This window comes from Callospermophilus lateralis, chromosome 3, assembly GCF_048772815.1.
Source record: "Callospermophilus lateralis isolate mCalLat2 chromosome 3, mCalLat2.hap1, whole genome shotgun sequence".
Classification (NCBI taxonomy): domain Eukaryota; kingdom Metazoa; phylum Chordata; class Mammalia; order Rodentia; family Sciuridae; genus Callospermophilus; species Callospermophilus lateralis.
In genome coordinates, this window is record NC_135307.1 from 97,129,661 (window position 1) to 97,273,839 (window position 144,179).

Consider the following 144,179-nt stretch of genomic DNA (forward strand, 5'->3'; position numbering starts at 1 on the left):
TACCTTGGAAGTTAGTGCTATGTTACAAACTGGGACTTTTCCCCCTCTAGATTGCTGGCTGGTAAACAGTCATCAGCACACCACCAGGTGAAATAGATATGAGTTTTATACATACTCTTGGTTACCTTGTTGCCAAAAGGAAAAATATTTCCCTTACCTATCTTTCCTCCTATCTCTGAATTGGTTACAGATCTCTTTAAGTGTTGAGATCCTAACATGCCTCAAATAAGCCTTTTTCCTCTCTTTCTTGCCTTCACCCCTAAGAAATCTTGGACCCTGTGGAATGTTCCCTGCAGCCCCACAGTATGGACCATGGGCTAAAGCAGTTGTTGACAAATCCCAGCAAAAGCAAGAAAAAAAGTCAGAATTGGATCATGGCTATTTCTTTTGTATAAACAGTTGTTGATAGTATTACAGTAAGCTATTAGGACATTATCAAAACCATAGCACTCTTTTTTAACTTATAAACAGTTGGGTGACATCATAGAGTCTATGAGATAAAATATTTATTACTAATAATAGTGTCTTATTGTTTTCCTGTATTATAAGAATAGCTTTAAAGTTGACATTTCCACAAACATTTACATATTGAAGATAGCTATTAGAAGATAAACATACATTTTGGGGAAACTTTCAAATCATTTAATTAGCCTAAGACTTCATCTTCCATCTGCCCAAAGTGTGTAAGTGGAAGCTCTTTCATGATAGTGGACACAATTAATACCTTACTATCCATCACGATGGGACATAGTGTATATAAAATATTTTTATATGTATGTGTTTTGCTAGATATTATGTTGAGATATTTGGTAATACCTGGACAACTGATTGTAGGGAGATTATGTGTCCCCATGCCCACCTCCATTCCCCTTTTATAGTTGTGTAGTTTCATGTAAGTGTAAAATCACTCCCCTAGACTTGTGGGTTCATATCACTGAGACACCTCTCACAGCATATGTAGAAGATGACTTTTAGACATAAACTTTTGGAGTTTAGAAATCATGTGATTAGTCCAGCACTACATCTCCTGATCTGCCTGAAGTGTACAATGCAAACTCTTTCATCCTCATCAGCATGATTGAATCCCTTGCTTATGTCTATGGAGGGCATAATATAAATATGTGTATGTGTGTGTGTGTGCGCGCGTGTGTATCGTCAGATATCTAACTGGGTATTTGGCTACATCTGGACAACTGATTGAAGGGAGATGCTGTCTCCCCAGCTCCACTTCCCTTGCCCTTTGTAGAGTTGTTGCAGGCCCAGGTTAAGTGTGAAATTACTTCGTGAAGCTTGTAGTTTATGTCACCAACCACCACATTTCACAACTGTGTGGAGGATGACTCTTAGGAAATAAATATTAGAAGCCTAAAATCATTTCATTGTTCCAACACCAAATCTTGCCATCTGCCCAAAATGTATAGCATTTCATCCTCGTCAACGTGATCAAGCCCCTTCCTTCCATCTTTGTAGGGCACGTTGTATGTAGATGTTTTGTACATAACCATCACCAAATACTGTATTGAGGTATTTAGTTTCATCTGATTGAAGGGAGACACTATCTCCCAGCCTTGTTTCCCTTCCCCTTCTCAGGGTTGTATACCCTGAGCCTAGAGGGGCATGTACAGCTCACCCATCTTGTGGCACACAGTTCATCTTCCCACAAAAGCCCATCTCCATTTAAAAACTCAGAAATCATCCCAATGCCTGTACTCCTCAAATCAGTTTTCCTGAAGGAAGACGGGCACACCAGACCAATAGAACAGCTACTTCTTTTCCACGTGGAAACCCTGGTAGGACACCAGCATTGGGGAAACCACTGTCCTCTAAATAACTGCCATGAGAACATTTTTGATGCTCAAAACTTGAAACCAGTGTGAAGCATCAGCATGCTTTCAAATTAAGATAGTCCTTTGGAATTTATAAAAGCATTTGCAGGTATTTCCTTTTTCATGGATATGATGTGCTCAGCCTTCTCCTAGATACTGTAAAGGAGACAGAGGAAACAAGAATCCTGAACTGAGTGAGCCAGGTATGGTGGCACACACCTGTAATTCTAGCAATTCGAGAGGCTAAGGCAGAAGGATCACAAGTTTGAGACTAGTCTCGCAACTTACCTCAAAATTATAAATAAATAAAAAGGGCTGGGAATGTAGCTCAGTGGTTGTGTGCTCCTGGGTTTAGTGGAACCCAGTACCCAGGGCAGAGGTGGAGGGAGAATTCTGGATTGACATAATTTTATATGTGTTTTATGGTTTGTAGAGTAGACAGGAGTGCTTTTTTGCAAAGTAGAAACCATCTTTAGTTCAAGTCTTAGCAGCACCAGAAATAGGGGAGGCAACAGGAAGTAGTGAATTCTGGCTTCTATAGTATATTAACCGGACAGAGAAGAATTGTTTCTGGAGTCAGGTTTTAAGTCATGATCCTGAAACTTCCTTCTGCCTTTCATTTAATGAAGTAATCACCTTTTCCATTTTAATGCACAGATAATTAAGGAAATCTAGTAGAAATCTATACTGCCCCTCATTTCCCTATACTGCTCCTCATTTCAAATATCCCTGCTCTTCACTCCATCCTTAAAGCTAAAAGAAAAAGCAAAGGGGTTAGAGCACTTGGAAGCATCAACTGAGCTCACTGCATGCAAATCACATGATTATCCTTTTGGAACTAGACAGAGAAAAGTACCCAGAATCTCCAAGATATATTCACTGTTTTCTTGCTCCCCAATTCTAGATCTGATTGATTTTACCTTGTGGTTCAGGAGTTTAGAAAAGTGGAGGTGCTGGCTAAGGGGGGAAACAGGATGGGAGTTAAAGATTTAAATCTGTTTAATGGCTACACAGAGCTCTGCCCAGCTTACCTCTTTCCCATCTGCCTGTAACAGCAATAATGGAAAAATCAGCAGATGCATAGATGAGCAGTTGGAAGTTTTAAATGTGTAATATGATTCTGGGTACTGTGCTAATAACAGTATGTGTATCAAAGTTTTATGCTTATGCCAGTTTGGGATACGTTGCTGACTTGGGAGACAGTAAAGGAGAAGGCTGAAGACTTAGGTAGAAAATATTAATCAGCTATCCAGATTTTTCTCTGATATCTTCCATGGTAGTTATTCTGAGCACATTGGCTCAGCTGGTTGGTATGGTGAAAGGGCATCATATTAACAGATTTCAAGACTGAATCCTAATCCTATCACCAACACTTAGCAGGTATATGATCATGGGCAATTCATTTAATTGCCTGCCAATTATAGACTATATAGGGGGAAGAGCACTGGATTTGGAGTCAAGAAACCTAGTCACTTGGCTCCATGCTTTCTTAGCTGGGAGACTTTGGGCAAGCCACTTTGTTTCTTAAGCCTAAGTCTCATTAGCTATAAAATGGGAATAATATCTTCACTAACTACCTCACAGAATTGTGGTGAGAATATAATCAGATAATTGGATGAAAACACTATAGAACTGGAAAGTGCTATACAGAAGGGGGAGATCATTTTTATTATCAAATCATTAATGTCCACTGCTTCTTGAATCTGTTCTATTCTGACCAACATCTTCTACATCTTTTGGAGTAGAGGGAATTGAAGCATGGGTGTGATGGAGGGGACTAGAACTATTTTACTTTGAACACAGAGATGAGAAAGATGGTCGGTAGTGGTGGTGGGTGTTATATATGAATAATGTATGTGATAAGGCAATTTCCTAGGTCACTTTGACACTGCCTTGGAAAATGGTCACAATCCTTGCAGAGAGCCCAAGGCTGGACACAAGGGGGAAGAAAACAATGACTAGGAAGTGAGGGAAGGGCCTTGGGCACTCCTACCTTCCTGTCACTACTGGGAGCAGGAGAGGCTAAAACTTAAAAAGTGTCACTAGTGGCCTAGGAGAGAAAATTGTCCTTAGGGCTCCAAGAATTTTCATGCCTAGCAGTTGTGTAACAGGCACTAACTCTGATCATGAAGGGGAGAAAATGCCACCTGTTATGAGATCAGCTCTATGGGGCAGCAGTTACCTATCACCAGCAACCTTAGCCCTGGTCAGTATTATTTTTGCTAAGAAAGTGATTAAAGCATGGCCTCACAGGGCTTTCATGAGCACTTGGAGGCAGGGACTGTATTTCATCAATCTTTGTGTCTTTAGTACCATCTGGTAAGGTGCCTTGTACACAGTAGGTGCTTAATAAATGTTGCTTGTAATTGTCCTCCAGTCCCACAAGAGTCATGCTACATTTGCAACCATGTGATATTTTTTTTGAAAACAGATTTGCATGTCAGCTGTGACTTTGGGCAAGACTCTCCATCTATCTTGTCTTCATTCCATCTGTAAAATGAAGTGAGTGAACTAGATGCTCTCGAGGGTCCCTTCCAGCTCGAAAACTTTACAACCCCATTTTTCTAAATCACTTCCTTTGAGTCTGCATGTGGGTGGATAGTGCCTCCACTGCAGCTCTGTTTCTCTCCAGAAGACTTTGTGCAGAGGAACAGATGTGAACATTATGCAGACAATTATTTGTTCCTCTTATGCTATTGTCTTAAGAATGGTTCTAGATGTATAGTCTTTTCAGAAAGAATGTTTTAGGGCCGGGGATATAGCTGGTGGTAGACCACTTGCTTAGCCCATGCAGGTTCAATCCCCAGTACTGAAAAAGAAAAAAAAAAATTTTCAAAGGCAAGAAAAACCAGAAAGGAAATTTTAAAATAACGTTTTCCTCCTCAGAATCAGTGGGAAAGTAGAGGAGGAAATGTAAAGAAGAAAACAGAGTAAACACTGCATGTTTTTTGTAGGCTTTGATTTAAAATTTGTGTTTGTTTTTCTGAGTGCACACTGGGTAACAGAGAGAAGCCAATCAAATATGCACTGTGCATTGAGAGAAACTGGCCCAGGATTTAAAACTTCTATGAATAATCTAAATGTGGATAGATAGGAATTGGCCATATGGTCAAATGGATAGAAAAATGCGTTTGATTTTTGAGGTAATTTTATTTTATTACCAAATGTTGCCAGTGACAATCTTTAGTTAAGAAATTATTCTGACTTAAAATTCTTATCTCTGTCACTTTCTTTTTAAGGAAAAAAGCCTCTATAACATGGAAAATAATATTTATATTTTAATTAATCCTTTGTCTTATTTCATTTTTCCCAGAAAATGAATAAACTGCATTTTTCATTGCATTTAAAAATGTAAAATATTTGCATGCCACTGATCTGTAATATCTTACCCGATCAGATGCCTGTATATTGTGTGACCTTAAGTGTATTGTTATATGTATTGTTTTGAAGAGTACAAAGGAACTAATACTTTTGTAAAGTGTTTAAATTTATATTGGCAACAACTATTTGGCTAAGCAATTATTGAAAAATCCACATGGTTTCATTTTTCTTTTGAAACTTTACCATCAAAGCTAGACAATTGGTTATGTTCATTAAGGAAATAAAAGACTAATTTGCATTTTAAATGTGAAGTTGAATATCATGTGGAAAGAAAATGTGAAATAAAGCAAAATGTATGAAGTGTAAAATACTTTTGTCCTGATAATTAGGACCCAGTTGGTCCAATAGGTGCAATTTTTGGCCCTTTGGAATTACCAGCCAGACTAATGCTAAGGTAAATGTAAACTGTTTTAATTAACCAACATCTTTCTGCTTTTGAAGATGTAATGTATTCATTTGTGTCTGGAATGATGGTTCTAAATGCAAATGTAAAGAACACTGAGAAATAATAAACTTAATTTTAAAAGTGAAAGTAAAGAGTGGTTTTACCGGGCAGATTTTTAGACAGCGTCTTTTAAAAATAAGTGATTGGCATTGTGCTCTTACATTAGATGAGCACATTTACAAAAAGAACTGTAAAGTGCCTTAATATGAAGAAGATGAAAAGTAGACAGCCACCAGCAGCTAGAAGGAGAAATGGGAATGTGTTATCAAAACAAAAATGCGTGTATTTCCAGTTAAAATTTGTTAGAACAAATAGGAACAGGAATACAGAGACGTGTGTGTGTGTGTGTGTGTGTGTGTGTGTGTGTGTGTGTGTGTTTTGAACCTCTCCTGGGAATTTCTAACACTGAACACTAAAATAATAAAGTTATATAGTAAAGGCTTGACCTGGAAAAACAGGAAACACTGCACTTCCTGCCTCTCTCCTGAACTCTGTCCTGACTTTCAGAAACACTAGGCAATGCTTTACCACTGAGTTACACCCCTGTGTTCCCATTTTTTGATCTCTAAATTTCACCATTTGGGCTAATGATGGGGTCTAAGACATAGAGGACTTAATTCTAATTTCTATATTTGCTGTTTTACACCTTCTCTTGGACAAGGAAATATATTTCTATATTATAAATGATTCTCCTTTTCTGTCTATGACATTGTAATGAATAGAGATTACAAGTATGCACTAGGGGGTCACACTTGCCTGGTTCCAATCTCACTTCCATTAGTTATTTTGAATTTATACAAATTACCTAGCCTCAGTCTGTGAAATAGAAACAATTATAGTACTACATCACTGCAGTACTGTTGTGAGGAGGATTCATGCGTAAAACACACTGAATGGTGCCTAGAATGTAGGAAGCACTTAGGTATTACTTTCCCAAATTCTAGCCCAAATAAACAACAACGACAACCCAATTCTCCATTTTATGCTGACAATGTCAAGAATTTAAATAGGATCAAATGAATCTTATTCATTCTTTTATTTCCACTGCCCATCCCTTTCTGGCAAATAGGACCTCCCTCATCACATTAAATTAAATACAAAGAAGATAGAGCTGACTCAGGAGTTGCTCCTGACCCACCCTTTCATTTAATTCAGCTCCTCCTTACCTCCCTGATGCTTGAACTTGTTTGTGCTTGCTCTGTTCTCTGGGTACCCTCTTTTGGATTTGGCAGTCTGCCCTCTGAAGTAACTCTTTTACTTTCAGATTCTACTGAATGTAAAAGACTCTACTGCAATGGCTGGCTCTCTCACTTTGATAGCTCAGCTTTTTTCTATGGCTATAAGAAGTGGTGCCCCTCCTTGTCCACCCTGGCTACCAATCCACTGTCCAGTCCTACCAGTCTGGGAACAGGATCAATCAGATGCCCACATCTTTTAGCAAACATCCCAGTGTTACAGAGCTGGAGCCTTCCGAGAAACTGAGGAGGTCCAAAGGCACCACCCACACACACTCCAAACCCTAATTCTTGCAACCAAGTCAGAAAGATTTCAGACATGTCAAAATTTCAAAATAGTGTATTAACCACTTTAGTAATTTGTAAGTATATGGGAGTGAAGCAGTGATCTCTAACAGCTAGCATGAGTTTATTGACGGGATAGGAAAAGGGAAAGGACATGCTCTCAAGGAGTGAGTGGATCTTCTCAGGAGAGTGACAGCATGCCTCTCCTGTACTCCAGTTTTATTGGGGATACCAGAGAATCTTCCAGAGAGTCCTGCGTAGGTCCATCTCTTGACTTTTGACTGACAACAGGGTAACATCAGACTTTCAACTACCCACTGCCATGGCAATTCTAGGTCACCATGGCCCATACTGACCAGTTCTAATTGGATTCTTTTTGGTACCAGCAATTGAACTCAGGGGCACTTCACTACTGAGCCACATCCCCAGCCCTTTTTTATAGTTTATTTAGAGACAGAGTCTCACTGAGTTGCTTAAGGCCTTGCTAAGTTGCTGAGGCTGGCCTCTAACTTAAGATCCTCCTCAGCCTCCCAAGCCACTGGGATTATAGGTGTGAGCCACTGTGCCTGGCTTTGGTTGGATTTTTTAAAAATATTTTTTAATTGTCAATAGATCTTTATTTTATTTATTTATATGCAGTGCTGAGAATCAACCCAGCGCCTCACACATGCTAGGCAAGTGCGCTACCATTGAGCCACAATCCCAGCCCCTCTAATTGGATTCTTAACCGTACATTCTTACAGATTTTATGGTTAGGAGGATCTATCCTTATCTCCCAGAGTTTCAGGATCTGGTCACAAAAGTCTTTTGGGTTCCTCCCACCGACATTATCTGGGGCCTAGATTTCTCCTGCACCTACCAGATAGATTACTGAGGAATGTGACATATCCCATCCACTTAGGCCAGGCAGGGCTGCAGGTGAATTGCTTCTTGAAAAAGAAAGTGTGTGAGGGTTAGCACAATGGGCCCATTTTACAGAATTATTCTCTCTCTTTTTTTTTTTTAAAGAGAGAGAGAATTTTAATTTTTTTTTAGTTTTCGGCAGACACAACATCTTTGTTTGTATGTGGTGCTGGGGATTGAACCCGGGCCGCACTCATGACAGGCGAGCGTGCTACCTCTTGAGCCACATCCCCAGCCCCCAGAATTATTCTCTTAACCTTGTGTTCTCACCATTTTCATTTGTCTGTTCCCTAACACCAGGACTTCAGAAGGATCCAGATATATGTGTGATTAAATGAGACTGAACTAGGCAATGGATGATGTCAGAAAATCACACAGGTATATGACACAAAAGGGGTGGAAGTGGGGAGGGGTCTCTACAGATTATAGACTACTAGATTTATTAATTCTGAGGAAAATTTCAAAACAGTAACCACTTTAGTATTTTGTAAGTATATGGGAGTGAAGCAGTGATCTCTAACAGCTAGCATAAGTTCATTTAAAATAAATGACAGGAAATCTTGAGAGTAAGATAAAAAGAACACACTATTTTGGGATTTCAACAAAAAACATTTGGCAGTCTCAGCATCCTTGAGGAATAATGGCTGCATGAGAATGTACCTCAGTTGTTAGATGACTAAACAATCTTTTTTTTTTAAACTCTTTTTAAAAAAATTTTTTTTAGTTGTAGATGGACACAGTATCTTTATTTTATTTATTTATTTTTTGAATGTGGTACTAAGGATCAAACCCAGTGCCTCACGCATGCGAGGCAAGTGCTCAACCACTGAGCCACATCCACAGCCCTTTTTTTTTTTTTAACTCTTTATTGCAAGTAAATGATGATAAAATGTGAAAATTTCAACTAGAAGGACTTAGTAGCCACCACTGAACTCTTATCTGGACATGTCTTGATTAGCAGTGTATCAGCTATTTGTATGTGATGCTGACACTGAGATGAACAAGAAATACTTTGATAGGTTCCAAAATATTTGGACAAACTAAAGTGTAAGAAGTCATAGTGGGGCTGGGGATGTGGCTCAAGCGGTAGCACGCGCGCCTGGCATGCGCGGGGCGCTGGGTTTGATCCTCAGCACCACATAAAAATAAAATAAAGATATTGTGTCCACTGAAAACTAAAAAATAAATATTAAAAAGTTCTCTCTCTCTAAAAAAAAAGAAGAAGTCATAGTACCTTGATATTATAATACACTCTACTGTCATGTTTATATAAAAAGAAAAAAATAAAGAAAAGGTCATAAACCCATCTTCTAGTTGTGTATGTGTGTGTGTGTGTGTGTGTGTGTGTGTGTTTCTTTTTTCAGTCCTGGGATTGAACCCAGGGCTTCAACCAAGTTAGGCAAACATTCTACCACTGAGCTATAACCCAGTCCCATCATTTTCTACTTTTAAACCAAAAAAATTCCTATAATCCCAGTGACTTGGGAGGCTGAGGCAGGAGGAGCCTTTGAAACCAGCCTCAGCAATTTAGCAAGGCCTTAAGCAATTTCGTGATATGTCGTCTTCAAAATAAGAAAGAAAAAGAGCTCGATGGTAAAGCATCCCTGGTTCAATCCACAGTACCAAAAAAGAAAGGATCCTGAAAATACCCTTCTCCCCAAAATACTCCCAAACTATAATATTAATATCCCTTAATTCCATATGAGTGAATAAAGACTTTGGTATTTTAGCTGACTAAAAACTTAATGTAAATAAGTAGAATGTGTTTGTCTAAAAGCTATTTCTCTTTTTTTTTAATTTCCAGTGATAGGGATTGAACCCAGGGATGCCCTACTACTGAGATACATCCCCAGCCCTTTTTCCATTTTACTATGAGACAGGGTCTTACTAAATTGCTGAGGCTGCTCTTGAACTTGTGATCTGCCTCCTCAGCCTCCCAGGTTGCTGGGATTACAGGCATGCACTACCACACCTAGCAGTCTCTATCTTAAGTAACATTAGACAGAGTCTTGGTATTTGGCAAAAAATCTGCTACTAGTATGCACAAGGCCCTGAAATTGATCCCTAACCAACACCAGAAGGAAAAAAGAAATTTCTTCATTAGGTAAGTAAATAGGGAAATAAATTCATCATCACTACAAACATAAAGAGGGGCTATATTAACTAGCTAACTCAGGAAGAGTAGCGTATCCTTTTGAACCAATCAATGTTTATAAAAATGTAAGTCATACAAGGAAGGAGAAGAGGTCACATCATAGTATAACACTGGTCTTTCTGGAAATATCTGGTTTATCTAGTATTTACTATTTTAAAACCTAAACTTAATTCTTATTTCATTCCATTTAGAACATGAGTCATGTTCATGTATTCTCCTTGGCTGAAATTAGGCTCTTTATGGTGACTCCAGGAGAGTCTAACAGCAGGTGGTTCTAGGAAATTATTGTTTCTATACAAAGTGTTAATTTTTTAGCAATAATATTTTAATGATATTAAAATAAAAATTAATATTTTTGCAAAACAACATTTTAGGGGGTTTTTTGTGTGTGTGGTCTGGGGATTGAATCCATGGCCTTAGTACATGCAAGTCAAACACTCTACCAACTGAGTTATATACCCAGCCCAACATTTTAGATTTATTTGTGTCTCCTAGAAGTTCATTCTTTGGTAGTGATATTTGTCATCAGTGTTAGCTTCAGCTGGAGTGCTTTTGATTCTCAACCTTTTGGCATTTGGCTGAAGAGTGAATTAAGTTCATCTCTAGAAGAGGCATACTGGGGTATAAAATATGCAAAAAGGCAAAATTAATTCCAGCTGATGGCTTAGGGAAATTTGAAGAAGAAATAAACATTTGAGTTGAACATGAAACACAAGGAGGCATTTAACAGGCAGAGATGGGGTGTCGGAGAAGGACATTTCAGGTCACAAAAATTGCTTGAATTCTTTCTATAAAATTGTTTACCCAGACATGGTGTCTTAGCCAACATTTCTCTTCAACTCCAAGTCCCCATAATAAAACCTTTACGATTTAGTTTCAAGTTTAGTTTCAAGTCTACAGCTTGAGTGTTCTCAACTGTCCTATAAAATACATGTTTTTACAAATAACAACAAAAAAGAAACATAGTATAACAAGGACACTATTTCCTGAAGGAGCCATTTGATAACAAGAAAATTGCCACTGGCATTAATTTGGGTATGATGATTCAGTGTGATACATGCTTTATGAGTTACACTGGCTGGCAGCTTTGAGATAACACTAATTAGGGCTTGAAATACATTAGGTAGAATTAAGTGTCATTTTATCTATCAGTCACTTTCACTTAAGGAAACCCTGTAAACCATGCTATGATTTGGATATGGAATGTCCCCAAAGGCTCATATGTTGAAGGTTTAGGCCCCAATGCAGCAATGGTCAGAGCTGGGGCTTTTAGGAGGTGACGACTCCTGTGGACACTGACCTCATCAAAGGATTATCCATCCAGGCAGAATGGACTATGGAGAGGTAGTGGAAACTATAGGAGGTGGGACCTAATTGAAGGAATTGTATCTTTTGGTGTCTTGTCCTCAGGCTCCTCTTCTCCCCTTTTCTGTCTCTCTGTCTCTGTCTGCTCCCTCCACACACACACACACACACACACACACACACACACACACACACACTTCTTGGCTGCCATGAAGTAAGCAGTTTTCCTCCATGATATTCTGCCTCTTCTTAGGCCCAAAGCAAAGGAGCCAGCTGACCATGATCTGAAACCTCTGAATTGTGAGCCAAAGTAAATCTTTTCTCCTTTAAGTTGTTTTGCTCAGGTATTTTAGTCACCTTAACAAAAAGTTGTTTAATACAACTAAGAACCATGCTCTGTTCTTATTCAAATATTTTACCTAAAGGTTTCAGATATTCTCTTTTGTACATTGAAAACTGTTTTCCATTACTTGATGTGAGAAGTGCAGAAGTGGATACCGTACCACTTGTATTTCAGAATATCATCATTCTTTGATCAGGCACTGCAGAAGTAAAGTAGGTAACAAACAAACCTAATTTCCAATGGCTTTTTCTTACATTATAAGGTCAACTCCAGTATTTGGTTGAAGCTTGACTCACATGCTTTCTTATTCTAGGACTCGGGCAGAAGGTCCAGCCTCTGCTGAGAACATGTTTTGTTTCTTAGTGTAGGGAAAGAATAGGTACCCTAGTGAGAAACAGCAATTACTTTAAAAAATTTTTTTTAGAAACTGGTGTTTATTTTCCATACCCTTATTTCCATTTTGCTTAAGTCTGAAGAAGAACAGCTCAAGTCCACTTGGTGGTGGTTCTTACCCACTTCATGTCCCAAACAGTAGGAGCTGTGGACTAGCTTGGTGCTCAGGTCTTCAGCAGAGAACTGCTGAATAGGCACAAAGGGCACCTTGCATGCCTCCAGACCAGTCTGTGACCTCAGGTTGGGCATCAGTGAACTCAGGAGCCGAAGTTGTCCGTGTACCATGTAATTCCTCCTTTTTCAGCAGTGGCCTACTCGTCCTTTTCAATCTCTTCAGGATTTCTGTACAAGTACAGATGACCTCCCATGGGTGTTCATTGAGGATGTTGTCACATGTGAGCAGAACTTCTTGGGCCAGCATCCACCACATCAGACCACAGAGTCAGCACCCTTGTTATTGTGCAGAATGGCAATGTCCACAAAATATGGAGGAGAATCTGTCCATTCAGAGCAATGGTAGGCAGGTTGACATAAGATGTTCTGTGAGAAGCTGGTGGTAGGCCCTGGAATCAGTAACTATCAGAATATGTGGATTCCACAAGGCTGTCTGGATCTGATTAGTGCAGTTCCAGGAGTGAAGCACCAATAGGAGTTGCAGTGGCAAACTCAGCACAGCCAGCGGGCCATTATTCCTGGAGGATATGACACTGATGTCAGCAGGTTTTCAATGGCAACAATGGCATTAGCTGCCAGTAAAAGCTTCTCCCAGGTCTTCTTCAGACTTATGAAGTATATGCCATTGATTTTCTTTTTTAGAATATATACTCTTCCATCTGGAAATGCAAGGAATTTGAGGATATCCTCCTCTTTCATTTGCAGGATGTCAAGGGCTCCAGATATTGTGACAGTGTCCCTTTAAGTTATAATGGGAATCAAGAGCAATGCCACCAGAGGGACCTCTTCCTGGGTAGCACAAAAAAACCAGCAATCATTCTTAAAGCTCTACTCAGAATGATCCTACTGTCACCTCCACTTACATTTCAGTGGCTAAAGCAAGGTTTTGAGATTATAATAAGACATTTGTTTAAAAGAGGGAAGGAAAAACCTATCATTAGGTCAGCCAAGTCTGAAAATGCCAAAAAGGGCAGTGCTGCAAGCCACATAGCAGTGGGTAGAGATGCCAGTTCCTCGAGAAAGCAAATATTTGGGAACCGTTTTTTAATGTATCAATGGCATTTAGTAGTCTTACCACTTATTTGTGTAAATAAAAATTCACGTTTTTCCTTTTCTTCTTCAAGAGTTGTATTTTCTAACTATAGTTAACAGTGGGCAAGAATGTTTTCTCTGATATAAGGAGGTTGACTCATAGTGGGGTAGGGTGGGAGAGCATGGGAGGAATAGATGAATTCTAGATAGGGAAGAGGGGTGGGAGGGAAAGGGAGGAGGCAGGGGATTAGCAAGGACAGTGGAATTTGATGAACATCATTATACAAAGTACATGTATGAAGACTTAAATTGGGTGTCAACATACTTTATATACAAACAGAGATACGAAAAATTGTGGTATATATGTGTATTAAGAATTGTAATGCTGGGCTGGGGATGTGGCTCAAGTGGTAGCGGGCTCACCTGGCATGTGTACAGCCCGGGTTCGATCCTCAGCACCACATACAAACAAAGATGTTGTATCTGCCAAAAACTAAAAAAAAATAAATAAATATTAAAACTCTCTCTCTCTCTCTCTTTAAAAAAAATCTTCTTCAGTTTCTTTCTTTAAAAAAAAGAATTGTAATGCAAAAAAAACAATAAAGTACATGTATAAAGACATAAATTGGTGTGAACATACTTTATATACAGAGATATGAAAAATTGTGCCCTATATGTGTAATAAGAATTGTAATGCTTTCCATGGCTGTCATGTATTAAAAAAAAAAAAAAAAAAACAGTGGGCAACATAGTACAATCCCCAGTACCCCCCACCAAAAAAAAAAAAAAAAAAAATCCTCCTCTGATCAAAGAGCGAAGCAAAAGAAATCATATTGTAGAGGGAAGTTCTTCTTAGAATAAACCATATCAGGATGCCAAGGGCCTCTGCTTTGCTGCTTCTTTGTGTGTGTGTGTGTGTGTATGTGTGTGTGTGTCTGTATTTGAGGGAGGATACTGGGGATTGAATCCAGGGGTGCTCTACCACTAAGCTATATCCCCAGTCCTTTTTATTTTTTTTTTAAGTTGCTTAGGACCTCACAAAATTGCTGAGGCTGGCCTTGAGCTTGCAATCCTCCTGCATCAACCTCCCAAATTGCTAGGATTACAGGTGTGTACCACCATGACCAGCTGCTTTGCTTCTTACAACTCTTCCTTTTGTCAGTTTCCCCAGGAGTGGTGTCCCAAACCTATAGTAGGAATTTACAGCAGACTTGCTGGTAAACCAGAATAAATTTGAATCAAACCTAGAACTATCAAGGGAATTCAAACATTCATCACATCCATTCAGAGTACCATTTTCCCCGAAATGTATTAGAGAATTTTTTTTCATGTTTCTTGAACATGGTCACATATTATCTTACTTAAAACAATTTGGTGAGATTTAGGAGACACATCAGTCTAACCAGCAGTACAAGGCATGCTAGAATTTAAGTCAGAATACCTGTGCTTCATTTCTGGATCTACAGTTAATTATTGGCTATGTGATTTTTTTTAGAAATTATTTAACTTTTTTGAGTTAGTTTTCCCATTTGTAGAAATGGAGGATACTAATTTATTCTTTGTAGGACAGTTTTGAGGATTCAATGAGATTCTGTAGATACTGGTACCCTGCTTGGTATCTGTTAAATATTCAATAAATATTAGGTGAACCTGAAATCTGTAGGAAATTACTTTCAGAAATCTATTATCTCCAGGAATGTTTAAAAAACTGATTCATATTAAGATGTTATAGAAAATAAGATCTATGGCTACAAAACTGAACGTCAAGTCTTCTATGAGTATTTACTACAAGGGTTTTTTCTTAAAAACCCAAATCATCAGGGATCTTCATTGTTGGAATTAGTGGATGCCAACTGCATGAAATTCCAAAGTGTTTACTTAACCCAGGGTAAACCCTGCTCTGAGGAGAAGTAGATGCCAGGAAGAGATTTAACCATTAGGCAACTCCCATACACTGGGTGTACCTGAAATGTACCTGCAGCAGGCACTTCAGTCCTCATCTTCGTTGACTGCATTCTTGAAAGGTGTATGGAAACTGAGCATTACTCTTGGGGATTGTCTACTCCTGAAGTAGGTGTAATCCGCCCCAATCCTCCACTATGAACTGTTGCTTCAGCCCAACTCCACTGCCTAGTGTAGAATTTGAAGCTGGAATGGGAGGATGGGATGGGGCAGAAACTGCCTAGGAAGATAGTGGTCACAGCTGCGACATTATTTGCATGTCTAAGGACATTATTTGCATGTCTAAGGGTGACCACGCCCTTGAGATGACCAGACTTATGACCCTTTGGGGCCTCAACTTCTATTTGTTTTGTTTACTTTTCTATCAGTCTTTCATGACAAGTTTAAAGAACTGATGTCAAGTCCTTGCATTAGTAACCAAGGGTACAACAGAAGCCCTGCCATGAGTGCCTCCTTATGAAAGGTCAAAGTGAAAAGGGAATCTATTGCCAAAAAAGCCTCTAGGTGCGGTTTCTAGCTTCCAGAGGGTCGAGAGTTGGTACTTCCACGAATGGAAAGCATTGTCTCACACTGGGCTACGCCTTGGTATCCACAGCGGTTTCCAGCGCTCTGATCCATTGTAAAGACCAGGGTCTAAGCAGAGCCTCGCCCTTCTCGCTTGAACTACAATTCCCAGGATGCTCCGCGAACCAGGAGTGCGCACGCGTGTCGCTGGCGGAGGGGAACCAGCCGCACCGACAGCGCGGTCGAGTTGGGGGAGCAGTGGGCGGGTGGGTCCGGCAACTCCCTCGGAGTCAAGCGCAGGCCGACTGGCGGCTGCAGGGAATCCAATAGCGGCGTGCGGAGGCAGTTCCCGCGGGTCCGTGAAGGAGGTTGACAGCTCCAGCGGACGCCTGTCAGGTAAGCCTAGCCCGGTGCTTTCCAGGAAGTCCGTCTGCGGGCGCGGCAGGGAGTCTCACCGGCCATGGTGGCTGAAGAGGGAAAGGTTGTGTTTTCCAGTCACCGGTCTCCAGTTTCCTTCCCTGCGTACCCCTTTCGGGGAGCAGAGGGACGCTGGGGGCTGCTTCGAACCAACTGACCTCTGTAGGGTCGTGGGGTACGCTGGGCGTCGCCCGCGGGTTGAGGCGCGCGAAGCCCGAGTAGCTGATGAATCACTCCGGGCTCGGCCTCCTCCGGTTGGGGACCTGCCCCTTCTCCCGCGGATTCGTCGCTGGCCACTCGGTGACGCTCTTGAGCCCCACGGTGCTTCCCCCCCACCCCTCTCCATCCGGGCGAGACTTGGGGACTAGAAATTTAAAGGGTTTTCTCTCCGAGACTCCTTCAAAGACTTCTACATGTTGAAAGTAGGAGGAAAAACAAAAATCAGACAGACTTGGGACACACCCTTTTGTGATTGAAATCTGGCTCGTCTTGCATTCATAGTTTTGATCTGTTCTGTCTTAGAATAAATTCTTGGCTCTCGTGCAGCACAGCTGGGTCCGGCTGTGAAGTTCGTGTGCTGGTTTGTTTTGAGGACGTGACTGAAACGTTATATTTTTGCTTACAGAAGTTGGTGTATTTCTTCCGCAAGCCTGCATTCTGATTACAAACAGAAATGGGAAACAGCCGCAATGTCTTTTTTCCTCCTAATTTCTTTCCCTTTTTTTTTTTTTTTTTTAATGTTTAGTTAAAAATAGCGTTTCCAACTTGCCCTTGTCTTTTCTTAAAATCAAAAGTCATACAGTAAAACTTATCCCATGAAGTCACATTTAAACAGGAAATAAACCTGTGGAGATTTAAATTACTTATGTGCAGTCTCCTTTGGATTGTAACGTTTTTGTGCAGCTCATGTTTCTTATTCTGAGAACCCTTCAAATTAATTTTTTGGCAGATTAAATTGATTAATCTATCAAAAATTTATATTAGGCTTGGAAAAAGTTTTGCCTGGGATCACTTTTGTTAGTTTCTTCTTTCTAATCCTACTAACCTCCCTGCCAATACACGCATACTGGAGATTGAATCCAGGGGCACTCTACTACTAAGTCACATACCCAGCCTTTTTTTAGTTTTTCTATTTTGAGACTGGGTCTCACCAAATTGCCCAGGTTGATTTTGAACTTGATATCCTCCAGCCTCAGCCTTCCCAGTCTCTTATGGGCTTGTGCCACCTAGTTGGGAGCCTAAGCACCTTTTACTCTGTCACTTCTTTAAGAGCCCACGGTTATTAAAATAATTAGAATCCCCTAACAGTTCTTTCAGAGGAACAAAAAGGGAATTAAAATGTGAGTTCCTGTACATTCTAGCTTTTTGTTGTTGTTGTTAATATTTATTTTTTAGTTGTAGTTGTACACAATACTTTTATTTATTTATTTTTATGTGGTGCTGAGTATGGAACCCAGGGCCTGGGTGCTAGGTAAGTGCTCTACTGGTGAGCCACAACCCCAAGCCCTTCTTGTAGCTTTCTTGCTTTAGCACTCCTCAGGATTTCTAGCTTGTTCTTCTTTATTGATTTATTTATTTTTTTGGTACTAGGGTTTGAACCCAGGGTGCTCAACCACTGAGCTAACATCCCCACTCCACCCCCTTTTTTAAAAAAAAAAAAAAATTATTTTGACAAAGGGTCTGGCCAAATTGTTTAGGGTTTTACTAAATTTCAGAGGCTGATTTTGGACTTATGATCCTCCCACCTCAGCCTCCCAGTCTGCTGGGATTACAGGCCTGCCCCACCACACCCAGCTTGTTCATCTTTAAAATGAGTTTGATGGTCCATATGACCCCACAATTATCCCCAGGTTTTTGTTTTTGTTTTATTATCATTTTTTAACCAAGAATTTAACCCACGAGTGCTTTTCAATTGAGCTACATTCCCAGCCCTTTTTGTTTTTTACCTTGAGACAGGTCCTCACTAAGTTACTTAGGGCCTCACCAAATATTAGAGGATGACTTAAAACTTGCCATCATCCGGTCTTAGCCTCCTGAGCTGCTGAGGTTACAAGTCCAGCCTATCCTAGCCTTTTTAGATTTTTTAAAAAATCATTTATTTTATTAATTCAGGAAACATTGGCCACATATATCATTCCAAGCCCTGTACTAGGCATGACAGAACAAAATTGAGTTCTTGAGGATGCTATTAACCTACTGTTCATTTTCTTTAATCTTTGTGGTAGACCAATAGGCCCATTACTCTGTAATTGATAACTTCACCTGAAGTTAAATACATATAGGTCAAACTCCATTACAATTATTGTTTCGCTCTAAGCAAAGGTTTTTGGAGGGGCTGAGGATGTAACTCAATTATACAACACTTGTCTAGCATACATTAGGCTTTGGGTTTGATCCCAGAAATGCTAAAAAAAAAAAAAAAAAAAAAAGAGTCTTTCCACCTCTCATCTTTTGGCCCACTTAAATAAAACACAGATTGATTAAGAGAAAGGATCTTAATGGTATAGGGAGGTGTTTTCAAACTTGAGAATGCATACATCATCCAGGATCATGTACTATTAAAGTGGGACCCTAGAATCTGTATATTTGATAGGTGATGCTGCTAAAGACCACACTTTGAATAATCAGAATGTTGAGATAATTTTAAAGATATTTTAAGGTGTTTATAATGATAATTTAAAGACTGGTGCTGATAATTATGATATTAGAAACATCCATGACTTTTCCAACTCAGTTTTTAAAAATTATTCACTCTGATATAGACAGTTGCCAGTGTAAAGTTTTGTTCTTCATTCTTTGTCCTTTTTCCTCCTCTTGCCCCATTTGCCTTCTTTCTGTATCCTCAGCTTTTTCCCCCTCTCCTTGTCTTGCACCCTCAGTTGTTTTCATTCATATTAACTCAGTACTTCACCAGTTCAACAACTGTGTTTTACCCCAATCTGTCAGACACTGTCTTTAGGTCCTTGGTGAATGTGTGTGTGTGTAATATGAATACATATATATTTATATTATATCACATATATAATATGATTCCTGTCTGGGAGCTTATTTTCTTTGGGGTTAGGCATGTGTGCTTGTTCATAGTCCAAAGCACTTGTAGGAGTTATTCCTAGGAAGTACAAAAATATGGTAGGTGTTCATTCAGGAGAGATCTTTTCCAGTTGTGTGGGTGGGGAACAAATGAAGTCAGTCTTTTCCATTTAGTAATTGTCTCTCTATTCCTTCAGGCTACCTTCTCTATATACTGTTAGTGTACATGACATATCTACACAGAGTACAGTATAATTTTGTATATTTAATTTGGAACATGAAATGAGCTGGATACATTAAAATCAATTAGATCTGAGCAAATTATAGGGAAGGTGAGAGGAAGCTGGGATAAAAATATATCTGGCAGAAACCAGTAAAGGAAGGGGACAGCTTCAATAAGCCAGGAGAGAAAAGGATTTTTAATAGGTTTCCCATGTCAGTTTGATGTACATGGCTATTGTTATTTAGGCTGTGTTATCATTATCTTTTAAAAATTAAATTAGCTGGCAAGTATTCTTTGTGGTTCAGTGGCTCTTAAAGTATAATATGCATGTATTGTCTTGATTAGATTAGTTGAGGGCATTATTCTCTAGGCTGTGATAATGGCTAAAGCACTGTCACTGTTATTGACCTTCCATGCTGACATTTGATTTATGTGTCTTTTCAGTTTTCTGTCAGATCTTTTAAAATTACAAGTAAAAAAATCATATTGCGAGGAAAATGATACAGAAAACAGAAAATTCCACTGAACTTATAACGGTCCATTAGGTACATGTTAAAATTATAAAGAATCAAGTCCAATTTGCTATTTATGAAAAATTAAATGTATAAATATACACTCTTTTTAAAAATTTTTTTAGTTGTTGATATTTATTTTATTTATTTATATGTGGTGCTGAGAATCAAACCCAGTGTCTCACACATGCCAGGAAAGTGCGCTACCCCTGAGCCTCAGTCTGAGCCCTAAACATCTGCCTCTGTACTCTATTAATAGTTTTTATAGGAATGAAGGAATAGAGTTGTGAATAATTCAAAGTGGCAAATAATTGAAAGTGCCTGTGTGGTATTCTAGAATTTCATTTGAAACAAAATTTTAACCTATATCTTAAAGTGGAGTACTACTCTGTATTTTTAGCTTTTTCAAATTTATATATATTTTTTTCTTTCATGTGCCAAGCCTCAAACCCAGAGCCAGTTAAGTGCCTTATCATTGTGCCATATCTCAGTCCATACTTTGTAGTAGTTATTGAGGTATAATTAACACAGTTTATGTAGAAAGCAGTTTGGAGATGCCTCAGAAAACTTGGGAGTGGATCCACCATTTGACTCAGCTATCCCACTCCTTGGTTTATACCCAAAGGACTTAAAAGCAGCTTACTATAGTGATGCAGCCACATCAATGTTTACAGCAAACTCAATTCACAATAGCTAAACTATGGAAACAACCTAGGTGCTCTTCAACAGATGAATGAATAAAGAAAATGTGATACATATTCACAATGGAATATTAGCCTTAAAGAAGAATGAAATTATGGCATTTACAGGTAAATGGATAGAACTAGAGAATATCATGCTAAGTGAAATAAGCCAACCCCCCCAAAACAAAAGCCGAATATTTTCTCTGATAATTGGATGCTGATCCGTAGTGGGGCGGGAGTGGCAGGGATAGGGAAGAATAAAGGAACTTTGGTTTGAGTAGAAGAGAATAAGGGGTGAGGTTGTGGGGATGAGAAGGATGCTAGAATGAGATAGACATTATTACCCTATATACAGGTATATGCTACCACACCCATCTTGACCCTCCCTTCTCTAAAGCAACTACTTTCTGACTATGAATTTCAGACACCGTAGATTTGTTTTGTCTAGTCACAGACTTCACATAAGTGGAATCATACAGTATGTGTTCTTTTTTAATAAACATTATTTTTTTTTATCACTTTGTTTTAATTTTTTTTTAATGTGGTACTGAGGATCAAACCCAGTGCCTCATACATGCTAGGCAAGCACTCTACCACTGAGCCAGTATGTGCTTTTAATGATGGTTTCTTGTAACATTTGTTTTGAGATTTTTCTGTGTTGTTGTGTGATTTGTCCTTTTTAATTGCTGAATAGTTTTCCACTGTAGGATTATGCCCCAATTATATATTGCCTCCTCTTCCTCTTCTCCTTCCTCTTCCTCCTCCTATCTTTTTTTGTGGTGGTATGGAGATTGAATCCAGGGATACTTTATCATTGAGTTATATCCCCACCCCTTTTTTAATTTTTGTTTTAAGACAGGTTCTTGTTAAATTGTGTAGGCTGGCCTTGAACTTACAATTTTCCTGCCTCAACCCTCAGAGTCTCTGGAATTACAGGTTACAGCCTCTGTTCCTGACTTATATTTTCTTCTTGATCATTATTTGGTTATTTCCAGGTTTGGGCTATAACAGATAAGACTTTTATAAGTCTTTTGTGGACATATATTTTCATTTCTGTAGAAAAATACCTAGGAGTGAAATTACTGAGTTACTGGGTATATGTCTGTTTAACTTTAGTTCAAAAAAAAAAAAAAATGTTGGGGCAGGGAATATAGCTCAGTGATAGAGCATTTGCTTAGCATTCTTGAGACCCTGATAAGAGGTCCATTTTGAGGGTAGCCAGCAGTTTCATTTTTTTAAATACAAACCATTTTTTCATTCAATTTTTTTCTTTTTTCTTTCTTTCTTTCTTTCTTTTTTTTTTGAGACTGGGTCTTGCTTTGTCACCCAGGCTGACCTCCCAACTCCTAGACTCAAGTGATCTCAGCCTCCTGAGTATCCATGGCTACCAGTGCATGCCAGCCTTTTCATTCAGTGAAGTTAGTGGATGTAGAGTTGTACATCATTGTGGTTTTAATTTACATTTTCCTGATAATTAATGATGTATTTTATATTTTAGCTTTGCTTATGTTGTCAATTTTCTTCTTATTTTTTAATGATGAAGATGGACACAATGCCATTATTTATTTTATCATTATTACTTTTTAATGTGGTGCTGAGGATCAAACCCAGTGCCTCATACATTGCCAGGCAAGCACCCTACCACTGAGCTACAACCCCAGCCCCTTGTTCCCAATTTCTTAAGAAAAAGCCTTGGATTCTAAAAATACTTTTTTTTTTTTTTTTGGTACTGAGGATTGAACTCAGGAGCACTCAACCACTGAGCCATATCCCCGGCCTATTTTGTATTTTATTTAGAGACAGGATCTTACTGAGTTGCTTAGCACCTTGCAGTTTCTAAGATTGGCTTTGCATTTGCAATCCTCCTGCCTCAGCCTCCTAAGCTGCTGGGATTACAGGCATGTACCACTGCACCTGGCTCCTAAAAATACTTTTGTGTACCTCTCCCTGATTACGACTAAACTGAGATAAAATCAGGACTAGTTGCCATATATTTTCTGCTGTAAGAATGCTAGTGTGTGTTTTGTTGTATTGTATTTTATATTATTGTGCCTTTGTGTGCGCGTGTGCGTGTGCGTGTGTGTGCGTGTGCGTGTGTGTGTGTGTGTGTGTGTTACTCATACATGTTAGGGAAGTGCTCTGCCACTAAGCTATACTCCATCTCTTAAATTTTTTGAGATAAATTTCTAAGGCTAGACTCAAAACTTGCCATCCTCTTGTCTCAGCTTCCTGAGGACTGGGACTACAGACATGAGCCATTGTTACTGGCTTTCACTGCATCTTTTTTTTTTTTTTTTTTACCTTTACAGTTCAATTTACTATATAGAAATCATTTGGATTTTATTTTTCAGTTAAATTTTGAACTGAGATTACAATATTATATAAAAAGATTTTACATTAATTCAGTTGTTAGCATACCAAATTGAAATATATAGGTTCAAATCCACTACATTTTATTTTATTTTTATGGTACTGGGGATTGAGCCCAGGGTCTTGTGAATGCTAGGCAAGTGCTCTATCACTGAACTATATCCCCAGCTGTTTTTATTTTTTATTTTGAGATAGGGTCTCACTAAGTTATTGAGGCTGCCTTCCAACTTGTTGTCTTCCTGCCTCAGCTGGATCCCAAGCATGTTCCACTGTGCCCAGCTTAAATAGTGCATTTTATTTTTTTAAATTAATTTTTTAATATATGACAGCAGAATGCATTATAATACATATAGAACACAATTTTTTATATCTCTGGTATATCACTGAGCCAAACACTGAGCCCATGCAATTTTTTTTAAATGTGTAAATAATATGAAACGGCAGTTAACATACAAAGAAATACACATCAAAAAACTGCTGAGCCGGGCACAGTGGCACAGGCCTGTAATCCCGGGGGGGGGGAAAAAAAAAGAATGCTAGTGTGAATTTTAATTTTAAATGGCTTGACTGTGGGTTGAGTTAATGGAGACCTTCTCATTTATCAGCTTTTGTACCTTGCCTTACAGGCAGATTTGGGGGAGGAAGAAAGATTCAAGCCCAGAGAAACATCACTTAGAACTCTAAATAGAGCATACTATAAAGAGCCCAATATTTTTTATTTATTGCCTTGGTTGGAATAGAGGTAAATATATATAACCCATGTGTTCTAGTTCTCTTTATTACACCATAAAGAAACCCTTTCTTTCAATGAAGGGAAGGGAATAGGAAAGACAGTAGAATGAGTCAGACATAACTTTTCTATGTTCACATGTGAATATACCCAGTGAAACTCCACATCATGTACAACCACAAGAATGGGATCCTAATTAGAATATGTATGCATAATATGTCAAAATACACTCTACTGTCATGTATATCTAAAAATAACAAATAAAAAATATGGAAAGAAGAAACCCCAACCAATAATATGCTGTCTATGAATTTGCCTAAACTGGACAGTTCGTTTAAAATGGAATCATGTTTTCTTTTGTGACTGGCTGCTTTCACTCTTGAATTCTAAATATATATGGTATTATTGAAATACTGTCAAGATTCCTACACAGATGTGGACCCTCTTTGACTTTAAAGATATACACTCCCGGACTGGGGATGTGGCTCAAGCAGTAGCGCACTCGCCTGGCATGTATGCCGCCTGGGTTCGATCCTCAGCACCACATACAAACAAAGATGTTGTGTCCGCCGAGAACTAAAAAAAAAAAAAAAAAAAAAAAAAAAAATATTAAAATTCTCTCTCTCTCTCTCTCTCTCTCTTTAAAAAAAAAAAAAAAGATATACACTCCCGTAAGTATGTATTGTCAAATACCTATACCCACTCACTAAGAAAGGAACACACACTAAATCAAACTTACAAACTAGGGTAAATGATATACAGTGGTAACCCTTTACAAATAGTTTCATATCTGAGCTTAGCATACCGAAGCTCTAATGTCACTATAAGTATATTCAAGGGTATACAATTCCTGAAATATGCATGAGAAAATAGGTGAAAATACAGTAAAGGGAGATAATGAAGGCTGAGTAGACAAGAATGATCAAAGTGTGATGCAAGTTTAATTTATTTAAAGTATATTCTGATCTTTAAAAACTCTTCTGAGTGCTCTTAGTATTTTTTAACTAGTAGCAGTTGTCATCAAGATAAATATATATTATTTGATATGTATATAGACTTATAGGTAAGCTTTTTGTAGTTTCTTAACCTATTTTATAGCAAATTCCTTTGAGCAGAAATTATTACTAATAATCACACCCTGGGGATTTCCTTACGGAAAATTATAACTAACAAAATATTTTGGTTTCCTGGGTGTGGTGCTATAAATTTAATGAATAATTGTTAAGGAACATTGCCTCTATATGTATAGTAGCCCCTCAAATGTGTGTATCATGTCAGGCTTATATTCAGAATGGCAAGATTTGATGAGACACCCGGATTTATTTTCAACAGTGGTGGGCTCTTATTAATTCACACTAGTTTTTGGTTTTGGGTTTTTGTTTTGTTCTTTGTTTATTTTGGTGTGTGTATTTTCTGTATGCAAAAAACAACCAAGAGCCTCAGTCATGTTAGGCAAGCACTTTACCACTGAAATATACTCCCAGCCCCCAAAGTGGTATTCTTTTTTTTTTAATATTTATTTTTTAGTTGTAGGTGGACACACAGTATCTTTATTTCATTTTTATGTGGTGCTGAGGATCGAACCCAGTGCCTCAGGTGTGCTAGGCAAGCACTCTACCACTGAGCCACAACTCCAGCCCCAAATTGGTATTCTTTTTTTTTTTTTTTTTGAGAGAGAGGAGAGAAAGAATTTTAATATTTATTTTTTAGTTTTCGGCGGACACAACATCTTTGTATGTGGTGTGTGCCAGGCGAGCGAGATACCGCTTGAGCCACATCCCCAGCCCCAAAATTGGTATTCTTAACTGGTCTCCCAGTCTCCCTACCTGCCTTGTTTTGTTTTCCTCTTTTTTTTTGTATACCAGGGATTGAACTCGGGCACTTGACCAGCTGAGCCACTCTCCAGCCCTATTTTGTATTTTATTTAGAGACAGGGTCTCACTGAGTTGCTTAGTGCCTCGATTTTGCTGAGCCTGGCCTTGAACTCACTTAACCTCCCAAGCCACTGGGATTACAAGTGCTTGCCAAAGTCACCCCCTTCCCCCAGTTTTTGTTTTTATTGTTTTCCTGTGATTATTGGAGAAAATCCCAGAACCGTTCATGGAAATGACTGAGACAGAGCTGTGTGGTTTCACCTTTGTAAGGCCTTTTGTGCAACTCCTCCTCAAGGATCTTACCTCTGAAGACATGGGTGGACATCCTAAGTGAGTTTGTGAATGTATTTGTGCTCTTCTCCAGAGACTAGCTCTTGCCACTGCACTCCATCCCTTAGCTTTCCCTCCTGCCTCAGAGGAAACCACTACCCCCAGCTTCTTCCTCTTAATCCCTCTCCCCCTTCCTCCTTCTCCTCCTCTTCCAACCTTAGTTCTAGTTTGCTCCTTTGAGTAAGAGACCAGGGAAGCCTCTTCAAAGAAATGTTATTTGAACTGGTCCATGACAAATATAAAAAGATTAGAATATGAGAAAGGAGGCAAAAGGATATTTCAAGTGTAATGAACAGTGTGGTCTAAGGATTGGAGACAATAAAGTATGGGGGTGTACTGATTTTTGGCTCTAAAATAGGGTGTATGAAGATCACTCCTTTTCCTTTACTTCTTCTTCCCCTGGCTCCCCTTCCAACACCCGCCCACTTTTGCCTGTGCTTTGATCTCTTTGCTTAGTGTGTATTTCTTCCCCATCCCACCCCCATATAGCTAAATCTTTCTTTCTCTGACCACCCACAGTGATCTCTGATCTCTGAACTTATGTTGCTCTAATTGCCAGTCCCTTTGGCAGCTAATTATATATTGCCTTGATTTAAAAAAAAAAAAAAAAATAACTGTATATGCATGTCTCGTTTTTCCCAAGTAGAGTGTATTAGTCAAGGAACACAAACCCACTTCAGCTAGCTTGCTCTAGTGTTAGAGTTGGGAGTTGTGGTGGATTATGTGTGTTAAGGCCACTGAGCTCTCTGAAATGAACTTCAGCTGAAACACAGAATAGGCACTTGGAAAACCTCATCCTCCCACTGTCTGTGATCTGCATAGATTCTTTTTTTTTTTTTTTTTTAAGAGAGAGAATTTTAATATTTATTTTTAGTTTTCGGCGGACACAACATCTTTGTTTGTATGTGGTGCTGAGGATCAAATCCGGGCCGCACGCATGCTAGGCGAGCACGCTACCGCTTGAGCCACATCCCCAGCCCATGCATGCATAGATTCTTTTTGACTCCTTTCTGTGCCTCTACTCCATTCCAGGATGTTAATTTTGATTTTTAAAAATAGTGTACATTACAGGCTTGGGATTGTGGCTCAGCAGTAGCACACTTGCCTGGCATGTGTGAGGCTCTGAGTTCAGTTCTCAGCACCACATATAAATAAATGAAATAAATGTCTATCAACAACTAAAAAATTTTAAAAATCTATCTTTAAAAAAATAGTGTACATTACAGTATAATTTGTTTTGATTACTGTGTTTTTTGGAGCCCTTTTAAAATCTTGTGTCCAAGGCTAGTGCCTATACTATCTCCCTCTTTCCCTCCTACCCAGTCCAGCCCCTTTCTCTTAACTGCAGACTGACATTTTCTACATTCTCATGGCTTACACTTCCCTCTCTGGCTTCAGTGTAAATGTGACTTTGGCTTGTTATTGTGCTACCTTCAGATTTTTTAAAAATTATTTTAATATATATTTTTAGTTGTTGATGGACCTTTATTTTATTCATTTATTATATGTAGTGCTGAGACTCTGAGACTCAAACCCAGTGCCTCACATGTTAGGCAAATGCTTTTCCACTGAGCCACAACCCCATTTCCTGCCTTCACATTTGATGATACATGATCTCTCAACTTAGATCTTGTCTCCTAGCTTTCCAGATTCGTAGATTAGATTTGATCTGTCCTGCTTGGATTTGGGATGACTGCTGTACCAAACATCTATGAGAGATGGGGTGTTGTTAAAGGCTTGCTGAGGCTGTATACTTTACAAGGGCTAGGGTAAGTTTGGATTTAATTATCCCAAAACTTGTTTACTCTGATACAAAGGTGAGAAGGAAGTGACCAGATGGCTTTTTTGTATCTGTCCCGTACCTACGAGATTGATAAATAAAAACTAGATGTGTCTCACTGGGTGCAGTGGCACCAACCTATAATTCCTGAAACTCAGGAGGACAAGGCAGGAGGATTGGAGGTTTGAGGCCAGCCTCAACAAAAATAGCAAGACTCTGACTGACTTAGCAAGACTGTTTCCAAATAAAAAAATAAAGCATGGCTGTAATCCCAGTGACTCTGGAGGCTGAGGCAGGAGGATTATGAGTTCAAAGCCAGCCTCAGCAATTTATTGAGGCCCTAAGCAACTCAGCAAGACCCTGTCTCTAAATAAAAATATTTTTTAAAAAGGGCTGGAGATGTGGCTCAGTGGTTAAGTGCCCCTGGTTCAATCCTCAGTACAATAAAAATAAAAAGGGCTAGTGATGTAGCTCAATGGCAAAGCACCCCTGGGTTCAATCCCTAGTACCAAAAAAAAAAAGGTGTCTCATATATTGCTAAAACTGCCTGACATTTAACCATTAGGATTAACTTTTAGGCATAGCAGGTTATTTAAGTTGAATTTAATTTTTTTTTTTAAAGAGAGAGAGAGAGAATTTTTTAATATTTATTTTTTAGTTTTCGGCGGACACAACATCTTTGTTTTTATGTGGTGCTGAGGATTGAACCCGGGCCACACGCATGCCAGGCAAGCGCGCTACCACTTGAGCCACATCCCCAGCCCAAGTTGAATTTAATTAAAAACAAATTACTAAAATTTGTTTTATTATTTGGATTTTTTTTTTAAGTTTATAGCAAATTATAGAAGCAAACTTTTTTTTTTTTCCCCGTTCCAGTGAACCTAGGGGCACTTTGCCAGTGAGCTATTATACATTACCCTTTTAAAAAATGTTTTATTTTAGGGTCTGGGGATATAGCTCAGTTGGTAGAGTCCTTGCCTTGCATGTACAAGGACCTGGGTTCAAACTCCAGCACCACACACACACACAAAAAAAAAAAAAAAAAAAAAAAAATTTTTTTTGATGTCTTGCTAAGTTGCCCAGACTTGCCTTGAACTTGGAATCCTTTTATCTTGGCCTACTGATTAGCTGGGGAGTAGCTATGATTACAGGTATGTGCCATGGTGCCTGGCACAAATTAACTATTTTTATTTATTTGGGGAGTAGAATTGAACTCAGGCACTTTACCATTGCTACATGCCCTATCTCCTGCCTTTTTCCCCCAGAGCCTCACACATGTTAGGTAAGGGCCCTATCACTGAACTATATCCCCAGTCCTCCAGCCCTTTTTAAAATTTTTTATTTTTTTATTTTAAGACAAGTTCTCGCTGAATTGCTAAGGGTCTTGCTAAATTGTGGAGGCTGGCCTCTAACTTGTGGTTCTCCTGCCTTAGTCGCTTGAATCAGTGGATTTACAGGCATACTCTACCATGCCTGGCTCAAATTAACTTTTTTCAACATTTGTTTTTGAAATTGCCCAGTTCTGGAACAATAGAGAGGTAGAACATTGATAAATAAAGGGGTAATAATACTTTTTTACTGATTCTAACCTCAGCCCAATTAAAATACAGTAAAACCAGACATATTCCTGTCATTGACCGTAAAGCATACTGAGCCCTCTCTTATTATTGTATATTAATGTTTAGCACGTTACAGGCACCAAAAACAAAACAAAAAAAATACATATACAACACAAAAATCAAACTATATACAACTACTGAAATTTGAGATCATACAGGTAGGGGGGATAGTTTCTGGAAAAGGAGAAGTGGGAGGGAGTGGAGGTGGAAAAAAAATGAATATTTAAAACTGATGATAGCTGAAGAAAGCAGAATTGATGACAAAGTCTCAGAAATCACTGCTATTGGCCAAGAAGCTTGGTTAATTGTCCCCAGAGTATAAGGTCTCCTTTGGCATAGGTTCTTTAAAAAGAAGCTAAAGGACATTTTTCCCTTAATAGCAAATGAAGGAAATCAACAAAGCCACATAATGCAGGGAAGGAGAGGAGATTGCAGAGGGCTAATTGTAAGATCCCAAAAGAGCAGTCAGACTATTTCTAAAATTAACATTTATGACACCAATTGCAAATTATTTTTAATGACAGAATAAAACTGGCTACATCTTAATTACCTTAGGAAAACATTTCTTTCATTTACTTGAATCTTTCAGATTTAAAAAGTGACCATGTACCTACCAGGGTACCAGGACTTGGACACGCTAGGCAAGTACTCTACCCCTGAACCACACCCCAGCCTAAAAAATGTCTGCCCACCCCCGCCAGTACTAGGGATTAAACCCAGGGCACTCTACCACTGAGCTACATCCTCAACCTTTTTTATTATGAGACAGGGTCTCACTGAGTTGCCCAGACTGGCCTCAAACTTGTGATCTTCCTGCTTCAGTCTCCTGAGTAGCTAGGATTATGGGCATGTTCCATTGCACCTGGCATTAAAATTGTTTAACTGATACATAAAAATTATACATATTCATGGGGTGCCAATAATGGTTCAATACATAATGTTTAAATCAGGTTAAGCATTTATTTCTTTGTTTATTATGTTTTTTTAAAATATTTTGTTTTAGTTATAGTTGGACACAATACCCCCCTTTTTTTTATGTGCTGTGGAGGATCAAACCCAGCGCCCCGCACACGCTAGGCAAGCGAGCGCTCTACCTCTGAGCCACAACCCCAGCCCCATGTTTATTATGTTTTTATGGTGAAAACTTTCAAAGTTGTTCTAGCTTTTTGCAATGTACAGTATCTTGTTATCTGTAGTTACCCTACATGCCACAGCACAACAAAACTTCTTGTTCCTAATTGTAACTTAGTACCCTTTAATCAATCTTTCCCCATTCCCCCATATGTGCATTTTCAAAGGCTTTATTTCAGGGCTTTTTTATCATTTATAATGAACTCCCCTATGTTAATATAATGAGAAATTTTCACTTTTATGCCAGAGGTTTTGTGCCTTCTGTCTTGAAACTTCTAATAAAAACTCCACGTTGTAAACCGTTAATGTGTCTTCACATGCAAATATTCCAGCTTAAGTCACTGAATTGTTTTTTTATAAAAACAGTTTTATCAAGGCACAAATTATATCCCATAAAATTCATCCATGTCTTAGTACATGGATGTACAATTGAATGATACCAAATTACCTTTCTTAGCAAAAACTCTTCAATGCTGTCTTTGGTCTAAGAGAGGACTGTTATCTTGGTCTTTTTCCTTTTTTGTTCCCAAGATCACTTATGGTAAGTTGTGTGGGTGTTGCTCCTCCTTGCCATGTGGTTACTTTCTAGTGCTCCCTGTCTGTCGATTTTTGTTTTAGCTATTCATTGTGGATAGAATATTATAGTACCTTTCCAAGCATGAAATTCTCTACAGTTGGGAACCAAGGGTCAAGGTGGTAGGGAATGCCATTTCTTGAAGAATTGTCTTCTTTTTTGTTCTACTGTTGACAGGGTGCTCATTTATTTTCTCTTCTTAGATAGTGCATACTTTTATCCCACCTGATAAAGAATTGTACTATAATTCCAGTCTTTGGGTGGTACTGTATTCCCTAACCTCCTCCATGAGGCATCAAGACACATTATACGGGCTGGGGATGTGGCTCAAGCGGTAGCATGCTCGCCTGGCATGTGTGCGGCCCGGGTTCCATCCTCAGCACCACGTACAAACAAAGATGTTGAGTCTGCTGAAAACTAAAGAAAATAAATGTTTTTTAAAAATTCTCTCTCAAAAAAAAAAAGACACATTATGCAAATTATAGGCTTGTCCCTCTTCAAATACCTGTTATATTATAACTGCTTCTCCCTGTTAATCTGAAAATAATTTGTGATAACAAAGCTTGGTATGTCCTCAGATTTCTGGAATTGGTTAGAGTAGTACCATTATTATCTCTAAAAATGTCATGAGTACGCCGTGTCTCTGAAGATGTATATAAAATGCCTTCACCATGTAGGAGTGAAGCATTGTCTGTCAGGGAGAGTACATTCATACCAGCTGGTATACCAGATGCATGAATCAGTGCAAAGTAATGAGGCCAACTAGTACACCCTGAGCATCCTTGATTTTCAAAGAAAAGATATGGTGGGGTGGGAAAAGTTAGGAGAGACCGTGAATAGAACAGACTTGAGCTATCTTTAAATTGTGCTGTCTATCTAAAGGGTTTGGATAGAATGGAGAAATGACATTTGGGGTAGGTAGAGAGGATTGTTGAAGAGAAGTGTACACCACTTCTTATGAGAATAAGTGAGGCAGCCAGTGACGGTTAACTGAGGAAGTCGGCCTGAGGAGAGCAGAGGATTCCTGGTGATTCTTAGTAACAATGGGGAGTTTTTATCAAATTCACCCAAAAACCCTAACAAGAAAATTTTCTAAGGAATGAAATGTTTAAAGAGGTGACTATAAGCAAGATGTACTAGAGTAAGAAAACAGGAGTGCAGAGTCATACAAGCAAGGAATTTTGTTTGGAACCTGAGAAAGAGAGGGCTTGATAAAACAGTGTTTCTATTTCCTGTTTTTATGAGGTTCCAGAAATTTCTCTAGTCCTGGAAGCTTTCCTGGGAAGGGGTAGGGGATAGAGACACAGGGCTTTTGAAGTCCTGCTGTTTCTCTTGACATTTACTTAGGGAACAGGTCTTGAGGAAAACAAGCAAGAACAGAAACATACCCTGAAACTGTTTCAGAGTTTCAGTTAAGTAGAGCCTTTGGTCAAAAGCTGTGGAATCTGGGAGAATATATAATTTGGTATCTCGAAATGATTTTTTGATATTGATTTCATAGATTGTTAGTTTTTTAACATATTAATGTCCTACTTTTTGTTTTTTTACATGTTTTTCTCTAGTGCTAAGTATTGAAACCAGGACCTCATGCATGTTAAGCACACATTCTAACACTGAGCTACATCCCAGCCCCAGAAATTCTTTAATTGGATTGTTTGATGGTTAATGGCTCTTGTGTGTTCTTTCCATCAAAGCACTTTTTGCCCCTACCAGGTTGCGGTATGCATAATTCAAAAGTCAGAACCAGTATTTGTTCTTGTTTTTTGATAGTCATCATCAAAATGCAACAGATTATTGAATTATCCTTTGGTGAAAAAATAATAAATGAAAATGGTACAAAATTCATAAGGTACCACTGGAAATGTAGCACTCTAAGTTCTCAGATATCCTGTTTCTAATCTTGTAGGTCCTTCCAGAGTTAAGACCCTTATTTTTTAAACTTGAGTGTTTAAAAAGACCTTACAGGTCTTTTGTTAACCATTAGAGTTTTATACCTACAGAAAAGTAGGCTAAATTTGAGGAATTAATATGAATGAATAATGGAGTGGGGATTTCTCCAAAACTCCTTAAAATGTCACCTGAAATTAAAAGTCTTTATGAGACTTATTCCCAAAGGTCCCTTTTCCTGAATTCCAAATCCATTTTCTTAATCTATTTTTCTTCTTCTGAAGTCTTTTTTTTTCTCCTACTATCTTTAGTACTATCCTCTTGAAAGGATTGGTTATAAAATGTAGTCAAAATACAGACAGTAGTTAGATACTTTTAAATTTACTTTAATAAGAGAAAATGAAATAGCCAGACATGATGGCACATACCTGTAATCCCAACAATTTGGGAGGCTAAGGCAGGAGGATCATAAGTTCAAGCCCAGCCTCAACAACTTGGCAAAACTCTGTCTCAAAATGAAAAATTAAGAGAGCTCAGGATGTAGCTCAGTGGTAAAGTGTCCCTGGGTTTAATCTCCAGTGCCAAAAGAGAGAGAGAGAGAGAAGAAATGAATAAGCACCAAGGCAGAAATGAATGTGCTAACTCTAGTATTTATTGCTAACTTTAGTATTATCACTGTATTAATAAAATTTATACTCAATTTTGTGATCAAACTCCTTTTTACATTTATTTCTATGTTTTACTTGTTTATTTTTCATTCCTACAGTGTATTATGTGCTGAGAATTTGTTTTCCTAGAAACACTTTATTATGGGATTAATGAGAAAATAGGAAACAAGCTATAGAAATTTGCTTTCTGTGGTCAGTTTTCTGTATTACACTGACTTTTTTCTTTTTTCCTCTACTATTTAATGGCATTGGCCCATTTTCACTTCTTTTTTTTTTTTTTTTTTTTTAAGTTGGAGATGAGAATCAAACCCAGTACCTCACGCATATTAGGCAAGTGCTCAGCCACTGAGCTACAACCCCAGCCCCTCTTTCTTTTTTTTAATCTGTGTAGTTCTGGGTGTTTTTCAATTCACTTTACTGAATTTTTTTTTTCTTTTTGAGTATCTAGCATGATTCAGCTTTCATATATTTTTTTCTATTTATATGTTATTCATGTTGGCAATGATGAGAGTAAGTCAGTTGTTTTTTGTTAAATGGTGTTTCCTTTAGAGCTAGAAGATATCTGAGTCTGTGGAGCCCAGGGACAGAGTGAATTGATTTCATCCCTTTGCCAATTTTCATCTATTGGTAGTAGCTGCGTTAAGGATTGAGACAGAACCTGTGCTCAGTGGTGAAAAGGCTGTTTGATTTGCAGCGTTTGTTGTGGGCATAGAACATTTGGTTCTTAAAACCAGTTCCACATTTTTCTGTTCTTTATCTAGCTCAGGAAACTGAGAGCAGTGAACCTGCTTAAAGTCACAGAGCACTTTTAAGTACATAGATCTGCTGACCCCTAGCTCCATGCTAGAAACTAAGTGGTAGGCTTTCTCTCCCAAAGAATTTTGCTTTTCCCTGTTTTTTTTTTTTTTTTAAACTCTTTTGATGGTAATTAAATTCTGTTAGGTACTTAGGCTTGTTATAGATTTTAGAGAAGGGCTCTGGAGTATTCAGCAAGCAGTCAAAAAGATAGAGGGTTTTTCTTATAGCAAAGATAGGAACTTTGAGTTTACATAGTGTAGTTAAAATTGAAAAAATTTTAAAAAATCTCTTTTTAAGACTGAAGATTTTCCCATTAAAATTTTAAATGTATTGTCTTATCCCCATTAGGATCCATCTAGACCCACCCTTCCCTCCAAAAAGGAAAAAATAGGATTTTATTAGAAGAGAAATGATTGGTTCAAAAACCAAATCTGGTCTGGAAAGATGAAACACTAGTAGAATCACATAAAATAAGTGATACTTTAAGAACTTTTTAGTTTAGATTTTTTAATATTTATTTTTTTTATTAGACACAATACCTTTATTTATTTATTTATTTATGTATTTTTAATTTTTTTTTTTTTTTCCGTTCTTGGCGGACACAACATCTTTGTTTGTATGTGGTGCTGAGGATCAAACCCGGGCCACACGAATGCCAGCGCTACTGCTTGAGCCACATCCCCAGCCCCTCATTTATTTATTTATTTTTATGTGGTGTTGAGGATTGAACCCAGGGCCTTGCGCATGCTAGGTGAGCGCTCTACCACAACCCCAGCCCAAGATTTTTACTACTGTACAGTGTTGACATTTTGGCCAAGTTCATCCATTATTTTATGGTTAACATAAATAACAATAGTAGCTATGTACTGTGTGTTCACTGTATTTATTGTATAATCATTTTGGGAAATCTTTTTATAAAAACAACCTCTCTGATACTTTCCATATCATATGGGTTTATTTTGGAAGTTTAGATTAGTTTGAGTAATCCCATAAAACACTTTCTCCCCATGGTTTTATGAAGACTTTACCTTATTAAAATGTCCAGAATGCTGGAACAGCTTTCATTCAAAATATTTTTTCTGAAGCCTTTTAAACTGTTGTTTTTGTTTTTTGCTTTTTTGTGGGATGGTACTTGCAGTTGAACTCAGGGGTGCTTTACCACTGAGCCACATCCTCAGCTCTTTTGATTTTTTATTTTGAGACACAGTCTTGCTAAATTGCTTAGGGTCTCATTAAGTTGCTGAGGCCTTGAACTCAGAATCCTCCTGCTTTAGCCTCCTGCGACTCTGGGATTACAGGTATCCTCCACTGCACCCAGCACCTTTTTAACTCTTCATCATTGAGTCTACTGGTATCACTAGCAACCTAACAACACTTATGTACATGTTTATCTAGACACATTTCATTGAATGTGTTCTCCCAGCACAGTTTTTTTCATTTGGGGGAATATATTTATGTAAACACATTTTTGGTTGAAGAATGATTGTGACACAATTGTTGTCATATGGCATTACTAGAAAACAGGATCTGCATACCTATTTTTGGATATAAAAATGGAGTAGAGAGAGAGAAGAAGCATCCCTGTAATGGCTACTTTTCAGCCCACCTCTCAGGCTGTGTTCTTAAGATGGAGAATGGCAGGAGAAGGCCCAGAGGAGAAGCAGGTTTATTTTTGCTGTTTGCCCAGTTTTGTTGGTAACCATTGTTGTAAATTCAGAGACAACAGCAGAATATGAAAAGAAAATGTAAAAATGTTAAGTTTGTACTTACATTGAACTTATATCTACAATTGAATGTTACAGTCTCTGTACCATGTTTGTGCCATATCTTTTATAATCTCTTAAATTCTAGTTCCAGAAACATCTGTAAAGGGATGAGAGAAAACGATTTGTTTTATTCAATTTTCTTCAATTTTTCTTTCATTCCTATGGTTTCTTTCCCCATGTCTTACCAGTCCTATACCCACCTCCAAGACAGTACATTAAATGAGATAGGCACTAAAAAAATACATAAAAGTAGAGATTGATTTAAAGATGGAAAAAAATCAGTGAAGTACAAAAAGGAAAGTTTAAGAATTCTGAGAATCCATACCAAAATGAAACAAAAAATCAGATTTGAAGCCCAAGAAATTCAGAAGGGATAAAACTAAGGAAAGATAATTACTTTTTGTTCACTGCATAAGATTCATCTGGCTTTCAGTACGATTTCTTTTAGACCCAGCCTTTGTTTATTTTAGGATTTTGTGTATAGTTCAGTGCTCACTAACTTGGTGGATTAAGAAAATTCTTGCCAGAGGAAGAATGAGTCATAGCAATACTTCCCTTTGGGAGAGAGAAAGAAAACCCTAAGATTAATCTCTCCTTTATACATATGGAATGGATTCTGTCTTTTGATTGATGGCTGAGCACTGATAAGTTTTCCTGCAAGCTACCTCCTCCCTCCCTCTCTTTTTTTCTTCTTTTTGGTCCACCAGTCATGCTGACCAGCTGAGATAAAGAGCTCTGTAACTTCATTAATCTGAAGACTTGTTCATATGATGTCATTTCTTTTTTAAGATATTTTGAGTTCACAGCAAACTTTTAAAGAAGCTTCATCATTTCCTGGTCTATTAAAGAAACAAACCAAAAAAAAAAAAAAAGGCTGAAAATATTTGGTGTTGAGAAACTGGGTATGCTCAGGGTGTGACTGTTTTGGCATTCATCTTTGGTATGCACCACAGGGTGGCTTCCTCTCTCTGACCTTGGCTTTATCTCTGATGCTACAACTCTACCAAGAAAAAAAGAGAGGAGGTGGGATAGGAGTCAGAGCTGGCTTGAGCTTTGAGCCAGAAAAGAAAGTGGGTTACTCGCATGGGAACCAAAGACTCTGTCAGTAGGGTCTCACTGAAAGATAGTTTCTGAAGTGGCGTGAGCAACCTGTTAAATATTTTCTTGTAATAGTCACAGAAATTATTTGACTGCTTTCTTCCTAAAGATTGCCATCCCTATCCTGCTCTAATTAAATTCCTTTTTGTTCTGGCCTTAACAAGTTTTTCTGCTTTTAGACTTCAGACTTAATTTTCTTTCCTTTGGCTTTTGGGATCTACAGATCTCATTTAAAAAAAACTGAAGATGGCAGTCAGATGCAGTGATGTATGCCTGCAATCCCAGTGACATGGGAGGCTGCATCAGAAGGATCATATCTTCCAGGCCAGTCTCAGCAATTTACAAGATCTTTAGCAACTTAGAAATATTCTGTCTCAAAAAATCAAAAGTAAATAAATAAGATGAGCATGGTAGCGCACATCTGTTATCCCAGTGCCTCTGGAGGCTGAGGCAGGAGGATCACAAGGTCAAAGCCAGTCTCAGCAACTTAGTGAGGCCATAAGCAACTTAGAGAGACCCCGTCTTGAAATTAAAAAAAAAAAAAAAAAAAAAAACCGGGGATGTGGCTCAGTTCAGTTCCCATACCAAAAATAAACAAACAAAATAAAAATTCAAGATGGCGTCAGTAACAAAGGCAAGGCTACTCTTGAGTTGGTTAGTTTCTGTATAGCTTTTATGCATAATAATCAGCCACCATTTTTAAAAGCTTCTGTGTGCAAAGCAACTATATCAGATGTGCCTACATCTGGGTGTACCATTGCATCTCAAAAACACCATGAAAGACATTTAAAGCACTGTCTTTTAGGTTTTATTGTACATAAATTGTTAGATATAGCATCTAGTTTATTTTTTATGTATTTATATAAAAAATTTTACCTACTATAAAAGTAATATAATACAAACAGCTAAAATAAAATGAGTTTCCTTTTTTAGAAGGTAAATACTGTATGCACAGTGACACTGAATGTGGAATGAATGTTTGTCTCTTCCCCCAAATTCATTGTTGAAAACATAATCACCAATGTGATGGTATTAAGGAAGTGGGGCCTATAGAAGGTGATTTGGAAATAAGGGCAGAGCCCTTATGAATGGAATTAGGGCCCTTATAAAAGAGGTTCCAGAGCACTGCCTTGCCTCTGCTGCCTCACAAGGACACAGCTGGAAACGACCCTCTATGAATCAGAAAATGGACCCTCACCAGACTCTGAATCTCCTGGCTTTTGATCTTGGACTTCCCCAGCTTCAGAACTGTAAGAACTATTGTTTATAAACTACCCAGTTTATAAAATTTGGCTATAGCAGCCCTAAGAAGACACTGAATAAACTTTTTGGTTATAATCAGTGTTTAGAATCATAAACTGGTAAAGAGGAAATAACCTATGAGACTTTTTCTTTTCTTTGACTGCATTTTTCCTTCCACCTGTACAGCTTGCTTCAGTACCAATACCTATGGGCACAGAGGCGAAGCATTCATTTAGAGTCAAGGTTTGCTGTGGTACCAGACACTGTGAGATGCCCAGGGAGATCTTATGAGACTCTGAATACTCCTTTTCAATTGAGGAATTCACCACACTATGCTGACAGATACTTTTATTCAACCTATGGTGTAGCAATCCCAGGAATAAATGGAAGTCTTTTCTTTACTTAAGCTTTTTCATCAATGTGAATGTTCCTCAGAACTGCAAAGATGAAACTCAAGCCTAACGTTAAATAAGAGAACATTTAGACATTTTAAATGTTAAAATCCCAGGCAGAGATAATTTATTTTAACAAAAAAGGAAAAGGAATATTTATTTGGAAAAAAAATTTTAAATGTTTTTTTTTAGTTTTAGATGGACAACTATAACTTTATTTTATTGATTTTTATGTGGTGCTGAGGACCAAACCCAGTGTCTCACACATGGTAGGCAAGCATTCCAGGCTCTGAGCTACAACCCTAGCCCCCTATTTGCAAAATATTTACCAAAATAAATTGAAGCATATTAATGAAATTATTGAATAGTGAACCAAATTCAGTTCCAAAAAATTACATGCATATTGTCCAGAGGGAATATTTTGATCTTAACCACTATTTAGTATCTGTCAACAGTGAAGCCCTTCTTCCAGACTTGATGATATACCCCTGTAATACCAGCAATTTGAGAGGCTGAGACGAGGACGATCACAAATTTGAGGGTACCCTGGGCAACTTAGACCCTGTCTCAAAAGAAAAAAAGGGCTGGGTATGTAGCTCAGTGGTAGAGCACCCCTGGGTTCCATCCCACAAACAACAAAATGAAACACTTTTATTTAAAAACAAACAAATGTAATCACTAAAAGTTTTCTTTAGCATGAAAAGTTGATGAGACCCCCCAGTCAATATCTGAAACAAAAAAGCAAAGCTAAATTTAGTGTTTACCCTTAAGGGAAAACTGTTCTGACCAGGCATAGTTTTTCTGAGCAGAAGAGACCATTTGTTTGTTTGGTTGTTTTTTTTTTTTTTTTTAAGTAGGATTTGAGGGAAAGTTCAGAGGCCATCATGGGATGACGTCTGAAAAAGCATGATCATGATTGATTAGCTGGAACTCAAGGAGTGTTTACTGGAGTTACTCTATTCCTGACTGACTTTCAGAAGTGAGCCATTAACAGTGACTGATGATCTTATAAAGGCAAATTGTTGATCTTTTTTTTTTTTTTTTGATGACTACTTACTATCATGGCTGCAGAAAAAGCAGTTTTTTCCAAGTTTGTGGAAACTTAATTTTTAACATAAAATATATGTAATCATATAAAACAAACATGTATTTTAAGTATTTTGACATATAATTTAAAAAGAGAAAGTCTTAAATGTACAGTTTAATGAATTTTCTGTATCTGTATGTACCTATATAACTGCTTCCCAATTCAAGAATATAACATAGTTTCATCATCCCAGAATGTTCTCTGATGACCCTACCTAATCAATATCCCCTATTATGATTTTCATCCCTATGGATTAGTTATGCCTATTCTTGAATTTCATAGAATGAAAGTATGTAGTATGTATTAATTTCTAATTTTTTAAAAATTTCTCTCAATACATATGAGATTTCATTCTTTTTGTATATATCATTACTTGCCTTTTATAGTCCATTACATAAATTGATTTGTGTTAACTGTTGATGGACATTTGGTTATTTCCAGTTTAGTCATATTATGAATAAAGCTTCTCTAAAGATTTTTGTACATAATTTTTATGAACATGAGTAGCCATTTCTCTTGGGTATCCAACTAGGAATGAAATTTCTGTGTCATTATAGTATGTTTTTGTTTAGTTTTTGCAGATACTGCTAAAATAGTTTTTAATAGTTGATTCAGTTTGTTCTCCACTGGCAACTTAATGAGAGTTCCAGTTGCTCCATGTCTTTGCCAGTACTTAGAATTGTCATTCTTTTGAGTTTTGAACTAGGGTTAGAGAGGAAGGGCAACATGAAGTATCTCTAATGTGTGGAAACTTCTGACATGAACCTACGCAGATGATACAATTAAATGAAGTGTGCCTTCATTATCAACCTGCCTTAGCCTCACAAATTACTGGGGTTATAGTTAAGTGCCATTATGTCTGACTAGGTAAGTTTTTTTTTTAATATTTTTTTAGATGTTGATGGACCTTTATTTTATTCATTTATTATGTGGTGCTGAGGATTGAACCCAGTGCCTCATACATTCTAGGCAAGTGCTCTATCATGGAGCCACAACCCCAGCCCTAGGTAAGTTATTTTTAAGTGTGGAGGAGAAGGGTCCAAATTGGAGATATCAATTTGAGAGTTGTCACCATATGAAATCACAAGGAGTGAGTCTAGAAAGAGAACCAAGAAACTAAGTCCTGAAGGCTTTCTAACATTTAAAAATGAGGAGGGTGAAGAGGAACTAGCAGAACAGAATGAAATGGAGCAGTCAGGGAAATAATGGAGGACCAAAAATACTGTACCCAAAAACAAATGAGGAAATTGTTTTATTATCAAGTGTGGCTTCTGATAGCTCTCATGAGATGAGGACTAAGAATTGACAGTTGGATTTAGCACAATGCAGGTCATTGCTGATGAGGTCAGTTTGAATGGAGTGAGGGGTGGGAATGAAAGCTAGATTGGAAAAGATTTGTAAGAATAAGGACTTGAAGTACTAAATATAGTGATTCTTGAAAGGAGTTTTGCTCTAAAGGGGCGGGGGCAAGACACAGAGCAGTGTTTGGAAAGGAATATGAAGTTGAGGGAAAACTTGTTTTTAATTTGGGTGATACATTCTAGTCTCTATGCTAATGGGTATGATCCAGTAGAGACAGAGCACAATAGAGTAATCTTGTATAAATGAACAAGGATGGGTTCTGATCACAAGAAGGCATGGTTGGCCTTAGAGAAGAGTCTGGCAATTTATCCATAAAAGCAAGAGAGGAAGTAGAGTGTATCAGAAAATTATCTAAAATTATCTAATTATCAGTTATCTAAAATCTATCAAGTAACTGTTGCTGTTATATATATATTTTTTTAGTTTAAGATGGGCATTACCTTTATTTTACTTATATGTGGTGCTAAGAATTGAACCCAGTGCCTCACACATGCTAGGTAAATTCTCTACCACTGAGCCACAACCCCAGGTCCCAAATAGCTGTTTTAACATATTTATTCCCTCCTGTTTTTTCCCAGTTGATTATTTTACCAACAAAAGACAAATGGTTATTGCTAAGAGTAGCATGTGATACATGATTAAATAATATAAGACACACGGAAATAGCATTTTACTTGTCATAATAATAGATGTAAACAGGTGAGATGACATAATATTTAAAATGTTTTTGTTTCTTCTCTCCATAGCTTTAAGGAAAAGTAGAAATCACTTCTGACTATACTGAGTAGCAAGTGAGTTCCTATACTGCAGATCATGGCACTACCATTCCGCAAAGACTTAGAAAAATACAAGGACCTGGATGAAGATGAGCTTCTTGAAAATCTGTCAGAAATAGAACTGAAACAACTAGAAACTGTTTTGGATGATCTTGACCCTGAGGTAGGTTTTAGCAGAGGAAAAGAAATGAAATAACTCTTCAACCCCTTTGAAACAAAGTAGCTGTCTTTAGCAGTTTGCTTTCTCATGCCTTTCTCTTGGAGCTTTCTTCTTCTTCTTTATCCAGATGAACTTGCTTTTTGCTTCCTCTCCAGTTCTTCCGCTTTGGCCTCTACATCTTTATGACATGACTATTCTAAACTATCATCTCTAACATTGTTGTGTTTGAACATCTCCTGAATTTGTTTCTCCTCTAACAAATCTTTTCTTTCTATGCAGGGAAGAATATTTTTGGTTAAGTATAGCAAATGATTAGCTGTTTTATATACTGATCTCTTCTGTCTCTTCAGAGACATAGTATGGCTCCAGTGTACAATGCCTCTAGAAAGTTCTTCATGACCTTAAACCTAATTGTTACCTTGCTGAGAGATGCTGACCAAAGAGTGTTTCTAATCATTGGTAGAATAGATCTGAGGAGCCTCTCAAAAGCAGTACAACAGTTGACTGTGGAGCAGATCTAAACCTGAGTGCTATTTGACTTTATAGCATTGCATCCGTACAAACCCATCTTAAATTGTAAATAGTATGTCAAAATGCCTTTAATACACCTAACTTCTTAAACATCTTAACTTTGCTTAGCCTACCTTAAAAATTCTCAGAACACTTCAGTTAGTCTATAGTTGAACAAAATTATATAATACAGAGCCTGTTTTTAAAAACGTTGACTGTCTCATATAATTTATTGAATACTATACTGAAAGTGAAAACTTGAATGATTGTATTGGGTTCACTTTCTGCACCATCTTACAATTGAACCATTTTCAAAGTAAATGTTATTTGTTTTACAAATTGCACAAGGCAAAGTAGAGACTCTTAATCCTTGAATTGTTCATTTTTGGAAGGACAGGCAACAGGAGAGAACCTAAAAATATTGGTTATTTGCTAGAATTTACCACTTTGTTTATGCCCAGGCATTGATTTTTTAAGTGCCCTTTAAGAATTGAGGTAAGCCAGGTACTATGGCATATGCCTGAACCCCAGCAATTTGGGAGGCTGAGAGAGAAGGATTACAAGTTCAAAGCCAGCCTCAACAATTTAGCAAGGCTCTAAGCAATTTAGCAAGACCTTATCTCTCTCAAAATAAAAAATAAAAAGGTCTGGGGATATAGTTCAGTGGTTTTATCCCTGGGTTTAAACCCTGGTACCAAAACAAAACAAATTGAGTAGAGTTTTGGTTTTGTTTTATTTCGGGGGGATGGGGCTTGAACTTAGGACCCAGAGTATGCTAAGCATGCACTGTACCATTGAACCACACTTCCAAAGATCAAATTCTCTTGACCAAAATCAGTGTTTAAGGAAAAATTATCAGTATTCCTAAATCTGAGGGATTATTCAGAAAAATAGTGCTGTTTCTATCATGTCTCAGCACTACATTCTATAGGCAGTTCACCCTGTTAACCCTCTTTAAATCAAATGATTTTAGAACTGGGATGAACACACAAGTTTATGTAGTCTAGGTTGTTTTTGTTTTTGGTAATGGGGATTGAACCTAGGGATGCTTAAGTTGCTGAGGCTGGCCTTAAACTTTGGATCCTCTTGCCTCAGCCTCCTGATTTATTGGGATTATCACAGTTGTGTGCCACCATGCTTGGCATTGTAATCAAGTTTTTGTTTTTTTAACCTTGGCACTATTGACATTGGGACTGTATGATTTTTTTGTTGTGAGGGACTATCCTATGTATTACAGAGTATTTAACAGCATCCCTGGCTCAGTACATGCCAATAGCACACCACCCCACCTCCCCACCATTTTGAACTGTACTTGAGGTATTGTTTTAATCAGGTGTGGTAAAATGACAGACACAGAAACAACTGCCTTGAAAAAAAAGAATTTATTATGCATGGTCCAGGAGCTGGAAGCAGTCCAGGCAGGGACACATGAGAAAGCACTTTATTTGGTTAGAAAGAAGGAAAAAGGAGCAACCATGGTCTAGAGCCTTTATTGCAGTTTCTGAGGGAATGAATAAATGAAGAGACCACAGGCTCCAGACTATATAATTAGTACTTAGTTGCCTCGTACCTTGCCTTAGCTTATTAGAGTAGGGGAAATATTGGCATGAGGTGTAAGAGTTAGATAACTAAGATTATTGGGATCAGGAGACCTGGATTGACTGGTTTGCATATGAAAGTTATGCAATTGGTAGGTTTGGGTGGAAAGTAGGGTTAATGCTATCTCTAGGAATTAGCTAGCACTGGAAGGGGCCATCTCTTCAGGATTTGTAAGGTCCCTAAGATGTCAAAGCATCATAAAATATAGAAAGTAAAAAAAAAAAAAGTGATTAATACTCCAACCCCCAGTTTAACAAGCAAAAATGTTCTCAGACATTACCACGTATCTATCCTCTGGGAAACAAAAAGCCCCTGGTTGAAAAACACTCTAGTCCCTGCCCTCTGTTTTACAGATGTGAACAAAAGAGGTGACTTGCCTCAGTATTATAGTTAGGGAAAGAACTGAGATTAGATCCTTCACTGCCTGTTTGACATCTGGGATCTGGCAGTCTTTCTGTTAAACCATAGTGAGTCTCCTCTTGAACTCATATACTGTGGTATGCGTCTAAAATCTGATCACTTACATTTTCTTATTTGCAAATCCTTGGCCTACTTCTTGTATGGGGAGGTTGAGCTCTAATCTCTGAATATATTTTGTACATTTCCCAACCCCATTTGAAATTCCTTCATCCTCAGATACTATTAGTCAAACCAGGAAAACAGTGATGTTTATTGACAGCATGCCACTTGTCCTGTAATGTTTTTTGAGAGTTCAAGTAAAGTATCGGGTAGGAAAAGAGGGCAAGGGTAGTTGCAGCTGCCTCTACTAGAGACTCTGTAACTTACCAAGTCTCAAATGGTAGGATGAGAGCATAGGAAGGTATGAATGGCATCTTGTTATATTTTAAAGGGCTATTTTATTATATTTATGCTGCACTTAGGTGTATTTACTTGATAACTCACTTCATTTTCATAAAACATCTATTTCCAAAAGACAGCCAGTGTAAGTTAAAGCTGTTTTATTCGTTTCCAAGGCTGGGAATATATTGCTACAACAATATTACACTACAGTGGACTGCTAGTGTGGCTCAGTGGTAGAGCATTTGCCTACCATACACAAGGCCCTGAGTTTGATCCCCAGCATTGAGAGGGGGGTGGATTCTTGATTAGAATATACTTCTAATGAAGCTTAGTGTGTGGGTTTATAGCCTCTGAAACCAGTGAGCTGCCATTTACTTTGTGGTCAAAGACTATTTAAGGAACCAGGATTTCAGCTAACATATTTTAAAACTATATGTTTCATAGGAACTTGAGCAGCCAGGTGGCATAATGCAACTCCATTACTACTACCATCATAAAATAGCAATACAAATGCTTTTTGATGTGGGAAGAAAATAACTTCTTTATTAATTTGCCTCAGTGAGCATTTTTCTTTAAAAGTATTCTAAAATCTTTACTCATTAAATGTTTGAGGTAGATCTAGTATACATATAGTATACTAGACTCAGATATACAAGAGTGCTCGTTGTGCAGGAATTAGATTTTAATCAAATAATCATACCATGTTAGAAGAATGATGAACACTAGGAACTGTGAGTTACAATCACAGGTAGAAAAAGCTTCCCTTGGGGTCATGGAACTGCAGTCTTAAAAATGAGAAGAAAAAAAGATAGATAGTCTTCCAGGTACACATAAAGGCCTTGTGATAGAAGGATATCACAAGTACAGGGAGAGAAAAAAAATGTCTAGTCTGAATAGAATAGAGAGGATATATGAGAAGAGGTTAGGGTAACAGATTAGGGAGTAAGAGTGAGGAATGAGGAGGATTGGGCACCTGATCCAGGAAGATCAGTTGGAATGCTAATGTAACATTCCAGGCAAGCTTGGATCATAGTTTGGATCAAAGTAATGACGTTACAAATGGGAAAACGATGATTGAGTTCTTTACAAAGTAAAAATGGATAGGATTTACAGATAGACTAGGAATGGATTCTTCATATAACATTGTTATCTTGATTTCAAAGTCTAAAGGTAGAAATCTTGTTTTTCTTTTATATAGTCCCATAGACAACACAGGAACAGGCCTCCTTTGTAGTTTATCTTTATAGGTCAGCCTTCTATGTAATAAGAACCATTACATTAAGGGGAACACAAATTGAATTTTATGAAAATTATTATTGATCCCAGCAAATGGCCAGAGTTGAAGTGTAATTAGGTATAAATGCAGAGTTGTGAGCATTTTCTACTATCATTACTTATGTAAGATTACCTTTTTTTTTTTTTTTTTTTTTTTTACTTTTTTGGTAATAGGGATTGAACCTATAGCACTTTATCACTGAGCTACAGTTCAAGTTTCACAACTAAAATACTCAAGGTCACTCCAGGTGAACTGGGCTGCATGAAATAATCACACAAGAAACAGAGATACCTTTTTCTCTGGGTCCTGTGATAGCTCCTCTGACCTTAGGGGTCCGTGGAAAGAGAGAGAGAGAGAGAGAGATCCTGCTGAACCTTTTCATTGGGGAGAAGCCATTCAAATGAGGCAACGGGTCAGGTTGGGGGTGGGGGTTGAGTCTAGCTTCATGATGTCTGCTATCAACAGATTGACTGACATCTAGGAAGGCCACACCCAACAAGAACAAGAGAAGGGGGACACACAAAGGGCGGTTTCATGGAACATTCTATCCCAAACAGGGCAAATGGGGTAGGATTACAAAAGAAGAGATGAGTGACGCTCAACCCAGGGGTATGCCTACTCAGAATCCTGGCCTTGCTGTCCGAGCGGGAAGAGGGGTAGGGACCGAGTCACGAGTTATGGCACGACTGCACCAGACTATAGTGATCTTTCACATCCCCAGGGTGCATCAGGACTAGAAGGCATGGTAACTCAATGTGGCTCCCCACACCCAGGTCTTTTTATTTTTTTAATTTTGAGACAAGATCTCACTAAGTTGCTGAGACCAGCCTTGAACCTGGGATCCTCCTGCCTCAGCCTTCCAGTTCTCTGGAAATTCAGGCCTGCACCACTGTGCACAGCTCTAAGAGCAAGTTTTATAATGAAAAGTTGACTTATAGCACTATGAGATTCAGCATCATTGCCAATATTGGGAGGTGTTACAAAAGAGGTGTGACTTCTCTGACTGACTTTCATTTGTTGAGGAAAAGAATACCAGAAATAGGATTTAAGGCATCCTCATCTCTGAATTTTGATAAACAAAAAGATGATGCTCTCGTTATCTTGTCACCCTGTGTTATTCGTCGCTTCATGAAAATTTAAAGAGTAGGGACTGCCTTAGACAACTTAAATTGAATCTATCATCCTTCTTCCCCTAATCCCCACTCTCAATCCATGCACTCAAAAAGACTATATATCCACATGAAAATCCAAGGAAGCTGAATTCTGGTTTTATCTTAAGAATGCCTTGGGCCTTGAGCAGCAGTGACAGTAATCAATATAAGTCCATCCTAATGCTCATGTATGCACTATACAAACACGTAGTGGATAGTGTGGAAGCATTCCTATTATGTCTATGTAAAACAAGTGAGTATTAATCTCCTGATAGCCTATATTCATATATATGTGTATATGTGTGTGTATTTGTGTATATATGTATGTATATCATGAAAAAGTATGTGTGATTAAATGGAAGTCTTTAGGAGGGAATATCATGTATAGTCATTTAAAATTCTTTTGTGATACAATTAGTCTTAGGTACATAATTGCCTAGCAAATTTTTTTTTTGTTTTTTTTAAAATACATTTATTTTATTTACTTATTTTTATGTGGTGCTGAGGATCGAATCCAGGGCCTTGCATGTGCTAGGCGAGCACTCTACCACTGAGCCACAACCCCAGCCCCTGCCTAGCAGTTTTTAAGTATTAAGAAAATTATTTTTTATTACAATTCCTGGACACTTAAAAACCTAAGGATGTTTCCTGCTAGTAGAATACTTTCTGAAGAAAATATGTAGGTACCTATTTTAACAGTAATGTAAATGAATTGTCTATTTTCAAAAAAACAAGTTCTTCATTTGGATCATTTTTATATTACTGCCTTGAAATATAGCAGTGAAGTTTAACGCCTACATCACATTCTAGTCTGTAATTCTTTTTTATATGGAAAATATATGGAAACACTTAATATTGGCATTCGTGGTAGTAATAATGGCCAATATATTCTCTTTGGCAGAATGCCCTTCTGCCTGCAGGGTTCCGGCAAAAAAATCAGACGTCAAAGTCTGCCACAGGACCTTTTGATAGAGAACACCTCCTTTCATATCTGGAGAAGGAAGCACTAGAGCAAAAGGACAGGGAAGACTATGTGCCCTACACTGGAGAAAAAAAAGGTAAGCCCAGAATTTTGAAGTCATTATCTGATGGCATTGGATTTTTCTTTTTATAGGTAGATATGGAGAAAATCTTGTTTTTAGAGGTGCATCCTTCATTACTTTTAAAGTTATGATACCATAGATTTAAAAATCATGTGGTTTAGACCCTTAATTTTTTTTATCAACTTTGCCAATAAGTTTTTTTCTTAATGACTTATAAATGAGATTTTGCACAGTAACCCTCCCTAGTTCTCTAATATCATCAATCTAAAAGTGTACTGAGATAAATTTTTATGGTAAATTCACTAGTGTATTACAGAATGCAAATGTTGCTAATTATTCATGCCATATGTTCAAAGACCTTTTTAAAAGATATCCTTCCTTAGTTAGCATCCTTCGCTAGTGCTACTTTCAGGAAATTTTTCTAGCTCAATTCCTTCCCATTACAGTGTCCAATCTTATCTATCCTCAGTGGAGACTTGAGTGTAGCCTTTTTCTTTTACCTTTTTTCTCCCCCCTTCCCCAGGCCCCGTACTCAGGATTGAAACCAGGGGCAATCTACCACTGAACTACATCCCCAACTTTTCTTTTTCTTTCTTCAAGATAGAGTCTCATCAAGTTGCTGGCACCACTGTTTCTAGCTTATCACCCCTCATTCTTCCCCTCTGCTCTTTCTTTAGAGAGAGAGGTTTGTGTCCAAAGGCAGTCTGCTGAGAGAATTCCTTCTTACTTGGAAGAGGTCAGTCTTTGTTAAGACCATCAGTTGATCAAATGAGGCCCATCAACATATCAAGGGTAGTTTGCTGTATTCAAAGTCCACTCTTGAGAAATATTAATCTCAAGAATAAACAACTTGCCAGGCGCAGTGGTGCACACCTGTAATTCCAGAGGCTGAAGAGGCTGAGGCAGAAGGATCGAGAGTTCAAAGCCAGCCTCAGTAAAAAAGAGGCACTAAGCAACTCAGCAAGACCCTGTCTCTAAATAAAATAAAATTAAAAAAAAAAAAAATAGGGCTGAGGATGTGGCTCAGTGGTCAAGTGCCCCTGAGTTTAATCCCCAGTACCTCTCCCACCACCCCCCCAAAAAGAATAAACACCTAAACAGGAACATCCAGAATAATATTTGACTAAATATCTGGGCACTATAAGCCAACAAAGTTGATACATAAAATTAACCTTCACAATATAGCTAGAGATGGGAATATCATGTCCTCAGGTATTTGTGACCAAAAAGGGGTGGAAACCAATGCAGGGTCTTTAAGTGTAATAAGTCATAAAGTCATAAAGATAGGCAAAGGCCTGTATGTATTTGTCATAGAAAAGGTGGGGCTGGGGTTGTGGCTCATTGGTAAGAGTGCTTGCCTAGCATGTGTAGGTTTGATTCTCAGCACCACGTAAATGGATGAATAAAATTAAAATATCATGTCCATCTACAGCTAAAAATATTTTTTAAAAAAGACTACTGTTTGTATTTTCTTCTATATGGACATACCTACACTATTATTTATAGCTTTTTTTATCTTCCAGTACTAAGGAATGAATTCAGCGTACTCTACCACTGAGCACATTCCCCAGCCCTTTATATATATATTTTTTATTTTGGAAAGGGGTCTTATTAAATTGCTGAGGCTGACCTTGAACTTGTGATCCTCCTGCCTCAGCTTCAGCTGAGATTACAGAAATGCACCACCATGCTTACATAGGAGAACAATTTTATGGGAACAAATATTGGTTAATCACCTTTTATTATTCTGCATGTTTCAGGTGGCCTCTGGGTAGGAAGAAGAATGGAGGTAGAAACAGGGAGAGATGTCAGAAAAAACTAGAATTTCAGGACAAGAAGATAAGAAAATAAGAGATATGAAAGCTGCATTTATTCCAGGCTGACTCAAGACAGATTCCTAGTAAGCTCTCTATTCATAACCTGCAGTTACCTAGGAAAAGATCTTGAAGGATTAAAGAAAATAGAGAATAATTATGGAAAATAAAAAATTGAAAGGGGGAAAACAATAGAGATGAAGAATATGGATGACATCTATGTCATATAGCCTTTATATAAGGACCAGATTTATTAATGGGTATAGTGAAAGTCTCTGTAAAGGATTTTTTTTTTAATGTTTTTTAGTTGTAGATGGACAAATATTTGTTTATCTTTATGTGGTGCTGAGGATCGAATCCAGGGCCTCACACATGCTAGATAAGCACTCTACCACTGAGCCACAACCCCAACCCTCTGGAAAGGATCTTATGGATAATTACTACCAAACAAGAGATTTCCATTCTTGGAAATCTCTGTCAGGAGAGAGTGGTCTAGAACCACAAGAATGAGTTTTTGAGTTTCAGCAATCTACCTGATGGAAGCAGATACTACCAAACTGGGCAGAACTTAAACACTGTGCCGTAGACCTGAGGAGAGCCAAATTCCTCTTCAAAAATTGACAAGTTTAGATGTAGAGCTCTGCTTTGAAATATAGCAAAATGCCAGATCCGGTGTTCTTAAACTCACCCTAGACTCTTATCCTTAAATCATTAGCCTTGTTTATCCTTAGTCACTAATATACCTTCCTTTCAGTATGTCTCATCTCTAAGATCCTGATCACAGTCCAAAAGATCCTCAGAATATTTCTACATCTTAATAACATACTTCCTAATCAAGCTAACTTGTATATCCTTCTTAGCTCTAGAAAACCAGAAACTTATCTGTTTAAGATGCCTCTTCCATGACTCCCAGTCCTGAACACTTTGGGTTGACACCCAAATTTTTTACTTAATAGTGTAGTTCAGAAGAGATAGACTTTGAGATTTAGTAAGCTTTCTCAGACAAGTAGGGGTTCTCCTACTTTTTCATAAAACAGTTTGAAAACCTGCCTCTGTTAAAAACAAAAGCATTTTTACTTTTTTGGTAAAATGTACCATTGGTCTATAAACTAAGTGTTTTTTCATATAAAAGGGACTGTATTCAGAGTTCAGTAGCCAATGGCAATATTAACTTGCTTTACCAGGGAATATTATGTCAGTGTCACTCTGTTCTTGTACTCCTTTTAAGAAATAATGCCAAATTCACATGATGATCTCATAAATTTTTTTTTAAGAACTATCAGATGACTGCTTGATTTTTTTAAAGAAAAAAAAATTAGGAATCACTAAAGGAATCAGTATCCTATTATTAGAATTAATCTTTCTCATATTTTGAGACTAACTGAAGGATGATTAATTGACCAAAATGAACACCCTGTGTCTGGAGCGAAAATGACAGAACTGACTAGGACAGGAGGGAATTCTCATTAAACTGAAAATTGCATGTTTTCAGATTTTTTTTTCTTTGACCAAGAATAAATATGTGTATGTGTGTGTGTGTGTGTGTGTGTGTGTGTGTGCGTGTATCTTGGTAAATTTTATGTTTCTGTTGCTTCAGAATGTTTTTTAAAAATGTGATGTGGCTGAAGGCGTAGCTCAGTGGTAGAATTTCCTTAGAAAGCTCAAGGCCCGGGGTTCAAACCCCAGCACTGCCCCCACAAAAAATAGAGTAAGAAGACCATTTGAGAGTTATTATATGTAGATAAATTAATAACTACTTCATGATTTATGAAATTTATTTATAATTGTACAGTTTATGGAATCAAAAGCATAAGGCAAGGGTTGGGGTTGTGGCTCAGTGGTAGAGTGATGCGAGGCCCTGGGTTCAATCCACAGCACCACATATAAATAAATTAAATAAAGGTAATGTGTCCAACTATAACTAAAAAATAAATATTTAAAAAAAAAAAAAAAAAAAGCATATGGCAACATCTGAGAAGGAGGAAAGTGAAATTCCAAGGCCTCATGTCCTAGGTACAGTTTAGGGAATGTTTTGTTCTACACTAGTAAATGTTGTATTTTTAATAGTATAGTTTTAGTAACAGCAGAAAAGAAGGCATTAGGCAACTAGTAAGGGCATACTGGAAGTTGTGTTTAAGAACTCTTTTTAAGTGCATTATTTACAGGAGGACCAATAATATGTGACTGTTAAATTTATCTAAACTTAAAAAATTCACAGTGGGAATAATAGTATTATGGTCTCAAGTAATCTTGGCATAATTAATGGAAATAACTTTCTTAATGAATCTAAATGTTGCAAAATTAAATGTTTAAAAATTAAAATAATTTCAGTTTATGTTTTACTTATAAAAATATATACATATTTGTATTTTTTTAAAAAAACATGGGATTGATCCCAGTGTGCTTTACCACTGAGCTATATCCTTAGCCCCTTTTATTTTTATTTTGAGACAGTTTTGCTAACTTTTCCAGGTTGGCCTTCAATTGCAATCCTCCTGTCTCAGCCTTCCAAATCACTGGGATTATAGGTATACATACCTTTACAGGCATACACACCCTATAATCCCAGCATTTGTAGATATAATTTTAAAATATCAGAAAAGTTTGTAGCTTTTTTTTTAAGTTATCCTTAATCTATTGTTTTTTTTTTAAAAGAGAGAGAAAGAGAGAGAATTTTTAATATTTATTTTTTAGTTTTCGGCGGACACAACATCTTTGTTTGTATGTGGTGCTGAGGATTGAACCTGGGCAGCACCCATGCCAGGCGAGCACGATACCGCTTGAGCCACATTCCCAACCCAAGTTTGTAGCTTTTTCATCTTTAAAATTTTGCAAAATATAAACTGAGGCATCTGGCCTGGGGTTGTAGCTCAGTGGCTGAGCGCTTGCCTCACATGAGTGAGGCACTGGATTCAATCCTCAGCATCACATAAAAAAATAAATAAAACAAAAATTAAAAATATATGTATATACACACACTGAGGCATAGACCATGGTAAGGGTGAAAAAAAGTATTCATCTAGCTCTTCCTGAGAATAGTGAAAATGCACAGAATGCTGACTCTGTTGTTGATTATTTCCCATCACATGTTTATGATCATAAATATTCTGTCTTAGAGCATTGCCATGAATTTGTTACTTGGAGAAATAATTTGCCCCAGTCTTTAATATTTTTTACTGCCTGTCATTTTGCTTTGCTTTGCTGATAGTTCTCCTTTCCATTGATAGTATCATATTTACCCTTACCAAGACCGAGTTTTTTTTTTTTTTCCTGTGTTCCTATTTCATAGCTGGACCAGAGCTATGGCTGCACCTTATATAATACACAGAGGTGTGCCATTGAATTCCATTTGCGCTGCTGACTCATCCAGGATGGGCTCCTCCCTTCCTTGTTTTTGCTTTTCCCACCCTGAGAATGAAATGCCCAAGAATCCCACACACTCCATCCTGCTTTTTCAGAGGTAAATTTAACCAGCTTCCTTTAAACTACGGACTTCTCATACACTTTTCTAATTTATTTATTCTCAATTAGGTTAGCTTTCCAGAAAACTTATTGAAGTCACTGTTATCCTAAAAATGGCTTCCCTCATCTTGCTTATTAATACATGATTTCTTTGGAGGAATCGTGATTCTTTAGTAAGACAGAAAATGTGCCTGAATCAACAGGATTATGTAACTACCAATGGGCAACTTGCTCCAATAAATTCAAGATACAACTGTCTTTTTTTGTGTGTGTGATGTTGGGGATTGAACCCAGGACCTTGTGCCTACAAGGCAAGCACTCTACCAACTGAGCTATATCCCCAGCCCAGCTGTCTCTTGTGGAGTGATATAAATTTTATGAGTTTGAAATATCCCTTGTATACCTCTGAAAAGTGGTTCTTCCCAAGCTGATACTTGAAATGAGCTGTTTAAATTAGCCATGCACCTGCTGTCATCTGTATTTCAGTCTGCTCACCCTGTATCATTGGAATGATTCATACTATTTTCCTTTTGGGGTAAGGAGTTAGCCAGATGAATGGTTCATCACTCATATTTAAGGTTTTTTTCTATGGGAAACCTTTCCTGGATAACTATACCCACTCTGGATGATGGTTTTCCCCCAACATTTGTTTCTGCATATAATTTACATATCATAGAGTACCTTTTTTTTTTATGTGGTGCTTGGGATTGAACCCGTGGCCTTGAGCATGCAAGGAAGCACTGTACTAACTGAGCTAAATCCCCATAGAGTATTTTTAATTGTTTTGGAATCATACCATAAAGGCATGTTACCACCTTTTTTTTTTTTTTTTTTTTTGGTATGCAGGATTGAACTCAGGGACACTCAACCATTGAGCCACATCCCCAGCCCTATTTTGTAATTTATTTAGAGATAGGGTCTCACTGAGTTGCTTAGCACCTCACTTTTTGTTGAGGCAGGCTTTGAATTCCTGTCTCAGCCTCTGAGCTGCTGGGATTACAGATGTGTGCCAACATGCCCAGCAATTTTTTTGTGGTGCTGGAGATTGAACCCAGGACCTTAGGCAAGCACTCTACCACTAAGCTACTTGCCCAGCCCTTGCTTGCTTGCTTGCTTTTTTTTTTAACCTTTTTTTTTTTTTTTTAAGTTGTAGATGGGCACAATATCTTTATTTTTATGTGGTGCTGAGGATCAAACCCAGTGCCCCACATAAGCGAGGGAGGCACTCTACCACTGAGCCACAGCCCCAGGCCCCTTGCTTTCTTTTGATTATTGTTGGCATGGTTTATTTTCTATTTGACCAACCATATGTTCCTTTTTTCCTTTTCTTTTCTTGTTTTTTTAGTTTCTACTTAACTTTTTTAACACATTGAATATAAGCATGATAAATTTTAATACCCTAGCTTGCAGAGCTTGTCATCTATTATTGTTAAATCAGTTTTGATAGACTTTTTTTTCCTTCCCCTCATGGTTTGAATTTTCCTGAGTCTTTGTATGCTGGCAATTTCTTATTGAATATTAGCTTTTAACTTTTGGAAGGTAGATATATTGATATCCTATAAATACCGAGTTTTATTCTGGGATATGATTAAGTTCCTTGAAAGTTTGATTCTTTAGAATCTTGCTTTTAAGATTAGGTGGGCCAGACATGGCAGCACATACCTGTAATCACAGTGGTTTGGGAGGCTGAGGCAGAAGGATTGTGAGTTCAAGGTCAGTTTCAGCAACTTAGGGAGGTCCTAAACAACTCAGAAACACCCTGTCTCTAATAAAATATTAAAAAGCTGGAAATGGACTCAGTGGTTAAGCACACCTGGGTTCAATCCCCAGTACAAAAAAAAAAACCACAAAGATTTGTTGGTTTGGACTGGAGCAGTGTTTAGCTTAAGGCTAATTATTTCCCCACTACTGAGTTCTGAGTTCCCTACTCAATTGTCCTGTGAATTCTGAGGTTTTCCAGTCTGGCTAGTGGGAACAGAAGCTATTCCTAGCCCTGTGTGAATGCAGGCATTATAACTTCTAATATTTCGGATTTTTTTTTTCCCTTGGCTCAAGGTAAATGTACTCACATTCATGTGTTAGATCAATGATCTGCTGAGTATTCAAGGCAACTCCCTGTACAGCTCCTGGGTTCTTTCTCTGTGCAGCTTTCTTCTCTTTGGTCCTCTATCCTGCAAATGCTAGCTACCTTGGTCTCTCTGGACCTCGGCTTTGTCTCTGCAGCTCGGAGTTTGCCAGGATCTGCCCGAATTCCTGCTCCCTGCTCTACTGCCTGGAAATTTGTTCTATAGAATTAGCTAAGCAATTGTAAGAGTCACCACCACCACCACCCCCATTCTCGGGGATCATTGTCTTTGTCGCCTGATGATCAGAGTCTTGAAAGTATTGTTAGGCATGTAGATAAATCCTGTCCATTATACCATTGTGATTGGAAGTAGAAATCTCTAGAATAAAAGACTAGCTATCCTGTTTCCCCAACTGGAGTATTGGCTTCCTTTGTTAGTCAGCTTTCTATCACTGTAACAAAATACCTGAGATAATTAACTTATAAGAAAAGGATTATTTTGGCTTACATGTTTGGATATTCTAGTCTATAATCAACTGACCCAATTGCTTTGGGCCTGTTGTGAGTCAGCACAATCTAATGAGAGTACATGGGCGCGGAGCAAAACTGCTTACATCATGAGTCAGGGAGCAAAGAAGGCAGAAGAGCTTAGGGTTCCACTATCCCCTTGGGGGACATGCCTCACCCCTTCGAGACCTAAGGAGCTTCTTCCTCAAGGCCCCACCTCTCAGTGGTTCTACCATCTCCCAGTAGCATCAGCCTGGGGACCAAAACTTTAACACGTGATTCTCTGAGAGACATTCAAGATCCAAACTATAGCACTCCCCCAATAAAAGTTTTTTTTTTTCTAATAATGTCTTTCTAGCTCATTATCTAGTATACACAAAATCACTAAATGTTGCGTAATAAATAAGCACATATTGGTGACCATGTCATACTGTCCAGTAGGTATCATGTGTATCACTGGGTCAAAACAAAAGTACCCTTCCAGAAACTACCCCTCATTCTTTGGTTTGGCTGATTTGAGGATTGTGTGCTTCCTGTCAAAGGATATGTCCCATACCTCTTGGAAACAGTGATGTAGTTGACTTAAATCTTTTCTGGAACAAGGCAACTAACTAAACAATAAAAATTAGATAAGAGTCATCTCTTTCCTATGTATGTGTGTGTGTGTGTGTGTGTGTGTGTGTGTGTGTATGTTTAGCAAGGATGGAAGTCGTGACTAAGATAATTCTTAACATTTGTTGTAGCTGTAACTTTGTGTCAGAGCAAGAGATGAGGACTAGTGAAGGAAGGTCCTTGGCAATAAAATTGTTACTGGTTCACAGTATCCCTTACTGATTTTGTGACAATAACAAGAATCCTGACAGGAAATTATTTTTTTTTTAATGTCAGAGGTGTTTTTGGATAACTGCCATACATTGAAGTTATTGTTATATGAATTTTTATCTCAGTTTCTTCTATTTCCTTAGCTGCCACTTTGTGGTTGCAGAAACATTAGTGAACTAATTTAACATTCTTGGCAACCAATAGTCACAGCCCCTTTTTTATTTGTTTTGTTTCAGTTGGGGGCGACTGATGTGTTATTTCATAGTTTTCTGGGTGACTTTTTCTGATCTAGTCATTGTTTAATTTTGTATTTTGCTATAGTGTAAAGAATTATAGGGGCTGGGGCTGTAGCTCAGTGGCAGAGCGCTTGCCTACCATGTGTGAGGCAATGTGTTCGATCCTTAGAACCACATAAAAATAAACAAATAAAGCCATTCTGTTCATGTATAATTACAAAAAAATTTTTTTAAAGAATTATAATTTCAATTTTTAAAATTCTAGTTTTGGATTTTTCCATGTTAAATAAGGAAATTAATGGCATTTAGATAGAATGCTATTTACTGAAGGATAGAAATGAGTAGCTATTTTCTCAGACATTATGTGTTTTTTTTAAATACATGGATTAAAAATTATAAGCCAGGGCTTTTTGACCATATTTCAAGAAGAAAAATATAATCAGATCAATCAAAGATAACATAAACCTCCAGATTATAGAGCTGGAGGTGTTGGTCAGTGATTGAGTATGTATTTCGCATGTTCAAAGCCCTGGGTTTAATCCCCACTACTCCTTTCCCCCAATTATACAGATTAATGATTGTCAGTCTTAGTAAGAAACAGAATCATCTCTGGAGCTTTTTCAAAATATCCATGCCTAGCCAATCCTTATTCTGAATTTAAGAACCACTGATATAGATACTATATGATTTGCCTTTATCCATGTGTTGCCAATTTGTTTTGAAAATCTCTGTCCCCTTCCCCCCTTCCTCCTCCTCTCAGACACACACACGTACAAGAAATTTGGGGGTCTGGGGTTGTGGCTCAGTGGTAGAGCACTTGCTTAGCACACGTGAGACACTGGATTCGATTCTCAGCTATAGCAATATCTATCTATCTATATATTCATCTACAACTAAAAAAAAAGAAAAGAAATTTAGGGGCAGTATGGATAAGGAATTATGTGTGTCTGTTATGTTTACTGTAAAGCAGTTCCTTTACATAGGTTAAATCATCTTACCAGGACATTGAGATTTCTATAAATAAATAATCATGACTTGGAAAAAAAAACACATCAGAAGCAAGATGATTGTAATAAAGTAGAATACTGATACGTTTGTTAAATGGTTTTGGATAAAAGCTGTATCAAATTTACAGGATTTTTCCTGTTTATTAAATATGGCTAAATGTGTTGTCTTTTTATTATTGATGAGTAGATATTCCTTATATATTCTGAACAAAAGTTCCTTGTATCAGATACATCATTTGAAAAGAGTTTCTCTCATTTGGTAGGTCATCTTTTCACTTTCTTGATGGTATAATTTGCCTCACAAATGTTAATTTTGATGTGGTCCAGTTTATCTTTGTTTTCTTCTGTCACTTGTGCTTTGGCCATCATATCTGCAAACCCTTACCTAACTCAAAATTATAAAGATATTATCTTGTGTTTTGTTTCCTACAAATTATATAGTTTATATCTTTATAAGTTTGAAATTAATACTTGAGTATGGTGTGAGGTAGTGGGGATCCAACCTGTGCACTACATTTTGAAATTGGCAAATATAAGTCATCCAACTTTGGTCTTTATTAAGATTGGCTATTTCTGGATCCCTTGGATTTCTGTATGTCTTTTTGGATTAGCTTGTGACATTATATAAAACAGATCTGTTAGTCAGCTTTCTACTTCTATGACAAAATGCCAGAGAAAAACAAAAGAGGAAAGACTGATATTGGCTCAGTTTAAGAGATTTCAGTACATGGTCACTTGGCTCTCTTGTTTCTAGGCTAGTAATGAGACAGAATATCATGGAAGGAGGGTGTGGCAAAGCAAAGCTGTTCACCTTGTGGCAGCCAAGAAGTAGAGAGAAAAAACAAGGTGCAGGGGACAAAATATAGTTCCCAAGGACACACCCCCAAGGACCCACTTCCCTTGACTGGCTCCCACCTCATAGTTTCTACCACCTCCCAATGGACCTATGAATCCATCAATGGATTAGTCCTCTGATGAGGTTAGAGCCCTATGATCCAGTTGCTTCCCCAGAGCCTTAGCTCAGAGTATTGCTGCACTGGGGACCAAGACTTTAGTACATGAGCCTTTGGGGGACATTCCAGATCAAAATCAACAATGGGCAACTAGGATTTTGAAAGGGATTGTTTAAGTCTGTAAATCAATATGTAGACACTATTTAAATTTTGTATTGTTTTGTATAACTAGATTTTGTGTTTGTGCCTTTAAAAAATTCTTGCAGTGTATTAGTATTAAATTAACCATGAAGAAAATACAAAGGGATTAAAATTGTGTTATTTAAAACACAATATTGTAAAGCTAAATATCTCTACAGCAATTTTTTTGAAGTGTAATAGACTGTGAGTTCTTTTATTACACTAAAAATATTAAATTCCTACCTTCTTTAAGGATCTAAATATTTGCTCATAGCATATAGTTCAGAAATACAGTTGCAAATATCTCATGTGCTCAGGACTACTTTGTTTTGCAAATAGTTTTAAAACATTTTGTAGAGGCTTCTCAGAGGATATATTTCCAAATAGGAAAACATGCACCCACCCCATCCCAAACATAAATGCACCATGACACCTTGGAAAGTTTCCATGTCCTCTAAAGTTCAAGGTGTTGCCCTACCTCATGTTTCAGCAATAAAATGTTTCTCCAAGGAATTGTGCAATAATATGGGAAATCGAGTAGATACACGGAATATTATATAAATTTCAGTTTGTAGTCAACTTATAAACAGCAGAACATGCCACTGCTTCCCAGTAGTGAACAGCCAAACTGGTTTGGTAGGTGAGCCCTATGACTTTTTTTTTTACAGAAAAATTTTTTCACGTACAGAGACATTATCATAAAAAGGAGTGCCAGAAGAGGTAGCAAACTATGTGAGAGCTTTATAAATAGAGGAAAATTCTCTTATCAAAGAATCCTTAGGTCCTTGAGAGTTTTGTTTTCTTTTGTCCTGTTGCTTTTTACTCTTTGCATTTATTTTATTTATTCCAATTAGTTATAAATGACAGCAGAATGCAGTCCAATTCATATTACACAAATAGAGCACAATTTTTCATGTCTCTGGCTGAAGCCCTATTGATTTTTATGATGAGATTCATTTTGTTGTTAAAGCATTAGCAAAAGTTTGTACATGGGAAAAATTAGACATGTATGAGACATGTATGAGACAGTAAAAACTGTATGTATTTGTGGTGTACAGCATGATGTGTTGGTATATATACATACTCTAGGAAGACTAAATGCAGCTATTTAGCATAAGTTATCACCTCACTTTTCATTTTTTTGTTGTTATTGTTGTAGTTGGACACAGTACTTTATTTTTTTTTATATATTTTTATGTGGTGCTGAGGATTGAACCCAGGGCCTCGCATGTGCTAGACAAACGCTTCACTGCTAAGCCACAACCCCAGCCCCCACTTTTCAATTTTTATGGTAAATAGCTTGTGTAGTTTTATTTAGTCAGTAAATACCATAATCCATTGGTTTTCAATCTTGGATACTATGCATTGGAGTCCTTCAAGAGCCCCAAGCAACACACTAGACTAGTTAAACCAGAATCCGACTGGAGTGTCATAGGGTAAGATGGGGTTGCAAAATTTGAATATCAGAATTACACACACACACACACACACACACACACATATTTTAGTGGACAAAATACCTTTATTTTATTTTTATGTGGTGCTAAGGGTCAAACCCAGTGCCTTCCACATGTGAGGTGAGCACTCTACCACTGAACTACACCCCCAGCCCAGATATCAGAATTTCTTAAAGCTCCCTGGAAAATCCACTGTGCTTCCAACAATGAGAACCACTGCCATAGACAATTGAAAATGCAAGTGAGAGACTGAGCTCAGGAAAATATAATTAATCTGAAGTGGCAATTAAAGTCATGCTCCCTGAACTGTATATTCGACTTATATAAAAAAAAAAAACAACTTTATTTTATTTATTTATTTATTATATGGTGCTGAAGATCGAACCAGTGCCTCACACAGGCTAGGCAAGCGTTCTGCCACTGCGCCACAACCCCAGCCCCAATTTTTTAAATTAGTTTTTTCTTTTTTTTCTTTTGGTGCCGGGAATTGAATCAAGAGCCTTGTATACTGAGCACATGCTCTACCACTGAACTATATACCCCTAGAACCTGTATGCCAAGTGTCTGTCTTTTTTTTTTAACTGACAAATAAAAACTATGTATATTTGTGGTGTACAACATGATATTTTGGTATATATACATACTCTAGGAAGACTAAATGAAGCTATTTAACATAGTATTACTTCACTTTTCAATTTAAAAAAATTTTTTTTTTAAGTCATAGATGGGCATACTACCTTTTTATATATATATATATATATATATATATATATATATATATATATATATATATATATATATGGTGCTGAAGATCAAACCCAGCTCCTCATATGTGCAAGGCTATGAGCCACAACCCCAGCCCTAATTTTCAAATGTTTATGGTAAATAGCTTGTGTGGTTTTATTCAGTCAACAAATTCAATAATCCATTGGTTCTCAACCTTGGATACTATGCACTGAAATCCTTTAATATCAACAGTAAAAACTACCATGGAATTATCAGAACATAATGATTTGCTATTTGTCTTTTTCTGTGACCAATAATAAAAGATTATCTAATCACCAGAACTCCAAAATTTGATAGTAAGATCAATTATGTATACTCCCATATAATTTGGCTTTTTTTATGGTGGGGGGAAGTCTACTGCTAAAAAAAATTAAGTCTGTAAGCCACTAGTTTATTGAAAAAAGGACTGACTTAGAAGTGTGGGAACTTCTCGCTGGATGTGGTGGTGCATGGTTGTAATCCAGCAATTTAGGAAGCAGAGGCAAGAGAATCACAAGTTGAAGGCCAGCCTCAGCAACTTAGCAAGACCTTGTCTCAAAATTAAAAATTTTTTAAAGGACTGGTGATTTAGCTCAGTGATAAAGTGTCCCTGGGTTAAACCCCTAGTATCCTTGCCCCCCCCTTCAAAAAAAAGGGGGTTGGGGGAGAGTTTGAGAACTTCTCCTCTTGAGTTAGTTCTGCTGTTACTTTGAACCAAAATATTTAAATTATACTCTATAAAGTGAGGTCATTGATCTAGAGATGATCACCAAATTATTTACCATACAAGTTGGATTGCTTACTGTGCTCTAGGCAAGGACACAGGATGAACAGAATGTAGACCATGTCCTTGAAAAGTTTGAAGAATTCAGGCACATGTGCAGAATATGTAAATGTAGCCATGGGTAAATGTTCAGGGAATTAAGGAAATAGACGTACTTCACTTGCTTTCAATATTGGGATAAACACTCATTGCCTATTCAGCAATGATTCCTTCAAAGCTACCTTTGAAGCTGAGGCATGAACATGTGACCCATTGCTGGAAGGTAAGACCAGAGAAGTCTGAGGAAGTTTTCCTTGTAAAAGTTGACAATTGAGAAAGTACCCTTCTTTCCTTCCTGTCTTATTTCATGGAGACAGACAATTGGCACTGTAGAGGCCATCTTGAGACTTTGAAGGCTTTAGAACAAAGAATTTCATGCTGGAGCAGCCAAAAAGAAACGTGGAAAGAGCCTGGATTCTGCATTTCAACATTGAGCTGCTAAACCCTAGAACCTTGTTATTGAGATAATAAACATCCTTACTGGTTGAATCCTTGCTGCTTTAAGAGCATTCTGTGTATAAGCAGTGTCAGCATCATCTGGGAGGTTATGGTTAGGAATGCAGAATCTCCCACCCCACTTCAGACCTGCTGTGTCAGAATTTGTACTTTAATCAGTCACTAGGTTACTGCAGTGCACATTAATGTTTCAGAGGCAAAAGTTTAAACTACTTTTAATTGAGCATTCTGTTAATATTCACTTAATTCAGCCCTACTAATCCAAACACATTTGGAATTGACCAAGTGCCATTTTTTTTTTTTTTAAGTAAGAAGATACCTAATCCGAAAGACTTGAAGATGTAGAGTTGCAAAAAATCATTATTCTCACTATAACTTAATAGTCACATGTGGGAGATGCCCAGCACAGATAACCTTCTTAATGTCCATTGATGCTTAGAGGCACAGTGATCAAGAGTTTCAGAATACCACTCAGAACATATGGGAATTTCTTTGTAAGTGGATATTAAATTTCTAGAGTCATGATTGCTTCTAGCATTCCTCAAGTGACTATGGCAATTTGTTGCTTAAGAACAAGACATTGGGGCTGGGGTTGTGGCTCAGCAGTAGAACGCTCACCTAGCACGTGCAAGGCCCTGGGTTTGATCCTCAGCACCACATAAAAATAAACAAACAAAATAAAGGTATTGTGTCCAACTACAACTGAAAAAAAAAAATTAAAAAAAAACAAGACATTGGATTTTTTTAAAAGTGTTGTGGGTTTTGCTTATTCATTTATTTATTGAGTCAGTATTTATAAAGCAACTCATAATTACTCTAAAAAGAGCCAATTTTTATTTCCTCAGGTGGGAAAATTTCTGTTATCTTTTCTTTCTAAGGTATTGTCCTGGAAATTCAATAAATCCGCATCAAAAATGAAACAAAATCACTGGATGTTAATCTTGACTTTTCCTTCAACTTTGGTTGTGTATACTTTTAATAATGTTTGTTGGAAGAAAGGTAAAATGGTAATGAGTTAAATAACTATAGTAGTGAAATTAATAAAATGTTTTTATTTTACAGGAAAAATATTTATCCCCAAACAGAAACCTGTACAGACTTTGACAGAGGAAAGTGTATCTGTTGATCCAGAATTAGAAGAAGCTTTGATGAGTGCTTCTGATACAGAATTGTGTGACCTTGCAGGTATCCCTAAAACAAATTTATGAATGAGTATCTGGGATGGGGAGAGACCAAAGGATGCATCAGTATCCATCCTACAAATGCTTTCTTTGCCTAACCACCTGCTAAAGATGAGTAGCCATATATTTGGCTTTGTATTTCACACAGCAATCTGACAGATTTCTTTAAATATTCTCAATAGTGAAGTGTTTACACTATAAGGATTTATTTTATGTTTGACACTTCTCCTATGTTGCTGTACTTGAAAGTTTTGATAAAAATCTTTCATCACCATGTGCTGGGCTAGAAGCTGTCCTATCTGAAAACTGAAAGAGTCTTCAAGGGTCGATTGCTGCCCTATTTTATCAGAAGACCTAGAGATAAGTCACTGGAAAGCAAGTGGATCAGTCAGTTCTGAATTTTACTTGCCACTTTGCTAACTTTTTAAAGTGTATATGGAGCACTCCAAACTCTCTTATTATTTTCATCATTGTGAATGTCTTATATAGACGAGTGAAATCTCTGCCATTTTTCTCAACAGAAAAATATGACACATGGGTAGATCTTAGTACCAAATAACCCCAAGAACTAACATGTTTGAAAGTAGTAATGATGGTTCTTTGGGAAGGACCTTGGAAGAGGAAAGTTGAAGTGTGGTGTCACAGAGCATGCGCTATATTTCTTGAGGGACTGAGGACTGGTGGATTTATAGATGTACATTTATAAGAGTGAAATGGGTCAGGGGCATACTGAAACTTCTGACTTATTTGTACAAAAAAGGCATAAAAAATTAAACTTATTTCCTGAGGGATGCTACTTTATTCTTTGAGAATTTAATAGTATTCTAATCAGCTAGAATGCAAATGTAACTTAAATGACATGAATTTAACAAATATAAAAATAGCAGAGGGACTGGGGTTGTAGCTCAGTGATAGAGTGCATGCCTACCATGTGTGAGGCACTGGGTTTGATTCTCAGCATCACATATAAATAAAAGTAAAGGTCCATTGACAACTTAAAAAAATTAAAAAATAGCAGAAATAAGTTGAAACCTGTCTTTTATAGCATTATGTTCCTTGAAACCTTGAAATAAATTGATCAATTTTCTTTTTTAGCCACCAGATGGAGCTAAGCACTGGTTTACCTTAAATATGGTTAGGCTGACTTCAGCTGTGAATCTGAATTTTAAAGTGTGGGATAATCTTAAATTCAGAAATAGGAAGGAAAGTAACAAGGGTATTTGTGAGAATGAGATTGTAGGTGATTTTTAATCACTTTATCTCCTCTTTTACTGTAAAATTTGCATTTAGTTAGTAAAAAAAAGTATCTGGAGCATGTTAAAGTTATTGATAACAATTTTTGGTTGCAAGCCAGGTACATTGGTGCAAACCTATAGTTCCACCTACTTGGGAGACTGAGGCAGGAGAATCACTTGAACCGAAGAGACTAGCCTGGACAACAGAGCTCAGGACTCTGTCTCGGGGTGGGAGGGAGTTTAAAGCAGATGGAAATAAAGCCTAATTCTCTTTTCCTATATTTACAGCTATTCTTGGGATGCATAATTTGATAACAAATACACAATTTTGTGATATAGTGGGAAGTAGTAATGGTGTTGATAAAGGACATTTTTCAAGTGAGTACTTAAAATATTTTGTGAATTCCAATCCTTTACTAAATATATTGTTTTCTTCATGTATTAGTCTTAGTATTTATATACCAAATATTGTATATATGTACTTGAAATAAAATTTCAGTTTGATGATATTGACAAAGCCATTGAAAATAAAGTAATAAATACTTTTTGCTTAATTTGTTAGCAAATGTACTAGGAACTGCTGTTATCTCAGTAAGTAATATTAATAGTAAGCAATATAAAACATAGTATGCAAGACCCTGGAATCAATCCCCAGAACCTAAAAAAAAAAAAAACAAAACAAAACAAAAAAACTAGTTAGACTTAGTTTTTATTGACAAGTTATCATTGTTATTGCTGATTTCTAAGAAATTCAAAGCAGTTCAAAGAACCTATGTTATAAAATCAGATTCAGGAGAAACCACAAAAATATTCAGCCCCTAAGCCTCTCAGTCTGGCTTGAAATATTAAATGGTTTTTTAAAACATTTTTTAATAAATATTTTTTAAAAATTAAAAAAATACATTGTTAAAGTGTTTTTAAATTCTTAAGGCAATACATGATTTGTAGCACTTTTAAATAGTGTATAAGGATAAGAAGTAAAAATATCTCCATCCACAGTCATTGTGCCCGCTACTCCTCCACCACCATCCTGTTAACAATTTGATATATAACCTTCTAGACTTTACTGTTTATACAAATCTATATGTGTTATATATAATATAAATTGTTTGAGGGGAGTTGTTTTAAAGGGAATTTTTTTTAAAGTGATATATTATAAATATTCCTTGTACCTTATAGTAATAATGCTATTGGCTAATTTTTTTTCTGTGGCTATGTTTTTTGGGCACAGTTTCTGAATGTGGATTATTCTCAATCCTTACAACAGTTCTGTGAAGTATTATTATTATTGTTGTTGTTGTTGTTGTTATCTTTAATTTGCATGTGAGGGAGCTAGGATTTAGAATGAAGACTTAAGGAGCCTCATTGTCACACACAATCAGCAGTTTTAACACATGCTGTGGAGTAAATCACTCAGCAATGTACCATGTTTCCTGGTTAGTATATATAGATATACCTCATTCAGACATCTTCACAACATTGTTTTATAATGGTCTATAATATGGCCATCCTCCCCAGTTTAAATTTAACTTTTTCTTTAAGAAATATTTTAATATACATAAAAGAAAAAAAGAATATTGTATTCGTCTCCTAGTTTCAGCTGTATTTTAACATTTTGCCAACCTTGTTTCATCTACCTTCTGCCTCACTTCCAACTTAATCCACTTTTTTTTCTTAAGTATTTTAAAACCAATCCTGTTCACTTGTGTTACTTCATCCGTAAATATTTTCCATATGTATCTCTTACAAATAAAGAAGTCTTTTTTTTTTTTTTTTGGCGGGGGGGAAGGGTACCAGGGATTGAACTCAGGTGCACCCTGAGCCACATCCCCAGCCCTATGTTTGTATTTTATTTAGAGACAGGGTCTCACTGAGTTACTTAGCACCTCCCTGTGGCTGAGGCTGGCTTTGATCCTCCAGTCTCAGCCCCAACGAGCCTAGCCAAGTCATTTCTTTTTAACAGCCACATGCCATTGTTAAACTTAAACATGAATAATTTTTTCGTATCTCCAAAATCCATTGCAAGTCCAGATTTTCCATGTTTTTTCAAAAATGTCATTTCATGCTTGGTTTAAATCATGATCCAAATAAGGGTTACACATTGCATTTGGTTATTTGATTTTCCAGTCTCTCTTAATTTCTTAACAGTTCTCCTCAACTGGCTCTTCCCCCCCCCCACACTCTTTCATGTCATTTATTTCTTGAAGAAACGGGGTTTCATTAAAGTAAAAATGTCTACACCCTGGATTCAGCTGATTGCAACCCCATGATGTTACCTTTCGTGTCTCCTTTGTTTCTGTTCAGTCTAGTAGCTTGATCAGATTCAGCTGCAGGGCTTTGTTTTTTTGTTGTTGTTGTTTTTTTTTTTTTTTTTTTTTTTTTTTAAGAATGCCTCACAGTTGGTAATTGAATCACATTAAGAAGCTTATCTAGCTAGCTATGGTAGCATATGCATGTAATCCCAGCCACTTGGGAGGCTGAGGCAGGAGGATCATAAGTTCAAAACTAGCCTCAGCAGCCTCAGGAAGGCCCTAAGCAACTTAGTGAAACTCTGTCTCTAAATGAAAAATAAAAAGGGCTGGGGATTGGCTCAGTGGTTAAGCCTCCCTGTGTTCAATCCTTTGTACCAAAAAAGAAAGAAAGAAACAGCAGTAGCAGCTTGTCGAGACTGATCCTCACCTTTGGGGAACTTGTTAAGATTGATCAGTAGATTCAGATGTTGGTAATCAGATCATCTGTGTAAAGCTCCTTATTTACCTAATGATTTCAGCATCCCATTGGCCAGATCCCTTGTTTCATTAAGGGGCAGGGCTCTTTAAATAAACATATTCTGTTGAATGGGAAAAGAAATCCTTTGGTTTTATAAAATATAGAACACACTAAATTTTCCATTCAGTGAGAAAGAACTTCCCCATCTCCCTTGATTTGCTATCTTGAAGAAGACTGTCTTGATGAATTTAAATGAGAAAGAGCCTAGTCTTCCCTTGGTGTTTGTATTTAATAATATCTTATTTCAACTTTATATGTATATGTCAACACACAAAGGTTCTTTTAGGAATTATGGAGAAGGAACTCTTAAATCTATTCTGTTAAGTATGTGTGTGTGCATGTATGAAAGAGAGAGACAGGTGTGTGTTACCAAGTAACTGTGTGAATCCATTCTCAATCTGTCAACTTGTGCTCTTTTCATTGTTTACTACAGATGTAGTGAAAGGTGAAAAGATTCTTCCAGCATTTGATGAGCCACCAAATCCAACCAACGTTGAAGAGAGTTTAAAGAGAATTAAAGAAAACGATGCTCATCTTGTTGAAGTTAATTTGAATAACATAAAGGTAAATGTAGACAATAAAGTTGTTTTGTATTGCTTTGAATTAGTTGAACCTAGGATAACAGTGAGGTAGTTTTGATATTAGAAGTCTGATTCTACTTTAAGGTAAAGTTTTTGCTCATGAGCATGTAGTAATATAGGTTCCTTCAAATTTTGGAAATTAAGGTATTATAGAATAGTGTTTTTTACTTACTTTTAAAAGAGTTTTATTATATAAGGTGTAAGCCCTAAAAACTCTTGGTAAATCTCTCTGACCTTTAAAGTACTACCTTCTTTGAAGAACTTCAGTCTTTGGGGTTTTGTTTGTTTTGTGGCACTGGTCATTGAACCCAGGCCCTTTTGCTTAGGAGGCAAATGCTCTACCTTTGAGCTACGTCCCCAGCTCTGTTATTGTTTTTTAAATTAGTTTCTTTTTGTTGTTTGTTTGTTTTGGGACAGGTGATTGGACTCTGGGGCACTTGACCACTGAGCCACATCCCCAGCCCTATTTTGTATTTTATTTAGAGACAGGGTCTCACTGAGTTGCTTAGCACCTTGCTTTTGCTGAGGCTGGCTTTGAACTTGCAGTCCTCCTGCCTCAGCCTCCCGAGCTTCTGGTATTACACGCATGCGTCACCACATCTTGCCAAATTAAATTTTTTTAAGGTGTTGTTTGTATGTGGTAAAATTCTCCCTTTTAGTATACAGTTCTAAGTTTTGACAAATATACACAGTTGTATGACCATTGCCAAAGTAAAGATATAAAACATGTCTGTTACCCCAGAAGTTCCTCATACTCCTTTGTAGTCATTCTCTTCCCCACAACTCACCACTGACAACCACCAGTCTATTTTTTTTCTCCATAATTCTGCATTTTCTAGAATGTCATGTAAAAAGAATCCTACAGAATGTAGCCTTTTGAGTCTGGCTTTCTCATTTGGCATAATGTATTTGAGATTTGCCTGTTGTTGCAGGTATCAGGATTTTGTTCCTTTATTGCTGAGTAGCGTTCCATCCTGTGGATATGCTACACTGTGTTTATCCATATTGGTTGCTTCTAATTGGGGATGATTACATATAAAACTACAGTACAAGTTCTCATGTGAACATATGTTTTTATTTCTCTTGGGTAAATAATCTAGAAATGGGTTTTCTGAGATTTTATTGGTTTTTAAACAATGCAACTCTTCCTTGGAGTAAGGAAAGAAGAAATGAGTTAGGAGGAAAGAAGGTCTTGGAGAAAATCAGTATCCTTATTGATCACTAATTGTCTGTTTTTTTTGTTGTTGTTTTTTTTAATTCACTCCCTGTATCTCTTTGTTTCTAAGTAAAGATTAATGATCTTTAAGACTATAGGGACTTGGCATCTTGATTGCCCACCAGAGAAATCAGTGCTTTCCATATTTTCCTCCTTTAGGTAGTATAGGGTTAATCTCTCCTAAATCTGTAAACTAAGCAACTGAGAATAGTATGTCATCTGCCTCAGGAATCATACTCAGTGGAGGCAGACTTCACATCTCTCTTCTTAGAGAAAAGTGGTTCCATTTTGGACAATTAGGGGTTGGTTTCATATACTAAGACAATTAAAAGTAGAATGGTGAGTTTCTTTTAACTGAAGTGCTAGAGAAATAGTGGTACGTTTCTGCAAACGCACCAATATAGAGAAGTCACATAGATATTGAGGACACTGCTATTTTTCATTTATAAACTTGCTATTATAATTTCTGAGTATCTTTTAAAACACAAAGTAAGTACACGTATATTTAATTAATGGACTGAATTTAAAAACTAAAATGAAATATGTTACATGTTATTGTCTTTCAAGAATATCCCAATTCCAACCCTAAAAGACTTTGCAAAGGCTTTGGAAACCAATACACATGTGAAATATTTCAGTCTTGCAGCCACCCGAAGCAATGATCCTGTTGCTGTTGTAAGTACACTACTATTAAGAATATTGAAATAATGCATGCATACCTGGATATGTTACAATGAGGTCAAACTGATTTTTTAAACAAGATTTAGTCCCTTTTTTCAATTGATGTTTAAGCTCACTATTAGGTAATTCATTATTTACTACCTTTTTGTGTTTATTTTCCTGCATTTCTTTTTTTTATTTTTAAGAGAGAGAGAGAATTTTTTTTTTTTTTTTTTTTTTTTTTTTTTTTTAGTTTTCAGTGGACATAACATCTTTATTTGTATGTGGTGCTGAGGATCGAACCCAGGGCCCTGCGCATGCTAGGTGAGCGCACTACAGCTTGAGCCACATCCCCAGCCCTTTCCTGCATTTCTTTCCATGAACTTTTTAAAACATAAATGGAGATTGGGGTATAACTCAGTGGTAGAGTGCTTGCTTGATGTGTTCAAGGCTCTGGGTTTGATCCCCAGCACTGTGAAAACAAAAACATAAATGGAATTATGCAATATATACTGTTCTGCAACTTGATTTTTCACTCAACATTTATCTTAGAGATCTTTTCATACCAGCACATAAAAACCATATATTTTTTTTAATGTTTTTGCTTCTTCTCTGTGGAAATGATCCTGTGGCTTTTGTTCTTTATTAATATGATACATTAACACTAATGATTTTTGTATGTTAAGTCAGCCTTGCATTCCTGAGATAAATCCCTGGTCATGGTATGAACCTTTTCCTTCACTTTGTTTTGGGAATTTCACTCCCTTTGGTTCTCTTCTAACCTCACTAAATGATTTCAGCTCCCTACACAAGGTTCCTCCTCATCTCCCCAACCTTTAAACATTGGAATTGGTCCAGGCCTTCATCCTTCTTTTCTCTGTCTGCACCTTCCTAGGTGATCTCATTCCATTTCATCCATGTATGTTAACTATGTATGCTGATGACTCCCAGTGTTACTATCTCCAGTTTGTACCTCTCTCCTGAACTCCTTACATATGCTCACCTTCCTACTCAACAGCTTTACTTGGATATTTAATAGACACCTACATCAAACTCCCAAACCAAACTCCTGACTCACAATCTTTTCTACTTAAATAGCAACTTTGATCTATTTCTCAGGCAAAACAAAGGAATCATCTTTGACATCCCTTTCTGACAGCCTTAAAAACACATTCAGTACCATCTTCAAAATGTTTCTAGAATCCAACCAATTTCTTTTATTTACTTAATTAATTATTTTATTTGGTGCTAGGGATTTAACCCAGAGGTACTTTACCACTGAGCTACATCCCTAGCCTTTTTTTTTTTTTTTTTTTTTTGGTATTAGGGATTGAATACAGGATCACTCAACCACTGAGCCACATCCCTAGCCCTGTTTTGTATTTTATTAGAGACAGGGTCTCACTGAGTTGCTTAGTGCCTTGTTAAATTGCTGAGGCTAGCTTTGAACCTGTGATCCTCCAGCCTTCACCTCCTGAGCCTCTGGGATTATAGGTGTGAGCCACTGTGCCTGGCCCCAGACTTTTTTATTTTTTTTTATATTTATTTTTTAGTTATAGATGGATACAATATCTTTTTTATTTTATGTGGTTTTGAGGATCAGACCCAGTGCCTCATACATGCTAGGAGAAGCGCTCTACCTCTAAGCCACAACTCTAGCCTCTATTTTTTTTTATTTTTGAAACAGGGTCTTGCTATTCCTTAGGGCCTTGCCAAGTTGCTGAGGCTGGAAATGGTTGGATTCTAGCCGGCCTGGTGGCACACACCTGCAGTCCCTCCAAAATTGCTGCTATTACAGACATGCACCTCCATGTTTAGCTAGACTCTAACCACTTCTTAACCATTTTCATTAATTACTATGCCCTAATCCAAGCCACCATCTTCTCTCACTGGGACTCCTGCAGGAGCCTCCTAATGAGCTACCTTCTGTCTTACCACTGCAAAGTCAATTTTTTTACACAGCATCAGAATTTGATGATTTTACTTGAGTTAGATCATTACATATGTATGTACATATATTATTATGTGTATATGTATCAGATTATTATATGTATAAATCATTGTGTATAAATCATTATTATATGTAAAAATCATTGAACTCAGGGTCAATCCCCGAGACATACACACACACACACACACACACACACACACAGAAACACTGAGCAAAATGACTAGCATTGCCTCAGATCATGAGAGAAATTTAATGGAAGCAGAGTAAAGACAGTATTCCTTGAGGAGTTTAATAATTAGTTAGTTCTTTCTTCTCCATAGTCTTAGCTCTTTCAGTTCTAGTTATCCGTGATCTTTTTTGGTCTTCTGCCTTGGAAATTAATTTAGTCTATAATTTCTTCTCAGTTTGGCTTCACAGTGATTCAGCTGCAGCAGGACCCAGCTGCAGTAAGAGAAGATGAAATTATTTCTACACAGAAACTGAGAGAAAGCTTTAGAAACTTAGGAGAAAGAAGCATGAAATAACATATAAATAAACATGAGAATGTGAATAGGAGTAGAAAATTGCATGTGACCAAAAAAAACCTAAAGATTATAACAGGGTACATGTGACACATAGAAAACATGTGAAACCTCTACAATATTGTGTCAGGCTGAAACAATCTAAAGAGAAACATTAAGGCAGTTATGTTAATTTATGTATTTATTTATGGAATGTGCAGCATGTAATAGGTGCTATCAAATTTTAATCTCCAAATATTTTCTTGAATTTCTAGGCTTTTGCAGATATGCTGAAAGTAAACAAAACTTTGAAGAGCTTAAATATGGAGTCCAACTTCATTACAGGAGCTGGGGTTCTGGCACTGATTGATGGTTTAAGAGATAATGAGACCCTGGCAGAGCTTAAAATTGACAATCAGGTCAGTGTTGTACAATAGCTACATCCCACACTGTGTAGGGCTTGGGACCTGGGCAGGGAAAGCAGGTGGGGGGAAGGGGGACTAAAGGGGATGAGAGGACATTTGGAGCACCCAGAATATTAACTTAATGTATATAAAGATGTGTACCAAGCAACTTTCCCTGAGTCATTTTAAGAGAATTGAGATAGCTGCCTATTTTGAACTGAAAGGGCTCATACATGTGACAGTCTGTCCTCCATTTTTTTTTTTTTTTTTTTTTTTTTTTTAGCTCTCTGGTAGCAAGATCAACATTGTAGATTTTTATGTTTATAATGTGTCACAATCTCAAACACATAGTAGACTAATAGAATAGGTTAAATGAAAGAACAGTGCCAGACATGGTGGCACATACCTTATAATCCCAGCTACTCAGCAGACTGAGGCAGGAGGATCATGAGTTCAAGGCCAACCTCAGCAACTTAGACCCCATTTCAAAATGAAAAAAAAAAAAAAACTGGGAGTGTCACTCAGTGGTAGAGCGGGTTCAGTCCACAGTACTGTTAAAAAACAAAACAAAACTTCCAATATCTAGTTACCCTGAGGGCACAGTCTGTCTGGCTAAGTAAGTACAGTCATGGTACTTAACATAATGCTGGGGTCACCCATATCCAGACGAACTTTTAAAGAGGCAGAGAGAATTATACATGTTAGAAATGCTTCCATCCAGGGTGGTTACTAATTTTTTTTAATTTGAAAAATAACTGTCCAAAAAAGAAAACCCATACCTATGAGCAATCACTCACATTCATTGCTTCTACCAGTGCCTGGAAACTGGTAATAAGGTTTCAATGAAATTATGTAATATGTGACTTTCTGTGACTGTTTTTTTTTTGACCTACCATCATAATTTTCTGAAGGTTCATCCATGCTATAGCATGTATCAGTACTCCTTTCCTTTTGATGGATGAATAATATTCTATTACACTGTGTTTTTATTTTTTTAGTTAATAAAAACAATGCCACTATGACCATTCATGTAAAAATTTTTGTGTGAACTTGAGTTTCATTTCTTTTGGGCACATACCTAGGAGTAGAATTGCTTCATGGGGCTGGGGATGTGGCTCAAGCATTAGCGTGCTTGCCTGGCATGCGTGCGGCCCGGGTTCCATCCTCAGCACCACATACAGACAAAGATGTTGTGTCCGCCAGACACTAAAAAAATAAATATTAAAAAAAAAAAAGAATTGCTTCATAGTATGGTTATTCTGTTTAAATTCTTGAGCAGTTGCCAAATGGTTTTCCATGACAGCTGTAAAATTTTATATTCCTACCAAAAATGCAGAGGGGACCCTCAGTTTTTCCCACATTCTTCTTGCTGTTGTCTTTTTTTTTTTTTTTTTAAACAGGGTCATGCTATGTTGCCCAGATTTGTCTCAAACTTCTGGGAGCTTTAAGTAGTCCTCCTGCCTCAGCCTCCTTTGTACCTGGGATAATAGGTGCATAGCACCATACCATGTGCTTATCCTTTTTTCCCCCCATCATTCTCTTCTTCATGGACATGAAGTGGTGTCTCATGGAATGCACTTTTTTTTTATGTCTGTATGATCATGTGTTGATCTTTTAAAATTTTGTTTCTTACTGGGTGTAGTGGTGCATGCTCGTAATCCGATATTCAAGAGACTTGAGGCAGGAGAATCATAAATTTGAGGCAAGCTATGGCAATTTAGACCCTGTCTCAGAATAAAAAAAATAAAAATTAGGGCTGGAGGTATATTGAAAAAAAAGACTTTTTTTTTGTTTGTTGTTTCTATGTTCATTATAGGAATTGGAAAATTTAAAGAGACCAGCTATTAACATGTGTTTGAATATCTTAGTCTTGATTTACTTGAGAAAAATTTTGACCTAGTTTCTTAATACTAATATTCATTTCTAATTCTTCCAGAGGCAACAGTTGGGAACAGCTGTAGAATTGGAAATAGCCAAGATGCTTGAGGAAAATGCAAATATCCTTAAATTTGGGTATCAGTTTACACAGCAAGGACCCCGAACCAGGGCAGCTAATGCTATAACAAAAAACAACGACTTAGGTAAGACATTTGAAGTGTCAAATCAAGTTTCTGAATTGTATTATTAAGCTAATAGATTGGGGGAACATCTATTTTACTTCTAAAATAAATTTTGACAGAGAAATTACTGGTTCTTTGTTTCTAAAATCTACACAGTCCTTTTTGTGCTGATTGAGTTAAAGTTTAGCTAGGTTGTGGTGATCATTGTGTTGGTGATAAGCCAATTTTCTGTGACAAATATTTTATAGCTTTAAGGAAATTTTCTATAAAACAAATATTTTGTTCTCATTTACAAATGTTTCAGTACAGTCAAGGTTCTTGTCCTTTTTACAGAACAGATCCAGATGGAAATTCAGTTTTAGATGATGAAATAAAGAATAGTTATAGTTTTACCCCAAGCTGTAAAGTCATTGATACATAAATGCTGCACTTGGTGGTCTCCCGAACATGACACCATTTGTTTTCCCACTACACACAGCTAGAACAGCAGTCTCCCTTTCTTTCATGTTTCTGTTGAGCTTCTAAGGCTTGTGACTTATGTTTGAAATAAACTTTCCAGCCACAGCTGAATTAAAGAATATGTTGCTCAAAATTTTATTTGTACATGTTTCCAAAAAGTGACTCTTATGATATGTGGTATTAAAGTATTTTAAAAGATGCATTTTAGAAAGAATTAAAATAGACTTCTCAAAAGGAGTTAATATTTCAAAGTGATGTAGTTTTGTTAAACTTCAGCCATATTCGAGTTTGCTGCCTTTTAAAGTTTCTGGAGCAGAAAAAAATACAGTTCCATTTCTTTAATCCAGATCACCAAGAAAAGCAAGAACATTTGGGCTGGGGTTGTGGCTCAGCAGTAGAGCGCTTGCCTACCACATGCAAGGCTCTAGGTTCGATCCTCAACACCACATAAAAATAAATAAATAAATAAATGTAGGTATTTTGTCCAACTACAATTAAAAAATAAATATATTTTTTTAAAAAATAAAAACATTCAAACCCTTCTGTCCTTTGTATTTCCTATAGGAAATTTTGGCCACTTGAATTTTTTTAAAAAATGGCTTTGTTTTGGTGGACTGTCAATTCTAGATGTAGTTTGCAAACTCATACTAAAACTGTTTTAGTATTGGTTCACAAGTTTCCATTTTTTTCTCCAGATATTTAATTTGATTTTGCTAGAGCAATATAGTCTGGCTGAACTTCATAAATAATTGAAGACCTTTAAAAACATGCAGATTTTCGGCTTTCCTTCTTTTAGGGAGTAAAGGACTTGGTCATTCAGATGCTTAATAACTATTCCAACTGATTGTGTAATAGTTCACAATAAGTGAAACCCTGGTTTGTTTCTCCAGTGATAAGTGGCTATTGGAGTTTTGCTTCTGTCATTGAGCATATGTGCCTCGTGTACCCTCTACTTGTCACAGCTTCTGTCATACTTTCTAAATGGCTTTTACTGAGTAAATCAGTTCTACTTCATTGAAATAGTATGTTTTGGGGTAGGGACCATGTTGTTGGCAGAGAGGCCATGTCCAGATGTTTAATCTTAAAATCATGTCTGACATATAGCAGGTTCTTATTAAAAATTAAGTGAATAAATAAGGGGCAAAATTTGTCTTTGCTCAAAGTTACAATTTCCTGGTAACCAAGTAGCCATAAATTAAGCCACGATCCTCCATTTTTCTTGTCCTTTGAAACTATCTTAACAAATCCCAGAATGCCATCAACAAATTTGTAGTCCTAACCATCTTTTGTCACCTGCGTCCGTCCCAGCAGGCAGGTGATCTCAGCAGCTGTCCTTGTAGGAACTGCACAGTGAAAGCCCATAAGTGTCACCTTGGGGAAACTAACCTTTGCAAGGCTTCAGCAGTTGTACTCTTCTGACAGACCGTATGAAAAGAAATGTCTAGTATTAGAATAAGGAGATTTTGGCAGATGAAAATGGAGAGCAGAAAAAACTATTTCCTAGGCTACCTTATGTAGACACTGAACAGTTTATATATTAGAGAAGATAAGGTCTGACACAAAGAAGAATCAAGAGGAAGCAATCAGGGGCTGGGTCAGCAGTAGAATGCTCACCTAGCATGTGCGAGGCGCTGGGTTTGATCCTCAGCACCATATAAAAATAAATAAATAAAGGTATTTAAAAAAAAAAAAAAAGAGGAAGCAAACAGCTTTGTGCTGGAAGCTCTCTAGACTGTACTCATGTTTGATTCTGGTCCCAACTGGATTGCATACTTGGGTCTCAGATGTGAAATGACAAGGAGGACATTCCTGGAGTGAGAAAAATGAATGAAGAAAGGCTCAGATATAAGAATAAGCAAGTTATTTATTTATATGCTGAGGAAGACCCATAGATTTTGAGAGCTAATTCTCATAATGTGATACTGAGTCCAGAATAAACTTTCCATAAGTACTTGTTTTAATAAGTACAGAATAAAAAAGTAACATTAGCAGATTAAGAAGCATAGTTAGTGGAAGATACTAAAATTATATTTGTTGGATGTTATGTGGGAAGCATTTGAGAACATCTTAGATGTCTAAAAATATGATTAAGACAATACTTTAAAAAAAAACCTATTCCTATTACTCTTAGAGAAAATGAAGTTAGGACTTAAAATTGATTACTGATGAAATATTAAGAATTTATATCAATGAGTTGGGTTTTGGAAAGAAATTGGACTAGGCCCAAATAATTGCTAATAGGGCAAAATTTATCAGCCTATTATCTAAAGGATAAACTGAGGAATTGCTGAAAAGTAACAAGTGGGCACCAAGTGAGAAGAAAGAGTCAGAGTGGCTCTTACCCATCACATTGTGCACACAGCAGCAACTTCCTGGTCATCCACTCTCAGCTTAATTTTTTTCCCAGCCATACACTCTAATCTCTGCCTATTGATGAAAGTCTAAAGACCATATCTTTTGTCAGGTGCAGATCTTAGCAGCCTGATATGTAGTAACTCAAAAAGAGCTATCTAAGAATGAGACTTAAAACTTGCACAGAATCTCTTGGGCATATTATTTTTCTTCAGCTTACAAATTAGACTGTATCAGGTCTTTGGTGTTCTGATTTTGGTAACATCTTTCTCTTATTATTTTCTTAGTCACAACTATTCATTCTACCTACTCGTCATCTCTCCGTCTAAGAAGTGTCACAGATATAAAAGCAAAGAGGTTATATGGTATACATACAATATTAAGTTGAACCTTGAGCCTCAACCTGTTTATCATCTTTACACTAGCTAACTACATAACCAATTTTCTACACCTTTTTTGTTTGCTATACTCTGTCTTATAGATCTCATTCATAACATTTTTGTAACATGCATTTTAACATCTAAAATGGTATACTGATAACAGCTAAACCCTGCCCTACAGAATTATCTGAATAATTTCACATATTTCTGTTTTTCAGAGATGTATAAATATGAGCTAAGTTTGTATTTGGAAACAGAAGTTTCCTTTGATTATTTTTCCCCCTTTATATGTTAGTAAAACTTATTCTTCATTACTGTGGACTAAAATTAGAGTTGGGGCTAGCTTGCAAAGATAAGTATAAAAATGTTCATAAGACCCTGATACTCTACTTGGCTGGTCAAGCCATCACTTGAACGTCTGATATCATCTGTTAAAGAACCAGCCAGCAGTCAGAATAACGCCAGAGCAGTGTCTATGACCTGGTCGCGAGGCCAGGTGTACCTGTTTGCATCAGTCAGTTAGGCTGAAGAGTCAATTGCATTACTACTTGCTTCCATGGACAGAAAAGAGCAGGAAATTAATAGACCAGTCTAACTTAATCGGAGAAACTTACTGAAAAAGGTATCAAAACAGTAACATATAAATACAGATCCTTTACAGTAGTCAAATTGCCTTTCCTCACCTTGGAAAAGTGACTGATATAATCTTCCTATGGTGAATAATGAAGCTGAGTACTACTCTTTCATAAAGGCTTTCTGTATTCTCAAGTACTGCACAGTGCAGCTTATAGTGCCTTTAGTTGTGCCATGGAGGTATAGATATGTATAGATATCATCATTCTCCTGGTACATAGAATAAGTTGAGGCCTTAGAGAGGTTAATTGACTTACCAGAGAACACACTACAGAAAAGTGACAGAGCCATGATCCACATTCCCATTTGCACTGACTTCAGAACCTGTTGTGCCTTTTGTCCTCTCTAAATAGGAGTCAGCTACAACACTGAGTAGCACTGAAATGCTATTGGTGGCTGGTAGGTGAGAGAGCAGATAGAACATTCCTAAAGCTGAAAATCTGGTATCCTTGCCGCTTGTAAGCGTAGCTTGATGGTTTGGTATCATCTGTCCGTAAAGAGGCTGGGAATTCTCAAATACATGCACCTTTTTTTACTCCATCAGCTGAACTAATTGGCTGGCCACTTTGGAACCAAAATTTATATTACCCAGAATTGACCTCAGCACATTACCAGAGTCTGAAATTTTCTTTTTTTTTTTTTTTTTTTCTGCATTTGTTATTTCATCAGAGCCCTCAACTGGTTCATTTTGTAGAAGAAAGAGAAGGGAAATTTGGAAAACAGTAGCAAGTCACTTACTTTAAAAATGACAAAAATGCTTTTGGTATATATTCTTTCAGACTAAGGAAATACATTGTCGTATCTAACCACAAGAGCATGCAAATTGTTACTTTTAATACCTTTTAACCCCAGCTGTCTGAATGTCATTGCAGAATTTAATTCAGTAACTTATTAATCACTTTATAAAACCTAGGTATACTCTCCTCCCCCACCCCCTCACCCAGTACTGGTAATTGAACCCAGGGGCACTGTACCACCAAGGGCCATATCACTAGCCCTTTTTATTTTTTGAAACAAAATCTCACTAAGTTTCAGGGGCTCACCTTGAACTCGTGATCCTGCATCTCCATCCTCCCAAGTTGTGGGGATTATAGATATACACCATCACACCTGGCCTAAGTGTACATTTTTTCAATAAACAGAAGACTCAAACCTAATGCTGACTACTCTGTGTTTTAGGTTTTTAGTACTGCCACTGTATAAGCACAGGGTCATTGAGCTTAGGACGCGTCTTTCTTATTTAGAAGCCCCTTGGTTCTCAGCAGGTAAATAACAATGGTCAATGATGGGAAATTGTTTTTTTATTAATGGTCATGTGAACTGGAAATGCACGCCTAATTTTTGTAAAACTAACAGAATTGTACAGAAATTTGTTATAAGCAAGTTAACATTGTAGAAACTAATAGGGATTCCCCAAAACCCTTTTCTTTTTCTCACAGTGCGAAAGAAACGAGTTGAAGGAGACCACCAGTAAGTCCAACAAAGTATAATCTTTGGAAGACTTCAGAACTTTACCAAGGGCTCATGTTGGTGACATCAGATGTAAAATTTTTCTGGGTAGAAGGGAAAAGACTGGAAATCTTTTTGTTTGTTTGTTTGTTTAGCTTTTTTGTTAACTATATGCATTATTTTCCTAGTTTAAGTTGTTATCAGTTTAAAATTATAAAATCAATAGTATCTGGTATTTTATATTTTGAAGCATTTCCACTTTCTACTAAAATCAGTTTTAATTTAGCTTAATTAAATGACTTATAATGAGTCTTGGGCAAAAAACAATACGATTATAAATAAGTTTCAGAAGTCATTTATGTAGAATAATTTGAGGACCAATTTTTTAAATTAAAAAGGGACATTGCTGATATCAGTTGCTCCTTCGAGGTATAAGGCACTTAAAAGTTTTCTTTGTTTTGTAATCTGGATACTTTTCCATTTTTTAAGAATAAATGAACTTGGCAAGGGTATATTTTTTCCTTATCAAGGAATCAAAATGCAATGATTTTTAAACAGATGGCTCAAAATCTGGTGAAGTGTTCAGAAGCCAAAGCAGACCTCCAGGGAGAGACCTTCATGCAGTGCAGGTTACTGTGCTTGTCTGATGCAGCTCAGCAACATCTAGGGATTTGTTTTTTAAACAAAATCATCAGCTGATCCAGGTTATACGCTTTGTTTAAAAATATAGTATGTCTAAGTATTTTAATTGGTTCATTTTAGTTATAAATGACAGTAGAATTTGTTTTGACATAATGAAAGCATGGAATATATCATGTTCTAGTGAAGACCCCAGTACCTCTTTTTCCCCTTCCCTTTTCCTACCCCCAGCTTCCTTCCCTCTATTGATCTTTCTGCCCTTACCCAGTTATTATTTCTTAATTAATTCTTTGTGGATGTACTTGATGGTAAGATTCACTATGGTATATTCATGTATGTGCATAGGAAATTTATGTCAGATTGATTCCACTGTCTTTCCTTTTCCCATTCTCCCTTCAACCCCCATTTATGTCTATGTTTATTACAGTTTTTCATTTTAATGTGGGCATTATTAAATTTTTATGAAAGCTAATGGTAAAAAACATCTGAGTAGAAAAGTTGTTTTCTTCCCCCATAAAAAGGCACACAGCCAACTCTCAGTTATTTAGGATAAAATAAAAAAGAAAGCTGTTGCTAAACATGTGAAATCATAGGTAACATGATGGAGTTCAGGTTTGAGGAACTTGCAAAACAGCCACTTAAACTGATGGTTACTATAAGGAAGTTAGAAACTGGGATGTGTGTAAATTACTTGGTATTGTGCTGTATGCCAAGAAGTTCCATATGCAGCGCAGAATGGCATAGACAATTTAATCCCCACTACACACTTTCCAGCCAAAAAAGAGAAGTGCTGATCTTCAGAATCTGATTCTATTATATGCTTCCTTTCATCTTGCACTTTTTCCATATTGTATACAAATATTTTCTATAACAAAAGTGGTCTTTATTGCTCAGAGTATTAAGGTGAGTGCTTGAACAGAGTTCTGTGGCAAGAGGACAAGTGTAACACTGCACACCCCAGCTGTGCTACAGGGTTTGATTTTGCATTCATGTCCTGTCCCATAGTAGCTCTTTAGCAGGAGATAGCAGACGCACTCACATCTACAGAAGACTGGGAAGAGGGGATCAGAAAAATACTGGCCTCATAAGGCCTACCTGGATCATTTACAAAAAGATATTTCTGAGTAAGGGGAAGGTAGTTTGTCATGGTTAGTTTTTTTAAAAACCTTTCGAAGTTGAATCACAAAATGTCTACTGTTTTGGCTGCCAGACAATTTATCCCATGATCTAGGCAGCAGCTTGTGTACTATAGTAATAAGCCTTCTTAACAGGCTAAAGCTTCCCTCATAGGAACTGTGGTGTGTTTGCTTTTTGAAATATCAGTATCCAGTATTTCAAAGGGGCCAAAGATTAACTTTGCACTATTCCCTTTCAGTTAAAAGCCACTGATTTTTTTTTTCCAAGTTAGAAAGGCTTCACTTGCTTGCTTTCTCACCTGACTGCCTCCCCCAACACCAGCCTCTATTGTCTCTCTCCCTCTCCTCTTACCCTCCCTTCTTCCTTCTTTACATATACAACTTTTGAATTGTACTTGATTTTGTAAACTGCGATTCCAGCAAGATTTGGAGTCAGGCATGGAGCAGGTATCTAAGGCTACCACAAAGAATTGGTCACTTAAACTTCTAGCCAGGCTTCCTCATTTGCATTGCCCTGTAAGTCAGTTAATAAGTGTGCTCCCCTCTCTCCCATATGGTGGGGTTTTTTTTTTTTTTCTAAATATTTTTAAGGTTGGTCCCTACGTAGAATTTTGTATCATACTTACAGGAATATCTTTTTTACCTACTATTTATCAAAGTATGACTAAGTTGAGTATTTTGCTTGTACCATTCCAGTTCTGTGCTATAATACATTTTATAATTTCTTTATAAATAATTTTAATATGAATACTCATCCAACTAAATATGGAAATCTCTCACGTATTATAATGATAAGGGAGAATAACAGTGTTTACTTTGAAAAAATCTGGTACCTCGCTGGGCATGGTGGCTCATGCCTGTAATCCCAATGACTTGGGAGGCTGAGGTAGGAAGATCACAAGTTTAAGGCCAGCCTCAGCAATTTAGTGAGGCCCTAGCAATTTAACAAGACCCTGTCTCAAAATAAAAAATAAAAGAAGTCATGGACTGGGATTGTATCTCAGTGGTAGAGTACTTGTCTGGCATGGGTGAAGCACTGGGTTCTATCCTTAGCACCACATAAAAACAAATAAATAAAATAAAGTTTAAATTCATTAAAAAAAAAAAAAAGTCTGGGGATATAACTCAGTGGTAGAGTGGCCCTGGGTTCAACCCCCAGTACCCTCCCCCGCCAAAAAATTGGCACCTTTTAATCTTTTATATAATCTTAAGAGAATTTTTAAGACCTTAAGTTTTTTCATCTAATCAGTTTCAACTTACATGTTTATCTAAGAGAATGTCCTTTCATTTTTAAATTGTTGCTTTTTAAGAAAAAAATTTAATTACCCATTTTATAAAATTTTATATTCATATTTGTCTGGAGTTCAAATTTTTCCAGTATGTCTATATGAAATTGTTTTTAAAACTTAATATTAATATGATGAAAATGGATTTTGGTGCTATATATTTGTAGCTAAAGCCTTGTAAAAATCTAAAGAATAAGCAAAATATATTTTCTAAGGGTGCCACATCATTTAAAAGACCAAATAAACAATTGTATTACATAATCTAGCAGATTGTTATCAATTTCAAGGGGAGTTTTCTTGGTCATTAAATAGCAAATTCTTGTTCTCTGAATCAAGTAACCCACTTGCTTTGTGCAAGAGGTATACTCGAGGAAAGTTAAATAAATAGAACTTTAGATCATTTTCCAATTAATCAATTATCTGGTGTGTTTTCCTTTTAAGGGGGGATTCCATGATATAATAAAAATTGTAAAAGAAAAAAAAAGTTTTGACAAAATGTTCCTGTTGTACATTATATATAACCTTGATTGCCATTAAAATAAGACAAAAGTTTGTGAAGTTTCATGAAATCTTATAGTTCCCAGGGCTACCTTATTTTCTTACTATAAAACCAGGAACCACTGTTACCTCCTAGCAGATCCAAGGATCATGCTATCTCTGGAGTCCATGGACACTGCCATTCTCTGCAGGCTCAGTCCTGTCCAGCTTTGCTCCTGCACTACAGTGATACTTCACTTTTGAACAGTATTGACTGAAAACATGGCACCCAAGAGAAACAAACACATGGATGGAATAGAGACCAACTCCTGTTGCTACTGGCCAGATGAAGGGTTTTAAGTTGTTGGATCTAAACATCTGGAGACTGTCTTCAATACCAGCTGATGCTGATTATTATTGTTTCTGGATAGCTCTCACTCTAAGACTTGCTTATCAAACAAATCAAACTCTTCCCTAATGATTTTTAAATTGAGAAAATACTATCCATATGCAATGATTTTTATATTGTCATATTTTAATCTGGTTATTCTTTATATCATTGATTTTTCTTCACTATAATTCAGTTCTATAAATCTTCTATAAAATTGGACAATTTGGAATTTTTAATAATAAAACATTTGTAACATTTTATTAATTTTAAACTCTACCTTGCAGTCTCATTATTCAGAGGGGCCAACCTTAGGGATTACCTAGGGGAAAAAACATAATTAAGTAAGTTATCATGGCCATTACCATATATTTTAGAAAGCCTTTATTAATATGTAAAGAACTAGGTTGGGGATGTAACTCAGTGGTAGTAGAGTGCTGAACCCAAGGGCCTGGGTTCAGTCCCCTGTGCTACTAAAAGAAAAAGGAGGAAAAAAAAAAGAAAAGAATTGGACTTAGGATACCTGCTTTAGAGTTTAATAAATTAAAACACTAGGAAACACCACCATATTTTGTTAATTATAACAAGTTCACGTATTTTATTTAAGATTCTCCCATATCCTTAGAGTCTACGTATAGAGGTTTTGCTCACTTTTCTACAGACTATTAGTATATTAGTTCAAAGCAACTAATTGGCATAAAATCCTTCAGATATCATCGTTTATATACTTGAAGTGATGTTTAAGACTTAAGAACAAATTCTAGGTTCTTGATGGGTATGTTTAGCCATTATTAAGAGTTTAAATTTCTGGGACTGGGGATGTGGCTCAAGCGGTAGCATGCTCGCCTGGCATGCATGTGGCCTGGGTTCGATCCCCAGCACCACATACAAACAAAGATGTTGTGTCCGCCGAAAACTAAAAAATAAATATTAAAATTTTAAAAAAAAGTTTAAATTTCATCTCCACTCAAGTGTATTTTGTTGTTGCGTTATGTTTGTTATTGTTTTGAGACTAGTCTCCCTGTGTTGCCCAGGCTGGCCTCATACTTCTGAACTCAAGCAGTCACTACACTCTCTGAAAAATGAGTTTTTGATTCAGTTGTTTCAAAGTTTTAGATTTGTCTGCTTAAGAATTGTTTTTTTAAGGTATGCACACAGGGGCTGAGGGTGTGATTCAGTGATAGAGCATTTGCCTAGCATACAGGAGGCCTGGGTTCAGTCCCCAGAACCACAGACACAAGTATGCACATGTATAGCATAAAAACCTTTGTAATTTCAAATAAATTTTCACTTTTATTTCAGTCTTTTGGATGAAAAGCTTGAAAATTGCCTTTGTAACATCATTCTTTGTCACATAAAGTCAAGTTTTTAGATATTTTTTTCCTTGGCTAATATATCCAAAATACTCTAAATGTCATACTTTTCCATCTTTGTAAGTACAAAAAGCAATGAATTATATAACACTGTTGTTTAAATAATAAAAAAAATCCCCTCAGTTCATAATAATGCAATGAAGTTTCTTGTGAAGAATATGCACTATAGGTATTTAGAACTTAACAATTATATTTGTATGTGTTGCTGAGAATGGAATCCAATGCCTCACGCATGCCAGGCAAGCACTTTTCCACTGAGCTACAACTCCAGCCCTAGTTCCTGTATTTTAAAATTAATTATTTATATCATTCTAGAATAAGTTTACTAATTTCCTAAATTTTCTATCCTACCTGTTATGGACTGAATATGTGTCTCCCCAAAATTTTATAGGTTGAAGATCTAATCCCCAATGTCATGGTATTTGGAGATGGGGCCTCTGGAAGGTAATTAGGATTAGATAAGGTCCCAAATGTGGGGCCCTTGTGATGAGAAGAGACAAAAGACACAAAACTCTCTGTCATTTGAGGAGATGTTGAAAACATAGCTGTCTACAATCCAGAAAGAGCCCTTCCTAGGTGCTGAACCTTGATCTTGGACTTCCCAGCCTCTAGAAATATGAGAAGTTTCTGTTGTGCAAACCAATCAATCTTTGATACTTTGTTAGAATAGTCTCAGCTAAGATATTACCCTATTGAGCCATATAAATTGCCAATGGTTGGCCATTTTTACCCATAAAAAAATAGTGATTTTACGTGGCTCAATGTAATTTTCAGTACTTGGTCTTATCTGATCATAGAACTAAATTAAATTGACAGATATGAAGAAGCGGGATTCTGTGATACAGTACATTCTGGACCTGACAGGAGCCAGTCTTGCTAATCAACTAGAGGTGCTTTTTACAGTAAAGCAGTCATTGCATATCAGTCACCTAGATCCATCAGCCAAAATAGAAAATCAGTGGTACATGTATTGGGTTTGATTGAGCTTTATATTCATAGATAGGACATCCTGATATATATGGCAACTTAGAGAGGCTTTGGAGTTGTGAGAGGCTCCTCTGTCTGAGAGGACTCAAGAGTGCCAGAAGCTCTGGGGAGAGTGCCCTCATCGTGTCCTCTGAAACAGCCTAGTAAAAGACACTCAGTACATGGGGCACTTCTGCTCTTTAGGTACCAAACTCTGGGTGGCTAACCAACCACATGTGAATCCAAAATTGCAAAACATTTGTTTTCCTTCAGATGTTTAAGCTTTCCTGCATGATCTGCAAACATTGAGGAACTGGAGATTCACAGATACATCTAAGCATCAAGGCCATATAAAGAATCCCTGAGCTTACAACTAAATTATGCTAGTACCTCTTGGTGTTCTGAATGAGTCTCTAAATCTCCTTTCAGGAACTAATGCAAATTATGAAAGTGTTTACTATACATTCATGAAATTGTGCTATTAAGGTAGGAAAAGGAGGGCTGGGGATGTGGCTCAAGCCTTAGCGCGCTCTCCTGGCATGTGTGCGGCCCAAGTTCGATCCTCAGCACCACATACAAACAAAGATGTTGTGTCTGCTGAAAACTGAAAAATAAATATTGAAATTCTCTCTCTCTCTCTCTCTCTCTCTAAAAAAAAAACAAAAACAAAAACTTGCAGCTGAGTGGCACCTGATCCCCCAACCTAAAGGGTGAGCTGCAAGTTAAAAAAAAAAAAAAAGGTAGGAAAAGGAGATAGAATGTAAGTCCAGGTTTTCTGTATTGAGAAGATGGGGCATGTTTTTCCTTGATCATTTCCATCCAATAATAAAACATCTAGTATTCAACTCTCAGAGGCAGAGAAATAACAAATGTTAGATCATGAAGGATTTACATAGTCAAGTCAAAACCCATCTACTTGAGGAAGCTGACCTCAGAGAAATCAAAGTGACTTTCCCAAGATAACACTGCTGGTTCCTTTATTCCGTATGTATTTATTAGGTACCCATTATCTTACACCCACCAGGGGAGTCACAAGGCCAGGAGTTGAAGCTAGTGTTCTGTTTCCTATTGCTCTTTTCCTTAAAGCTCATTTATCTCAGGTGAGTATCTTGAGCATCTGTCTTCATTAGGTCACTGATGTATTTGTTCAACTTTGTGATTGTTTCCATCTGTAAGGTGAGTATAATAACACCTACAGGGTGTTTTGAGGGGTAGAGCTGGAATAGAACAGCTCTCAGCAAAGCTCCCAGTATCCTCGGAGCCCTACCATGCAGAACCTGCTCTTCTAAGACAGCAGGCCATGTGGTAAATGGAATTAACGCCTTTGCCAAGGAGACTAGAGAGCACAGGAGGGCCCTAAACCCAGCTAGCCAGGGCAGAAAGACACCTGGAGGCCATCCCTGAGCTGAACTTAAGCTGACATCTGACCCCTGGCCAGGAGGAAGTGGTGGGGCAGGGCAGCAGGAATGCACTCAAACTAAGACCCACCCAGAGCAAACACTTACCAAAATAATCATCTCACTTGGCAAAAGGAGATTTTCTAAAGACTTGGTTTTGAACATTTTTTTATTCATAACTAACTTTATGCAAAAAAATTTTAATTAAAACAAGTCATTTCATCATTAAAAAAAAAAAAAACAACTTGAGAGGCTGGGGGTGTAGCTCACTGGTAGGGCATGGACTTTGCATACACAAGACTCTGGGCTCGATCCCCAGCCCCACCAAAATTTAAAAAAAAAAAAACAAAACCAGGGGCTGGGGTTGTGGCTCAAGTGGTAGCGTGCTCGCCTGGCATGCACGAGGCACTGGGTTCGATCCTCAGCACCACATAAAAATAAAATAAAGATATTGTGTCCACCTAAAAAAAATAAATATTAAAAAAAAAACCTGTTGAATGAAGTTTATACTAGTGCACATCTTATGCTTCAATCATCTTCTTCCTCTTCACCCCTTGCTTTCCTCTTTCTGGAATATTCATCTCCTGAACAGATAATAGATGAGTTGTAAAATTCAATATAAGGCATTTTTGGAAATCTTACTAAAACAGATTCTAGCTGACAAGGGAAGAGTCAGCTCCTCATGTTAGACCTTGACACTCCTGGTGGCTGACCTGCATCACACAAGACACTGGCTCTAGAAGGTCAGGCTCCTAGAAACTGGGTTTCCCAGGGCTGCTGTCATGTATGACTGACTTTCTTTCTATACTGACTATGTTTTTGTTTTGCTACACTGGAGATTGAACCCAGGGCCTTGAACATGCTAGGCAAGCCCTCTACCACTGTTTTATTTTTTAATGTTTTAAAATATGTTTATTTTTATGTGGTGCTGAGGATTGAACCCAGTGCCTCACGCTTGGGAGGCAAGCGCTCTACCACTGAGCCACAACCCCAGGCCCGCTTTTATTTTGAGACAAGGTCTTGCTAAGTTACCCCAGCTGACCTCAAACTTGTGGTCTTTCAAACCTCCTCCCTCAGCCTCCTGAGTATAGGAATACCTATACCTATAGGCATGTGCACCACACCTGGTTTACTGAGTGACCTTACCATATTACTTGAAATATGTCCCTCTCTTCCTCAGTACTTCACTTTTCTCTATCTACAATTCAGTATTTTAGAGCTTTTTAAAAGCCTTTTAATTTTAAGCAAAGATTGCTAATGACTTATGTGTTTTTTCAGTATGGTTTTAAATCTTTAAATATATATGCGTATGGAAAACAAATGAAAAAGTCACTAAAGTTTAATTAAGCATTTATGTGACTGTGAGACTTATTTCTATCTGTATCTCTGGAACTTAGAATGCAAGCCAGGCACAGTGGCACATGCCTGTAATCCCAATGACTCAGGAGGCTGAGGTAAGAAGATGGCAAGTTCAAAGCTAACCTCGGTAACTTAACAAGACCCACCTAGGAGGTAGGGGGAAAGGTTGGGGATGCAGCTCAGTGGTAGAGTGCCCCAGGTTTAATCCCCAGTACTAAAAAAATACATACATATGTTAAGTGTTACAAAAATAATGAATAAATTCATATGGCTTAAAGGCAATAACAGTGATTTTCATACTTAGTTAAGACTTAAAATTTCTTTGTTCCTTTGAAGTTATAAAAGAAAACAAGGAATTACTGGGAGAAATATTTCAATAGAAATAACCCTCAACTACTATAATATCCAAACAATAAAGATACTCATTTTCCCACAACAAACATGATAGATCCCTTGTTTTACTGACACCAAACTATCATTCTTTACCTGAGCCATGGTATCTGAGAATCCTGCATCTTGTCTTATAGTATGTTCCTACCTGAAATGCTCAACTCTGGCCCATATGCCTGCCTAGCTTCCACTTACTCTTAGTGCCTATTGGAAGTCTCCTCTGAGAAGCCTTCCAAGAGCCATCAAGCACAGGTATCAGACCCTTTTCTGGGCCCCTCTAATACCTATTATTGCATTTGTCTCACTGAATTTCAGTGAGACAAATTGCTTCTGGTCTGTGAGCTCCTCTTCCCAGGAGTTGATTCCTGGGCACAAGGCCAACCCTTAGAATTGAGTAAATGCAGGCTTACCTCATCACCAGTGATTTTCTTTTCTTTGAGTAATCTTTGAACTTCATCTTCTTCTGATCTTTCATCACTGTCGTCTGAGGAATATCTAGCTTGTTCCTCTGAAAGCAAAGGAATTTTAGACATGGTATTGACCTCTGTAGTGATTCAGCTTGACCTGACCATAGCCATCTTGAATCATCACCACCATGGTTGCCCCTGAGCAACCCTGTCCTATGCATAGTGGTTTGTGAATCTTTATGATCAGAGCCTGGTTCATCAGCACCAGGAATGTGTCTGACGTCTTTGCTGTTAGTTGCATATAAACCTGGTAGATGAATACCACCTTTGTCCTCACCACTACATAATCCTCCTTCTCTCACCCAAGTTGAGGATCCATTGATCTTGCTGCCAGCCTTGACCATGCTTCTGTCAGTAAGTCCCCAATAAATTGCATTCTGTGCAATCCTGAAACTGTCTACTTCTTTTTTCAGTCTGTCAGCACCTCCTGCCTACAGTGGCCAGTCTTTTTACACTGGCTTCTCCCGGAACAACTGACAAAGATGATGACCCTTTTATTCTTGAAAGTGTCTTCTGCTGAATATTGTTACTTCCCACTAGACATTGTCCTTGAGAAGACAACAGGTATTTTTAAGTGTCAGTGGGAAGGCAGATATAACATTCACACTTGCTGAAATGACTTAGATTGAAAGGGTTTTCTCAAGTTATTTGACCACCTCAAATATCCAAGAAAGGGGCTAGAGATATAGCTCAGTTGTTAGAGTGTTTGCCTCACATGCACAAGGTCATGGGTTCAATACCTAGCACTATAAAAACAAAAACAAAAACCAAGAAATGTTAGGTATTATCATCTTTAAGAACTATGAAATTTAAATACTGAGTCCTTAATTATACAATTAACTGCATATATAACAATTTATATGATAACATACATTTTCCTCCACAAACATTTATTTAATAAATTTTCTTTGTTTTGGAAATGCCTTATGTTCACAGTTAACCTTTTCTGTGGGAAAGTGGCTCTAACAAAAACAAAAACAACCAAAGTGGTGGGGGGTGGAGTGGGGGGTGTTGTACTGGCTGATGGACAGGGAGGAAGAGCTCACCAGAGCAAAGCAGGCCCTGTCACCTGAAGTAAGATCTGACCACACCTGGCGCAGCCCAGAGTTTCCCTTAGTAATGGGCCTCAGTGGCAGCCAGGCTGGAGGCCTCCTCACCTTCCTCATCCTCATCACTGCCAGGGTCCTGGTCGAGAACACTTGGCCCCTGCTGGTTCTGTTTCCCCTGCAGATGGACAGCCTGGTGAGTAGACAGCCTCAAGCGTTCTTCTTTCTGTAAAGAAGCAAATAAACTCTTTTAGCTGGACATGGTGGTGTACACCTCTAATCTCAGCTACTAAGGAGGCTAAGGGGGAGGATCAATTGAGGCCAAGAGGTTTATACCAGCCTGGGCAACAGCCACACCCTGTCTCAAAAAAAAAAAAAAAAAAAGCTACTTTCATGCCTACTTGAACCCTCTTTTACCCTAAGAAACATGTAAATGCCTAGTCCAAGACAGCACCTAGGCCCTGTATCTCCAGAGTGCAGACACCTCTCTTTGCACCTCTGTTACCACACATAGTGGATGGTTTGGTTTGGTTTGACATCATGAAGGCAATACAAGGGTGAAGAGGAGGGAAGGATCCCTCACTCTAGTCAGCCCACTCAGACCTGGCACAGGAGTGGTCTCAGAACTTACACTGTTCTCTCAGGACAGTGCCACTCAGCCCACGCAGAAAAGCCAACAGCCTGAGAAACCCAATCCATGCCCGGGACAGCTGAATTGACTTCCCAGGAAAGTGGGGACTGTCTTGTCATCCCTGAGCTGCACACACCGGACCTTCCTAGGTTCCACTCCCAAAGTGTCTAGATATTCCTGTCCTGACCCTCAACCCAGAGAGCATCCCACAGCACCTGACAAGAGGCGGGGGTGAGGGGATTCCCCAAGCTACAAGGCAGAACCTTCCTTGCCTTACAGCTGCCTGGCATTCTGCACTTTGGTCAAAAGGCTGGACCAGTGTCAGGCAAGTCTGGAATGTTCTTTTGACCTTCCTATTTTCTAATACAGTTCTGTAATGTCTGTCAAAAAGAGGTTGGGTTCTAAAAATCAATAGTTTTTCTCTGAAATCTAGATCATGGGGACAGTGCTTGAGTCCCTTGTTTGCTATAAGCTTCCATCAGCCATTGACATTATTGTGGCTGATTAACTACAAACTTAGCAGGTTAAGCTGGATTCTGGTAACTATAAGAAATAAAATAATAGTGGCAGCAAAAAAAAAAGTGAATTAATATTCTGGAAAATAACACCTCTTAATGCACACACACAAAAATATCTAGGATAAAACCTAGAGAACATACCTTAATCATTTCTGTGCGTTGGCATTCAGGATCACGACCAGCTATTGGCAAGATTCTAATATGTGTCTTTGAACTTGTATCCAGAAGTGGCAGGGTCATCTTTCTATGTGTGGCACTGTCTGTAGAGTGAGGTCTGCCAGGAAATGAACAACAACAATGTCTCACTCTTTACCAAGAACATTTGGGGGCAAGCATACTAACAGCCAAATAACCTGGAGACAGTGACAGCCTCACACTGGGCAGAGCAAGGAGGCAGAACCACAGTTTCCCATTCTCTGGCTCCCTGAGAAGCTCCCCACCCCCTGCTGCCCCTCCTCCTGGGGAAATCTGACTGTGTGAGTAGAAGTGGCGTGGAAAGGAGGGAAGGCAGGTGGTAGGGTCAAGGGCTTTTATAAAGAACACACAGCCCCACTCACATAGAAGAGAAGTAATATGAGATCTTAGTTCTTTAAGGGTGGCACAAATGCAGAAAGCACAATTGGAGAACTGAAAGTGAGTCCCTCCACCTGGATAAAACTGGGAGGAAAGGTCAAAGAGCAAAGGAAGGATGAGCTTTAGGAAAGGGTCTCCGAAGAAGGCATGGCTACAGAGAAATGTAAGAAACAAAGTTGTGTTGGGCAGATATCCCACTGTGAAACACGGGGCAGTATGGGGCAGCACAGGGCAGCACAGGGCATGGTGCAGAACAGGCAGAATAAGTACTGCATATCTTTGGGATGCCATTCTAGGAGACATCCTTAAAAGGAGCGCCATTTATTGTGCCAGGTTTCTGCAGGAAGTTTTATATAGTCTTCAACTTAATTAACACAACATCTCCGAGAGGTAGACATTATTTTCATGTTATAGCAGAGGGAACTGGAAGTTAGTGAGTTTGAGATCCCGCCTCAAGATTACACAATCTCAGAGCTGTCCCTCACAATGTTTATATAAACACCAACAAATTCTCTGGGTATAATAATATACCATATAACATTCACTCTTTTTAAGTATAGAATTAAATGATTTTTTTGCAAAGTTATGCAAGAATGACTGCAATCTGATTTTAGAAGATCTTCATGATCCCAAACAGAACCTGTGCCCATAACTCTGGAGGAAAGTTGATCCTAATCTCAGCAGTGTGTCTTTCAGGGGGAGGGTTCTAGAAGGTGCCACAGCACCACCCATGGCAATGAGCTCAGCTGATCTACACATTGCTTGGGCACAGCCGGTCATGCCTGTTGCATCTACACACTGGCACCATTCTGATGACACTTACCTTCCATGTCAATTTCACTAAAGGGAAAGGCCACACAGATGCATTGTTAAGACTGTTACCAGGTGCGCTGACCAATGTGAGTCAATATACCTGTCTCTAGGTTATACATCAGTCTCCTGTGAGTTTTGATGGCATGAGCTAGCTCCCAGAGAAATGGCGTCCAAAACAGAAACTTGCAGTTAACTTGAGAATCAGTCCCCAGTCCTTGGTGAGCTGCACTATGGAATTAGGTCAGTTGGAAGAATCAGGAACAACATCTCCACTTTGTTACTCTTTAACCACAAGTGACAATGTGCAGATAGGAACAATTACCTAAAGGTAAGTCTGGATTTAAAGATGGCTTGTCCCAGTAGACCAGTGTCTTCCCTTATAAATAGGTGGTTGTGATTGCCCTGCAGTGGGGCTTTGTAGATATCAAACACTTCGTTGCCTAAATGCAGAGACATGCTGGAAAGGAAAAGCCATTCAGCTATTAAGATGGATATTTAGTGGGCCCTACAGCATCCATTCTACCCTGTTAGCTTCACTTAAAAAAAATGAAGAACTATGGGATCCTGTCTTCATACTGAATTCATAAGGAAGAAAAGCTACTGTCAATAACCTACTTCTCTTCAAAGTAAAATGTGGTCAAATCTATCCTCCTTTCAACTTGAAATATAATTCCTTGTAATTTCCCCAATTGCTACCACTTCATTAGCCAACAGAAATCATTTTTCAAAAATATTAATTAAAATATCTGGAATCTCACAGATGAGAACTAGCCTTAGTCTTTCACATGAACAAGGCAGATATAAGGGATTTGAACATAACTTGGGTCCATGTCCAAGGTCTCCCACAAGCAGGGTTAGAATGACCTCGACTTTGCTTCTCTCTGTTTTTCTAGGTAAAGCCAGGGGTCTACCATGTGTCAATTCTTTAATGAAAATAACACCCAAATAAAGTCCTACTCATCCAGGCCTCCCTGAAGTATTTCAACATTCTTAGGGCATATTGCACTTACCTCCCATCTGACCACTTGACTATCCGGGCATTGCTTTCTTTAACTTTCTTTCCTTCTTCATCTCGGCGAATCCTCCATCGTATAGTATTTTCTACCTGATTCAAAACACAAAGGTATTAGAAAACCAATTTAAATACATCTTCTTTTTTCCTCAAGTGATCTATAATCATATGCCAAGAATTGATAGGTAATGATGGAATAAGCTTACTAAACACTGAAACCCATCTGCTGCAAATACCTAGAATTATTGGTTGAACTAAACAGACATTTTGCTTAAAAAACTTCTCTGAGATTCATTTCACAGCAGTGGAAGCAGAAGCACAGCATGATGCAGGCTGAGGCTTTGGTCCACATATAATGGGCAGTTCAAACTGAGATCTCTGGGCTGAGGGTGTATTCAGTGGTAGAGCACTTGCCTAGCATGCATGAAGCTGTGGGTTCTATCCCTAGTGGGAAAAAAACAAAAAAAGAATTTGAGACCTTTGTCTTTACAGAGTCCAGGAAAGAAGGGCTTAATAAGCATTCTTTAGCTTAATGAAACAGAAGAACTCTGTGCATGAAATTAAATTTTTAAAAAAGAATAAGCAACTAACTAATTAACAAAAAATTAAAACCCAAGACTTGTGCTCTGCCATGTTTTTGAGGCCAAATTTCCCCATATAGTGGGAAACTCCAAGTCATAAAAGTAGAGTAAAAATTGACCATGTCCCTGATTAAGGAAGACAAAACATCCTGTGGAGCCTGACAGGTACTGCCCACCAGTCCAGGCCTTCTAGAGAAGAACAAGCTAATGGCAAGGTTTATTTTTGTGAATAATTTGAATATCCATAGAGTCTAAGACTTTTCTACTGTGGAATGTTGCTAGCATCTACCCACCAGAAAATGTGGAGGCAGTTCTGTATACCTCACTACATAATCCTGAAGGAAGAAACAGTTTGCAACAATTTTTATCCCTACTTCTATCGAAAAATTTGAAGTTGCAAAAAAAAGAAACAGACCTACAGGAATTTAAAAAGAGAGAGAGAGAGAGTATGATGTCCCTTCTCCCCTAAAAATACTTTGAAAAGTCATTTACTTCTTTGTTCTAAACAGTTATTTATTGATAACAGGTAACATGAAAGATTTTCATAAACTCGAGTCTTGAGTTATCATTCCTGTACTTTACAAAAGAAAAAACTAGGCCAGGCAGAGTGGTAAGTGTTTGTGGTTCCAGTTACTCAGGAGGCTGAAGCAGGAGGATCCTTGAGCCCAGGAGTTTAAGGACAGTCTGGACAATACAGCGAGACCCCATCTCATAAAAAAAGCAAACAGGGCTGGGGTTGTGGCTCAGCTCTCAAGCGCTCACCTAGCAGGTGCGAGGCGCTGGATTCGATCCTCAGCACCACATGAAAAAATAAATAAATAATATAAAGGTATTGTGTCCAACTATAACTAAAAAAAATTTTTTTTAAAGAAACAAACAAAAAGAAAAACAAAAAAGGAATAGAGCATGAGGTAATACCTTTAATTTTAACCTGGTTCTGTCTTCCTCATAAAGCACTTTCTCATCTTCGAATTCATCTTCATAAAACTGAGGATCGAAAGGTCTAAAATTTTTTTAATGTCATATTAGTCATAGTTAATAATGAATATGATTGACACTATTACTCATCTTTCCAATATGCACCAATGTTTCTTAAAATCACAGTGGACAACTTCATGTAAGCCTTTAAGGAAGTATGCAAATTATGGTACTTTCTTGAAATTTATAAAACATATTGTCTGAAATAAAATCCAAATGTGACTAATAATTCAAAGTCTTCTTTGGAGGAATATGTCTTGCAAAGTGTAAGCAACACATGATCTAGCATTTCATATATTTTTTTAAGAACAGGTCATGCTTAATCACAAGAGCTTATGCCCATGTGCCATATAGGTACTACCCAGCGACATTATTTTGTTGTCAAAATAATTTTTTCTAGATTCACAATGATCTCTGCACTGAACATTTGTGGTTCTTCTCATCTTCCTCACTCATTTTCAAATTATTCAGCTTTACACTAGTGAAAAATGCCTCCATCAGTCATGATGTCTGTTTAAAGTACCAAAATGCTAGAAAGACTATTAATATTAAAACTCTTACCAATAATTCTTCATTTTTCTACCTTAGTACATCCTAAATTCATTTTTTTAAGTTACAGGAGAAATATCTTTATGATTAGTCAACTCATGATAAATAAGAAAAATATTTTTGTTCTTCAAAGTTTTAGTCAGTATCTTGAAATTTTTAATCAGTTCTCTTACTTGGGTTCTATACTGAGAAACTTGGGTAGTTTAACAAAATATAATTCATTTCCTAAGTCAGAGTTGATACTGGGAATTTTTATTTCTATTCTGGTTTCAGAAACAGGCTCTTCTTCCTGCTGGTCCTGAGGTACTCTGTGTTCATCCTAAGAGAGGAATCAGAAGGTAAGAGCATGAGGAGACATTCAAAATGCACTAACTTTACTCTGCACCAGGCAGACAAAAGTTTGAAAGGAGGTAAATTCAGGCACTGCTTTAGGGATAAAATAGCAATCTCTCCAAGCCTCTCCTAGAACTTCACCTTCCACCACTTAAAACCAGCCAACAAAAATAACATGGGAACGAGGTCTGTTAGCCTGGGTTACTAGAAAAATATATCTATTTTACTGATGTTTCTATTTTTCATAAGATAGCCAGCGACAGAAGTGTGAAATTATTCAACCCATCAGTACTTACTGCTAAAATCAGAAAATACCAACATAGCCCACATTATGAGTCCTCCTGGTCCCGCCCCAAAGTTGGTATCAGCTTTGTCTGAGCAGTTCCTGCTGTGACTTCTAATATCCCACATTCCCAATACAGCTAAGAATACCCCCATTCACCAGGTGTTCAGTTATCCTTGTCCTCTCTCAACATCAGAGAAACAGACCCTCAGCCTCTGAACCTTTTTCTTATCTTCACATAATGAGATCAATTGAGATTCATGATGGTACTTACAAAAGACTGTCTTGAAATGGGTAGTAGATTGTCCTCATCACTCTCTGAAGAAATGTCATCTATATCTCCAAACAGATCCATGGTCCCACTATAATGTTCAATGTTGGGGGGAAATGCACAATATATATTGGTCTGATTAAAGTTCTTCAACATGTTCCCAATGTTCACCAACCAAACAAATCTCCACTAAACCAACCTCACACTGGCTCTCCAAGCCTGGCCCCAGAAGCCTAACTTGTGCCTTGGAGATGTAAGAAGGCAAAGTCAGTTGGCCAAAGGCAAAGTCGCTATGACTGCCAGCTTTCAAGATGGCTCCCAGAGATTCCCACCTCTGGTTTTCATGCTTTTGTGTGGTCGCCTCCAACATGGTCTCAAGATTGTTCTATGTGGTCAATGGAGTACAACCTCACTTCGAGGTCAGGCTATGAATAACACTGGTTTTTCTGTGTTGCTCTTTCTCTCTTGGGTCACTCTGGGGGAAGCAGCTGCAACACTCAAACTGCTGGTGGGAAGGCCCAAGCGGTGAGGAAACAGGCCTTTGCAAAGAGCCACACGAGCTGTCTTGGAAACAGCCTTCAGTTCCAAGACTAGATACTGCAGTACAGCCTGTGAGACCCTAAGCTCTCCTGAATTTCTGACCCTCAGAAACTGTGTGAGATAGGAAATGTGCATTGTTTTAAGCTGCTGGCTGTTGGAGAAATTTGTTAGAGCAATGGAAGGCACTCTCTCCCTTTGTTCTCTGCATCCCTGTTTCCCATTCACTTTGTACTCCGGGATCCTAGTGACCTCCTACAGTCAGGATACTCAAGTAGAGGCCTGAGTTCTCCACACAGCTCTGTCTTCCTCTTAAAACACATAGAGCTACACTGGCCCCCATATCCCTTCCTTCAAGCGAGAATATCAGCTAAAACCATGCATGGTGGTATACACCTTTTAAATCCCAGCTACTTGGGAGGCTGAGGCAGAAGGATCACATATTCAAGGCCAGCCTGGGCAACTTAGTGAAATTCTGTCTTAGGAAAATGAAAAAAAAAAAAAATGCTGGGGGTGTAGCTCAGTGGTAGAATACCTACCTAGCATGTACGTGCAGGGTCTTGGGCTCAATTCCTAGTACTACAAAAAGTGGGGTGGGGGGAGTATTCCATTGGAAATGGTGGCATACACCTATAATCCCAGCAATTTAGGAGGCTGAGACAGGAGGATCACATATTCAAGGCTAACCTCAGTAATTTAGTGAGACCTTGCTTCAAAGTTTAAAAAGAAAAAAGGAGGGGGGGCCTAAGGATGTAGTTCAGTTAGAATACTTGTCAAGAATGTGTGTGCAAGGCTCTGGGTTCAATCCCCAGTACTGCAAAAACAAAAACAAAATCAGCCATGTGTAGGCAAAAATAAACTATACAAAACATAATACTCTAAAGGACTGTGGCAATGACCCAGGAAGAAGCTAGCAGGGAGAAAGGAAGCTAAACCTCAATAGATTTTAAAGGTCATTATTTTTCAACCCAAAATAAATGACCACTGCCAGTAACAACTGTTCAGAGAATTCAACTTCGATTTGAATTCTCAACTCCATATGACTGATCAGCTAGATAAATTTAACTTTTCACAGTTCATGAATATTTGTGTGGTCCCAGGTCCTTCAGTATTTCTAGTGCCACACTCAGCCCTCTGTCCTCATATTTATCTTCAAAAAGGTATGTCTTTAATATGAATAAGGGTCTGAAGAATTTCCCTTAATCTCATGGTTGGCCTACGTGAAGTATTCCTGTGGAGTAGTTTATTCTTCCTTTGACAGACAGGAATTCAAATGCTTATTAACTTGTCCAAAGTACACAGGGAGTGAAGGAACAAAGAGGTCTCTTGACTCCAAAGTCTACACACAGAATCATGGCCCAGAAACAGCAGGCTCTTAAGCCCCGTCCTTGCCTCTCTAGGACCCCCTCTAAATGCCCACTTATGAATACAAATGCCAGCATCATGAAATAGTAACAGGCTAACTTAACAACTTGTAAGTAAAGTAAAAGCAAGTGTCAAGTTTGAAACATCCTAGATTATAAAACAATACTTAACAAATCTAAAAATTTAAAGTCATGCAAAATATGGTCTCTGATCACAATGCAATCGATATCACAAAGATAACTGGAAAATCTCCAAATATTTGGAAATTCATACTTTCAAAATAGTCCATGAGTCAAAGAGGATGCTTCAAGGAAAATTAGGAAATATTTTGTAACTGAATAAAAACAAAACTATAACATTAAAATGTGTGAGATGCAGCTATATAAGTACTTAGAGGGAAGTTATAGTAATAAAAATTCTTTTGGAAAATAAAAATGATCCTGAATCAAAAACCAAAGTTTCTACCTTGAGAAAACAGAAAAAGAGTGTGATGGTGCACACCTATGATCCCTAGTGACTTGGGAAGCTGAAGCAGGAGGATCTCAAGTTTAAGGCCAGTCTCAGAAATTTTATCAAGACCCTGTCTCAAAATAAAAAAGGACTGGGAATGTAGCTCAGTGGTACAGTGCCCCTAGGTTAAATCTCCAGTACCACCAAAAACAAAAACAAAACAAAACAAATTCAAAGCAAGTAAAAAGAGGAAAAAGAATCAATGTAATTGAAAATAGGAAAAAAAAAATCTATGAAACCCAAAGTTGGTTTTTTGAGATGATTATGTCATATTTTATATTTTGAGATAGGATCTTGATATGCTGTCCAGGTTGGTCTTCTGGACTCAAGGATCCTCCTGCCTCAGCCTCCCAAGTGCTGATATTACAAGAGCAAAGCGGTCTTGGGACTTGACTTTTATGTTTTTATTTTTTTTTTAAAGCAGTTGCCTTGACCTTTATTTTTATTTATTTATTTTTTATTTTTTTTAAAGAGAGAGAGAGAGAGAGAGAGAGAGAGAGAGAATTTTTAAAATATTTATTCTTTTAGTTTTCGGCGGACACAACATCTTTGTTGGTATGAGGATCGAACCCGGGCCAAACGCATGCCAGGCGAGCGCGCTACCACTTGAGCCACATCCCCAGCCCTTATGTTTTTATTGATAAACCTCTAGCCAAACTAAAAACAGAGAAAACATAAATTATTAACATGAGGAATAAAAGGGGATTATTCCCACAGAATCCCAAGATACAAAAAAGAATAATGAAGGAATCATAAAAATAAATCTATACACACAAATTCAACAGCTTAGGCAAAATGACCCAAGTCTTTGAAGGTCATAAACAATCAAAATTCACTGAAGAAGAAGTAGATAATAGTCCTATTTCTTATTTTATTTTATCTTTTTGATACCAGGGATTGAACCCAGTGGTGTTTGACTATTGAGCAACATTCCCAACCCTTTTTTATATGTTATTAGAGGCAGGGTCTCACTAAGTTGTTTAGAGCTTCGCTAAGTTGCTAAGACTGGCTTTAAATTCATGATCCTCCTGCATCAGCCTCCTGAGATGCTGGGATTATAGGCATGCACCATCGTGCCCTGCTGAATAGTCCTATTTCTATTAAGTAAACTGAATTTATTGTTAAAAATCTTGTCAAAAAGAAAACTCCAAGCCCAGATGGCCCTACTAAGTTGTAAAAGCTGGACCTAATAGAAAAAGGGCCTTTCCTTTCCTTCAACACATCAATTAACACTTGTTTGATTTGTGATATTCTTTTTTTAATATTTATTTTTTAGTTGTAATTGGACACAATACCTTTATTTATTTATTTTAATGTAGTGCTGAGGATCGAACCCAGGGCCCTGCACATGCTAGGCGAGCACTCTACCTTTAAAGAAATTTAGTAGTATTTCACCTTCAAAAACCGTAACACTTCTGTAAAAATGTTATAAACCTTTCCCAAATTATTGGCTTTTAAAAAATGATGCACAGAAATGTGTCACGTGGAATCAGGACAGAGAGCCAAAATGCATGCCTTTCAAAGCTGCCATTGCTTAGGGCTACTGTTCTAATTAATGTGTATAAGTCAATGACTTGATAGACTAGTAGTTGTATACAGCTAGATGTATAATTTATATCATTTTTTATTTTATTTTTTGGTACTGGGAGTTGAATCCAAAGGTGCTTTACCACTAAGCTACACCCCAACCCTTTTTTTTACTTTGAAATAGGGTCTTCCTGAGTTACTGAGGGTATCCCTAAAATGCCGAGGCTGGCCTTAAACTTGGAACCCTCCCTGCCTCAGCCTCCTGAGTAGCTGGAACTATAGGCATGGGTCACCATGCTCAGCCATGTTATAAGTTGAAGAAAAAGTCATCTTTTGCAATGGAGTTATGCTCTTTTTCCTTGTTTAATTCCCCAACTTGTCACAAAGTAGGATGGATAGTAGCTTTAATTGTGATTGTGGCTCCCTAACAGAGACATCTGCTAACTAATGCTGATAGGGCTTCCTGATGAAATGCATAGTAATAAAGGAGCACAATTTTGACCCAAAAAGAAAATTATACATAACAGCATCTCACAAGGCTGCTCAGGAGCAGCCCAGAACTGAAGGCATCTGCACTGTCAGCAGAATGTTCACAGAAGCCAGTTGGGTATGTATTTACCCATGTTTTTGCAAAACGTTCAAGTCATTTGGCTCAGAACGCCTGAGTGTATATAATATGCCATTCTACTCCATTTCAGTTTCTTGAATGTTTTCATTAGCTGTCGGCACAGTTACTGCCCCGATCTTGAACTACGAGTACTGCAATCTTTTACATTCTCAGTATGAGTAGAGCTTTTTGATCTACAAAGCTAATGGAAATTTGCTTTGTGTGGCCGCTGTATGTGAATACACCCAGAACCTAGTAAATATCCATGGTCATTTTAGTATTTGCATTTAGAAGGACCAAACAAATGAATACATATATTGAGGGTAAATGGAGCCAGGTTTCTTGCTTTTAGAGGAGACTGAAGAGGCAGTTCCACAGGTGTCAGTATTGAGAACCCACAAGAAACTTGTCATACCCTCTGGACCTCATTGGACCAGCTGACAGATTGCCATTACATACACCCAGCTTACAGTTTTGGACATAGGTTCACAATAAGAAGCTCAGCCTGTATGGTTTTTCTTTTCTTTTTTTCCTGTGTGGTTTCTTGATGCCTGCAGTTGAGTGTTCAGAAGCAAACCAGCAGGTGTTTCTCAAGCAAGGTCATCTACAAAACAGGGTGTGAATATGGTCCCACCCCCTAGAAGCTGGTGCTCAATTCTTTAGTGATATTGGCTAGAGGGTTCATACAGCGGTGGTTCTTGCTGCAGAAATACCAAGCATCATTGGATCTGCTGGGTTATCAGGTGTCACTGGAAGAACAACTTGCCCTGCAGACTGGACTGACTGCCAAACATTCCCTTCTTGTGGTCCTTACTCAAAACAGGAAGCATCTATGGCTTACTTGGCAAAAGAGTCAAACAAAGTAACAACTGAAGTATGTGTACATTAGCTCCCAAATCCAAAAGGGTCTATAGTTTTGTTTTATTTGGGTAGCAGAGATTGAACCCAGGGGTGCTTAACCACTAAGTCATATTCCTAGCCCTTTTTAATATTTTATTTAGAGACAGGGTCTCACTGAGTTGCTTAGGGCTTTGCCAAGTTGCTGAGGCTGACTTTGAACTTGTGATCCTCCTACTTCAGCCTCCCAAGCTGCTGGGATTACAGGCATGTGCCAAGCACCACTGTTCTTTGGAAGCAATTATCCATACACACCCCATACCATTAGCTCTCCAGAAACGTTGCTGAGGTGATGAGGCCCTGAAATTTGATCGTGATTCTTTCCCACCCTCTGATTCATATGCTCATTAATAAGGCATCTAAAGTATTTGCTGTTTCCTGTTCATCAGATTCATTCAGCATATCAATGTAGTGGGCCAATGAGATGCATGGACTGTCAAGATGATCAAGGTCTCCTTGGACTCCATTAGAATGCAGGTGGGTCCTTGGACTCAGGCAAGGCTGTAAAGTTGTGCCATTGGTCTGACAAGTAAAAGCAAACTCTTTCAGTTTGTTCTTACAAACTGATATGGAGAGAATAAAAATGTCTGTCGCCAACAGCTACAGACCAGGTATCGGCAGCTGTAGAGCTGCTTCCGCTAACACATGCTCATAGGAAATGGCAGCTATTATTGGAGTCATGCTCGGATTAGGTTTAAGATGACCCTTCATTTCTAAGATCAACTTGCAGCCTTCACAGGTCAAACCGGAGAGTTAAATGGGCGTGAGTGGTATCATCACCCCTACTTCTTCCGAATCTTTGATGGTGTCTTTCCTCTCCACAATTCCCCTTAGTCATGTAGTGGTTTTGGTTTATTATCTTGGTAAGAAAAAGAAGTTCTGGGGGCTTCTGCTCGGTCCTTCCTGTCATAATGATGGTTATTACATGACTCAGAAAGACAACATGAGGAATCTCTCAGTGACAAAATATGTCAACTCTAATTGTAAGACCTGGAAGAAATAACCACAGGGTGTGTTCACAAATGTGCTGAGCATACTGTGAGTTGAACTTAAGCTAAAACTCAATCTATTACTTGAGCACTCTAAGCCCCCCTATTGGCTAGGTAGGCCATAGCAGCATTTAGATTCAACTGAGAGTCAGTATTCAGGAATCTTCGTATTTCCTTCCCCATTGCAGTCATCCTTGTATATGGCTACAGTTTCCCTTGGGGGATTGCTTGTAGGAAGATTCATAATTTATACTTGAACCCTGTCTTGTTCAAGTTTCAGATATGCAATATGTTTCCAGACCCGGAATCCCCTGTTGAATCTCCATTGTGGCAACTCATTATGATCTTGGCCTTGAGCTCTAGTCTTCCTATCATACAGACCTTGCTTGGCATCCTCATGAAGGGAGTATCTCTTGGCCCTCTCAGGGAATGAAGCTGGGGAGAGATGGGGTAGTATGAAGGTCACACAAGATAAGTTGACTCTAACACTCCTATCTCCCTAATCCTCCTCCACACAACACTGGAGGAAGTTTTGGCATCTCAACTTCACAAAATATAGGCCACTGCTGAGTTTAAGTTTTAGTTAACCACTTAACTAGAGCACCATGTCCAGCTACATGCTAAAACAGTAACTCCGGAATATATTCTTGCAAAATTATTTATTTATATTCAAAGATTTGACCATGCTCAAGTTGTTTGTTACCCCTTAAAGTCCACTTCCATACATACTTCCCAGGCTTCTGCCTATACTGATTAGCAAAATCTTGTAATTCTTTTGGTGTGAGAGCTATTTCTTCTTCATACTTTGTGCTTGCTTTGCTGGAGCATGAGATCCTAGTGATAAGTTCCCTAGTAGAAAGGCAGGTCAGATGGCACTCAGTTGTGTGAATCTTGAGAATGGAAACTGCTCAACATGTTATTACAATGTTTTCATGCAAGACTAGTTTCCTCAGACACAGGGAAGGAAGCTTGTGTCTCACAGGCAAGGGAGGCCCAGAGTCACTAAGAAATTAGGTTTTTCAGTTCATCTGAGACTAGATATTCCCTTAGTCAGCTAAGCTGCTATAACAAAATACCAGTCTGGGAAGTTCAAGATCAAGGTGCCAGAAAATAGATTTCATTCTGAGGCCTCTTCTCTTAGATACTCGGGAGCTATCTTCTTGCTCTGTGTTCTCATGACCTGTTCTTTGTGAGCACGCAGAGTGAGCAAGCTCTGGTCTCTTCCTCTTCTAATAAGTACATAACTTACATTATGGTGGTGTCCTCTTAACATCATAAACCAATCACCTCCCAAAGACTCCGTCCACAAATGCCATCACATGGGGGCGGTTAGGGATTCAACATAAATTTACCAGGAACATAAACATTCTCTCCATAACATCCCCATTCCTATTTTCTTTCCCAGTCAATGCCTTAACTTTAACATGAGACGTGGAGAGGCTACGAATTCATTTGATTTTATAATTCCACAACCACACAAATATTATTTTTGATTTTCAGATAACTCAGCCCTACAAGATATAAGATTGTGTTAGGGTTGTGATGAAAGCTCACTTTTCCCCTATGATGTGAGCTGGACATTTTATTTTTTTTAATTTTTGCGGTAGTGGTGATTGAACCCAGGGCCTTGTGCATGCTAGACAAGCGCTACTCCTGAGCTATGCCACCAGCCCTGAGCTGAATATTTAAAGAACTAAATTTGTGCTTAGGGTTCCAGAGTACTCAGAAGTACCCATTCCGCTCCAAAGTCATTCTTATCATGATTACCTACAGCAACCATTTGACCCCTCAGGCATATGTGATAATCTTATTCATGATGATCTTATGCATCACCATGCATTTCCAGCATCCCATTTCCTGGGAGTGGGGAGCTCAGTCCTGCACCATTCTATTTCTATTTCATCTTTTTTTTTTTAAAGAATTTTAATATTTATTTTTTAGTTATCGGCAGACACAACATCTTTGTTTGTATGTGGTGCTGAGGATCGAACCCGGGCTGCACGCATGCCAGGGGAGCGCGCTACCGCTTGAGCCACATCCCCAGCCCTCTATTTCATCTTTGAAAATTTGTTTTCTGAACCACCCAGACAGGTTTCTAGTAAGTAAAGGGAAAACATACCAGTTGCCTATACAGATAGAATTTAATATATTTTTTAAAGATAGTAATTAAAGTTGTTTACTAGGTTACCAAAAATTTAAAACAAGAACTCATAGGGATCAGAGTAGAAGTAAATACAGAGAGTAACTTCCACCCCTAGAGCTGAGAGAACCATATTTGAACATATGAGAGGTGCAATTATTAAAAATTAAATGCTGCATGTACCAATATATAATAATGAATCCCATCATTATGTACAACTATACATACCGCACCAATTAAAAAATGTGGAAAAAAATTAAAAACTTAAATGCTTCCAGAAAGGGCCCCTTGGAGTCAAAACTCATACCTGTGGAAGACCAGCTGTCCAACTAGTATTGATAGTCTCTCAGAGAATACAATGAGGCTGATTCTCCAAGTGTTGGTATACCACAAATTGGATTCAGCTGCTGTAGAAAAGAACTGCCTCTGCTGGGGTCAAGTGTTGATGGGCGACACTTATAGAAACTGCAAGCTAACAGGAAGCCCCCAGAAAGTTCCATGAACAAACAGGAAGGAGCAATCCTTTCTTTGCTTTTCAAGCTTCCAGTCTTCCTTTAGCGCCCCCTAATGTGACAGCTGGCAAGGCTGAAATAGGGTTTGTAGAGTCTCGAACACAACGCAAAAATAGAGGGATGGGTTTGGAGAAGAGACAAGAGACAAAAGCTTACCACACCCCATACCATTAGGTCCCCAGAAATGTTGCTGAGGTGATGAGGCCCTGATGTCTGTTAGTTTAAAAAAAAAAAAAAAAAAAAAAGCAAACAAGAATATATTGCCTTGGAAACAATGGAGGTAGAATAAAGGCTTTTAAAAGCCAGGTATTGGCCAGGTGCAGTGGCACACACCTGTAATCCCAGCAACTTGGGAGGCTGGGGCAGGAGGATCCCAAGTTAAAAAAAAAAAAAAAAAAAGCATTGACATTTCAATTTGATAAACCAGGAAACAGCAAAGCACTTAAAAGTTTTATTAGGAAAACATTTTTGCAGTGATAGAAATGAGCCCTGAGCCTGAACCTCACATATGCTAAGAGCTCTACTACTTTACTACATCCACAGCACTTTCCCCTCTCTTTTTTCGATGTTACTTTTCTTTACATCCGCTCCCTTTGAATACCTGGACCACCGTGAGCTACTCCTAACAGAATGCAGCAGAAGTGAGGTTGTACGATTTTTCATACTAGGTTATACAACGGAATGCGAAAAAAGGTAATACAATTTTCACTTGGTACTTTCAGGGCGCTCACCTTTGAAACACGGCAACCTTGCTTGAGAAAGCAAAGCCAGGACAGGGATGTAACAATACAACACTCACCTTGCTCACAAACAGAAGGGTGTCAAAATCTCTGTACTCAAATAATATTGTAATGCAAAAACTTTTTTTTTTTTTTTTTTTTTTGAGTGCTAGGGATAGAACCCAGAGCTTTGGGCATGCTAAGCACACACTGAGCTACACACCCTACCCCCTGGTCTCTGAGATGCAGTATTTTTTTTTTTAATCAAAATTCATGTCTAAAGAACTTCATAATAAAAAAAAATTAAAAAGTAATCCAGCTAGGGATGAAGGTACACACCTGTATGGCTACTAGGAGGCTGAGGCAGGAAGATTGCAAGTTCAAGGCCAGTCTTGGTCACTTACCATCAGTAACTTGGCAGGACCCTGTCACACAACCACAAGAATGGAAAGTTATATTCCACTTATGTATGTCAAAATACACTCTACTGTCATATATAAGGGGAAAAAAGGACTGGGCATATAACTCAGTACTAAAGTACCCCTATGTTCAATCTTCAGTACCAAATAAATGAATAAACTAATGTAATTAATTTTAAAAAAGGGTTGAGGATGTAGCTCAGTGGTAAAACACTTGTCTAGTATGAGGGAGGCCCTGGATTCTATCCCCAGCACTGTTAAAAAACAAATAACAACAAAAACAAAACAGAATTCAACCTGCAGTTGTATGAATCTTGTAATTAGCCTCACTCTATTCTAGTTGTTAAATCTCATTTTAAAATTTTAACTTTATTCATCATGTATTTTGCATTAATTTTGATTTTTATGTAACATTACTTAATGTGATTATTGTAGGACATTGACTAGTATTCATTGTGACTAGTATTTTATTTTATATTTTGGTCCCAGGAATTGAGCCCAGGTATACTTAACCACTGAGCCACATCCCCAGCCCTTTTTTTTTTGTATTTTATTTAGAGACAGGGCCTTGCTGAGTTGCTTAGGGCCTCTCTATAAATTGCTGAGGCTGGCTTTGAACTCAGAATCCTCCTGCTTCTGTCTCCCAAATTGCTGGGATTACAGGCATGTGCCACCTAGGACTAGTATTTTAAATCCCTAAAATTTGTCTACCCAGAACCTCAGAATGTGACTTTATTTGGAAATAGGGTTTTTGCAGATGTAACTAGTTAAGATGAGGTCACATTGGATTAAAGTTGGCCCTAAATCCAATGACTGATTTTCTTATGAAAAGAGGGACATCTAGAGACTCAAGAACACACAAGAAAGAAGGCCACATAAAGACAGAGGCAAAGATTTGAATTATGCTACCCCATTTCAAGGACTGCCAGGAAACACCAGAACCTGGGAAGAGGGAAAGGAGAATCCTTCCTGGAAGACAGCACGGCTCTGCAAACATCTTGATTTCAAACTTCCTGTCTCCAGAACTGTAAGAGAATAAATTTCTCTTGTTTTAAGCCACCCTACTGTGGTACTTTTGCAGGGCAGTCTGAGGAAATAGACATGATTCTTGAGGTTATTTTCATACTCCTTTAAACACTGCATCTGAAGAGAGGGCCTCACTCCCCCTCACCCTAGTCTTGTTCCTGGCCAGCAGACCTCTTTGTGGGGATGAGAGGAAGTGGAGTAGAGCAGCAGGAATTCGCGAAAACCCAACTCAGTGGAAATACTAACAAGTCAGCTTGCTTTAGGAAAAGTAGATTTCTTAAACACAGTCACTTGCTTTTAATTTTTTTATTACAATTAAAATTACACAAAGGCAAATCAATTCGTTTCAATGAAAATAACTCATGTTTACATCATATTTATAAAACAAACTATACAATAAAATATATAAAAGTTTTCACATTTTGTACTTTAATCATCGTCTTCTTCTTCTTCATCACTGATCACATACTTCTTATGCTTTTTATTTGCTTTATCATCATCTTCTGCTTTTCTCTTTCCAGAAGGTTCACCCTCCTAAATAGATAAAATTTTTAAAAATCTAAAATTCAACAGAGAACATTTCTAGGAACGGTTTATCAAAAGTAGCTCTGAGCTGAATGACCCTCTGATAACTCAAAGTAACTTTTTGTTTGTTTTCCTGGTGCTGGGGATTGAACCCCGGGGCACTTTGCATTGAGCTATACCCCCAGCTCTTTTTAAAAAAATTTTCAAACAGCATCTCGCAGTTGCTAAGGCTGGCCTCAAACTTGCAATCCTCCTGCATCATCCTCCTAAACAGCTGTGATTACAGGCGTGTGCTACCATACCCTGCTCAAAGTAACTTACAGTAAAAACATTCAACAGATGAATGAAACCACTAGCCAAGGTGATGGCCAGTTTTCAAATCTATTAGAGGCATTGTAAAATGAAAACTCTGTAAGACTCATTACAAACTATAAAATTCAACTCATGCCCTTGCAGATATTAGGAGAGAGCTATGCAACCAAAATTTATCTCTTACAGAGAAATAAGTGCACAACAGAGTCTATCCTGGGAAAGATCAGGGCTCTCCCAAGGAAGTTTTGCCTGTATGACCATTTCTTGTCCTAAAATATATTCACCCTTATCAGGTAATCGGTCAAAATTTTTTCTCCGCTTCTTCAGCATTTAGCTTTTTTTTTTTCATTATCTAAAACTCATTATTTTAAACACTATTAATTTTTAAAATAATAATTTCTTGGTTTGGATATATTAAAAATATAAAGGTCTTTAAGAAAATATTTGAAGATGTCAAAATGCCTTCTACTGTCAAGTATAACTAAAAAGAACAATTAAAATTTCTTGAAGAAATTAAATGTCTTCTATCACATTTCCTCTGTTTAAAATAATTCTGTACAATGTCCTAACAGAAAGAATTCAGAGAATTGTCTATAAAACAATTTTTACAAATAGAATTTGAACATATCATCATTTAAATATCAAATACTCATTACAGGAGTTGACACTAACATGACACTATCCTCCAAAAATTAAATGGATCAACAAATGGTTTGAAGGTTAAGGTTGGGGAAGGCCTGACATCTTGCTGTGACCACAGAGTGCTTCTACATGTACGATGTAATCTGATGCACCCACTTTTTTCCTGATGGTCCCAGCAGCTGGCCCTCTGAGGGACGAGATAGCATCTCACACTTGTTTCCTGCCTTGTTATCACAAATGCATTCCTACAGACCTAGAGTACCACAGGAGGGCTCAAAAAGAAAGTTATGAGCCTACAGTAAGGACTCTACTTTCATCCCAATGTGCAGTAGTACAGTGACCCCAACAGCAATTGTCTTCCATTGTTGCACATGCCCAGAACATGAACTGGAATAATATGAAGAGGCAGTAGCGGAGGTTGGGAGGTCCAGGAAGAAGTAAAGTCTTTGTATTTAGAGAAGGGAAGAAAGAAGACCAAGAGAATATTTGGGTGGTGAAGGTAGAGGTTCATTTGCATGAGGCATTTTTGAGTTAGGCATTTTGCAACTGCCCAGCCCAGAAGGTCTTTTTTTAAGCAAAGAAAAATCTCATTTCTGAGAATACTAGGAATAAACCGAGTTCCATAGTACTTCTGAATTTTCATTAACAGTTTCTGCTTGCCAGGCAACAAATAGCATCTGCTTAGATGAGGACTTCCATTTGCAAACAGTTCAACACACTGCAAATGTATCATTAAGATGTCACCTCATCTAATTTAAAACCAATACGGTGCAGATTAATTTAACAAATTTTTTACTAGTTATTGTTCACAGTATGGCACTGAATTTCAGTGAATTGTGTATATATATGTGCTCCTAGTCTGTGAGCTCCTCATTCCCAGGAGGTGGCTCCTGAGTACAAGCCAAATCTTATGATTGAGTAAATGTGAGCTTACCTCATCACTGGTGAGTTTCTTTGCTTTGAGTAATCTTTGAGCCTTATCTTCTTCTGATCCCTCATCACTGTCTGAGGAATAGATTCTGGCTCTTTCCTCTGAAAGCAAAGGAATTAGACTGAGTGACTTTCAATGATAGTGATCTATTCAATCTCAGTTTTTCCTTCTTATCAGAATTGTACATTTTCCCTGGAGGAAGTAAATAATTTTGAATTGTTGATTTAAAGATAAAGCTCTAAATATACTGAAATGAAATAGACTTACTCTCTCCAAATATAATCCTTTCCTTCTTCCAACTCTTTGCCTAGCTAAGGACTGCCCAAAACTGAGTGTTACTTGTCTGTTGTGTTTTAATCTCTGAGGAACTGAATATTAAACATCTCTATCCCTAAATATATCTTTAACGTTTAGTTGTTTTTATTTTTGTGTGGCGTAATTTTAAAATTAATTTTTCCTGTGGAAAATTAGCAATGGCAAAAATGGAAAGATCTCTTGTACTATTGTCCCAAGATAAATAATAGGTAGGTAAGGCTTAGCAGGTCACTAGACAAAAGTTGTTGAGAGCCACAGCCGAAGGGGCCCCAGCAAACTTTCAGACTACCAGCTGATGATTGGCTCACAGCGGCCCCAGCAACATCTAGCTGATTGGCTCCTCTGCGGTGATGCTCATTGGGCTGTTTCCCTGCCCTTTCAGGCCACGGAGCTGCTCATTGGGGGACTTTTTTGGCTCCGCCCACACGACCCAGCCAATCGGCCTCAAGAGCAGGAGGATTGTGGGAGGTGGAGAGGCTGGTGGTTGGGGGGAGTGGCTTGTGGGAAACCAGTGGTGGCAGTTGGGCTCTGAGGGTTTTTCCTGAGGAGCTGTTTTGTTTGGTGTGTGTGGTTCTAAAAATAAAGTTCGTTTCTTTTGACAAGTGGCTCCTGAATTGTGCCCAGCCAGACTGTGGCAAAAAGTAGTCACTGAAAAATGAGAAAAAGTTTTGTAGGACAGCCAGAAAAAGGAAAATTTGGGTGTTTTTATAATTTTTTTACTCAACAGGAAAAACCACCTGGGGCACACTGTGATTTCCAAGGTGTGTCAAAGGGAATCAAGAGAGCATTAGAACTTCATTTTATGGACAAGATACTTAATATCAAAGAAGGGCAGTCAAATGCTCAAGGCTGATGAGGTGAAACAACAAATGGTAGCTTTAGGTAACATTTATCATTCAACTCTCAAAACACCCTCATGTTGCAAACACTATTATTAACAGGTTGTTTTTTTTCCAAATGAGACCACAGATGTTAAGGGAAGTAATAGGATCTTCTAAAAGTGATTCAATAAAAAGTGATTTTATGACTTTTGCTAGTAAATGGATGGATCTGGAGACTATTATGTTAAGTGAAATGAGCCAATCTCAAAAAACCAAAGATCGAATGTTCTCTTTGATTTGTGGATGCTAACGCACAACAAGAAGTGTGGGGAGTAGAAGTTCAGTGGAGTACAGAAATGGAAATGAAAGGAAGGGAGGAAGGATGGGAATAGAAGAGACAGTAGAATAAATCTGACATAACTTCTCTGTGTTCATATATGAATACATGACCAGTGAAACTCCACATCATGTACAACCACAAGAATGGGAAGTTATAACCCATGTATGTAAAATATGTCAAATTACATTCTACTGTCATGTATATCTAAAGATAACAAATAAAAAAAATTTTTTTAAAGGTGGTTGGTTGGTAGGTGGTTGCAGGTGTGATTCGGCCCCCTGTGGGGAAAAGGAGGCGGATTTGAGCATGGCAGAAGGGGACACCTTGGTATCAGTGGATTACACAATTTTTGGGAAGGTGCAAGGGGTGTTTTTCCGCAAGTACACTCAGGGTGAGGTAAAAAGTTAGGATTGGTAGGCTGGGTCCAGAACACTGACCGGGGCACAGTACAAGGACAATTGCAAGGTCCCATCTCCAAGGTGCATTGCATGCAGGAATGGCTTGAGACAAAAGGAAGTCCCAAATCACAAATTGACAGAGCAGATTTCAGCAATGAGAAAGTCATCTTGAAGCTGGATTACTCGGAGTTCCAAACTGTGAAATAATGGCCTGAATTTAAATTTTCCAAGAAAAAGTCAGTTTTGGTTTTTATTATTAATATAGAACTATTCTGTGTTCAATATTAGAATTAGTTATTTTTGTATCGAATATTTGTAATTGTATGTTACATGTGTGATGGAACACAGCTTTACACTTTAGAACCATGTTAAAAAAAAAAAAAAAAAAAAAAAAGGTGGTTGAGTTGAAAGCAGAGTAAGCAGGGTCAGGAGTTCAGCCCAAGCCTTGAGTTTGCTTTACAGCATCTCATCTTTCCACCAGTTGTGGGGGAATCTCTGGGTAAGAACCAAGAAGGTTTGTTGTTATTATTATATTTTTTTACTATGAGGTCTTTCATTATTTACTAAATGAGGTCCATGTCTTAAAAGACTCATCTCAAATAAATAAACACGATCAGATTAAATTATTTATAGAATCTATATGACAATGACACACAGGCACAATGATTTCCTTTTCTAAGAATCAAAATAATTATGCTTAGGTTACATGGCAACAAGTCATTGTATGATAATAAAGACACACTATACAGGAAGTTTCATGAGACCAATTCTCATTATATTCCTCATGTAAACCCGGTGAAACAATAACCCTATGGGATTTATTCCACTGACCATAATAAGTAATTCTCTTCTAAGTATTTCTTCTTCCTTGAAAAATATAATTTGATTTTCAATGAAATGTTAGACAAGTGAAGAAAGACTAAGTTAGGAGTCACCATCCTTAAAAAGTACTTAATTGCAAATACTTTATGTATCCTATTAAGTCTGTGGTAAGACTGATCATATCTATTATGTTAGTTAGGAAGCTTAATGAGGATGATTCACTGAAAAGAGACCCTGTTATATCAGTGCTTTGTCATATTTGCCATCTCTCATTTCTCTTTGCACCTCTATATTCCTGTATTATTGTTCTTCTCTCACAGAAATATAGACACCTCTATCAAAAATGTTACTCACATTCAGTCTGTTATATGAATTTACACTAGAATTATTTTCTAAAACACATATTATGTTGTCGTTAATATTGTTCATTATTCCCACTGCCTGAAAACCAACGCCTAAATATGACACCCTACAAACCCCACTGAAATGTATCTCTTTCTGAACATAGCATGTTGTTCCATGTCTATGTCTTTAGTTTTAAGTCTTTATTCTCGTTCTACTTTCCCAAGAAGATTTTAGAAGTCAGATGGCCTTGGTTTAAGAATTGGCCAATTACCAATTATGTGTCTTTCATCAAGTTACTCAACCTCTCAAAGTTTTTTTCCTCAATAACAAGAACAATAAAAGGAAATAGGTCAGGCTAGGGATGTGGCTCAGTGGTAGAGCACTTGCCTAGCATACACACAGCCCTTAGTTCCGCTCCCAGCATCACACAGGCATACACACACAAACACACACACACACACAGAGGCCCACAGTATTTAGAGATCAAATAGGACAGCAAGTATTGAGTTTGCCTGGGGTTCAGTATGTGCTGAAAAACATTACCCATTATGAATTATTAACACTTGTGAAAGGAAGGAATCTACAAAGGACAGCTCAGAAAAAAGTAAAAGAGGAAGAATAAAAGAAAACATTAAGCATTTTTTCATTCCCAATTTTTTGTCTTGATTCCCAGTTAGTAATAAAACAAAGATAAGAAAAGTTATAACATAACTGGCAAATCTTCAATCTAGAAAGCAGAAGTTCAAGGGATAAAACTGAAAATGGGAGCAACATCAGTTTCTATCTACCCTTCCAGGCTCACCTGAAAGAATTCTGTAATGATGAGACCAGAAACCTTAAAAAGAACCACTTGTTAACACTGGTTCTTTAAAAATAAAATGTCCAGGGGCCAAAGGTATTACTCAGTAATAGACTACATGCTGAGTTTAATCTCTAGCACCAGAAGAAAAAAATGTCCAGTGACATGGCATTCAGATCATGTACAATTCAAACAACTGGAACCTTAACATTAAATTCTGCCCCAGACTCACCTCGAATGCCCCCTTTGTATCGGTTTTTAATGGCAGCCAAACTGATGGACTCCTCGCCTTCCTCTTCCTCATCATATCGATCAGGTTCTAGGTAACTAGCACTCAGACCCCGCTGGTGCTGTTTCTCTCTCATTCGACGCTGTTGAGACTCCCTACGAATGGAAGCCCTCAAACGTTCTTCTTCTTTCTGTGAAGAAGCAAATAAACCATTTGCTATGGTGTGAAGGTGTTCCCCAGGTTGCATGTGCTAATCGCCAAAGTCATATGTTAAAGTTCTTTGAGAGGTAAGATATGGGGGAAGTGACTGGGTCAGGAAGCTGTGCCGTCAAGAAAGGATTAATTTATGCATTAACAGATTAATGGATGGTCATGGGAGAGACTTTGTTATTAAAAAAACAGCTGCTCCTTGCTCTGTCTCACCAACTGGTGCCCTTCACTGTTTTATAATGTAACAAGAAAGCCCTCATGAAATGCTGGTGTCATGCTCTTGGACTTTCTAGCCACAAAGACTGTGAGCTAAATAAACATCTATTTTTAAAAATTACCCAGTCTATTGTATCCATTTATAACAACAAAAACAAACTAAGACACCATTCAGCTTTTAAAAACAAACTATTTTCAAGCCCACTTGAACCCACTTTTACTATAAAGAACCTGTAAATGCCTAGCAGGATAATGTCTTCAGATTACAGTACTCCACTCACCTCTGTTACCACACACACAAGGATAATTAGATACTATGTACCAGGCACTATGCTTTGTGTTTCATACAATATTTGATTTAATTGCCATAGCTATCCTATAACATCATCATTATATTTTACATTTTATAGATTAGGGAACAAAAATTGTATAGGGTTACACAAGTGGAGGGATCCCTCATACCAGTTCACTCAGAACTGGCACAGGAGTAGTCTCAGGAACTACACTGTCCTCTCTGTTGTAATTCACAGTTCAAGGAGATGCAACGCAACCAGCCTAAGAAACCCCATCCATGCCTGGGACACCTAACTTGACTTCCTAGGGCAGTGGAGGTTGTCTCTGTCATCCTTGAGCTGCAGATACCTGACCCGCCCAGGCTCCACCAAAGTCCCAAGGTTCCCAGATATTTCTGTCATAACCCTCAATCCAGAGAGCTTTCCACAAATCCTGACAACAGAGTGAGGAGATCCCAGTGGTGTGGAGGTTCGCAAGCCACAAGGCAGAGCACCTTCATTTCCTCAGCTGCCTGGCATTCCACCCCTTGAAGTTTACACAGAAAATGAGGATGAAAGGAAGTCTGGGGATATTCTGGCATTTCTTTGAAGACATTCCTCATTCAATTGCTGCATATTATCATATATAACTCCAATTCTGTTGTTAGAAATTCTATGCAATAGAGTGTTTAACCCTTTTTGTTCCATTGTCCCAGATGTGGGACACCTATAAAAATTTAAATACAGTATATAATATTATTATTATATTGTAATATTATTAACATAATAATTATAAGCTCTATAATATAATATATAAGCTCTAGATTATGATTCCCAAACTATTTTAATGTGTTGATTTAACTGAAATATTCACAGAATTGAAAATTTGGGACTTATGGGTTAAGTAGCATGTGGCTGGCTGTACTGAGGTTAGAGTAAAAGTCACTGACAGTGGTATAAAGACTAAGAACAAACTAGTTGACTCCTTGTCTACATTTCCACAGGAGTTGAAGATGTGGAAGAGGCTATGGGAATTCTCAGAGTGGTTCACAGCACTCTTCAAAATGCTAAGAAATCCTTAGGTTCCTCCAGCTCTACTTGTCTGAATAGAAAAGGTGGGGAAATGGAGTAAGAAGTCAGACTTCAAAGCTAATGCTCCTTAAGCACCTTTAGGCCAGGCACTGCTCCGGGTCTGGGTTAGTTCATCTGCCTCCAGGAATAGGCTGGAGGGAAAAGCAGGAACAAGGGCCAAACCCTTCTTAAAGCTTACCAATGAGATTATAAGAAAGGTCCTGAGGCAACTGGATGCCTAGGCCTCAAGGTATTCCATTTCACTTAGGAATGTAATCAATCACGTGAGGCAAGCAAGACAACGACCAAGATTCAGTGAGGATTAGAGAAGATGGAGAGGAGACCATGAGAATGGACTACTGCATTCAGCTTCTCAAAGCAAGCACTGCACCAGAAAACCTTGGTGTCAATACAAGCATATGCTCTGTCACTCAGTAAAAATGCACCAGAATTGAATCTTTGAAGATTATTAACAGTTGTGTCAAATCTGAAAATGTATCAGTAAAATGTTATTAAGTGACCTTATTTAAAAAAGAAAAAACTGGACTAGGGATGCAGCTCAGTGGAGGAATACTTACCTAGCAGAGCAGAGTACCCTGGGTTCAATTCCTAGCACCAAGAAACAAACAAAAAAAGAAACAAATACACAACCTTTTCTTACTCCGCTAGATTCTACTTTTGGCACTCTCCCATTCAAACTTCTGGTCTATATTTTATACGAAGTCTCCAGCACTTGCACTGATTCCCCCTGCCCCCCACTGATTTTTTGACATGGATTCTAAACCAAACATAGATGATTTAGTGATCTTTAAAACTATATGTGAAAGTTCACTAGTTTGTGGCTGAACTCTCAGGCTGCTGTGGGAAAGAATCTAGTCTCCTGTGTCTATTTTACCACTACTGTCACATCACTCACTGTTAACAATGCTTATGAAATTAATCAAGCTCCCTATTCATGTTGGTTGGAAGGAGAAAGGGTGGGCCAATAAGATGATGGATGGACATGTTGGGAAGTATTGTTCTTAGAATACCAAAAAGATCCAGGGAAAAGACTAGCAAATATACCTTAATCATTTCTGTGCGTTGGCATTCAGGATCACGACCAGCCATTGGTAAGATTCTAATCTTCTGTGTCTTTGAACATCTATCTGCAAGTGACAGTGTCATCTTTCTATGTGTGGCACTGTCCGTAGAGTGAGGTCTATCAGAAAATAACAAAAATGTCTCATTATTTATTAAATATATTTGTGAGCCAGTCATACCCATATCACAAAAACAAGAAGTCAGTGATAATTTCCTATGCATCAGAAAAATAAGCAGGGACACCAAACTAAATATATTATGTTAGGAACTGTGAATTTTATTTATTATATAGTTTACTAAGACATTTTTATCTCATGGGTAAAGTGAAAAAACAGAGGCCTGGGGAAGACAAAAGGATTTGTATAGCATGATTACCTTCTAGAAGCACTAATGGATAGGCTTAGGCAACATTAATTAGATACTATGTACCAGGCACTATGCTTTGTGTTTCATACAATATTTGATTTAATTGCCATAGCTATCCTATAACATAATCATTATATTTTACATTTTATAGATTAGGGAACAAAAATTGTATAGGGTTACACAAGTGGAAAGGAAATTCAAATACTGGTCTATCTGATTCCAAAGTCTATCCTTTGACCATTAACAATTCTCAAATAGCTAAATCATAACCGACATTATTGTGTCCCCTTCTAAAGATCAGCATTATCCAAGAAGAATGATCTGATTATAATCAGGAAGAGATAAACAACTCAGTCTAAGGAAGGGTAGTGCCCTCATTAGCTGACCTGTGTATTCCAGTCTGCTTGGGGACACTTCTACAGTCACACTGGATGCAGCAGCAAAGGCAACGAGAGGATCCCAGGCCCCATATTTGACAACTTAATGCCTTTCTGATTACATGCACACAAACTACCTGTAGTTATCAACTGGCCCACCAGATCGATTTTACTGAAAAAGGCACATGGACTAGCAAAGAAAAGCATGTTATACCTTTTGGCAGTTATAATAATCACTGGAATTAATAATTGAATTTCTAATTTACAAAATAGTCTCTTGTAATTCTGGTTAATATAACCTGGTTTCCTAACAGTACTTTACAAAATAGGTTTTGGGCCTTCAGAACTGAAAATCAGTTCTTGGTCCTTGGTGAATTATACTGTTAATTATACATTAACCAAAAGTCAGGCACTATAGAAACACCTATATTTTACTGTTTTTTACCATTAACAAATAGTACATTGATAAAAATAGTTACCTGAAGGTGAGTTTTGTTTTAAAGACGGCTTGCCCCTGCAGACCAGTACCTTGTCTTATAAAAAGATGATTGTGGTCACCCTGAAGTGGGGCTTTGTACACATCAAACACTTCATTGCCTAAATGCAGGGACATGCTGAAGAGAAGAAACACTTCACATGTTAAAGTCACAAAGCTTTCATGATACACTCCACTAAAAATGTGATTCAGTTGCTGCTTTCTCTCTTTACATAATTCAAAAGAATGAAGAGAATAAAGAAGTTATATATGATTTAAAAAAAAAATGGATGACTACACAGGAGTTAACACCTGCTGTGGTGTTTGCCCAGCCTCTACCATGCTCCCAGCAAAAGATAATTGGGCTGAGGGAGCAGTCTAACTTTTCAAAATAAGATGATTACATTTTGGCATGCTCTTAATGTTTTCCACCAGTCTATATGACCTCCAACTATCTATTTATTTCTCTCAGGTTTTCTATGTCATCACAGGAAATAACTAATGGAAACTCAAGGTAGCCCTGAGTTGGGCATGGGGTGCATGCCTAAAGACCCAGCTATTCTGAAGGCTGTGGTAAGAGGATGGCTTGAGTAGTCTAGAGGCTTGAGGCCAGCCTAGGCAACACAGTGAGACCCCTATCTCTTTAAAAAAGAGAGAGAGCCCCCAATAAGATCCTACTCCATAACTTGCTCCTTCTTAGCCCATTCTGGGGATTTCAATAATCTTCAGACATGTGTGCTCACCTCCCATCTGACCACTTGACTATCCGAGCATTGCTTTCTTTAATTTCATTTCCTTCTTCATCTCGGCGTATCCTCCATCTTATGGTATTTTCTACCTGTTTTAAAATACATATGCCTTAGAAAACTATAATTTAACTGCCTTCAAGACTTTTTTCTCCTCAAGAGACTTATGATCATAAAAGAAGCACACATAGGTAGTGACAGAGAAAGAGACAATGTTGAGACCATCTTACTTTAATCACCTAAAGTGGTATGTAAAGAAAAAAAAACAGGAAAAAAAATAAGCTTATCTGAATTTCTAAGTTCCCCATATCAGAAACAGAGGATCTGAGCAGATACAAATCTCCAGCAGCCCTGGAATAATTTAAGAGCAACAGTGAGAGCTATGAGGGCAGGAGATAAAACTTGAGCCATCATGTCAAATTTAGAGCTAAGATTCTTAAAGTAAGTTGTCTCACAGAACTAAAAACTCTAGAAGTGAGACCAAAAACTTGGCCAACTTGTCCAACAAATGGGGAAGCTCTGGCAGTTAGGGTGTGGCTCAGCGGTAGAGTGCTTGCCTCCTATGTGAGAGGCACTGGATTCAATTCTCAGCACCACATTAAAAAAGTAAATAAACTAAATAAAGATACTGTGTCCATGTATAACTAAAAAATATTTTAAAAAATTTGTGGGGAAGCTCCCAGCATCGCTAAGGCCAGCATTACGTGTATGTACCACTATATCTGCTACCAATTAACTCTTTTAAGACTGGTAAAATCTAAGAAAATCAAAACCCCAGATTTGAATAGGTTGAGAGATGAATTTTGTATTACTGCACAGTGTTTCCCACCAGACAGATTTAGAAAATGAGAACCACTACTAATGAAATTAAAAATTCAGTGAGGCTGGGCACAGTGGCATATGCCTATAATCCCCAAGACTAGGGAGGTGGAAGGAGGAGGATGGGAAGTTCAGCCTCAGCAACTTAGAGAGATCCTGTCTCAAAATAAAAAGTAAAAAAAAAAAAAAAAAAGGGCTGGGGACATGGTTCAGTGGGAAAGCCCCCTGTGGATTCAATCCCCAGACAAAAAACAACTCAGTGAGTCTTCCAGGAAAATACGGCACATTTAATTCATGAAATTTATTATTGATGTATCCTAGAAATCCACTAAAATACCAGTAAAGAACAAAAAAAAGGGGGGGGGGTACACTTATAAGGTTAAAAAGAATAAAAATGAACAAAAAGAAGCCAACATTTTGAAAACTGACCACACTTCCCTATTCCTCCACCATCAACCATTAAAACAGCTGTTCTCATTCCCAGTTAGATATTTTGGATCTCCACCATGTTAAATATCAATGTCTTTGCATATGTGTCTTAATGGTTTGCTTCCAGTTTTTCCCTTCCTTATTCATTCCTCACTAAATAAGCAAATATAAAGTCAGCTGATTAAAGGTCTCAATAACACTCTTGAATTAGATATCATATCTGAGATTTGTGTCAAAATAGTCTGGGGGATGCCAGGCACAGTGGCATACTCCTATAATCCCAGTAGCTCAGGAGTCTGAGGCAGGAGGATCATGCTTTCAAAGCCAGCCTCAACAATTTAGCAAGGCCTTAAGCAATTCAGCAATACCCTGTCTCAAAATAAAATATAAAATAAGGGCATAGCTCCAGTTTAAGTGCCCCTGGGTTCAATCCCTAGTATCAATTTTAAAAAAATGTCCGCGGAAGGTAGGTATCAAGACTATTCAATTTGACAAGATTATTCAATTTGACAATTGTTAAAGTGAGTGATGGGCACATGAGAACTCATTATACTTTTTGCCTTACATATGTTTGAAATTTTCCTTAATAAGGAATTAAAACAATTTGTCACTATTTACTTGTTTTCCCTCTCATAAAAAATAGGTTGTCCACCTATAAGTATATATATTGGCATTATTAACTGAGAAGCCATTTTGAAAAATGCTTGCTTTCTTTTTCCTTTTTCTTTTTTATATAGGTGGGGATTGAACCCAGGGATTCATACATGCTAAACAAGTGCCCTACTTATGAGCTATATACATTTCCAGTCTTTGAAAAATGCTTTCTATTCAATAAGGTGATTCAAATAATAATAATTAAGACACACTGCTAAGACTTGTCCTATTGGAATGAAAGACACATGAAAGTATTTCTAAAGATGACCTCAAAGAGGTACATAATCTGTACCTGATTGCTTGTTGATTAAAGAATTAACTACTTAATCAACTAACTCTTTTTGATCTAGGAGACTGGAAGGGTAGCAGGGGCAAGGATGGTATTAGGGGTTCAGTGGTGCTTTTCCACTGAGCTACAAAAATTCCCAGACCTTTTTATTTTCCAAGATGGGGTCTTGTTAAATTGCTAAGGCTGACATGTGTATGTGCCATTATATCAGCTACCAACTAACTCAAGACTGGTAAATCTAGTGTTAAACATTAATTAAGAAATGAAAGGGGCTATTGTGGCTCAGCGGTAGAGCACTCGCCTTGCACATGCGAGACCTCAGCACCACATACAAAAATAAACAAATGAAATAAAGGTGTTGTGTCCAACTACAACTAAAAAATAAGTAAATAAAGAAAGAAAGAAATGAAGGGTAGTGAAGCACATGCCTATAATCCCAGCAACTTGGGAAGCTGAGGCAGGAAGCTCTCAAGCTCAAGGCCAGCGTCGAAAACTTCTTGAGATAAAAAGGGCTGGCTCAGTGGTAGTGCCCACCGTCCCCCAACCCCACCCCAGTACAAGGCAGTACAAGGCAGGCAGGCAGGCAGGAAGGAAGGAAAGAAGGAAGGAAGAAAGAAACAAAAGGTCCATGGTTCTTTTGGTTTTAATCACACACCAAGGTTCTAAAGGACAATAGTCTACATTAAATACTGATATGTTGTACTCTGAAGCACTGAGGCTTTAGAGTAAGGTATTTATTTCCAAATTCTGATGCCCACAATGGAATATATAATAGATATATTGATACTTGCTATTACATTATGACAGATACAAAAAAGAAAAAATGCAAAAATAAACGGATAGATAAAAAGTAAATAAATTTATAAAAAGGATAGAAACAATGAAAAACAGTAGAATAAGGCCAGAGGCATTAAAAGAGCCATGGGAAATTAATATTGCTAATCACAACTGAATGCATACATATCCTCCAAAGAAATATTAACAGATGGGCCAATGGTTGAAGGGTGGTGGAGGGAGGACAGCACACACACAAAAAAAACACGATCTAAGGAGTAGCTCTATTAATTGTGTAATCTTGAGCAAATCACTGGCATTGGTTTAATCTCCATTTTCTTATTTGATTTGCATTTCCATTAAGAAGAGAAGCAGTGTCGGTTGTAGTGGTGCATGCCTGTAAACCCAGCAGCTCAGGAGGCTGAGAAGAAGAATCACAAGTTCAAAGGCAGCCTCAGCAAGTTAAGCAAGGACTTAAGCAACTTAGAGACCTTGTATCTAAATAAAATAAAGAAAGGGATGGGGATATGGCTCAGTAGTTGAGTACCCCTGGGTTCAATCCCCAGTACCAAAAAATAAAAAGAGAGAGAGAGAGAGAGAGAGAGAGAGAGAGAAGAAGTGAAGCCTCATTGAAAAGCTTGGGAAGCCCTATACCCCTTGCTCAAAATTATTTAGGTACTTGATCTACCACACTTGGACAGATGGTATTAGTAGAAATGTAAAAACTCAACTTCCTGAACTCTAAAAATGCCAAACTGCCCCTTCTTAACACTGAAATACCATGTACAATATCCACTGGCAAATAAAAAACTTATGAGAAATCCTTCAGATTTAAGAATTTAAATATAGCTCCAGTTTCAGCATCCTGGATTGAACTGCTTCTTTTTTCTTGGTACAACTCAGCTCTAACATATCTACTTAAGCTATACCCTCCTTACTTAGAAGAAGATCAGAGGCTTTCCCTAGATAGAGAAAACGAGATAGTAAAGGATATCAAAAAGAACATAAAGGGGAATTTATACAATAAAATTGCCTTTTCACAGATCAAGAGGAATGACTGAAAGCGCACAAAAAGAGAAAAGGACACATAAGGAAGTGTCAGGTACTAGTAATACACTCTCCTTTCATATGTGATTTAACTATAGATTAAAGAGTCTGAAGAATTTCCTCCTAAGGAAGTTGCTAAAACTTTTACCCATAGTACATCTGAAAGTAGTTCTAAATATTTATCTACAGTACTATTAATCTGAAGGAAGCAGACACCAAAAAGAATTAATAGCAAGAAAATTATAAACCAGTAACACTTTTACAAAGAATATATTTTCTTCCTGAAAAAAAAAAAAAAATTTCTGGAAAGGCAGACAATTCATTTGATTGCAAGAACAAGAAATATATATTTTAAAAAAATCATTTTCAAAAGCAAGTCTCACCAGGCATATAGGCCAATGCCTATAATCCCAGCTACTAGGGAGGCCGATTCAGAAGGATTACAAGCTCAAGGACAGTCTCAGTAATTTAGTGAGATCTTGTCTCAAAGTAAAAATATAAAAAGGGCTGAGGATGTAGCTCAGTGGTAGTGTGCTCCTGGTACTGGGGCTCAATACCCAGTACCAATAATAAAAGAGTAAAGTATGAAATGGTACCTTTAATTTTAACCTGGTTCTCCCTTCTTCATCCAGCATTTCCTCATCTTCAAATTCATCTTCATAATACTGAGGATCAAAAGGTCTAAAAATTGTTTTTTTTAAAGTAAACTATTAATCATATTTTATAAAGAATATTACTGTTATATATAATGATATATCTTATTAATATACACCATTATATCCCAAAAAAATCAAAATAAAATTTCAAAAATTATAATGGTCAAATGTCTCCATGCTCAACTTCAAGGAAGTTTTTAAATTACCATAACTTCTTAAGATTTGGAGTTAATATATATTATTTGAAATAAAGTAAAAGTAAGGTTAAATGTTCAAAATATTTTTTATTCTTATGGAAATCTTCCAAAGAATAGGCCATGCTACTCTAACTTTCCACATCATTTTGCTTAGGGGAAAAAAACATTTAAATCACACAAGAACTCGACAATTAACTAAGATTACCTATAAGTAATGTTCAACTGTCCCTAACTATTATTAGCTTTTCTGTATCAACAATAGTTAATACAGTGGACATTTGTAGTTTCTCTAGCAAATTTCATCACCTTCAATTTCAGTTTTTTTAGGGCTCACAAATTTTAAAGTGTCTTGAAGAATTTTGATGCCTATTAATTCATAAGCAAATTAAAATGTTAAATAATCACAAGCATCAAAAGTCTTCCTATTAGTAATCCATAATTTTTCTACATCAGGATATTTGATTTGTTTTTCTCTGAGATATACAACCAGTTTTCCATTTCTATCATTGGCCAACTCAATGTATAATGAGAAAAATATCAACACTCCACATATTTCTATTCAACATCCAGAAAAAAATTTTAATTAATTCCCTTACCTGGGCTCTACACTGAGAAAGTTGGGCAGTTTAACAAAATATAAGTCATTTCCTAAATCAGTGTTTACTTTGGGTATTTCTACTTCTATTCTGGTCTCAGGAATTGGTTCCTCCTCCTGTTGATCCTGAGGCAATCCATTTTCATCCTAGTGAAAGAGTCATAGAATTTTAGAGCTTTCGGGGACCTTATTGACTCCCTAGTTGTCTTTCACACTTTATTCAGGTAAGCAAGAGAAACATTTTTGGATATCACTTTAGGGCAAAAGCAGTCCTAAGGGCTGGGAATATAGCTCAATTGGTACAGTGCTTGCCTTGTATGCACAAGGCCCTAGGTTTGATCTCGAGCACCATTAAAAAAAAAAAAAAAAAAAAGCAGTCCTAAATCCCTATCCCTACTCAATTACCCCCAAAACACCTTAGGGGAAACAAAACCATCAGTACAAGAAAAATATTTCATTTATGAAAAATTTATCTTCCAAATAATCATCAACAAAGTATAGCTAGGGGCATAGTTCAGTGGGAAAGTACTTGCCTGGCATGAGTGAAGCCTTGGATTCAGTCCTCAGTTCCAGCCAAAAAAATTTTTAAAACCAGTATGAAAGTAATCATTACTTCAATATGAAGTCACTCTAGTAATCAAAGTCAAAGATACAGCATACATTTCTTTGCATGAGCAAGAAAAACAAAAGTCAATGGTTCTCAGGTCACAGATCCAAACAAGACTTGCCCCCCTAAGGCAAAGCACCACCTCATGTTGGATGGTTATTTTTACTCCTCCTTAGAATCAAGAATTTCCTAGATAACTTAAGAAACTCATTTGTTTATCTTATTTTCCTACTACGATTCATTTATCAACTTCCTCTTCCTGGATTAAGAGAGACCCTTCATCTGAATTTTTTGTTACTTGTTTATTTACCGGCAGTGCTGAGGATCAAACCTACAGGCATGCATGCTAGGCAAGCACTCTACTGTTGAACTACACCTCAGCCCACTTCTGAAACTTTTTACTTAACCTTAAATAAGGGGCTCAGCTCACATTAATCATTTTACTTACCACAGGTTGTCCTGGAGTAGGTGGTTTATCTTCTCCATCGCTCCCTGAAGATATATCATCTGCACCTCCAAATAGATCCATGGTTCCACTATTATCTTAAATGCAGAAAGAAAAATGTACAGAATTAATATCTATAACTAAGATTCTTCAAAGCTGATCACTTTAACATATCCCCAAGGTTTTTAAACTAGCACCAGAAAATCACCCAAAACACAACTCTGATACTACCTTTCAAAGACCTGACTAGCCTATGTGTGGGGAGGGAAGGCAAAGCTGCATAAGAGACATTTCTTTTTCCTTCTATTTTCTGCATACTTATTTATCCACTTTTCCTTAACTCCCCAGGACACCTAATGTTTCTTCTTGTCTAGTTGGAGCTTAAGCACTCTGTATAAGCCTGTTGTCTATACAAGTCCCTCAAGTTTCAAAATTGTATATTCATATCTGCAGGACCCATCTTCACAAGAACATTATCTAGGTGCAGGCAAAAAACAATGAATGATAATTCATATAAACCAATCAACAAAGGTGGGCCAGAAAGCAGACTACTTGAAATTGGGATTATAGAAGTTACACTTATTAACAATGACATGGTCTAGGACATGGTTATTGAAAAAGGAGAAGCACATGGAAGGCCAGGATATTGATGGTTCATCTATATGATAAAATCAGCAAAATTAAATTATATTCACCCATTCTCATGCAGAAAAGGGAAAAATAGGTATGGAAATACACATACGAAAGAAATAATTAGGAGTACCTTTTGGCACCTCAGTGTCACTATCCGCTTCTGAATCAGATGCAATTGCATTCTTGCGTTTCATCCGTAACACCTCATCTTCGCTGTCACTGCCTCTTGCTGATTCTAAAAGAGTATAATTAGAAATTTTGCATAATCCCAACTGCATCATAACGTTGAATTTTGTTCTAAAAGTAACATTGGAAATATACAAATTGTGGTACATCCACAAAATGAAACACAATTTAGCAATACATAAGAACTATTGAAGCCGGGTGCAGTGGTGCATGCCTGTAATCCCAGCAGCTTGGGAGGCAGAGGCAGGAGGATCATAAGTTCAAAGCCAGCCTCAGCAATTTAGGAAGGCACTAAGCAACTCAGAGAGACTCTGTCTCTAAATGAAATGCAAAATGGGACTGGGGATGTGGCTCAGTGGTGGAGTGTCCCTGACTTCAATCCCTGGTCTTGTCCCCCACCCCCATACCACCACCACCACCACCCACCCCCGCCCCCCACAAAAAAAAAAAAAAAGAAGAAGAAGAAAGAAATATTGATGTACTTAACAATTTGGCTAAATCTCAAATTTATTTTAGTGAAAGAAGCTAATATAAAAAGGTTACAAACTCACTGTCTGATTCTATTTATACAGCTTTCTCTGAGACAAAAATATAGTGAAAGAACAGACTCAGCAGGTGCCAGAGTGAGAGGATATGAGAACAAAAGGGATAGCATGAGGAAGTTTTTTGGGGTAATAGAACTATTCTGTATCCTGACTGGTGGTGGCCACAGAAATCTATACAACGTGTTAGTTAACACTAATAAAACTGTATACACAGACTGAAAAAAGGGCTGGAGGTGTATCTTAGTGCTGTGCATTTGCCTAGCTTGAGCAAGACCCTGGATTTGATCCTTAGCATCGGAAAAAAAAAAAGTATTTGAGTGTATATATATAATAAAATGAACAAATGAAAAATCAACTTGCCAGCCTCAGCAATTTAGTGAAACCCTGTCTCAAAAAATAAAAATTTATGACTCATTATAGAAGAAAAGCAATGTAAAATTACTAGAAAGGGGGAAAAAAAACCAAATATATCACTATTTCTAGTTCTGGTACAATTGTTTCCTAAAAAATTCATAAAAATCCCCAAACCAATACAGAACTACCAAGAGTTAAACAAAATAAGTAGCTGTATTCTCTTCTACATGTCCCCAATCTTGACTTACTTTGCTAGTATGAAGGATGTTCTGTATGAGTCTTAAAGATTCTGATAACAGTACAAATAATCTACCTAATCTGAACTAGTTATTAAGTATTAATATAAGGGGTCTGGGGATATCTCAAGTCAGTAGAGTGCTTGCCTCACATGCACAAGGCCCTGGGTTCAATCCCCAGCACCACAAAAAGGAAGGAAGGAGGAAGGAAAGAAAGAAAAGTATTAATATAAGGCAGTCTGATATTCTACACAGACCTATATCCATCTCTGGAAGTATTCTGCCTTCTCTCCTAATAATGCAAAAATATGTGTTTCTTTTCTTTTTTTTCTTTTTTAGTTGTTGATGGACACAATATTTTATTTAATTTATTTTTATGTGGTACTGAGAATTGAACCCAGTGCCACACACATGCTAGGCAAGCGCTCCATCAATGAGTTACTGTCCCAGCTCTGAAAATGTGGTTTTGAATATTAATGAGGTATGTGGTCCAGGGAGAAAGATACTGCCATATTTAAACTCTCTAAGAAGATGGGAGGGCTGGGATTGTGGCTCAGCGGTAGAGCATTTGCCTAGCACAGGCGAGACCCAGGTTCGATTCTCAGCACCACATAAAAATAAAGGCATTCTGTTGTGTCCATCTACACCTAAAAAATAAATATTTAAAAAAAAAAAAAAAAAGACGGGATTCAAGGACTGGGGTTGTGGCTCAGAGGTAGACTGCTCACCTAGCATGCATGAGGCACTGGTGATCCTCAGCACCACACAAAAATAAATTATAAATAAAATAAAGGTATTGTGTTCATCTACAACTAAAAAAAAAATAATAAAAAATAAAAACAGAAGATGGGATGAAAATGTAATTAATATAATTGAACACCTACAAAATGAAGCAATCCAAATATTACTTCAGAAAGACTTCAACCTAATTAAGGTAACTTTTATATAAAAGAAACATGATCTCTATTTTTTTAATATATTCCAGATGAAGATGTCTTAACTTCAGCAGAACAGTCTAAATAATAATCATAAAAGGGAGATCCAGAAGCTAAAGTTAGTCTGTTTCCTATAGTATTTAGGGAATGAGTGTCATGACCCCAAGCTTCATAGGTTAGGAATGCATGGGCCAAACAGGCAACAGCTCAACTATCTGTTGAGCTCATCAGTCATGTTTGCATTTTCTACACATTATGGTCCCCAGGCAAACTCCTGATTAGTATAATTTGGCATCTGCTGTAGATTTGCCCCTAGGGAAATATTATGCTCAGTGAGGAACCCGAAACAAATAATTTTGCAATTCAATTTTTATAATTGGTTTCTTGCAAATTTGAGTGAATTCCTTGGAGTCTGATCACCTCTAGTTTATCAAATTTTGAATCTGAAAAAGATAAGTTGGAACAGTGCCCTTATTTCAGCACAACTAACTTACAGGGATATTTCAACCGTATTTAGTCTTTCCCCCAGAAAAATCTTGTCTCACATGAGATGAGCTTTTTAGTTACCCATGGAAATGGCTCCAATTCAATTAATTATCTAGTTCCTCTAGTACTGTACCTCTCTCTGAGACTACTGTCTCTTTTCTTTTTTCTTTTTTTTAACTTCTGTTCTATCACCAATGAAAAGAAGGGGAAGAGATAGAACAAACAGGAAGACCTAAAAGAAGCAAATTTCATAGAATGAGAAAATGTCAAAATGGAGGGACAGAAAAAAAAAAGAGTAATGATGGAAATGAAAGAGAATGGGCCACTGCTATATCTGCAAGTTTCTAGTAAGTCATTTTGGTTTTCATAAGTGTATCACCTGATTTATGGTCCTGTTCCTCTTCATCATCTGAATGCCTACGGTCTTCATCTGAGGCCTGTGGCCTTTCATCATCAGAATTTTGCATTTTCTCCTCATCAGACATCTGTGGTCGTTCATCATCATCAGAATTCTGTTTCTCATCATCATTATCAGAAACTGCTGGCCGCTCATCATCAGAATTAGCCTTTTCCTCCTCAGATAGCTGCGGTCTCTCATCATCAGAAAGCTGAGGCCTCTCCTCATCATCTGTGTTCTGCATTTTCTCATCATCATCAGAGTTTTGCAGTTTATCTTCATCAGAACCTTGTGCTCTCTCCTCATCATCAGAATTTTGTATCTTTTCATCATCTGACTGGTCACTTTTGTCTTCTCTGTCCCATTTTTCATCATCTGAATGTGCTTTTTCTGAACCTTCAGCTTCTGAGTGATGGCTCCCTCCATCTGATCTATGACCTTCATCTTCATCATCATTATGGGCTTCTGATCCGCTGTGCTGATCTACATCTGAAGGGTCATTGTCCTCATGGTCAGAACGCTCAGAGGCTTCTGATCTATTGTCTGACCTTTCAGAGTGATTATCACTGCCACTGTGATGAGAAGCTCCTTCATCCTCACTGTCATCTCCAAATAGTTCCTTATTATTTGGTTGTCCTGAATCACCTCTTTCATCTTGATCACTTTCACTTCCAGAGGCATTACTGCCAGAAGCAGCATTCTCTTGATCAGAATCTGAGTCAGATCCAGAATCAGAATCTATGATATAAACATAAGGTAACATAAGGGTTATAAAAATATAAGGTAACATCAACCAAAAAAGGGCAGAGTAAGGAACCCCAAAAGTTCATTCCAACATAACAGCCAGAAAGAAATTGGCAAAAAACTGTTAGAATCAACTTTCTCAGTACTCTGGAGACTAACTAAAAGTTGCAGGAACCTGAGGAATGCTTAGTTTAAAAAAAATTAGCTAAATCTTGGTAAGAAAAAGAACTCTTGGTATTTTAGCTTACCTGGTCCTGTTCCCTAGCTCAACTCTGCCTTGAAGATAACAGCCCACATTTCTGGTACAGGTGCCACTACTGGAGGAAAGAGAATGGACCTCATTCACAAAGAATTGAAATTGTTATTTTTGACCCCTCTGGTGGCTCCCTGAAGAACTGGCTCAAAAAGTCGCCTTTATCTCACTTAACTTGAAACTCTCCCAGTGTTGACACAGCTACCTGGAGTTTGACCAAAGCATTAATAGGTAAATGTCCTAGTTGCCTCAGCCTGGGTCAATGGATAGCAGCTGGAACAAACAGTAGAATAACAAAAAACCTTGAGAGGAAAGGGCTATTTGCATGATGAAGAAAGAACTGAGAAGCTATGCTAAGTTCTCACCCTCTTCAGGCTCTGCACAAGCAGGGAAAGGGCAGGATTATAAACTGCATGGTTGAAAGCATGCCCCCAACACATACATAGAGCCAATCTGCAAAAAACAGGAGGTTTTTGGTGGGTCTTAGGCATTTAAGAAAATTCCTATCCAAACACTACAGACCACTAAGGAACAGAAACTTCAGTGGCAATATTCATCAAAATGTACAGATTTTTAAAAAATTAGTTGAAAAGAACCACTAAATAAATCAACAACTACTGCTACAACAAACAGCACCAACAAATCCCAGGGAGGAGGGAGAATGATTGCTTGAGTTGTCATATTTTAATATATGAAATACCAGTTATCAATCAAAATAATAAGACATACAAAGAAACAAAGAATGGGCCATACATAGGACAAAGGTTAGAAACTATCCCTGAAATAAAAAATTTCCCTGAAGAACAGATATGAAAATGATGTATTACGAAACAGAATATTAATAGAGATAACTATGAAAAATAACTAAACTGAAATTCTGGAGTTGAAAAGTACAATAATTAAAATGAAAAAGTCACTAGAGAGGTTCAAGCCGTAAGAAAATAGTAGGCAATTCAGATTATCCAGCCTAAGAATCAGAAAAAAACAAAGCCTAAAAGACTTGTAGAAAAAAAAAATCATACAAGGACACAAAGTATGAGAACATGCAAATAAAGGAATCCCAAAGATATAGGAGAAGGAGGTAGAGAGGATATTTGAAGAAATGATGGCTGAAAATTTCCCTAATTTAATCTACATTTCCAAGTAGGATAAACTAAACAGATCCACACCTAGCCATATAGTTATCAAACTGCCAAAGACAAAGAATTTCAAAAGCATCAAAAGAGAAGTAAACTATCCTACACAAGAGATCCCTAGTAAGGATTAACAGCTAAAATTATGAAAGCCAAAAGGCATCCATTGAATGACATATTCCAAGTGTTGACATAAAAAGTATTGATAAGGACAACAATAGATGGAACAATTGTATATTGCTAAGGATAATGTAAAATGGTTCAGTCATGGATTGGGTACATAGTTCAGTGGCTGAGCAGTTGCCTAGCATGCTCTAGTCCTGGTTCAATCCTCTGATACCACTCCAATTACAAAAAAGGGGGTGAGGGTGGGGTTGTGGTTCAGCAGTGGAGCACTCACCTAGCACATGTGGGGCCCTGGGTTCAATCCTCAGCACCACATAAAAATAAATAAATAAAATAAAGGTACTATATCCAACTACAACTAAAAAAATACATTGCTGGTGGGACTGCAAATTGGTACAGCCAATATGGAAAGCAGAATGGAGATTCCTTGGAAAACTGGGAATGGAACCACCATTTGACCCAGCTATCTCACTCCTCAGTCCATACCCAAAGGACTTAAAAATAGCATTCTACAGGGACACAATGTTTATAGCAGCACAATTCACAATAGCTAAATTGCAGAAACAACCTAGATGCCCTTCAGTAGATAAATGGATAAAAAAAAAAATGTGGTGTGTGTGTGTGTGTGTGTGTGTGTGTGTGTGTGTGTATACACACACACACAATGGAATACTACTCAGCATTAAGAGAATAAAATCATGGCATTTGCAGGTAAATGGATGGAATTGGAGAATACAATGCTAAGTGAAGTTAGCCAAGCTCCCCAAAAACAAATGCCAAATGTTTTCTCTGACATAAGGAGGCTGATTCATAGTGGGGTAGGGGGGGAGTATGGGAGGAATAGACGAACTCTAGATAGGGCAAAGGGGTGAGAGGGGAAGGGAGGGGGCATGGGGTTAGAAATGATGTGGAATGAGATGGACATCATTATCCAAAGTACATGTATGAAGACACAAATGGTGTGAATATACTTTGTATACGACCAAAGATATGAAAAATTGTGCTCTACATGTGTAATGTGAATTGTAATACATTCTGCTGTCATATATAACAAAATTATTTAAAAAAAAAAAAAGTTTAACCACTATAGAAAACAAGTTGGCCATTCCTCAGAGCCAAGCAAAGAATTACCTTATAACCCCACAATTCCACTCCTACTCAAAAGAATTGAAAACAGACACTCAAACAAATGCTTATATGTGAATGTCCAGGATAGCACTATTCAAATGACCAAAAGGTATAAACAACCCAATGTCCATTAACAAACAACCGCTTTAACAAATTTTGGATATATATGTAGAATGGAATATTGTTCAGTCATTGAAAAGAAATAGAGCCAGGTGCGGTGGCTTACGCCTGTAATCCCAGCAGCCTGAGAGGCTGAGGCTAAGCAGGAGGATCGGGAGTTCAAAGCCAGCCTCAGCAAAAGCAAGGTGCTAAGCAACTCAGTGAGACTCTGTCTCTAAATAAAATACATAAAATGGGGCCAGGGATGTGACTCAGTGGTCGAGTGACCCTGAGTTCAATCCATGGTAACACCCCTCCCCCCAAAAAAAAGGAATGGAGGTGCCCAGGAGCATAGCTCAGTGGTACAGCATTTGCCTAGGATGCTCAAGGACCTGGGTTCAATCCCCACATCTCAAACAATTAAAAACAAAAAAGGAATGAAGTACTGATATATACTACAGTGCTTCAAAAACAGTATGCTAGGTGGAAGAGGTCAATCACAAAAGTTCACATTATGTGATTCCACTAAATGAAATTTTCAGAAAAAATAAAAATAGATACAAAAGCAAGTAGCGGGTGACAGGGATTAGGGGAAGGAGCAAATGAGGAGTTAAGTACTTACTAGACATGAGGCTCTATTTTTGAACTAGAAGAGGTAGTGATTATACAGCATTATAAATGTTCAAAATACAACTGAATTGTTCACCTTAAATGACTAATTTTATTATGTGCATTTGTCCTAAATAAAAACAAACCGAAAAAATGAAGACATTCTCAGATTAACAAAAATTTAGAATCTGGCCAGGTGTGGTGGCGCACACCTGTAACCCCAGTGATTTGGGAAACTTAGGCAAGCTGGAGGCCAGTCTGGGAAACGTGAGACTTGAGATTTGACTTGTCTCAAGTTTTTAAAAATTTTTAAAAAGGGCTGGGGATATAGCCTAGTGGTAGGGCATCTCTGGGTTCAATCCCTAGTACTGGGGAACAGGGGAAGCAAAATTGCAGAAGTCCATCAATAATTATTTCTTTAAATGCAAATGGATTAAACTTTCCAATTAAAAAACTGAAATTAGCAGAATGGATTGAAAGTGATCCAAATACACACGTGCGCTTACACACACACACACACACACACACACACACACACACATTATCTACAAGAGACTCACTTTTGAACTAAACACTCACATAGTTAAAAGTGAATGAGTGGAAAAAGATCCCACAAAATAGTAAAGAAAAGAGAGCTGTGACTGCTATACTAATATTAGACAAAATGGATTTTAAAGCAGAAATAGTTACAAAAGACAAAAAGTGTGTTACAAAATGATAAAAGGGTCAATCTATCATGAAGATGTAACAATTACATATAACCTAAAAACTGACAGAATTAAGGGGAGACGGGTAGATTGATAGACATAATAGTTGAGGAGACTTCAACATCTTTTCAATAATGGATAGAACAATTAGACAAAAGGTCAATAAAGAAACAGAGGGGAGGACTTGAACAACACTATGAACCAACTAGGCTTACTAGGCATCAAAAGCACACTCCACGCAATAAAGGCAGAATATACATTTTCCCCAACTTCATATAGAACATTTTCCAGTACAGACTATGTTAGGACACAAAACAAGTCTCAATAAGTTTGTTTTGTTTTGTTTCTCAGTAAACTGTGTTTGTAGTTTTTGTTTTGTTACTGGAGATTGAACCCAGGGTGATTTGCCACTGAGCTACATCCCTAGTCTTTTATTTTATTTTAAGATGGTCAAAGTTGCCAAGGCTGGCCTTGAACTTTCAATCCTCCTGCCTCACTAGGATTACAAGTATGTGCCACTACGCCTGGCTTAGTGAATTTTAAAAGACTGAACTCTATTCCCTGATTACAATGGAAGGCAATTAAAAATCAGTAACTAAAAGAAATAAGAAAAATTCACAATACATAGAAATTAACAACATACTTTAGAAAAACTGAAAACTAAAGAAGAAATCACAAGGGAAATTAGAAATATATGAGATGAATGAAAATGAAAACACAGCATTAACAACACATAAGTGATACAGAAAAGGCAGTACTCTAAGGAAAATTTACAGCTGTAAATATCTACATTAGAAAGGAAAACTCTCAAATCAACCTTAGGATTCAGAAAAACAAGTAGAAGGAAAGAAATAATAAAGATTAGCAAAGAGATAAATGAAATAGAGAATAGAAACACAATGAAAAGAAATCAATGAAAAAATCAATGAGATTAAAAAGTTCGTACTTTGAAAACACCAACAAAATTGGCAAACCTTTAGCCAGACTGACAAGGAAAAAAGGCAGAAGACTCAAATTCTAAAATAAAGAATAAAAATGAGGACCTTACAAAAATAATGACTATACTAGAGTTCTATAAATAATTATATGCCAACAAACTAGAAAACTCAAATGAAATAGATTAATTCCCCAACGCACAGAAACTATTACAAATGATTCAAGATGAAATAGAAAATCTGAATAGACCTACAACAAGTAGTTTGAATCAGTAATAGGAAATCTTCCAACAAAGAAAAGCCCAGGACCAGATGGCTTTATTGGCAAATTCTATCAAAGGCTTAAAGAAGAATTAACACCTATCTTTCTCAATTCTGCCAAAAAACTGAAGTGGAGGGAACACTTTTTAACTTACTCCTGATGAGAAAACTAAGACATCATTAAGAAAACTACAAACAAATATCCCTTAAGAATACTAGTGCTAAAATTAATTTTAAAATACTAGCAAATCAAATCCAACAGCACATACACCGTAACTAAGTAGGATATATTTTAGCATCACAAGGGTGGTTCAACATCTAAAAATCAATTAAAGTGGAACCTTATATCAAAAGTGAAGAAAAAAAAATTGTGATTTTTTTTTCATTTTTTTGTCTGCACTTTAAGTGATGCAAAAAAAAAATCTGATAAAATCGAACACACTTTCATTATAAAGCCACTGGACAAATATAGAAGGGAATTTTCTCAACCTGATAAAGAGCATCTACAAAAATCCCACAGCTAAAACCACAGTAATGATGAAAACCTAAATGCTTTCTCCTAAGGTCAGGAACAAAACAATAATTTCTACTTTCACCACTCTTAGCTGTGCAAAAAATACTAGTAAGGGCAATTAGGTAAGAAAAAGAAACAAAATGTAAAAATGTGGATGTGTAACCGATGTGATTCTGCAATCTTTGCAATGTTTTGAATAACCAATAAAAAAAAAAAAAAGAAAAAGAAAAAGAAACAAAAGATATCCAAACTGGAAAGAAGTACAAGTATTAACAGATGACATGATCTTTTATGTAGAAAATCCTAAAAATCCACCAAAGAACTGTTACAACTAATACATTCAGTATGGGTGCAGGATGAAAAATCAACACATCAAAATCACTTGTATTTCTATACACCAGCAACAAACAATCTAAAATAAAATTAAGAGAACAATTACACTCGTAATAGTATTCAAAAGAAAAAAAATAAGTCAGGCATTACAGGTGCATGCCTGTAATCCCAGCAACTCAGAAGGCTGAGGCAGGAGGATCCTTAAGTTTGAGGCCAACCTCAGCAACTTAAACCCAGTCTCAAAATAAAAAATATAAAGTGTTAGGTATCTAGCTCAATGGTAGAGTGCTCTGGGTTCAATCCCTAATACTACCACCAAATAAATAAAAAAACGTAATAAATTTAGTTCAGAAAAAGCAGGATCTACACAAGAAAAATTACAAAACACTGTTGAAAGAATAAAGAAAGACCTGGCACATTTACACAAGAAACACATTGGGTCTAGATAGGAATTCTACCAATTGTTATCATGAGAAACTTGTCAGATGTAGTAATTTCCCACAACTCTCATAGCCCAGAGAAATGAAATACGCTAGGCATCAGAGCAATTACCCTGTTACAGTCACACTATCTTCAGGACCAACAGCAATCTTCAAGGACAGCACACCAGATTTGGAAGTAAATCCTAGAGAATCCATTTATATAATAGTAAGATAGAAAAAAGCTGCAATGGACTTAGAAGGTTAAAACTTTTTTAGTTAAAAAAATATGAAATCCAGGGCTGGAAATGTAGCTCAGTGGTAAAATTCTTGCCTACCATGCATGAGGCCCTGGGTTGGAGCCCCACTACAGAAAAAAATAAATAAATAAATAAAAGAAGAAAAAAGAAAACCATGAAACCCAGGGGACCAACCATCTTTACACATCACTTCCTTTAACAATGAGTTTGCAACGTAAAATTGCAGGGTACATCTTATTAAACGATTGCTTCTACCCATCCAATTATTTATCAAATATGCACTAAGTATTAATGTAAACTAATGGGGAGACTATATTTTAATCCCCAGCACTCAGTAAAGTAACTGGAATAGATATAGATCAATAAACAACTTCGTGTAAGTCATGAGAGAGCTCACATAGAACTGTGCCTTGAAGGAATGTAGATAAGAAAAAACGAGGGTGAAAGTAATGAAACAAGAGTTAGTATACGGGACTCTATTCTTCCATACTTCCTAACTAGAATCTCCTGGATAACCGTCTGGGTAGCGCCCTCACGCTAGAATTCAGTTTTATGTACCACCACCTAGTGCTCCCTTCACTACACTTTATAAAATTAAGTATAAGTGAAGTTGAAGAAAATAAACAAGTGTATTGGGAGGGGTCAAAACAATGCACTTAGCTAAGGAAGAAATACATGTAGGTACACTACTTTGAGCATGGAGGATTGCAAGAATTCTGAACTTGGTCTTGGGCCCTTTTTCACTTCAAATTCTTTCTATTCGTCTTTCAAACCCAAATTCCCACCATTTCCGTGGCAAAAAACTTCCATCCACCATAAACACACATCTATTCATTCGTTTCATCAGCAAATCTTTCATCACTCCTCTCCAAACAGACCCAATATGCTCCCCAAAACTAATATCACAGACTAAGGAAATTCTGCCGTTTCTACACATTCTCCAAAGATACCCTACTTCCCGTGCATAACGCCTAACGCGTAGCTCCATCCTGGTCCCCTTCCCAGACCCCTCATCCAGATATCTCGTGCTCCCCAACACACCAAGCTCTGAAACTCGTCTACCTCAAACCCGTAATCTTAAGCATCTCATTTACATTCACTCACAAACAACCCTTTCTCGCTGGCCTGTGCAAGGCAGGACAGAGCAAGATCCTAAAGTTCTTCCCTGGGCTGCGCAGGCTCGCCCGAGCCTCCATCACTGCCCCGAGCCCCCGGTACTCCCCAGGCACCGCATGCTCCTAAGTCACCAGAACCTGGAGGCGCAGACTCGGCGTTTGTCTCTCCATCCCCGCCCGCCGGGAGAGGATGGCACCGCCAGGAGTGCAGGGGGCGCTGAGGCAGGAGTGGAGGAAGCGCCTTCATGCTGGCGGCGCCGGAGCCTCCGCAGACCGGAACCGGACGGCTGACGGGCTCCCACCGCTCACCCCTCCTCCGAAGCCCAGCCGATCCCACCTTTACGCTCGGCATCGCTTTCAGCGTCGCTCCCGAAGAGATCCTCCATATCCGCCATTGCCGCGCACCTCCACTGCTGCCTCAGCTGGGGGCGGCTCCGCGCCTCTCTTTACGACACGGAACCAACGAAACGCGACAGTGTCGCAAAGATTTGATTAAAGGACTTCTTTCCTACTGTGACCTAGTTTTCGCGTCCTCTCAGTAGGCAAGTTCCGCCCTTTCGTCAATATCTGTGTCTGTAGGCGGGGATTCTTGTTCCGGGCGGGGACAGGGTGAAATTTGGGGCTCTCGGGAGAAGGGCCTCGGTCTGGGTTAAACCTACTACTTGAGCAGGCCGGAAGCCCTTGCTTCCCTTCTTACCAGCGGCTCTCAAATGTCGTTGGTCTCAGAATTTTTCTACCCTCTTAAAAATTGGAGGTTTCCAGAGACTTTTTTGCTATGTGGATTATAGCTATTGATATTTACTATAGTAATTAAAGCAGAAATATTTAAATATTCATTTAAAAATATATGTAGCACGCCTGTAATCTTGTGGACTGGGGAGGCTGAGGCAGGACGTTCAAGTTCGACACCAGCCTAAGCAATTAAGCGAGACCCTGTTTCAAAATTTTAAAAAGGGCTGGGGGGATGTAGCTTAGTGTTAGGGTGCCTTAGGGTTCAATTCCCAGTACCACAAAATAGTAAACATGTTAACAAATTGTTTTTTAAACTTTAAATGACTGTTTTCTTTTTTAAAAAATTACAGATTTGAAGTTGTCTTTTAATATGTGACTTAAGGCAGCTGAATTCTCATTCCTGCCTCTGTATTCAATCTGTGGGGAATGTTTAGGCTGAAGTGAAACATGTTGGAAAATCTGACCTCAGACAGATAGATGTGTGTATTTGGAAAAGGAAGGATCTCTTGATCCCCTGAAAGAGACTTCTTCTAACCATTTTTTGTCAACCCACTTTTTCTTTCTTTTTTAAGAGAGAGAAGAGAGAGGGGAGAGAGAGAGAGAGGAGAGGGGAAAAGTAAGAGCTGTCAACCCACTTTTTAACCAGCACAGCTTTACAACAGTGTTTCCTTTTCTTTTTTTCCCCAGCACAGCACAATGCCTTTATTTTTATGTGGTGCTGAGGATCGAATCCTGGTCTGGCCAGTGCTAGGCGAGTGCTCTACCGCTGAGCCACAATCCTAGCCCAACAACAGTGTTTCTTTTATTTTCTTTTTTTTTTTTTTAAAGTAGAATAATCTTTTTTTTTTTTTTAAAGAGAGAATGAGAGAGAGAATTTTAATATTTATTTTTTAGTATTTGGCGGACACAACATTTTTGTTTGTATGTGGTGCTGAGGATGGAACCCAGGCCGCAGGCATGCCAGGCAAGCGCACTACTGCTTGAGCCACATCCCCAGCCCAACAGTGTTTCTTAAACATCATAAAGTTTCCATCCTAACCTGTTTTATGTACATACTATGTAAAATTGAAACAAATGTTTAATGAAACATTATTTCCCTTGATACTGAGAAGAATTCTGAGGTTTCCTATTCTATTATATTCGATTCCATTTTGGTTTTATGTTTTTAAAATACTGGTAGGCAGTGCAACCCACTACATTGATTTTATGACTTTTAATGGATTGCAACTGGCAGCTAGTAAAATATTCAGAGGATTTTTTAACAAGAAAAGTCTTGATTTTGGTAGGAAATGTTACTACAGATGTACATTATAGGCCAACAATAATTGAATTTCATGAATGGTCAAGTGTTTGGTAAAGTCCCTATCTTTACAGGGGCTCAAAGAAATATTTGCACATTAGAGAATCAGGTCTCTTCAGGAAACTTTAATTAAATTTCAGTTATTAAAGAAATAGAAATCTCCAAAGCAATCCTTAGCAAGAAGAGTGAAGCAGCTGGCATCACTATGCCAGACCTTAAACTATACTACAGAGCAATAGTAACAAAAACAACATGGTGTTGGTACCTATAATAGACTGGTAGACCAGTGGTACAGAATAGAAGACACAGAGACAAACCCAAATAAATACAGTTATCTTGGGCTGGGGATGTGGCTCAAGCGGTACTGCTCTTGCCTGGCATGTGCGCATGTGCGCAGCACTGGGTTCGATCCTCAGCACCACATATAAAATAAAGATGTTGTGTCCACCGAAAACTAAAAAATAAATGTTAAAAAAAATCCCTCTCTCCCTCTCCCTCTCCCTCCCCCCCCCCCGCTCTCTCTCTCTCAAAAAAAAAAAAAAATTTAAAATTAAAATAAATAAATAAATAAATACAGTTATCTTGGACAAAGGAGCCAAAAACATATATTGGAGAAAATATAGCCTCTTCAACAAATGGTGCTAGGAAAACCAGAAATTCACATGCAGCAAAATGAAATTAAGCCTGATCTCTCACCATGCACAAAATTTAACTCAAAGTACATCAAAGACCTAGGAATTATACCAGTGATCCCGAATCTAATAGAAGAAAAAGTAGGCCCAAATATTTATCATATCACATTAGGCCCCAACTTCCTTAATAAGACTCCTAATGTGCAAGAAGTAAAATCAGGAATCAATAAATGGGATGGATATGAACTAAAAAGCTTCTTCTCAGCAAAAGAAACAATCAGTGAGGTCAATAGCCTACAGAATGGAAGCAAATTTTACCACATGCACATCAGATAGAGCACTAATCTCCAGGATATATAAAGAATTCAAAAATCTTAACACCAGAAAAACAAATAACCCAATCAATAAATGGGCTAAAGAATTGGACAGACACTTCTCAGAAGATAATATACAATCAATCAACAAATATGTGAAAAACTGTTCATCATCTCTAGCTGCCGTAGTCCGGCTGCAGCAAAATAACTGGGGGGTGACGAACAATTTGTGTACATTGATACAGCAGGAGTGGGAGCCGATTATTGTAGGACAGGAGGGGTATATATACATTACATACAGCTTATCTTAATTAACATAAACTAGATACAGCAGTCAACCAATAAGAAATTTCCACACTTAATGGCTTGCTGGCACCACCTCACAAACCACTCCCCCTGGCAAAATGCCAGGCGCCATCCTGACTTGTTTACAGACTCTAACATCTAGCTGTTAGAGAAATTCAAATCAAAACTAAGATTTCATCTCACACTAGTCAAAATGGCAGCTATTAAGAATACAAACAGGGCTGGGGTTGTGGCTCAGCGATAGAGCACTTGCCTTCCACGTGTGAGACCCTGGGTTCAATCCTCAGCACCACATTAAAAAAAATAATAATAATAAACAAAATAAAGATATTGTGTCCCTATATAACTTAAAAATTTTTTAAAAAGAATACAAACAACAATAAGTGTTGGCAAGGATGTGGGGAAAAAGGCACACCCATACATTGCTGGTGGGATTGCACATTGATGCAACCAATATGGAAAGCAGTATGGAGATTCCTTGGAAAACTTGGAATGGAACCAACCACCATTTGACCCAGCTATCCCACTCCTCTGTCTATACCCAAAGGACTTTAAAACAGCATACTATAGTGACACAGCCACATCAATGTTTATAGCAGCACAATTCACAGTAGCTAAATGGTAGAACCAACCTAGATGCCCTTCAGTAGATGAATGGATAAAGAAAATGTGGTATATATACACAATAGAATACTACTCAGGAATTAAAAAAAAAATAAAATCATGGCATTTTCAGGTAAATGGTTGGATTTGGAGA

General features: G+C 37.6%; 3 protein-coding genes and 1 pseudogene across 4 annotated transcripts; 2 read left to right on the top strand and 2 right to left on the bottom strand.

Moving 5' to 3' along the window:
- The first annotated feature begins 16,164 nt into the window (after positions 1 to 16,164).
- Tmod3 (tropomodulin 3) lies at positions 16,165 to 86,315 on the top strand. Its single transcript, XM_076850790.2, has 10 exons — positions 16,165 to 16,339; positions 42,263 to 42,455; positions 48,691 to 48,847; positions 64,442 to 64,564; positions 66,084 to 66,173; positions 68,998 to 69,128; positions 70,929 to 71,036; positions 73,748 to 73,891; positions 75,813 to 75,957; positions 81,200 to 86,315. The coding sequence occupies exons 2-10, from the start codon at positions 42,330 to 42,332 to the stop codon at positions 81,232 to 81,234; spliced, it is 1,059 nt and encodes a 352-aa protein (XP_076706905.1). The 5' UTR covers positions 16,165 to 16,339; positions 42,263 to 42,329; the 3' UTR covers positions 81,235 to 86,315.
- A 3,077-nt stretch (positions 86,316 to 89,392) lies between these two features.
- On the bottom strand, positions 89,393 to 98,759 carry LOC143394758 (RNA polymerase-associated protein LEO1-like). Its single transcript, XM_076849402.2, has 9 exons — positions 98,679 to 98,759; positions 97,962 to 98,107; positions 97,180 to 97,264; positions 95,679 to 95,773; positions 94,991 to 95,125; positions 93,424 to 93,556; positions 92,245 to 92,359; positions 91,031 to 91,128; positions 89,393 to 89,455 (listed from the first exon to the last, which is right to left on the bottom strand). The coding sequence occupies exons 1-9, from the start codon at positions 98,757 to 98,759 to the stop codon at positions 89,393 to 89,395; spliced, it is 951 nt and encodes a 316-aa protein (XP_076705517.2).
- An 11,513-nt stretch (positions 98,760 to 110,272) lies between these two features.
- Positions 110,273 to 140,565, bottom strand: LOC143394062 (RNA polymerase-associated protein LEO1). 2 transcript variants are annotated; one of them, XM_076848578.1, is made up of 12 exons: positions 140,476 to 140,565; positions 131,485 to 132,240; positions 128,494 to 128,598; positions 127,734 to 127,828; positions 126,680 to 126,825; positions 125,827 to 125,911; positions 121,216 to 121,310; positions 120,477 to 120,611; positions 119,237 to 119,372; positions 116,406 to 116,592; positions 112,337 to 112,434; positions 110,273 to 110,457 (listed from the first exon to the last, which is right to left on the bottom strand). In XM_076848578.1, exons 1-12 carry the CDS (start codon positions 140,531 to 140,533, stop codon positions 110,353 to 110,355), a joined length of 2,001 nt encoding a protein of 666 aa, XP_076704693.1. In that variant the 5' UTR covers positions 140,534 to 140,565; the 3' UTR covers positions 110,273 to 110,352. The 2 variants fall into 2 exon arrangements, with proteins under 2 accessions (XP_076704693.1, XP_076704694.1); XM_076848579.1 differs by having other exon boundaries at positions 110,283 to 110,454; positions 112,338 to 112,434.
- On the top strand, positions 114,083 to 114,414 carry LOC143394061 (acylphosphatase-1 pseudogene; annotated as a pseudogene).
- Positions 140,566 to 144,179: the final 3,614 nt, after the last annotated feature.

Bases quoted from the DNA above. Each gene is read 5' to 3' on its own strand.
- Tmod3 (XM_076850790.2), top strand. From the start codon at position 42,330: ATGGCACTACCATTCCGCAAAGACTTAGAAAAATACAAGGACCTGGAT. The intron at 64,565-66,083 runs GTATCCCTAAAA...CTATATTTACAG, and splicing joins AGAATTGTGTGACCTTGCAG to CTATTCTTGGGATGCATAAT. The intron at 73,892-75,812 runs GTCAGTGTTGTA...TAATTCTTCCAG, and splicing joins AGCTTAAAATTGACAATCAG to AGGCAACAGTTGGGAACAGC.
- LOC143394758 (XM_076849402.2), bottom strand. From the start codon at position 98,759: ATGGATCTGTTTGGAGATATAGATGACATTTCTTCAGAGAGTGATGAG. The intron at 97,265-97,961 runs GTAAGAGAACTG...AAAAAATTTTAG, and splicing joins TTTCTCAGTATAGAACCCAA to ACCTTTCGATCCTCAGTTTT. The intron at 92,360-93,423 runs GTATGTTCTCTA...GCTTCTTTACAG, and splicing joins AACGCACAGAAATGATTAAG to AAAGAAGAACGCTTGAGGCT.
- LOC143394062 (XM_076848578.1), bottom strand. From the start codon at position 140,533: ATGGCGGATATGGAGGATCTCTTCGGGAGCGACGCTGAAAGCGATGCC. The intron at 127,829-128,493 runs GTACTCCTAATT...TCTGCATTTAAG, and splicing joins TGACACTGAGGTGCCAAAAG to ATAATAGTGGAACCATGGAT. The intron at 125,912-126,679 runs GTAAGGGAATTA...AACAATTTTTAG, and splicing joins TTTCTCAGTGTAGAGCCCAG to ACCTTTTGATCCTCAGTATT.